At 39.5% G+C, this 144,179-nt stretch overlaps 3 long non-coding RNA genes and 3 other non-coding genes across 6 annotated transcripts; 4 read left to right on the plus strand and 2 right to left on the minus strand.

The window, feature by feature from the left end:
* Window positions 1-2,272: 2,272 nt before the first annotated feature.
* Window positions 2,273-24,401, minus strand: LOC129655364 (uncharacterized). The gene is made up of 3 exons (XR_008715931.1): window positions 24,178-24,401; window positions 11,225-11,319; window positions 2,273-2,390 (listed from the first exon to the last, which is right to left on the minus strand). It is a non-coding gene; the product is annotated as an uncharacterized LOC129655364 (long non-coding RNA).
* Window positions 19,291-80,057, plus strand: LOC129655363 (uncharacterized). The gene is made up of 3 exons (XR_008715929.1): window positions 19,291-19,882; window positions 19,978-20,040; window positions 78,279-80,057. It is a non-coding gene; the product is annotated as an uncharacterized LOC129655363 (long non-coding RNA).
* LOC129655362 (uncharacterized) lies at window positions 33,547-65,547 on the plus strand. The gene is made up of 3 exons (XR_008715928.1): window positions 33,547-33,680; window positions 47,261-47,444; window positions 64,318-65,547. It is a non-coding gene; the product is annotated as an uncharacterized LOC129655362 (long non-coding RNA).
* On the plus strand, window positions 65,646-65,717 carry TRNAW-CCA (transfer RNA tryptophan (anticodon CCA)). Its single transcript has one exon. It is a non-coding gene; the product is annotated as a tRNA-Trp (tRNA).
* Window positions 78,501-78,572, minus strand: TRNAF-AAA (transfer RNA phenylalanine (anticodon AAA)). The gene has a single exon. It is a non-coding gene; the product is annotated as a tRNA-Phe (tRNA).
* A 35,108-nt stretch (window positions 80,058-115,165) lies between the features above and the next one.
* On the plus strand, window positions 115,166-115,238 carry TRNAY-AUA (transfer RNA tyrosine (anticodon AUA)). Its single transcript has one exon. It is a non-coding gene; the product is annotated as a tRNA-Tyr (tRNA).
* Window positions 115,239-144,179: the final 28,941 nt, after the last annotated feature.

Genomic DNA, 144,179 nt, shown 5'->3' on the forward strand with positions numbered 1-144,179 from the left:
TACATGTTTCAATGCCATTCTCCCAAATCATCCCACCCTCTCCCTCTCCCACAGAGTCCAAAAGACTATTCTATACATCAGTGTCTCTTTTGCTGTCTCATATACGGGGTTATTGTTACCATCCTTCTAAATTCCATATATATGTGTTAGTATACTGTATTGGTGTTTTTCTTTCTGTAGTTCCCTGTGCTACACAGTATAATTTTATTATCTATTTTATACATAGTAGTTCATGTATGCTAATCCCAATCAATCTCCTAATTTATCTCTCCCCAACCCTCTTTCTCTTTGGTTACCATACATTTTTTTTCTGTATCTGTGAGCCTGTTTCTGTTTTTGTAAATAAGTTTATCTGTATATTTTAGATTTCACATATAAGTGTATCATGTTGTATTTGTTTTTCTCTCTCTGACTTGTTTCACTTAGTATGACAATCTCTCAGTCCATCTATGTTGCTGCAGATGGCATTATTTCATTCCTTTTATTACTGAGTAGTATTCCATTATATATATGCACCACATCTTGCTTATCTATTCAATTGTACGTGGACATTTAGGTTGCTTCCATGTCTTGACTACTGCATATAATGCTTCTGTGAATATTGGGGTGCACGAATCTTTTTGAATTAGAGTTTTCTCTGGATATATGCCCTGGTGTGGGATTGTTGGGTCATATGGCAAGTCTATTTTTATTTTTTTAACTAAAAAAACTATTTTCCTTCATACTGTTTTCCATAGTGGCTATACCAATTTACATTTCCACCAAAATGTAGAATGGTTCCTTTCTCTCCACATCCTATCCAGCATTTGTTATTTGTAGACTTTTTAATGATGGCCATTCTGACCCATGTGAGGAGATACCTCATTGTAGTTTTGATTTGCATTTCTCTAACAATTAGTGATTTTAAGCATCTTTTCATGTGCCTATTGGCCATCTGTATATCTTCTTTTGGAGAAATGTTTATTTAGTTCTTCTGCCCGTTTTTTGATTGGGTTCCTTGTTTTTTGTTATTGAGTTGTATGAGCTGTTTGTATATTTTGGTAGGGTATCTTCTAATCCCTGCTAGTTTTCAGGGATTAGGGAGATGAAAACATAGTGAGGAGATCTTGAATTTGAGAAAATAAAACAGGCAGAGGAAATACTTAGAATGATCACAATCCACTAGTAGTGCCAGGTATATCAGAACAGACCTGTGGTTGGCCTTTGGCTGTGGCTATTTCCCAGCCCAATTTTTCACCCAGGCTCTCATGGGAGTCTGTGAACCCTGTTTTATCTGTTTATCATCTAATCTATCATCATCTATCTAATTTGTTTGTTTAGGAGAACAAGAGTAATTATCTTTTGAAAGCACCCATAAATTCTGGTTAGAACACTATGTGCTTTAACCTTTTAAAATGTAGTAAATTTATAAATTAATGAGAACATACACTCCATGGACTTGTCAAATCAAATGAATGTTTATATGCTGTAAAAGATTAAAACGTAGTTTTTTATGCTGTAAAAGAAAAAAACAATTGAATTTGTAAATCTAGTGCTGGCAAATGATGATTTTGAGTAAGATATGAAGAACTGATTATAAATAAGGTTTTAGGAACAAATGTTATTTCGAAAGCAGATGTCATTTACCACTCCTTTCCCTAGTGAGTACAATTACTTGGTTTCCAGTGGAGCTTCTGCTTCCCAAGTGAAAAGTGAAATTTAAGACATTTTAAAGAGTTTAGCTGTTTATTTTATTTATTTACCTCTTGGTTGTCTTTCCTAATCATGGAGAAACCTCTTTCTGATTAATGAACAATTTCTGGCTCTGTTTCAGTATCTGGCTGCAGTACATTTGCTATTTGATATCTGAGAGATGTACAACATGTTCACAGTGAATTCTCCAACTGAAAACAGTAGAGTTCAAATAAAGTCAATTAATTCACAGAGTGAATGGATTGAAGCCCAGAATCGTGTGTCTTGTGGAGGCCTTTTTAATTCACTTGCCAAAAGATATCTGTTTATAAATGCAGAAACGTAACTCTTTGGTACTATGGCAGTTACAACCTGATCTGATTCCCCCCTCCCCCACCCTGCATATGTGGTGGATGATCTCAGACAATTAAGTTTTATTTCATCTACATTTCAAACATTTGTTGCATCCTCTCTCTCCCAATAATTCAGTCATGTCTTCTGCTTTAAGATATAGATCTTTGCCTCATTTTCTGTCAGTCTCTTCCACACTTCCAGTTTCCACTTTTCTTCCCTTTCTGTTTTCTTCCTTTCCCCCTACATTTTCTTCCAGTTCTCCTACTCTCCATGGTTTCCTTCTCTATCTTACCTGCTTCTTCTTTCTGAGACAGGCTGGGACCTGGGACCCTTTGCTGCAGCACTGTCGCCTGGACAAACATCTCCTTGAGCAACAAAATACAAAGAAACTATAATGAACTATAAATAACTATGTGCACGTGCAGTTGGGGTAAATTATGGACAAGATACAAAAAGACCAGTAACCCAACTGTCACTTTTAAAGAGCCAGGAGCAAAAGAAGGGTGTTGGGAGCAAAAGCAGGGTACAGCACATGCCCCCCTGCACACACAACCACCAAACAGGTGGGTAAACCACCAAAGCCACCCCTCTGGCCAACTCCTGGATCCACCCCTACACTCATCCCATGTGGAACCAGCTTGCCTAGCCTGAGGAGCGAGAAAGCTAGCAGGGAAAACTGTTACTTGTTTTCACTCCCTCCTACTATAGCAGGAGACCAAATAAAGCCTTGCATTAATTTCTTGTTTGGCCTCATCAATATCTATTGATTAAGGAGACCAAGAGCCCTGGCAGGTAAGGTTTCTTTTCCTCTTTTTCTCCCTTCCTTCTTCGAGCCCCCTCAGCCCGGGTCCCTGAGATGGCTTCTCTGCAGGCTCGTGAACACAGTCTCTCCCAGCAATTAGGAGCCTCATTCTCCTCTTACTTCTGATTCCATTATTCTCTCACACAGTGTGTCTGGGGACTGGCTGTCAACATGGAAGCTCTCGCTCTCGCCTGACTTGCCTATAGATCTTGACCCTGTACATTTAGTTGCTTTGTTGCTACTTATTTTACACTGGATTTCTCTTTTTTGCTCTAGTTCTATGCTGTATGCATGCTCTGGCTTAACTCAGCTTGGCTAGTGATCAAACATCTCTTTTTAGGTCTCATGTTTTAAATTGGATGCAGTCCCTGATACAAAAAAATAACGAGTAGTATCATATTCTGAAAGGTCTGGTAACCAGGATTCTGAATAAGACTTTACTTTGACTTCAAGGATAACAACCTAACTGGGGATTCCCATAGCTGGGTCCTTCCCATGATATTGCATGAGATTGGATCCCATCTTATATATCAGGTCTAGCCCCCTCCTGGCCTTGTTACATCCCGTCAGACACTCTATACTGAACTGTGGGATACTCTACCTAGAAACTACTGAACAAGATGTTTCTGTTCATTCCTGCATTAACAAAACCCTATTTCCCTCCTTTAACAAATTATGTTGTCCATATTCCTCCCACCGTGTTTTTATCTTGAATGTTGTGTGCTTCTTCTTCCTTCAGCAGGGGGATTAGAATTTTCCAGAGAATAATTGACCCTCCTTTCTTGAAATACGATTTTCTTTTGGTGCTTTGACCAAACTTTATTTTTTTCCAACCTCATTACTCTTTTCTTTTTAGTATTGCTTACACACACCTTTGACTGTGTGGATCACAAACTGTGGAAAATTCTTGAAGAGATGGGAATACCAAACCACCTGACCTGCCTCCTGAGAAATCTGTATGCAGGTCAGGAAGCAACAGTTAGAACTGGACATGTAACAACAGACTGGTTCCAAATAGGAAAAGGAGTACGTCAAGGCTGTATATTGTCACCCTGCTTATTTAACTTATATGCAGAGTACATCATGAGAAACGCTGGACTGGATGAAGCACAAGCTGGAATCAAGATTGCCAGGAGAAATATCAATAACCTCAGATATGCAGATGACACCACCCTTATGGCAGAAAGCAAAGAAGAAATAAAAAGCCTCTTGATGAAAGTGAAAGAGGAGAGTGAAAAGTTGTCTTAAAACTCAACATTCAGAAAACTAAGATCATGACATCCAATCCCATTACTTCATGGGAAATAGATGGGGAAACAGTGGAAATAGTGACAGACTTTATTTTTGGGGCTCCAAAATCACTGCAGATGGTGACTGCAGCCATGAAATTAAAAGACACTTGCTCCTTGGAAGGCAAGTTATGACCAACCTAGACAGCATTTTAAAAAGCAGAGACATTACTTTGCCAACAAAGTTCCATCTAGTCAAGGCTATGGTTTTTCCAGTGGTCATGTATGGATGTGAAAGTTGGACTATAAAGAAAGCTGAGCACCGAAGAATTGGTGCTTTTGAACTGTGGTGCTGGAGAAGACTCTTGGGAGTCCCTTGGACTGCGAGGAGATCCAACCAGTCTATCCTAAAGGAAAACAGTGCTGAATATTCATTGGAAGGACTGATGCCGAAGTTGAAACTCCAATACTTTGGCTACCTGATGTGAAGAACTGACTCATTTGGAAAGACCCTGATGATGGGAAATATTGAAGGCAGGAGGAGAAGGGGCCAACAGAGGATGAGATGGTTGGATTGCATCACCGACTCAATTGACATGAGTTTGAGTAAACTCCGGAAGAAGTTGGTGATGGACAGGGAGGCCTGGCGTGTTGCAGTCCATGGGGTTGTAAAGAGTTGGACATGACTGAGCAACTGAACTGAACTGACACACATCTCATCCTTACTGGAACTGGTAAACCTATTGATCTCTGTGAGAACTTGGAGCCCTATTCTCACTTACACTCTTTCTTGTACTGATCTCATCCCATCTTAATGGTAATTTTGCCTAGTGATTTTCTCAGAACATCTGGCTTTGTTCATTCTATATGCCTAATGTTAATGGATATGTGTTCCTAAATTAGTAAAAGTCGTATCTTTTTCAAGTGTGGTTGAGAGCTTTCAATGATATAGTGTTTTCAAATTTTTCATGTAAAAATAAAACACTAAATAATAATGGCAAACATTTATTAGGAAAAACAGATATTTCAGGAACACCTGTAAACATTTTATGTGCCTCCTTTAGTTGAATCATTACAGTTTCCAATAAGCAGAAATTGCTATTTTCTCCATTTTATAGATGAGGTAACTGATGCTAAAGAGAATGTATTAGTCTCAGTACTGATATGTCTGATTTAAACAAAAGGAATTTAGTAAAATAATGGATGGGATGATTGAAAAGCCAGGTTCAGAAGATACTCCCAACAACGCAACCTAAAATCAACTCTATAAAACCAGTTCATGAAGGAAAATATTGCTGCTACTGGCATAGAGCTAGTAATCAGAGGACACTAGAGACCAATGTTAGACCTGGAGTGTTATTTTTCAACGGTAACCTTTAAAGGTGAAGCTTCTCTATGACTCTGAATCTTTGGGTTATGAGCTTCTAATTCAAAGCCCGTGGAGAATGCTGCTGATATGCCAATTCAAATGCTCAAATATTGTCTGCTGAGGAGACTAAAGAAGCAAGCACCCAACTTCTTTAGCTTCTATGCTGAGAATTAGGCTATGCTCTAAGCAATACTTGTAAGGTAGAAAAGATCCCAAATATGTGAAAGGAGTTAAGATAATAAGTATTTAAAAAGAATGGCAAAAGTCCATTACAAGAATTTGCCCAAACTCACAATGCTGAGGTGTTGAAGGAGGGTTTGCTAAGATCCAGGAATGAACTATGCTACTATGCTGCCTCCCAGGCTAGAAATGGGAGCTAGTGAAAAAAACTGTTTAAGCAAAGCATAGAATTCTAAAATACAAGTATTGGGGGACTTCCCTGGTGGTCCAATGGTTGAGAATCTACCTGCCAGGTCAGGGGACATGAATTCTACCCCTGGTTGGGGAACTAAGATCCCACATACTGTGGGGCAACTAAGCCAATTCACCACAACTACTGAGCCTGGGCTCTAGAGCCCCTGTTCCACAAGAGAAGCCACAGCCAGCGTACCACGATGAGTAGCCCCTGTTCACCGCAACTGAGAAAGCTCGTGGCAGCAACAAAGACCCAGCACAGTCAAATAATAAAATAAAATACAAGTGATGGAAGGCTCCTGAGAGGTGACCTAGACTAGAATTCCTTGTAGACTCCCCTCTTTACCCGCTTCAGACACATTGTCTTCATTAACCCAAATTTAGCTAATTCTGTTCCTATAGAGTGGTATTGTGCTATCTGACTGTCACCCTTGCTTCCTAATCTTGGTATTTGGGTTTCTGGTTTGACATCTCTCTCCTAGATTTCTGAGTTTTGGTTCATGCTGCCTTTGGCTCCTTTTGCTGTTTCCTGATGATAGGCTTCTTTTTTCTAAGTAAATGTGTTTTGTAAATAAACATAGAGTGAACTCCTCTTATATCTCAGGATCTTTCATGTATATTATCTCACTTCTCCTTAATCCTTGTGACATATTTGTAAGGAAAGCACAATTATTGCCTTGTTGCAGATAAAGACACTGAGGTTTAAAGAAATTAATTCATCCAAATTGCCACATCCTAAAAATGAAAGATTTGGGGTTTAAACCTGGCATGGTCGGACATCTGAGGGTGTCACTAGTCCAACATGTTATCTCACTGTGTCTCCTAGTTACTCTATTTCTCTGAACACTATTTACAGATTCGGGAGTTACTTCATGCTCAGAGGGCTCCTCTCAACTCCATTTCCTTTGACAATTATCTGACATATTGCTTTTTTTAACCTTTTGTGTTCTTACACATTCTTATATCTGAATGATATAAGAATATAACATCTCATTTTTTATTTTCCTTTTGGATAGCAACTGAGGAAATGGTATTTCTCCAGAAGCTGATTTTGAAATAGAAATGCTAAATTCCAGGTGTATTAATAAAAGTTGGAATTCACCCACTTTTGTATCATTATTAATTAGTAAGTTAATTAGAAAAATGTATGTGAAACAACTAGCATATTACAAACATAGAGATTTCATGTTGTTTCACTCTAGGTACTTTTTAGTATCCATTCTTTTTTTTTTTTTTCGTATTTTTTAAATTTAGATATAATTGCTATATAATATTTTATTATTCTCAGGTGTAACATAATGATTTAACATTTGTATATATTGTGAAATGGTCACCACACTAAGTCTATTATCCATCTCTACACATAGTTTAAGTATTTTTCTTGTCATGAAAAATTTTAAGATTTGCTCTCTTAGCAACTTTCAAAAATATAGTATTTCTAACTACATCCTTATACATTGAATCTCCAAGACTAATTTTTACAACTGGAAGCTGGAAGCTTGTAATTTTGGACTACCTTCACTCATTTTATTCATCCTTCAACCTCAATCTCTGGTAATCACCAATCTATTCTCTCTATGAATTCTTTTATTTTTATTTTTTTTTAATTTTTAGATTCCATTATGAGGTCATATGGTGTTTATCTTTCTCTGGTTTATTTCACTTAGCATAATGCCTTCAAGGACCATTCATGTCATTGCAAATGGCGAGAGTTTCTTCTTTTATATGGCTGAATTATATATATATATATATCTCATATTTTCTTTATTGATTCATTCATCAATGGATATTTAAGTTGCTTGCATGTGTTGGCTACTGTGAATAATGCTGTAGTGAATGTGGGAGTGTAAACATCTTTTTAACCCACTCCAGCCTGGAGAGTCCTGTGGACAGAGGAGCCTGGTGGGCTGCTGTCTATGGGGTCACACAGAGTCAGACATGCCTGAAGTGACTTAGCAGCAGCTGCAAACATCTTTTGAGTCATTGTTTTTGTTTCCTTTGGATAAGTACCTAGAAGAGAAGTTGCTGGATCATATAGTGGCCCTATTTTTAATTTTTGAGGAATGTTCATAGTATTTTCCATAGTGGCTACATCAGTTTACATTTCTACTAATAGTACACAAGGGTTCCTTTTTCTCCATATCCTCACAAACTCTTGTAATTTCCTATCTTTTTGATAATAGCCATTCTAATATCTTTTTGATAATAGGTGTGAGGTCATATCTTACTGTAGTTTTGATTTGCATCTCCCTAATTATTAGTGATTTTGAGCATCTGTTAATCTTCTTTGGAAAAAATTTTAATCTCCTTGATTTTGTTATCTCCACTTTATATAATAAAAAGCCTGAAGTTCAGAGAAATGATGTGTTTGCCTAAGGTCACACAGCTAGAAAGTAATATGTTTGTATTTTATCAGAAAGATTTTTGGTAGTATACTGATTAAAATCCAAAGGGTGGAGAAACAAGAATATGTGCTGGGTTCAATATTAGTGAGAAGTCCATACCCCAAAACACAATACTTATCTAAATGTGAGGTTTAGAAGAAAAGGGTCTTTAGAAGACCCACATCCTAAACCATTAGACTTAAAAGCAGTGAGTAGCAAGTAATGTGCAAGAGATATACCCTCTCTGAGGTGCAGTGTGAAGAGAAAATCAAATTTGAGGGTGGAGCAAACACTGAAAAATAATCTCTCTGGCAGACCAATCCCCATTGTCAACCAAACAGGATAATCAAAAGGAAACAATACAATTATATAAAGTTTAAAAATAAAATAAAATTTAATAATAAATAAATAAATAAAAGTGTAAGTTTGAGAAAAGCATAATTTGCCATTATAAAAAAAAAAAAAGAATTCACCTTGGCATGTCATATTCAAATTTTTAAAACAAAGAAAAATGAGAAAATCATGCAGTTATCCAGAGAAAAACAGTCACATTCAATATGGAATAAAAAAATAAGAATTATAGCAGACTTCAGAAACCATGCACACTGGAAGATAATGGTGTGACATCTTTAAGTGCTGAGAGAAAACCCAAAGAATACTTCTACTACCAGTCACGAGAATAGGTTTACTTTTCCACTGAAAATGATTGGAGAACTGGACAATATACATAAAATAATTTTTCACACATTGAACAACAAACACTGCAGAACAGTAACCTCTTAGAAAAGGGAAAAAAATGTGAGTTCTGTAACGTCCTGATGGCTTTATCTGGAGGAACTTCCTGGGCTGCATGTGGGGAGGCGGATTCTACACAAAACATAACATTCTCACTGAGTTCAAGATACAGGGCTAAGAGTTTGGAAAGATAGAAGTATGAAATGAAAGAGCAGATTAGAAAACCGAGAACAAAATTCCAATGGGCTTGAAATATCCAAATATAACTGTAAAGAGGAAAAGTGTTTTAAAAATGAACAAATATAGACTCTACTTCTTCCCAAGATGGAGTAACAGAAACTAGATTTACTCTCCCATCTGAAACAACCAAGAAACAAACACCACCTCTCCCTGCAAAAAAGAAAAAAAAAAAAAAAAACTCAATGAATTTTAAGAAAGATGTGGAAAAATTAAGTTGGACCTATAATCTTCCCATCTTGCTGCCTTGAGGGGTTTTTCAGGCCATGAAACAGGGGACAGGCCATGAAACAGGAGACAGGAATCAAGGACTCCTTGAGTTGGGGAGATAGGGCTGACAGTCTGAGGATACCATGACAGATTTTCAGGTCAAACTACTGGGGAGGAGACAGCTGTACAGAGAGAGAACTCCAGAGATCTGTAGAAGATTCTCCTCGAGTCTTCAACAGAGAAATCAGTTCATACTTGTAGGAACAGCATCTGAGGATGTTGAAAGAACCACCTGAAAGTATAAAGAGACGAGTGCCCATGCAGGACTGGGGATAGTGCCTGTTTCTACCAGTCAGTCAGGAAAGCCTCATGAATCACAGGAATCTGGGTAGAGCACCCAAAGAACTAGCCTCAGTAGTGGAGAATAAATAGCTTCATACTAGGCAATGCTCTGATCCTCCCTAGTAAATCTTAAAAGCATGATCTGAAGGGATCAAACTGTGTCCCAATAACTGCATCGAAGAAGAAAACTCACAATTTTGTGGGAATACAAAAAAGTATCCAGCACAAAATAAGATAAATTCAATATCTGGCATTACATTTAAAAAATAGCAGGCATATAACAAAGGAGAAAAGTGGACTCATAATGAGGCAAAGAAGATCAATCAATTGATACTGATCCAGAACTAACAAAGAAGCAGAATTAGCAGACATCATGTTGGTGATGGATAGGGAAGCCTGGATTGCTGCAGTCCATGGGGTCACAAAGAGTTGGACATGACTGAGTGACTGAACTGAACTGAGCTGATGTTAAAACCATTATAACATATTCTATATGTTCAAAAAAATTAAGTATAGACATGGACGATATATAGAGGCCCAAATCAAAGTTCTAGAGATAAAAATCACAATGTCCAAGGTAAAAAACACATTTAATGGGGTTATTGGTAGATTAGATACTACACAAGAAAAGATCAGTGAACTTGACACAAGAGGGTTCAGGATGGGGAACACATGTATACCTGTGGTGGATTCATTTTGATATTTGGCAAAACTAATACAATTATGTAAAGTTTAAAAATAAAATAAAATTTTAAAAAATTAGAAAAAAAAAAAGAAATAGAAGCTAACAAAAATGAAACACAGGAAGAATTTTTTTTAAAAAAAGTGAAGGGAACATCAAAAAACTGAGTCAACATCAAGTAGCCAAATATAGATAAAATGAATATCAAGGGTTCCTTGAAGCACAGAAGAGAGGAGAAATTGAAAATACTTGAAGAAATAATCACTGAAACTGCTCCAGTTTGATAAATGTTATAAACTCACAAAATCAGGAAGATTTATGAACCTCAAATGCAAAAAGAAAATGAAAAAAAAAATCACACCAAGGAATATCTAATTATGTTGTTCAATACCAGTTATATAAAGAAAAATTTTAAAGCAACCAAATTAAAAAAAAAGAGAGAAACAGATTTTAAAATGACAGCATATTTCTCATCAGAAATCCAATGAGAAGACAATGGAACACAATCTTAAAGTTTTGAAAGATACCAATTCTACTAAAAATGACCTAGCAATGTCACTCAATATCAACCAAAATATAAGCAGGTTTTTAAAAAAACTAGCAGTTGGTAATAGAAATCTACCATTTATATGAATATGTAAAGGGGTCTAAGCTAGCCAAAACAATTTTGAAAATGAACAAAATTGGAGTACTTACACTTCTAATGTCAAAGCTTGCTATAAAGCTATTGTAATCTAGACAGTGTGGTATTGGTTGGTATAAGGAAGACAGAATAGTATCCAGAAATAGACCTACCTTAATTTGTCAATTAATTTTTGACAAATATCCTAAAGCAATCCGCTGGGGAAATGGTGGTCATTTTTGCAGATTGTGTTGGAGGAACTAGAAATCTAGATAGAAAAAAATTTGGTTTTTAACTCATACTTTACCCAAAAATTGGACAGAGAAGCCTTGCAGGCTATTGTCCATAGTGTTGCAAAGAGTCAGACATGACTGAAGTGACTTGACACACATCAGATCAGATCAGATCACTCGCTCAGTCATGTCCGACTCTTTGCAACCCCATGAATTGCAGCATGCCAGGCCTCCCTGTCCATCACCAACTCCCGGAGTTCACTAAGACTCTCGTCCATCAAGCCGGTGATGCCATCCAGCCATCTCATCCTCTGTCGTCCCCTTCTCCTCCTGCCCCCAATCCCTCCCAGCATCAGAGTCTTTTCCAATGAGTCAACTCTTCGCATGAGGTGGCCAAAGTACTGGAGTTTCAGCTTTAGCATCATTCCTTCCAAATAAATCCCAGGGCTGATCTCCTTCAGAATGGACTGGTTGGATCTCCTTGCAGTCCAAGGCACTCTCAAGAGTCTTCTCCAACACCACACTTCAAAAGCATCAATTCTTCAGCGCTCAGCCTTCTTCACAGTCCAACTCTCACATCCATACATGACCACAGGAAAAACCATAGCCTTGACTAGACGGACCTTTGTTGGCAAAGGAATGTCTCTGCTTTTGAATATGGTATCTAGGTTGGTCATAACTTTCCTTCCAAGGAGTAAGCGTCTTTTCATTTCATGGCTGCAGTCACCATCTGTAGTGATTTTGGAGCCCCAGAAAATAAAGTCTGACACTGTTTCCACTGTTTCCCCATCTATTTCCCATGAAGTGATGGGACTGGATGCCATGATCTTCGTTTTCTGAATGTTGAGCTTTAAGCCAACTTTTTCACTCTCCACTTTCACTTTCATCAAGAGGCTTTTGAGTTCCTCTTCACTTTCTGCCATAAGGGTGGTGTCATCTGCATATCTGAGGTTATTGATATTTCTCCCGGAAATCTTGATTCCAGCTTGTGTTTCTTTCAGTCCAGCATTTCTCATGATGTACTCTGCATATAAGTTAAATAAACAGGGTGACAATATACAGCCTTGACGAACATGGACATACACAAAAATTAACTCAAAGACCTAAATGTAATAGCTAGCACTTTAAGAAGTAAAAGTAGAGAAAATTTTTGCAAATTCAAGGTAGGAAAAGATTTCTTAACTAATACCTCCCACATTTAAAACAGTAAGAGAAAAAAAAGGATAAGTGAGGTTTAATCAGAATTAAAAATCACTGCTCTTTGAAGAAAATGTTAAGAAAATGAAAAAGCAAGTCACAAATTGGGAAAAAAGATATATATATATATATATATGTTAAAAGACTTGGCATGCAGTATATATAATAAACTACAGCTTAATAACAGGAAGACAATCCAACTAAACATGGGGAAAAGATTTAAACATATACTTCATCATTTTGTCAAGGAAGATGTATTAATTGCTAATAAGCATATGAAAAGATTCTTTTTTTGTTTTTTTTTTAAATTAAATTTATTTATTTTAATTAGAAGTTGATTACTTTACAATATTGTATTTGTTTTGCCATACATCAACATGAATCTGCCACGGGTGTACATGTGTTCCCAATCCTGAACCCCTCTCCTACCTCCCTCCCCATACCATCCCTCTGGGTCATCCCAGTGCACCAGCCCCAAGCTTCATCATTAGTCATCAGGAAAATGCAATTTAAAATCAAAATAAGATACCACTACCCCACTCCAGTACTCTTGCCTGGAGGGTCCCACGGACAGGGGAGCCTGGTGGGCTGTGGTCCCTGGGGTTGCTGGGGGTCGGACATGACTGAGCGACTTTGCTTTCACTTTTCACTTTCATGCATTGGAGAAGGAAATGGCAACCCACTCCATTCTTGCCTGGAGAATCCTGGAGTCGGATTCTTGCCTGGAGTCGGACACAACTGAAGTGAATTAGCAGCAGCAGCAGCATGCTTCTATTAGAATGGCTAAAATGAAAAAGACTGTAAGATCCAATGTTGGTAAGGATTCAGAACAATTGAATATCTGATAGGTTGCTGGAGAGAAGTATAATATTACAACTATTTTGGAAAACAGTTTGGTAATTTCTTAGAAAATGCTACATGCACTAACCATACATACCCAGTATGTCCACTCCTAGTTATTTACCCCAAAGAAATGAAAAATGAAAGCACATGTGCCCAGAAAGCTGTTTAAGGGGATGTTTATAGCAGCTGTATTGGTAATCAGGCTGGAAACAACCTAAATGCCCATCAGCAGGGGATTAGATAAACAATTTCATTATAAATACACACAAGGAACATTACTCAGCAATGAAAAAGATTGATATACTTTTTAATGCATGACAGATGAATTTCAAAAACATTCTGAGTGAAGGAAGCTAGACACAAAAGAGTATATACTGTATAATTTCATTTATATAGAATTTAGAAAATTCAAATTAATCTATAATAGCAGAAAGCAGATCAGAAGTTGCCAAGGACAAAGGATTGGTAAGATTAGCATAAAAAAGCATTAGGCAGTTTTTTTGAGGGATGCAAATATTCTATTTCTTCATTATTACCAAGTCTCTCTGGATGTACACATTTGTCAAACTCACATTTGTCAAAACTCATTAAACTGTACACTTTTAAGTGGACGCCTGCACACAGGGTTTTCCAGGTGGCGCTAGTGGTAAAGAGCCTGCCTGCCAATGTAAGGGACTTCAGAGACTGGGTTTGATTTCTGGGTTGGAAAGATCACCTGGAGGAGGAAACGGCAACCCACTCTAGTATTCTTGCCTGGAGAATCCCATGGACAGAGGAGCCTGGCAGGCTATGGTTGATAGGATCTCAAAGAGTCGGACATGCGTAAAGTGACTTAGCATGTGCTATAATCAATTAAAACATAGTCAAGGAAGAGATATTTAAAGGGAATGCAGAACAGAATGTATCTGAGTGAATCATATAGAAGAAATTGCTATATTTGAGTTTAAAAGAGGTAATACCTGTGCAATACAAAACATTTGGATTTGTTTTACAGCTTAGTAAAAAATTAAAACATATATCATTTGTTATCTATAACAATAAATATATTCAGAACTAAGTTAAACACTTGATAATGTAAACGCCCAAACAATCAATCCCAGTTTTGCAATCTATATGAAAATCTGCCCCATATTTTCGATGATCTTGAATGACTGGATAGGTTCATGATGTTCAGTGAAATATTTTGGGGACAGTAGGAAAAAACTGTGGTCTACCTAATATTAAATAATATTGCATAGGTGAAAATGCATGGTTTTCTGCAGAAGTCATGCATGCATTTGCAGTCTCTCAGTTGTGTCTGACTCTTTGTGACCCTATAGACTATAGCCCACCAGGCTCCTCTGTCCATGAAATTTTCCAGGCAAGAAATACTGAAGTGAGTTGCTGTTTCCTTTTCCAGGAGATCTTCCTGACCCTGAGTCTCTTGCCTCTCCTGCATTTACAGGCTGATTCTCTACCACTAAGTCAAAGTGATACCTATTGTTAATAAAGAAAATGATGAATCTTGTATAAGGTGAATGGAAGATGAGAGAGTTGTGTAGGCATCATTGTAACGTCACTGATGGGAGATATCAAACATTGGAACTAGAATAGTGGTGGTGAGATTGAAATGACCCAGATACATTCTGAACATACTATTAATATCAAATCTTCTAGAATAAAGCTTTTTGTTGTTGGCTATTACACCACAGAAGAGCCTTTTATATGTCAGCCAAGAAGCTACATTTCTAGCTTCACTTTTCTTCAAGACTCTCTAATTCTGTACAGGCCACCAAACCAGGGATAAGGAATTGCCTTGGTAGAGAAAGACTTGAAATTACTTTGACTTTCAGACTGAGCACAGAAGCCTTGCTCAAACATCAAAGTTCAGCTTAGTAAAGATGAAGAGTCATTTGTAGGACATTAATCAGGGCACGGTGAGTATTTGGTTAGTTGCTGGGGTACAAGAGTTTGTCTGACCTCAAGGTACTCAGGTACAAGTGGCTATGGCCCCTGTCACACTGGGCTAAGCTTAGGGGCTGCAGGAGTACAACTGAAGCTTCCTAACTTCTACTGGTAGAAAAAATAAAGACTTTCCAGAAATTGTGCCTGAATGCTGAGCTGAGTGCTCCAGTGAAGAAAATGGAAAGGGTACCTCATGGAAGGCATCCTGTAGGCAGGGATTAGTCAGTCCCTGGAAGACATCCACAGAAACAATTGTCTGACAGTATCATTCTTGCAGCCTCTGTACGTCCCAATTTGAATTCATAAGAACACTGATGTTTTGAGAGGTACTCATAGGTGTTATATTTTCAAAAGAAAACAAAGAGAACAATACCCAAAGGTAATGAACAAATTTTTAAAAGTATATTTGTTATTATAGGCTTTCTCAGGCATTTGATTTACTACTGTGAATTACTATTATTCAGGACAGATGTAAACACAGCATATAGCATTTTCTAGACTTGTCTGACCACAGAACACTATTTTTTGGTGGAACCCCTATAAATGTCTCAAATCTGTGTTCTGGGAACGATTTAGGAAATATTATTGTATGCTACACGTTACTTAACTTTTCTTTTGGCATCTGTCAAGGACATTGAAAAGACATGTTCATGTTCAACTTCTCCTGGTTCTCATTCAAGTTCTTTCTCAAATGACCAAAATCTTATGCTGAATTAGTTTCAGGTTTCTGATAGCAGAAAACCTATCATTTTCCCCACAATGCTTCAGTAAACACACGGCAGCCTGGATTTGATCAGTCTGTCTAGTGCCACAGTCTCCCCAGGGCCAGGATGCAGCCTCGGGCATTCCAAGAGGACCTCAGGCCGAGAAAGAGTTCAGTCTCTTCTTGGCTCAGCCAGCTTCTTCACCTTAACATCTCAGAGCGCACACATGAAGCTTATACCTCCTAGATCCCAGCATAGAGTTTTTGGAAAAATTTTGGGCGCCTACCATGTAGGACCCTGACATTTGTCCTCTTGCAGCTACAAATCTTGCTTGAGAAGCCGAGCAAACCCGTAGACACACATTAGCCTCCACTTGTTACTGGGTGACTTGTCTCTGAGGTTATGAGCTACTTACTTTCCATGAGAAACAGATTATTAGCCACCTTAGCAGATGAAGACATTAAAGCTTAGAGAGATTTGATGATTTGTCCCAGGACTTAGAATGGCAAAACCTGCCCCCAGACCTGGAGGTAGGTAACCCCCAAGCCTGCAGCCTTAGATCCTCACCCTCTATGGTCACTCGATGCCAAATGCACATGTTAGCTGGCTTTCAAGTCCTGGTTTTGAGAGAAGTCTCTTGCTTCTCCTTGTTTGAATGCTTCAGAAGGTAGTTCAGAATGTCTCTTTCCTTTTTTCTTTTCCTTTTAAAACAGAACACATTCCAAGATATTCCCTTGAGGATACCTCACATAATGGCCAGTCCAAATTCTAAATGAAGAAACCTTTTGAGATTTGGTGATTATTTTCAGCACAACATTAAGATATACCCTCTAAACTCTGTGTGTGAGATGGAAGTCTCCAAGCACGCATTCTGAACATCGATGAAGCATTCCCCTGAGAACACTACTATTCCCTTACAATCCCTATGCACCGCTTCTCAGATATTCTAAACTTTAACTCAAATAATTACCTTGTTGGATGGCTATTAGCATTACACACTTGATAAAAACCATGTCTGCCCAGCACTTTTGCAGGCTGTCATAACTTAGTTTATTATTATTTCAGATAATAATAACCTCTGATGGTATGAATGAATACATTCTTTATGTGCTTCTAGGTCAGAAACTTCTGCTGTTAATAAGATCCCTCTGAGTATTTCACATCTAATTTTGATCCCCATGCCATATTTTTACACACACACAAAGCATGTAGTTTTAATTTGATCATGACGGTTACTGTTTGAATAGATTTTTTTTAGACTTTGAGCATTCTGGTTATTTAAATGGACTCAGACAGTATAAACCAGACTCCCAGTGGCTTCTGGCAACCACCTGCTCAGTTCTCTACTGAGCCTTAATTAAGTCAGCTCCAACACAACAGTTCTTTAGAATTACACGCAAGGTCATAGGCTTTCAATAAAGAATATTTCAACATGAGACCAGAATACCTATGTATATAACCTACCCTTGAATAAATTTTCTCCCCATTATGCTTTTCTGGAACCCTGTTATCTTTTCATAGATCTTGGTCTTTTGCAATCATCTAGGTTTCTATTGGTTGAGTGACTGCTTTGTATCAGCTATCTTTTATTTATTTTATTTTTATATCTACAAAGGAAATAACATCAACTCCAGATAAGGAAACTGTGGTTAGGACAATGGTGACTTACTTGTTTGCTGCTATTAAATGATATAACTAAGGTTTAAATTGGCATTCATCATTTACACAGAATGAAGATTCACTCTTAACCTAAATTGAGCATTTACCATATTTCTAATCACAGTTACATTGGTTTGAATCACATTAAATTGCTGATCTTTTACCTACAAAATAGCAATATCATGTGATTTAAAGTCAGACTTGATCCTAACAATATCTTTACAAAGCAACTATTGTTAACGTTATTTTGCAAAAGAGGAAATTGAAGCTTAGCTAGGTTATATAATATGCACAGGGTTAAACAGTCAATAACTGGTGTGCCTTTTCCTTTCTCACCTAGGCATTTCTTCTCTGTGAACTGGTGACTATGACGAAGTAACGTGACACTTTTATTGTCCCCAGTGGTGGCAATTCTGAGTTTGTTACTTCACTGACTTCATTCAATATATTGAGCACATGCTGTTTATGTGAATCACATATATTCAACTTTTGAAGAAACAGTGAAGTGGGAAATTAAGCTAGGCAGTCCAGATTTGGGTTTAAAAAAAAAAACAAAACCAAAGCAATCTGAATTAGATTTAGTTCAGTGCCTATTAGGTGGACCTGGAAGACCATTCCAAAAAAATTCAGATATGGGTTATTATTGGAAGGGTGTGTAGCCTTTCAGAGTTTTTACTTTGGAAGTAACTACACCATTTGGGTATTGTAACTACACCCTGTGGATACTGTAGGTTTGTTAAATAGTCACTTTTATTGTTCTTTATTCATGGAATGCCCTGTCCTTTATCACAAGATTTTTGAAGTCTTAGCTCAATAGCCCCATTCTCCATAAGAGTCTTCCAATTTTCCCAGCTGCAAATGATCTGTGCCTAATTTTGCTTCTCATTGCATTTTGTCCTCACTTTTCATGTTACCAGTCAGCGGTTCCCAACCTTTTTGGTACCAGGGGACGGATTACATGAAAGATTATTTTTCTACAGACCAGGGAGTTGGAGGGGATGGTTTCAGGATGATTCATACGAATTACATTTTTTGTGCACTTTAATTCTAATCTAATGCAGCCAGTGATCTGATAGGAGGTACCAGTCCGCAGCCTGGAGGTTGTGGCCCCTGTTACCAGTCACCTTTTCCTCCGATGTTTATTTGATTATCTATCTATTCACTCTTCCATCTATCATTTACTATATGTCTATAAAGCTTTAGTCACTGTAATGCCTTAGGATACAGGGACAAAAAGATCCTCCTCAAAGACCTGGAAAAGAGGCAGATAAGTGAACAGAATATTTCAATACAAATATAGTTCTCTTATTTTTATTCCAGCTCAACACATGTGAAAAATGCATTCCTATCGGTTAAGAGTTACTCATGATGGCTATGGTTCTGGTGGATGGTGTGGAGTGGTGGGAAGGAGAAGGAACAAAAAAGAGAAGAGCTATCCTCTCTTCCCCCCCCTCCCCTTCCCCCCTCCGCCCAGGATGGAGATAGGGAACACATGATATATGTCTCCCTAGCTCAATCTCCTCAGCTGGGCACCAGTGTGTGAGGTTAGCACAGGTGTTCCTGCTACAGAGAGGAGGTATGTTTATCCTGCATTTGGAGCATCCTCATGGAGGGTGAGTTTTTTGAAGGGAAAACTTCTGGGAGCTGAAGTTTGGACCAAATTATGAAGATGAGTTAACTACATGACTAAAGGAGGAGAGTCAAGTCAGATAGAAGGGATAGTTAATGCCTGAAAAAGCCTGAAGATAAAATACAGAATGCTGTGTGTGTGTGTTTGAGGAGGTGGGAGGGGAGATCTGATATAGCTATATGAGAGGGAATGGTGGGCAAGAATTGAGTGGTCAAGAGCAAGTAGTATTCAGATAACAGGGTTTTGAAAAGGTCACACTTCATGGCTTGGAGAATGAGGAATGTGTATATATTTTACATGCATCGTTAGACTGTGATCTACCTGATAGCAGACCTTTATGTTGTCCATATCCTGGTATGCCGGACCTCTAGAACATCATTCCAGATATTTTAAAATTAACTTTAACTACATTGTAGCTCCATCTTCGATCTCACCTCTGGTCTTTCATTCTGGGTTGGCCAACTTGCAAGACAGTGAATTTCAGGAGAATATTGTTAGTTTTGGGTGGACACTGGGAGACAGAGGCACTGAGGTGTAAGTGAGAGAGTCTGCCTGGAAGAAATAAAGAAGGCATAAATCCATTATCACAATGACTCCAATACAGCATTCCTTCTCTGAATGGTATTTGTTCCTGTTTACTTTCTTCCTTGTGGCATCGAGCTGGGCTGCATTTGCCATTGAGGCATAATTACTATTTTATTATTATTTTTTCACAGATAAGTGGAGCATTTGAGCACAGCTGAATTGCTGGGAGCCTCAGTGGAAGAAATCTATTAGTGGTATGGCTTGAAACAATACACAAAAGGCCCCTGCGTGTGGTCTGCCCTCCACGCTTTCAACTTCCTTGTGTAGAACAATAAATCTCCAAGTCAGCTAGAATGCAGAGACTCCCATCCAACCAGAGGGGAGCCACATTTTATCTTTTATTCATTGGCAGGAACATTAGCTGTAGGAGGTATTCAAATCACACTTTTATTTAAACAAACACAGCTGGATCGCAGCCTCTTAATATAGCAATTCTCTAATGAAAAATAACAACATAGTATTTATCTCTTTTCTTTTGTGTGACTCTCAATTTGCTAAAATTAGGCAGACTTCAATCCCATACAAAATTGGCATGTTTTCATGACCAGAGCTCATCGCAACTAACTGCAAAATTATAATGGGGATGTAATTATAGGAGGGCATGTGAAATACACATCCTTTTGCTGCTGTAAGCTATATGGGGTTATACAATTATGTTGTAATAACATCATTTATCTTAAAGGAGTCAGACAGCTGACTTCATTTATTTAACTTGAGCACTCCAATTATGTGCTGTGTCAGTTTAACATAAATGTCTTGCCTAAAGAACATGGTGTAATAATAATCATAATAGCAATAATAATAATAATAATAGCACACGTTTGTATAGGGCTCTATGGAACACAAAGCATATTTTATCACTGTGATCTTGCTGAGGCCTCATCACTGCTCCATAAGGCAGGAATCTAGGACTGTGATTCATTTGCCCCATTTTTCTGGTGAGAAAACTGAGGCTTGGAGACATGAAGTGAGGTTGTCACAATTGAATGTAAGTGGTGAAATAAGAGTAAATTTCCTGATTTGACATTCAGGGATGGTTCTGCTGATGTACCCAAAGGTACCAGATTTTGGACAGTGTAACACATTTATTCTCATCTCTTAGGCTATTTTATCTCACAACCTTCATTTAAGGCCTATAGACCAGTGGTGGTGGGGATCACAGGTGTTAATTCTGTGATGATGGGAAAATTTAATTTTGCAAATCTAAATTCTTTGTTAGGAAAAAAAATGCATTATAATGCCTACTAAGCAGATAAGTAGAAGTTGTTGTAAAAATTAAGTATGATAATGCTTGTCAAGACTATGGGTAGGCTCAGAAAATGAGTTTGTTCTCTTTCTCTGTAAGATAAGATATTTTTTTTCATTTTATACATGATAAAATTGTCTGTTTTGCTTAATCTGCTCAAGTCACCAAGCTAGTGTTAGGGCAGTGACAGAAATCCACACCCTTCTCTTTCCTATCTCCTTGCCATTAGCTTCAGTCAAATTGTAATATCTTTAAATGCTCACCATTGTTTTTCAGCTCATTTTCAGTTCTTTACAAAATTCATTTCCTTAAATACCCACAGATGGAATAAAATCCTTGTCTTTTATTTGAACTAAAAGCTTTGGGCTCTTTGTCTGAGTGGAATTGACCACAGGTGGGGAGAGAGCAGGGTTTAGAGTCAGGAAGTTCCATTGAGCTTTTAGGCAGTGGTTGCCGCTGCTGCTAAGTTGCTTCAGTCATGTCTGACTCTGTGCGACCCCATAGACGGCAGCCCACCGGCTCCCCTGTCCCTGGGATTCTCCAGGCAAGAACACTGGAGTGGGTTGCCATTTCCTTCTCCAATGCATGAAAGTGAAAAGTGAAAGTGAAGTCACTCAGTCGTACCAGACTCTTAGTGACCCCATGGACTGCAGCCCACCAGGCTCCTCCATCCATGGGATTTTCCAGGCAAGAGTACTGGAGTGCGGTGCCATCGCCTTCTCCAGGCAGTGGTTACTAGCTGTGTGAATTTAGGCCAGTCTTGTGACTTCTCTCAGTTCAGGTCAAAGATAAATGCTATTTCAATTTGAACTTCCTGAGAATAAACCGAAGTACATGGTATTTCTAGGAGAGAAACACCTAGAAAGAAGAGCTTAAAATAAAAGACTTAGCTTACCTCATGGTGTGTGTGTTAGTCCCTCAGTCGTGTCCAGCTTTTTGCAACCCCATGGACTGCAGCACACCAGGCTTCTCTGTCATTCACCATCTCCCACAGCTTGCTCAAACTCATGTCCATTGAGTCGGTGATGCTATCCAACCATCTCATTCTCTGTTATTCTCTTCTCCTCCTGCCTTCTATATTTCCCAGCATCCGGGTCCTTGTCAATGAGTTGGCTCTTTGCATCAGGTGGCCAAAATATTGGAGCTTCAGCTTCACCATCAGTCCTTCCAATGAATATTCAGGGTTGATTTCCTTTAGGATGGACTAGATGGATATCCTTGCAGTCCAAGGGACTCTCAAGAGTCTTCTCCAACACCACAGTTCAAAAGCACCAATTCTTTGGCACTCAGCTTTCTTTATGGTCTAGTCCAACTCTCACTTCTGTGCATGACCACTGGGAAAACCACAGCTTTGACTATATGGACCTTTGTCAGCAAAGTAGTCTCTGCCTTTTAATATGCTGTCTAGGTTTGTCATAGCTTTTCTTCCAAGGAGCAAGCGTCTTTTAATTTCATGACTGCAGTCACCATCTGCAGTGATTGCTCTGAGAAAACCATTCCAGGTAGGCAGGAGGGGAAGTCAGGCTATATACAAGTTTGCAACACATGGAGCAGGCAGTCTGAATATTAAAGATCATGTAGCAAGTTAAGGAATTTGCCATTCTATTTATGGGAAAATACAAGCCTCTGGACTCACTGAATTCATTCCTTTTATACGCACTTCAGCTCTGGGGCCAATCCTCTTTCCTTGTCCACCTTGCTTCTCAGTTCCCCAGAGCTCCTCAGCAATCTCCTTGGGGAGTGGCAGCATCACTGTTTTGCAGTTTATGGAGCCCTCATTCACGGCCAGAAATCACCAAAGGCTGTGACATTTCTTGTTTATTAATATGGCAGGAGATATTTTCATTTCACATAGGCAATGTGAACACATTGGTCAAACAGTTGTCTCAGAGAACTCATAAGATGGTAAGTTACAGATCAGGAACAGATGACAAAATAGAAATTAAAAGATTTGTTGAAGAGTTATAAAATTTATACTTGATAGTGTGGGGGACTTAATTTTCAAGTTTCTTAAAATTGAATGAAGGTGGGAGAAGGTAGGTGGTTCTCTTTGGAGGCCTCAAATCTACAAAATGGAAAGTTTAATAAACTTCATCTTGATTCCTAGAGAAATGCTATAGATATGGTTTCTGTTTCTAAGTGAACTGGCAAGGATGGAGTTTCTTAGGAAAATTTTACCTACTAAAGGCATTTTAAGAGTCACACCTAGGATGAACCTAGAGTCTATTGTATGGAGTGAATAAAGTCAGAAAAAGGAGAACAAATATTATATATTAATGCATATATATATACATATATATATATATATGAAATGTAGAAAGATGGTATTGATGAACCTATTTGCAGGGCAGCAAGGCTTCCCTGGTAGCTTAGCTAGTAAAGAATCTGCCTGCAATGCAGGAGACCCTGGTTCTATTCTTGGGTCAGGAAGATCCGTTGGAGAAGGGATAGGCTATGCACTCCAGTATTCTTGGGCTTTCCTGGTGGCTCAGCTGGTAAAGAATCTGCCTGCAATGTGGGAGACCTGGGTTCGGTCCCTGGGTTGGGAAGATCCCCTGGAGAAGGGAACGGCTACCTACTCCAGTATTCTGGCCTGAAGAATTCCATGGACTGTATATACCATGGGGTTGCAAAGAGTTGGACATGACTGAGCAACTTTCACAATGGAGACCCAGACTTAGAGAACCCACTTGTGAATAAGTCTGGAAAAGAGAGAGTGGGATGAATTGAGAGAGTATCACAAAAACACATTCCGTACCATACATACAATAGCCAGTGGGAATGTGCTGTATGATTCAGGGAGCTCAATTCCAGTGCTCTGTGACAACCTGAAGCTGGGGGTGGGGTGGGGGTTGTGGGGGGGGGGGTTGGGATTAGAGGTGAGAGGGCGGTTCAAGAGGGAGGAGACATATGTACACCTATGGCTGATTCATGTTGATATATGGGAGAAACCAACACAAAATACAACACAATATTGTAAAGCAATTATTCTCCAATTAAAAGTAAATTTTAAAAACGATTCTCACCTAATTTAGACTCAGTCTAGCATGAGTGGATGAAGGCACAGAAACATTAAATGACTTACCCAGAAAGGAATAGAGCAAGATTTTATGTCTATGTCAATGGCTCTTTTTCTTCTTCATTCCTTCTTCTTCCCCTACCTATATCCATTCATACATTTAATTTGATAAAGGTTAAAAAAATGGTTCTATTCTTTCACTGCTTTCCAAGAGCTTGTGATATATTGGGGAGACTTCCAGGTGAGAAAGCCTTAGAGTGTGTGTGATTGCAGTAAGGCAGAGGCTGTGCCAGAGGTGAGTGGTAGGCCTAATGTTGTCTCAAAGGTGGGCTATCAATTCTGATTAAAGAATGGAGCTAGGGGTCTTCACAGATGAGGAGTCCCTTGAGGAGAATTTTATTTTCAGATGCTTTGAATTGCAAATGATAGAAAACCTATATAAATGATTTTATCTCAAAGGAGCTTTTAATAAAGATCTCATCACAATCAAGTATAGCAACATGATTATGTAAACTTTGATCCATTTATTTGAACATTAATAAGATGTCTCTGGAGAAGGCAATGGCACCCCACTCCAGTACTCTTGCCTGGAAAATCCCATGGACGGAGGAGTTTGGTGGGCTACAGTCCATGGGGTTGCTGGGAGTTGGACACGACCGAGCAACTTCACTTTCACTTTTCACTTTCATGCATTGGAGAAGGAAATGGCAACCTACTCCAGTGTTCTTTCCTGGAGAATCCCAGGGACAGAGGAGCCTGTTGGATGCCGTCTATGGGGTCGCACAGAGTCGGACACGACTGAAGCGACTTAGCAGCAGCAGCAGCAAGATGTCTCTTCCTTCTAATTTCTGCTTTGCTCTTGCTTCAGACTGGCTGTCTCTGTTTCTTGGTGTCTTTGACGGGGAGTAGTATCACTGACACTTCAAAATTTTACATCTTACATCTTCAGACACTGGAAAGAAGCTGCTTTAATGAACTGTCCACATTCCAAAGTTCTCTGTCCAGAATTTTAGAGAGGAATTCATTGGTGTACTTCTCAGCCAATTAGATGTATCTCTAAGATAGTTACTTAGAAATAGGCAACATCCACAGAAACTATATCAGAGGACTTGCAAGAGTCAGTTTCCAAAATAGGGGAAGTAGGATCAGATTCTATAGATGAATGGTTCTCAAAGTGTGGTTTAGGGGACACTGGGGTTTTGAGGCCATTTTAGAAGATCCATGAGGTTAAAACTACTTTCTTTGTAATCCTAAAATGCTTTGTACCTTTTTCCAACTATCTTGACATTTGCACTGATATTAAAAAAGCAGTATAATGTTACAAAAGCAGCAAAACTGCAAGCACCTCAGTATGAATCAAAGCACCAAAACTTTAAGGTGGTCATTGTATTCTTTACATTGTACTCACAGCTACAGAGGCCAGTTTAATTTAGAATGCCCTTGAATAAACAGTAAAACTATTGATTTCATTAAATATTAATCCTGTTTACATGCTTTTTAATATCGATGTACCAAATTAGTTCTGCCATAAAGTTATTTCCCTGCATACTGTGGTAAAACGTCTGCCTTGAGGAAAAGTAGTTGCACAGTTGTTTGAGTTGCAAGCTGAACTAGCTGCCTTTTTTCATGGAATGCACTTTTTACTCTGAAGAGTAACTTAGAGAAAAGTTATGACTGTTCAAACTGGTGCTTTTGGAAGACATATTCATGAACAAAGTAAGGCTGCTATTTCAAGGGAAACAACTACAGTACTTGTTACCAATGATGAAATTAGAGCTTTCAAATAAAAATCAGAATTTTAGAAAGCTTGTATCTACTATTGTGAACTTGATGGTTTATAATACTTAACTGTTTCTCTGATGGAATATGAGGGGAGAGTAACAAATATGACTTATTGATATTATAGAGTCAACATATCAACATTTGGAGGATCTACATGACTAAACTAATATTTTTAAAATGACTCATGCACTGATGCTACAAAAGTGAAGTTGCTCAGTCGTGTCTGACTCTTTGAGATCCCGTGGATTGTAGCCTACCAGGCTCCTCCATCCATGGGACTGTCCAGGCAAGACTACTGGAGTGGGTTGCCATTTCCTTCTCCAGGGGATCTTCCTGACCCAGTGGAATTGAACTCCAGTCTCCCGCACTGCAGGCAGATGCTTTACCCTCTGAGCCATCAAGGAAGCCCAATGCTACAAAGATGATTGATAAAAATCCATACAGGGTTGACCAATAGATTTCAGTGTAACAGAGTATAGAAAATTTATTTGTATGTTTTCAGATTCTACATTGCAGCTTAACTTTAAGATATCACTAATTAACTGTTCGCTTAGATTCGAAGAATAAAATCCATAAAATTATCCAAATTTTTACATACTTCAGTCAAAATAGTATATCAAAATAGATTGACTATAGATGTGAAAAATGTGAAAAAAAAAAGATGTGAAAAATCGTTTAAGCCAGAAAAGTCTTCTATTAAGCTAGACATTAGAGAAATTTTCAGAAATGTAAAATAATGCCACTCATCTTATTAATTTTTTGAAAATGTAGTTTTTTTTTCACAAACTATTTTATATATTGCTGCTGCTGCTGCTGCTAAGTTGTTTCAGTCATGTCCGACTCTGTGCAACCCCATAGACAGAAGCTCACAAGGCTCCCCTGTCCCTGGGATTCTCCAGGCAAGAACACTGGAGTGGGTTGCCATTTCCTTCTCCAATGCGTGAAAGTGAAAAGTGAAAGGGAAGTCACTCAGTCGTACCAGACTCTTAGTGACCCCATGGACTGCAGCCCACCAGGCTCCTCCATCCATGGGATTTTCCAGGCAAGAGTACTGGAGTGGGGTGCCATTGCCTTCTCCGATTTTATATATTAGCATATATTATTTGTAAATATGTTAATACATAGATATTTGAAATTGTTCTCATTTGAAATTTCTAAATGGTAAATGTTAATGTATACAACTGACACAAGCAAATGACTTTGTGGTCCTCAATAACATTTGATTAGACTGATTCTGAGATCAAAAGGTTTGATCATTACTGCCATATATATTCACTATAGTCTTTAAATATGGATCAGAGCAAGTAAGGTGGATGAGAGATGATAGCACATTCCAGTGGGATGACAAGAAGACATGAAGCATTGTGTGGCCTATTCAGGACCTTAAGAAGACATGCAGATGGAAATGGAGTATGTGGAACAGATTATGGAGAGAAAGTTTGAAGAAGGAAAGGACTCTGCCAGTCAGTCAGAAGACTCTAAACTTTTAAAGTAAGAGAATAATGTGATTTTATTTGGATTTAGACATGGCACTTTGTTGGCAGCATGGAAAGTGGGTGTGTGTTGTAATGTCTGCATTCCCCCCAAATCTATATGATATTATGGTAATGATATTAGAGGGTGGGGTCTTTGGGAGGTGGCTAGGTCATAAGGGTGGAACCCTCATGAATGAGATTATTGCCTGATCAAAGAGGGTCCAGAGAGATACTTTGTCTCCTCTACCATACAGAGACATAGTGAAAAGTTGCCATCTATGATCCAGGAAGTGGCCTTTATCAGACACTCGATCTGCTGGTAGCTTTTGGACTAACTCTTGCTTGGAAAATCCCGTGGACGGAGGAGCCTGGTAGGCTGCAGTCCATGGGGTTGAAAAGAGTCGTACACGACTGCGCGACTTCACTTCCACTTTTCACTTTCATGCATTGGAGAAGGAAATGGCAACCCACTCCAGTGTTCTTGCCTGGAGAATCCCAGGGACGGGGGAACCTTGTGGGCTGCCATCTATGGGGTCGTACAGAGTCGGACACGACTGAAGCGACTTAGCAGCAGCAGCAGCTTCTAGGACTGTGAAAAATAAATGTTTGCTGTTTATAAGTACCCAGTCTATGGGACTTTGTTACAGCAGCTGGAGTTAAGAGAGTAGGCAATGGTATAGGATATGGGGTTGGCAAATTAAGATAGGAAACAAATTAGAAAGTTGTGGTGATATTTCACTATATACAAGATGAGAAACTGAATTAAAGCAATGGTTCAGTTCAGTTCAGTTCAGTCACTCAGTCGTGTCCGACTCTTTGTGACCCCATGAATTGCAGCACTCCAGGCCTCCCTGTCCATCACCAACTCCCAGAGATCACTCAGATTCACGTCCATCGAGTCAGTGATGCCATCCAGCCATCTCATCCTCTGTCGTCCCCTTCTCCTCCTGCCCCCAATCCCTCCCAGCATCAGAGTCTTTTCCAATGAGTCAACTCTTCGCATGAGGTGGCCAAAGTACTGGAGTTTCAGCTTTAGCATCATTCCTTCCAAAGAAATCCCAGGGCTGATCTCCTTCAGAATGGACTTGTTGGATCTCCTTGCAGTCCAAGGGACTCTCAAGAGTCTTCTCCAACACCATAGGTCAAAAGCATCAATTCTTCGGCGCTCAGCCTTCTTCACAGTCCAACTCTCACATGCATTCATGACCACAGGAAAGACCATAGCCTTGACTAGACAGTCCTTTGTTGGCAAAGTAATGTCTCTGCTTTTGAATATGGTATCTAGGTTGGTCATAACTTTCCTTCCAAGGAGTAAGCGTCTTTTAATTTCATGGCTGCAGTCACCATCTGCAGTGATTTTGGAGCCCCAAAAAATAAAGTCTGACACTGTTTCCACTGTTTCCCCATCTATTTCCCATGAAGTGATGGGACCGGATGCCATGATCTTCGTTTTCTGAAGGTTGAGCTTCAAGCCAACATTTTCACTCTCCACTTTCACTTTCATCAAGAGGCTTTTGAGTTCCTCTTCACTTTCTGCCATAAGGGTGGTGTCATCTGCATATCTGAGGTTATTGTTATTTTCCCCGGCAATCTTGATTCCAGCTTGTGCTTCTTCCAGTCCAGCGTTTCTCATGATGTACTCTGCATATAAGTTAAATAAGCAGAGTGACAATATACAGCCTTGACTTACTCCTTTTCCTATTTGGAATCAGTCTGTTGTTACATGTCCAGTTCTAACTGTTGCTTCCTGACCTGCAACGGTAGTGGGAAGCAAAGGGTATGTTTTTAAGATTTTTAGAAAACAGTATTGAAAACAATGTCATCTTGAGGGAGGCTATTTGGAGTAGATTTCATAGCTGGGGCCCTGTAAGAGGTGGGAGTTAGGCTAGATAATATCCCTGGAATTCTTTAACATGATGGTTCCCTAGTCATTGCTTTTAAAGGACTTGTGTCCAAATCCAAGGTTCCCAAGGTTTATTTTTGCAAATTTGCATTATCAGTTAAGATTGGGTTCAGCTGTACATAATAGGAAATACCAAACAATAATGACTTAAGAGTGGAGTTTATCTCTCATGCAAAAGATATTCAGGGCCAGGTATTTTCTACATCATATGGCTTTCATTCTCAAGGTCACCTGATTGTCCAAAATAGCTGCTGGAGTAATAATCATATCTGCATTCCAGGCTGGCAGCAGGAGAAAGTAGTACAGGTAAAATGGACTCAGTTTCAGCTGAGTCAGCTTCCTTAAGCAACTTTCCTGCTTTCTACTCACTTTTCATTATCTAGATCTTTTCAACTTTACCGCACTCTGCTGCAAGAAGGCAATCTTATAGCTTGGTTCATTGCCATCTCAAATAATAAGATTATTTTACAGTGAAAAAAGGTAGAAATGTTTATCAGCTGACATCCAACAATCTCTGTCACAAAGGTTTGTGTTCCCACCTTCTTTTCCCAGAGATGCTGTTATCTAGAATTCTATATCTTTTCCTGTTACTATGAGATCTTCAGTGGAAGTGAAGGAAATCTACTTTTTATTTAGAGGTCTCTTATCTGGCTACCCCAGGTTTCCATAACACAATCTGAGAACTAAGAGTAGAATAATTCTACTGAGTCTATACTATACAGTAGACTGGACTGTAATATAGTTTGCACTATATTATCATCTTTTAACTGCTTGTCCTGTTTATTTGCATCTTTCAGTCCAATTCCTTCTACACACAGGCAAGATTAATTTTTTCTAAAGGATATTTCACATCATGCTATTTAATTTGTCAAGAATATTAATTTCTTGTAGCCTCCTGAAGATTTACAAATGCCTTCAAAGCCTTCAAAGCCCTCTTGTAGTTTTACCAAAAGCAACACTTCCAGGCATTCTTCCCATATATAAGCTTGAGCCTAATGGGATCTAACCTGCTTTAGGAAATCTAACTTGTGTGGTTTTGTTCAAGTTGCTTTACTTTTTAGAATTCTAGCTGTGTACCTATGTGGGCCAGTGAAATCTACAGAGGATACATAGTATTTCTTGAACTCCAGTCCCCTCTCAACAGCTTCTTTGATGAAACGTTATAAGACCTAACTCTGCTGCTAAGTCGCTTCAGTCGTGTCTGATTCTGTGCAACCCCACAGACGGCAGCCCACCAGGTTCCCCCATCCCTTGGATTCTCCAGGCAAGAACACTGGAGTGGGTTGCCATTTCCTTCTCCAATGCATGAAAATGAAAAGTGAAAGTGAAGTCGCTCAGTCGTGTCCGACTCTTAGCGACCCCATGGACTGCAGCCCACCAGGCTCCTCCGTCCATGGGATTCTCCAGGCAAGAGTACTGGAGCAGGGTGCCATTGCCTTCTCTGAACTCTGTAAATATTATATTCCACATTTTATGCTTTAAGAGCATGTTCCTTCAGTCCATGCCCAACCATCTGTAATAGTCTTAAGGAAGGAAAGGTTCTTAGAAGTGCAAGAGTCTGGGCATGTGCGTAAGAGTTACCTCTATGTCTCTTACACAGAATTCTATTGTATGTTACTAACCTGAGTCCTTTACTTAGTAAATGGACAGTTTCTGTTGTTGTTAATGTTAATTGTGTTGTTTTTCACTATTATTATTATTTTTCCTTTGACCTTATTCTTAACCACCCAAATGCTTTTCTAGCTTTGAAAGAAGTATTGTCTGCACACACCTTTCTCTTTTATTTGGCATATAGAATTAACCTTACAAACTAACCACCAAAATAAATAAAAGACCTTGGAGGAGTACCAAGTACCTCCTTAGTATCAATACAGACAACTTTGTGTTCACATTGGTAAACTGTTTCTCTCCTTTACTCTGTGGGCTTTTTTGAAAGATGTCAGGATACACAAGTCCTTTAAAACATGCCTTTCACAATTTCTTCCTATCTGCTGCCACTGGACTTGTTCTGTGAGAACACAGTGGACTAGAATGAGAATACCTGAGATCTCTTCTCCACTTTTACCCAAGTGTAGCATAAATTGTGCAGGTGGTTGATTAAGAGTCTTATTCAACTGTGTGTTATTCAATTTGTAGGACATTTACCCAGTGGTACATGGTCCCATTAAATGGTATATTTTGAATCTGAATTTCCTCATCAATATATGGAAAATGGCACTTCTAGAATAGTTTATTTTTTACCCTCGCATCAAGAAAGTTAGGACATTGACCATTAATTAGCACCATTTAAAAGATTCAGATGTATTAAATAATTTGCTTAATATTGTTTTCCAGTTGAAGGTAAATCAATATCCATTCTCAGATTCCATTCTGTCTCTCTTGGTTTCAGTTTAGTTCTCTGTGGAATAGATGTGTAGTAATTTTCCTGTATCACTAGTCAATTTGCAGCACTGAATGAAATGAAAGATGTGAAAAATTCTGGCATGTGGTAGGTTCTTACTAGGGATTGGTCTTGAGAAATGTAGCTCCATCCTTTATCATCCTAGACTTTCCAATCACTGTTGGCCAGTATTTAGTCAGTCTGGTTAGTTTCCTGGTGGAGAAACACAGACCTTCATCCCTGATGGGAAGGAGCCCTTAATTGCCTAACTCTTATTGGGTTGGGGTTGCTGCCATTGCCCATCAGCAATTATTACTTGCTGTAATATAAACTTACAGCAATTATTAAACGTATCTTTAGTGGATTTCTTCAGTTACACATACTGTTTTCCCTGCTGACCTTACCTTGTTGTAACATTATTTTTTCTTTCGCCTGTTAGTCCACTGGAAGGAAGTGCCTAAAGTAGCCAAGTTGCAGTCACAGGTTTTTCTGTTCAGTGGAATCCTCATTGACTTCCTTGGTGGATATGTTCCCTATTTCTAGGAACAAAGTTGTGAGGGCAAGAAGCACAATTCTGTTAGTGAACCACTGGAGTTAAGAGAGGCCACATCTACATCCAGTTCTTGATAGCTGACTCTTGAACTCTAACAGTTATAGACACAGTACGATAAACTGTGTTTTGATTCAGTGCATATTCCATATTCTGGAAGTTGGAAAACAAGACAAAGTGCTATATTACTCATTATCCATTACAAATGCCACAAATATGAACTTCAACTATCAGCACTTGGCTTTACTTGGTCTCATGAAACATTTCCCATCAGGCTATACAACGATCTGAGGCCTCAGAGCATTTCAGAAGAAATGAGAAGGAGTGAGACTATTTTCTTGGCTCATTCCAATTTCCTTTATCTCACTGGTTAAAGATAACCTTACTGGGAATTAACACATGCACACTTCTAGGCTGTATCAACCATTCACTTAATACACATTATTACTAGCAGAATAGTCTTATTAGTATTATTATATAATCATTATCATTAATCTATGTTGGGAGAGAGAGGGGTACATAAATGTACATATATGTCTATGTATCTATTATCGATCATCTATATATCATAGCAAATACAATGACAAATGTATTTAATGGGGATATTAGAACACTAAGCAGGAAGAATTAATCCTCTTGTGGGATTAGAGGAGTTAACTAGGAAAAGGAAGATGACTTGCCTGGAAAGTGAATTTCAGTCACAGAAATAGCATGAACAAAGACTGAGTCAAGATAGAGCATTAAATGTTCAGGAAAGCAGTTTAGCACTATTGAGACCTAAGTTTTATTGAAATTTAAATCAAGGTGGTCAAGTAGGGAAAACATTGTATACAGGGATGTATAATTCTCTTGAGAAAGACAAAATCATTTCAAATATTGGTAACTTGCTAAGTTGTTACCCTTTCTGTGCTTCAACTTTCTCATTTGCATAATAGGAATAATAACAGTACCTACCTAACAGATTTGTTGTTAGGCAGGTAGCAAGCATTCAGCAGGTGGCCTGCTGAATGTTAGTAGGTGGCCGTGAAACATTTTCAGGGACAGAATGACATGGGCAGATTTATGACATTAGTATAGAAAATAGATTGGAGGGACTTAGGGCCAAAAGCAGAGATATGAGTTATTTGCTGATAAGATATTATAATAATCTAAGGGGTAATGGTGGCCTAAACTAGGCTAGAGTTAGTGGAAATATAAAATATTTTAAAAGTATATGGTCAGGCTCTTCAAGATGGCTATTTTCTGTCTCTCTCTCTCTCTGTACTTTGGTTGCTTGATCAGGCCCTGCTTCACTCACATGACTATCCAATCCTCTTAATTACAGGACTTAATTAGTCTCTGGCAACTGGGAAGCCCACCTGATGTCAAATCCTCCTATAAATTGTAGGCTTAGTCTCCCCCAAGGAGCAAAGACTGCTGGCACGTCCTTCATGCTGTCTGCTGCACACAGTGGGGTGTTGCTCCAGGACTTTTATTCAAGTATGTAAGATCCCCCTGTCCCATAAACCACTGATGTCACTGCTGCTGTCTCCAGGCTCTTCAGTCTCAAGGCCAGGCAAACACAAGGCATTCAAGCCTGTGGGTTGCAGCCCAATAGAAGGCTAAGTGTACAGACGACTTAGTAGTAATTGGAAATGGTGGATAAATGGGAAGGCTGACTCAAAGGTCACATCCAAGATTTTGGTGTGGGTGACTCAGTAACTGTGATGAAAGCAAGTAAGATAGGAAATACAAAAGGAAAGAAGAGAGCTGAGAGTTTTACTGAGGATATTATCAATAGTGCTGAACTGGAAAGGGCAAAGAAAGAAGAGGACAGAATGCACTCATTGTATTGGTATTGTGATCCTAATGATAATACTTTTGGGGAAGTATTCATTATTATCTCTTTACAGAAATGAAAACTGAGGCTCAGATGTTGTGAGAATGTATCTCTTAAGGTCACACAGCTGTGTAGGTCCAGCATCCAATGTGGGGTATTCATTCTCTAAACACAACAACAGCTCTAAATCCTTAGTAGGTGGGACTGTGGGTAGTTTTCTTAATCTCATCATCACAGATTTAATGCCAGTAAAATAGAATGATAATAATCGTAGCTAATTTCACAGTATTATTGTATCAGATGAATTAAGACAAGTGCTTAGAACTGTCTTGTACATTCTGTATTTCATCAAGTATCAGAGATCAGCAATTGATAGACTCATCATTCCTTTATGTACCACAAAGAAAGAATTCTGACAATTAAACTATGATGCATCATCAATTGTAAATTACATTGCTATTTCAGAAATTTTGGAATATGAAAGAATGTGTTTTAGAATTTATGTAGTATGGTAATGAATACTCAAGAAGCATTATGTAGTACATCATTATAATTACAGTTATTATTTGTTATAGTTGTTATTTGTGAAAATCACCAGGAGATGATGAACCGAACAAAATCAGGGCAAGGTCAAAGATGACTTCCTTTTACTGATAATATGACATGGTTTATAAGATGACCCCTGATTCTCCTATTCTTCTTTCAGTCCTTATCAAATTCTGGGATAACTGGACCTAGACAAGGGGGTAGAAGACTGTGTATTCAGGGCTTCTTCTATGGTTGTGCAGATTGTGTACTGGACAACACAAGGAGAAGGTCATATGGTATATTGTATGAATCCAGCTCTCCAGAGTTGAGCATTCTATGTCCTGCTTGGATCTATGTTGTTGCCTGCATGAATCTTATAACCCAGCCTATCTCTGACTCTAACACTGCTGAGCAAGGGTCAGAGCCCAAAGCTTAGTTGGAGAAAAGGAAAGAGATGGGTTTCCAATCAGTCTTGAGATTAAAATTTTAAACTGTGCTCTCAGTTATGAAAAATAACTAGAAATAAATCTGCCCAAGGTATCTGTAAGGAAATCAGAAAGGGTGATCTGTCAAAATTGGGTTGAAAGTATTAATGACAAAAAAGCTAAAACATATTCATGTTTTTACCACACCATATTGAGAATCCTCAATAGTCTGGTTATGTAAAATTGAAAAGAAGTGGTGTTTTGACCCAGAGAAACATCTACTTTTCCTAAGGGAAACAGATAAGTGATAATGAGCTAAGTGCTATTGGAGAAGAAAGTTCTAGCAGATGCAAAGAGAAGGCAGGCGTTAGTCCTGCAGGAGCAGTAGAGAAAACTTCTTTCAAAAGTTTTAAACCAGCCTAAAATATATTAAGTGGACTCTAAAGCCATGTCTGATTTCCATGAACAGTAAAAGAATACACCTGTGGAAGAAAAGTCCTTAGGTAAAACCTGTGTGCTATGGACTGAATGCTTGTGTCTACTCCTCACCACCAAAGTCATACCTTGAAGCTCTATCCCTCAATGTGACTGAATTTGGAGATAGTGCCTGTGAGGTGATGATGAGCATTAAATGAGGTCATATGGGAGGGACCCACATTTGATAGGACCGGTGTCCTTATAATGGAGAAGGCAATGGCACCCCACTCCAGTACTCTTGCCTGGAAAATCCCATGGACGGAGGAGCCTGGTGGGCTGCAGTCCATGGGGTCACTAAGAGTCAGAAACGACTGAACGACTTCACTCTCACTTTTCACTTTCATGCATTGGAGAAGGAAATGGCAACCCACTCCAGTGTTCTTGCCTGGAGAATCCCAGGGACAAGGGAGCCTCATGGGCTGCCATCTAATGGGGTTGCACAGGGTTGGACATGACTGAAGCGACTTAGCGGCAGCAGCAGCATCCTTATAAGAAAGGGAAGAGACACTCCAGAGCTTTCTCTTTATCCGGCCTGTCCATGCTCAGAGAAAAGACCACGTGAGACCAAAGAGGTGATCTAAAAACCAGAAAGAGAATGTCCATCTGAAAGAAGCCCAGCAAGGAATTAATCTTGGACTTTCAGTCTCCTGAACTGTGAGAAAATACATTTTTGTTATTTAAGCCACCAATCTTTGGTATTTTTTTATGGAAACCAGAACAGAATAATACACCTTGCCTACTCTAATTCAACTAATTCTAGCTCTCAATTATAATTTTAATCCATAATTCTCCAATCACACAGACTAGTTTAGCTTTAGCTTTGTTTTTTTATCCATCAGATTTCATTAGATTCTTACCGCAGTCCAGTGAAAATAAGCTATTTCCCCTCTTTTACAATGTAAAGAGAATGTGGCACAAAGAGTTTCAGCTCATATAAGTTGCTCTAAGTGAGTTGCTATTGCTACTCAAATCCAAACACCATTTTAATGTCAGGGAAAGGGTCAGGAGCTTGGTAACCCTAGATCATGACAGCCACACCTCCTCTCTTTGGCTGTATGCTGTGGCAATTTACAGAAGAAAGACATAAGGATCTTTTATTAGAAGAGCAAAGCTTCTAGAGGTTTTGAAAAATTTTCAAGCCTTAATACTGTTAGATTGATTTTAGGAGGAGGACAGGTCATAGGGAGAAGCAGTTATCCCATGATTGCAAAGAATTAGCCTAGAACATATTTGATTTATCTTCTAACTAATCTTTCCAGGGATGTGTTTTCCAAGACATTATACTAAAACATCAATTAAGAGCCTTATCAGGCATGGTAATACCTCAGGTGCAGTTCACAAAGTGCGATTCTTAGAGTATGAAGGCAGCTTCAAAACCATCAAGCAATCACGCTCAGCCAGTGGTGGTACAGAAGCAAAAATAGCGCAATTGGCATTTGGAACTATTACCTGGAAACTCTTGTTTGGGTTGATTCAAGAGTCCAATTTCTACAGCAGAATTGAGAACTCCATTTGCAGAGTGCCCTCCCACCTGCCAGATTACTCATCATCTCCAATCTAACCCACAGTCCATCTTCCCAGCACTCCTGCGGAATCTCAGCAGGGTCCTTAAACATCCTATGAGGCCACAATTCTGGGGGAAAACTCTCCACTAATCCTCTCCTACTACATTTTTTTCTTGCCATTCTTCAAACTGTATTTAACATTAATTTGTCATCTGGATTGGTTATTGATCGCGCTAGAGCAGTTTGAGGAACTGGCTAAAAGACTTCACTCTTTAAAAAGTTTCCTTGCTTGAGTTTACAAAGAATGTTAGTGGGTTGGAACTGCCAGAGTGGAAGAATTTAAGGAAACAGTCTTGCCCAGGAATAGCCAGCCAAGCACTTCAGCATTTTCCTATTGAAAATGAACAGAGCTCCTTACAGTCACACAACTATATGCTATTACAAAATACCTTCTCATATAGGATCGTAGTTTTTCTCTTGTGTCTTTTTTCCTTCCCTTTTCAATTGCCTCCTCTTCTCTTCCTTCTCCCTCTTCCTCCCTGCTTTCTTTCTACCTTCCCTCTCTTCCTCTCCCCTATCTTCCCTTCTTCCTTTCTTTCCCTTCTCTTCCCAATCTTTTCTTCTGCAAATATTTAATGATTGCTGGACACTGTACATAAAATAATGTGAATTTAGAATCAAGTCTTAAAAAGCTAAATGTTTGTGGAACTGACAAGTAAAGAGGTGATTCTAATCTAAATTGATAAGGGCTATAGTTGGAAGTATGAAATGTTTCTTAGTCAAGAAGCCCCAAGTAAGCTGGGTGCCAGGGTGAGGGCAAAGTCAGGAAAGATTTTCTGCAAAAGGTGACCCCTGAACTACTTCTGAAAGAACAAATTCAATTTAGGTCAGTGACAAAGGGAAGGAATAATTTTCTAGGAAAAGGGACCAACAGTGCAAAGGACAACAGATTATGTTTGCTTTCGGCAAAATCCGAATAGGTATATCTGACATTTTTGAAGGTGAGAGAAGTGGCCAAGGCAGTCAAGTTGAAAGTCAGAGAATGAGAGGATGAGAATCTCTTCAGATAGGCAATGGTGAAATCATGAAAGCTTCTGTATGTGTGACATAAAGGAGCCTAGATTTAATCTTGAAGGGAATGGAGTATTCTAAGAAGGGAAGCGTGGCAGTCTGCTTAAATCCTAATCAGATTTTTAAGTCCCTTGTCTGCCTTCAAGGTTCAACCAATATGTTCACAGTGTTGTTGCATTCTTACACTTCACCTGACCTCTACGTTGCTGTTGCTCCACAGAAGTAGGAGAGGAGTTGCTGAGTCAGCGCTGCAGGGAGGTGTGTGGGAGGAACATGGATTATTCATGGCGGCCTGTGCAGTGTTCCAGGTGCAGCCACGATTACTGTGGACTGGGACCATTTGTAATGCAAAAGCATGGCAAGAAAATCCATTTTCTCATTTTCAGAGCTGATTTTATCTCCATGCTTCTGCCCATGTTACAAATTTAGGCTGATAAAGTGGAACAGGAGACAGAAGAACAAAATAGAATTTCTAACTACCGTTTGCCAAAGGATTTCTTAAATGTCAATTTATAAACTCATTTATTTGGGGGAAAAAAAAAACTGATTCAGGGAATATATCTTGAGGCCTTGTGGTACAAAGCAGGGTAGAATGAGTTTTGAAGTCAGACAAATCTGAATTTGAGTTATGTAAACTTGAGCAAGTCAGCTAGCTTCTCTGCACCACAATTTCCTTATCTGTGAAATGTGAGTAATGATGCAATGGAGGGTGGAATTATTGGTGGAATTATTGGCCTTAATTCTTCACTCCTTCCTGGATCCTTGACTTTTTTTACCTTGTGACTGCAGTCGCTCCTACTAGAGGAAAATCTAGTGGGATACATATTTTCTTGTCCTTTTATTTTCAGCTTATTTATATGACTTGCTTTGGGCAATGGGATATGGAGGAGGAACAGATACAGTATGATGAACTTAAAAGTAGCCCCATTGTTCTTTTACCTTCTTGCTTTTATGTTATTGCCAAAAAAAGAAATTTCCCTGGGATTTTGCAGCCTCCTCCGTCTGGGCTCCAATGAAGCATACTTACACTGAATCTGCAGCAAGGATTCAAGGTCAGCAGAACCTGTAGCTTGAATCGGATGTGCCCCATTAACTCATAGGCAGGTAACCAAGAGTGAATAATTTTCACTTCAAGTCATTGAGCTTTGTGGTGACTTGCTAGGTGGTAATAGCTAACTGATACAAACACTGTGGTAGGCTGCTTCTGAAATGGCTCCCATGATCCCTTCCTCATGTAGTCATTCTTTGTGGTCCTCTCTTTGTGTGTGGGCTGGATATATTGATCTAGTCACTTGCTTTAAGCTAGTAGAATATAGCAAAAGTTCTGGCGTGCCATCACTTCTGAAGTTATGTTGTACAAGATTATGACTTCTATTTTGCTGACACTTTCACTCTCTCTGCTTGCTCACTTTGAAAAAGAAAGTTGTCATATGGAAAAACCCACATAGACAGGAACTGAGACAGCCTCTGGCTAACAGCTGAGTGGAACTGGGGCTCCTAGTCAACAGCCTATGAGGATGTGAATCCTGCCAGTAAACATGTCATAAATTTGAAAGCAAATCTAATCCCAGTTGACCCTTCAGATGAGACTGAAGCCTAAATGGATACCTTGATTACAGTTTTGTGAGAGACCCTGAAAGAGAAGTTATAGCTGAGCTTCAGCCGTATTCATGATTCTGTGAGAAACTGTGAAGTCATAAATATCATTTTATGTCACTTACTTCTGGGGTAATTTGTTATACAATTGTTGGTAATGAATACACTTGCCTTGGGGTTTCCCAGGAAGAATAAATGAAATCACATATTTAGGCTGTCCTATGGACAGTGATGGGGCTTCCCTTGTGGCTCAGCTGGTAAAGAATCGGTCTGCAATGCAGGAGACCTGGGTTCGATCCCTGGGTTGGGAAGATCCCCTGGAGAAGGGAAAGGCTACCCACCCAGTATTCTGGCCTGAAGAATTCCACAGACTGTATATCCGTAGAGTTGCAAAGAGCTGGACACGATTGAGCGACTTTCACTTTCACTTCCATGCAGAGCAATGGCACCTAAAGATGTTCATGCTCTAATGATGGGAAACTTACATGGCAAAAGGGACTTTGCAGGTGTGATTAGTTTTACAGACCTTAAGATGAGAAGATTTTCCTGGGTTAGCCAGTTGTCCTGATCTAATCTCATGAGTCCTTAAAAGTAGAGAATATTTTCTAGCTGTGGTCAGAGAGAAACAGAGAGATGTAATAATGGAAAGAATGTCAGAGAGATGCAAAGTTAGAAGTATGAAACCCACTTTTGCTTATTTTGAAGACAGAGAAAGGCGGGGGGTTGGGGGGCATGAGCTAAGGAATACAGGTGGCCTCCAGAAGCTGAAAAATGCAAGGAAACGGTCTTCCCTAGAGTCTCCAGAACGAAATATAGTCATGTTGATATCTTGATTTTTTACCCCACTGAGGCCAGTGCTGGAGTCTGACCTATAGAACTGTAAGATAATGAATTTACACTACTTTCCGTACTAAGTTAGAATTCATAACAGCAGCAATAGCAAATGAATACATAGGATAACCTATTTGGGCTTAATGAATGAATTTTCTTCTCCATTTTGCTCTCTTTATTCACATTTAAAACAAGTGGATTCAGCTCTGTGTAAGAGAGCTCTGTATGTAAACGTCATAGCATTATTTAAGGATTGCTGGGAGATTATCTGTAAGCCCTTAGAACAATGCACATAGGAAGCAGTGAAATGTTAGCTATTATCATCATTATGATTGTTATGGTTGGTGTTATTGTTCAGTCTCTGGATTCAGTTCTCTGCCTCAGGAGGAAACACAGTGATCTCCATTCCATTGAGGAACTAGGATATAGGCAATGGTATTGGACATTAAAACTATTTTTTCTGGGAATCTCAATGCTTAAACTTAAAACTTTGCTGCAAAAAATTTAGAATCACTTGTTATAAACTTGTATTTTCCTGAAAAATAGTCACAGTGTAAACATTTCTTTTGTTGCTAAAAAGAAGTCTCAGGATGTGAGAACTGTCCTCAGTTATCTCACGGGCTGTCATAAGGAGGTAGAAGCAGATATTTTTTTTCTTTCTGTGTGATCTCATTTGGTGGAAAGGGCAATGGGTAGAAGGTTCAGGAAAGCAGAAGTACTGGTACTGCCTAGAACCCCAGACCCCCTAAAAAGAGGCTTATGAACTAGGAAATGAGCAAAAATTAGAATATGAAATGTTATCATAGATATGATGAAATGCATACTTTTAGTCCCCAGAAGACATTTATTCTACAATCTCTTTTCCTGAAATAAAGGTACAGACATAGTTTACACAAATCATTTTTACTGTAGCATTAGTTAAAGCAGCCAAAACAAAATAAAACAACAAAAAAGAAAAACCATTGCCCTTTGGCTATGAAGAAAGGTTGAGTCAATCAACACACATCCACTTACTGATTTACTCATTGCTGCTGTTCAGTCGCTAAGTCGGGTCTGCCTCTTTGTGACCCTGTGGACTGTAGCACATCAGACTCCTCGTCCATGGCTGTCTCCAGGCAAGAATGCTGGAGTGGTTGCCATTTCCTTCTTCAGGGGATCTTCCTAGACCAGGGATGGAACCCACATCTCCTGCATTGGTAGGTGGATACTTTACAATCGAGCCATTAGGGAAGCCCATTACACAGACATGATTCAATGTGAAGAGCTTAAATGACATGGAAAATGTGGTATAATTTTAAGGCAAATAATCAGCAGAAGGAACTGTATATTCAATTAGATAACTACCAAGTAAAACAAACCAAAGTATGCTCAAAGAGTAGAAAACTATAATGGAATATATATATCATTGATAACAGATGTTTCCCTTGAGGAGTGAAACTCTGATTAGTTCTCTTCTTTCACTTTTCAATTCCATTTTTTCAATATATTTTCATAATGTGCAAATAATATTTTTGGATTGAGAATATAATATACTTCATTTTAAAAATTAGATTAAAGGTGATTTCAGAAATTGTTTTTCCCTATACATTTTTATTGTCCCCAAGGGGCTCTGGAGACTCCTCTGTGTTCACATATATGCCCACTTGAAAAACTCTCTGTATAAATTATTCAAAATAATAAATGTATACATAAACCAATAAATAGAAATACCAAAAAGTTTCCATCTTTATCAAGTACTTACCAAGTATGAGTGATGAGAGTGTTAGTAATGAGATTTTCCTTCATTATTGAGCAGGAGAGATAGATGATCTATCATTTCCTGAATGTTTACTATATGCTGAACAATTTACATATGTTCTATTTATCCTCGAAATTGACATGCAGATTAAGTATTATATTCTCAATGCTAAGGTATATAAGTTAAAGTTTACCCAAGGTTGCCTAAATAGCCTACCCAGACAGGTATAAACCATGTCTATCTGTTTCCAATGCCTTTGTTCTTCTCACTATCCCAGACTATATAAAGACTGCATACTTAATGCATCATTTTCTCTACTCTGACCAAACCACTGCCTTTGTCTTGTTATGAAAGTGATTGAGCCTTCTCATTTCTCAGTTACGTTATATTCTTTTATGATTCCTTTGGCAGTTCTATGGTGGATTAGGCCCAAACTGAAGTTGAATACTCTATTCTTCAAGGTGTTGGGATTTCCATACTATTTTACTCTCCTGGCTGATTTTCTTCTAGACTCCATGTAAATATATGATTCATAAGTCAGATATTCTCTACCTTATTTTTAATTTTATTGCAGAAGAGTTTATGAAGCACTGCTTCCTCATAGTATAGTTTGCTAAGTGATCTTAGTAGATTGGTGCAGCTGACACAGCTGATCTTCTAGGTAACTGGCTCAAGGGCAGTCAAGGGCCTGGCATTATAAATCCATCCAATAGGTATTTTAATCACCAAATGAACCACTTGGAGCTAACTTCAGTGAACTTGAATATAGTACATAGAGAGAAATAGCAGTTAGTTATGAGGGGAGAAGCCATAATGCAGATAGGAGCTACTAGAAGTTTGAGGTGACAGAGACATGAATATGAAAGTGTGAGTAAACAAAAAGACTAGCCAGGAATGTGTCGGTAGCAGCAAGAGAAGAATGGGTGATTCACAGTAATGGCAGACATCAAAGAGGGACACTGGGCATTTACTTCCAGTGTCGCAGAGGCTGGTCACTGGAATGGCCTCCCAGTTCTCGAGCAATATTCTATCCACCTGGAGGATGGGATCTGCAGCAACTGAAAATTTTTCTCTGCATCTTCTTAAATAAATAAAAACTCGAAGCAAACCAAACTTATTAATGTGCATATATGTTTATTCCTAGTTATTTGAAGAAAACTAGCCATCAAGTTGCATCTGGCTGAAGGGTATAAGGTCTTTTACCCAGAGCCCATAAGACTGACCATTAAGGAATGGGTAAATGATAATGCATAGCCAGGAGAAGTCCCTTCAAAACCCCCAATCCTGGAATCCATCTTGCTCAGGGAAGAGAGGAAAGAAGAAGAAACACTAAGATTATTTCCTATTCTCAATTTTTTTCTAAACCTTGGACTTTCTTATTTTTTTTTCTTTTAACTAATACAGTGAACAGTTGATGTAGGTAATAGTGCAATACCTCAGATTATGGTCCTATCTATATTCCACACAGGCTTGGTGATATGGGATTCAAAAATTGAAAGCCATGCCCTATTTGTGTCCATATTCACTGTGTGATTTCTGGAAAATCACTAAACTCTCTGGACTTCAATTTCTTCATCCATTAAAATAAGAATAATAACAGTCTTTGCCTTCCTAATCTTAAGGACTGCTCTGCAAGTTAAAAAAAAAACACAATGAAATTGACAACTATAAAATAATTGAAAGAGCTAGTATTTTTGTCAATTCCATCAAAATGCTAATAAGTCATTTTCTGAATTTTAAGAGTTTTAGTAAAAATTACTTAAATATATAAACTTCACTGTTTAGCCGTGTGGATCATTTGCTAGCAGAGCTATGTCAATCTCCTTAATGTACTATTCACGAGCTAGAAGTAGTATCTTGAATAGGTTAGAAACTTCTGAAAACAGCTGTTGATGGTGTGCGGTTTGCTAATGATATAATCTGTCTTCCATCTCTCTTTAAGGGTTTAACAGAGAGAAAAGGGGCTCCAAGCCATTGCTGACAAATGTGCTTGTAACATCTCGACAGCCAACCCAAAGTAAAGGTCAGGAAAGGTGGTTGCCTCTTTTATTTTGATTATAAAAAGTCAAAGGCCTTTTTTTGAACAGACATCTAAGAACAAGAGTGATACACATATGCTCCTTACTTCTTCTCAAAGTCTTTGGTCACAGTGTTGGTTCATTTTAACCATCTACCCACCTCAAAGACCAGTGCTGCCATAAAGTTTTTCATGATTCCCCTTAAGTCTCTTTTACTTTTTAAATTTTTTAATGCTTTACCTGGTCTTCCTTTATGGCATTTAGCTCCTTTTGCATTGAATTTAGCATACTCTAAGCAATGGCACCCCACTCCAGTACTCTTGCCTGGAAAATCCCATGGATGGAGGAGCCTGGTAGGCTGTAGTCCATGGGGTCGCTAGGAGTCGGACACGACTGAGCGACTTCCCCTAAGCACATTTAATTTCTATCACTAGAATGGTATGTTACATGAGTGTAAGCCCTATTTCTGATTCATCTTTTTGTGCTCCAGAATGCAAAACTTCTACCTGACACATAAGTTTCTCATAAAATGATCAATGAATGGGTATAGACCCACAACAAGTAAGAAAATAGAACAAGCAGAATCTAACTTAATAGTCTGTTTTGAAAGTACTCTACAAGTCAGCTTCCTATAAACAATAAGTGGAAAGTAGATTTTTATATTGGTACTTTCTCTCTTGGGCTAAAAGAATTTCAACTTTTGCATCCATTTCTCTCATCCTTTTATTGTAATACCTCTTTATTCTTTTTGAATTCAATTTTCAACTTTCTTTGAAAGCCCTGGAAATGAGCTTAACTCTTTAGACATGATCTATTGGCCAAGTTATATGCAGAGTACATCATGAGACACGCTGGGCTGGAAGAAGCACAAGCTGGAATCAAGATTGCCAGGAGAAATATCAATAACTTCAGATATGCAGATGACACCACTCTTATGGCAGAAAGTGAAGAGGAACTCAAAAGCCTCTTGATGAAAGTGAAAGAGGAGGGTGAAAAAGTTGGCTTAAAGCTCAACATTCAGAAAACGAAGATCATGGCATCCAGTCCCATCACTTCATGGGAAATAGATGGGTAAACAGTGGAAACAGTGTCAGACTTTATTTTTTTGGGCTCTAAAATCACTGCAGATGGTGACTGCAGCCATGAAGTTAAAAGACGCTTACTCCTTGGAAGGAAAGTTATGACCAAACTAGATCGCATATTCAAAAGCAGAGACATTACTTTGCCAACAAAGGTCCGTCTAGTCAAGGCTATGGTTTTTCCTGTGGTCATGTATGGATGTGAGAGTTGGACTGTGAAGAAAGCTGAGTGCTGAAGAATTGATGCTTTTGACCTGTGGTGTTGGAGAAGACTCTTGAGAGTCCCTTGGACTGCAAGGAGATCCAACCAGTCCATTCTAAAGGAGATCAGTCCTGGGTGTTCTTTGGAAGAACTGATGTTGAAGCTGAAACGCCAATACTTTGGCCACCTCATGTGAAGAGTTAACTCATTGGAAAAGATTCTGACGCTGGGAGGAATTGGGGGCAGGAGAAGAAGGGGATGACAGAGGATGAGATGGCTGGATGGCATCACCGACTCAATGCAGATGAGTCTGAGTGAACTCTGGGAGTTGGTGATGGACAGGCAGGCCTGGCGTGCTGCATGGGGTCTCAAAGAGTCGGACACGACTGAGTGACTGAACTGAACTGATTGGCCAAGCGTTCTGTGGATAAAGCAGTGTGTATGAGCCTCCACATCATTTCCCCTTGCTTCTCCTCAGGTTGACCCTCTCATAACTTCAGTTCAGTTCAGTTGTCCATTCATGTCTGACTCTTTGTGACCGCTTGGGCTCCAGCACACCAGGATTCCCTGTCCATCACTGACTCCTAGAGCTTGCTCAAACTCATGTCCATCGAGTTGGTAATGCCATCCAACCACCTCATCCTCTGTTGTCCCCTTCTCCTCCTGCCCTCAATCTTTCCCAGCATCTGGATCTTTTCCAATGGGTCAATTCACATCAGGTGGCCAAAGTATCAGAGTTTCAGCTTCAGCATCAGGCCTTCCAATGAATATTCAGGACTGATTTCCTTTAGGATATACTGGTTGGATCTCCTTGCAGTCCAAAAGACTCAAGACTCTTCTCCAACACCACAGTTCAAAAGCATCAATTCTTCAGTACTCAGCTTTCTTTATGGTGCAACTCTCACATCCATACATGACTACTGGAAAAACCATACCTTTGACAAGATGGACCTTTGTTGGCAAAGTAATGTCTCTGCTTTTTAATATGCTGTCTAGGTTGGTCATAGTTTTTCTTCCAAGGAGCAAACATCTTTTAATTTCATGGCTGCAGTCAACATCTGCAGTGATTTTGGAGTCCCCCAAAATAAAGTCTCTCACTGTTTCCATTGTTTCCCCATCTGTTTGGCATGAAGTGATGGGACCAGATGCCATGATCTTAGTTTTTTGAATGTTGAGTTTTAAGCCAACTCTTTTACTTTCCTTAAGAGACACTCTAATTCTTCTTCACTTTCTGCCATAAAGATGGTGTCATCTGTGTATCTGAGGTTATTGATATTTCTCCTGGCATTCTTGATTCCAGTTTGTGCTTCATCCAGCATGGCATTTTGCATAATGTACTCTGCATATAAGTTAAATGAGCAGGGTGACAATATATAGCCTTGACATCTTTCCCAATTTGGAACCAGTCTGTTGTTCCATGTCTGTTTCTAACTGTTGCTTCTCTACCTGCATATAGATTTCTCACAAGGCAGATAAGGTGGTCTGGTATTCCTATCTCATTAAGAATTTTCCATAATTTGTTGTGATCCACACAGTCGAAGGCTTTGGTGTAGTCAATAAAGCAGAAGTAGATGTTTTCCTGGAACACTCTTGCTTTTTCAATGATCCAATAGATGTTGGATCCCATACCTTACTGGGCCCAAAGATCCTTCTACCAGTTGACTTGGTCTTGCTCTAATTCTCAATAATAAGCCAAACTAAAATAGTCTCAGCTTCGGTTAAAGAAACAGCCTCTTGTTTTATAGTCACTGATCCTTTATTTTGTTCCAGCTAATATATCAGTACTGGATATTCATTGGAAGGACTGATGCTGAAGCTGAGACTCCAATATTTTGGCCACCTGATGTGAAGAACTGACTCATTGGAAAAGACCCTGATGCTAGGAAAGATTGACGGCAGGAGAAGGGTACGATCGAGAATGAGATGGTTGCATGGCATCACCAACACAATGGACGTGAGTTTGAGTAAACTCTGGGAGTTGGCATTGGACAGGGAGGCCTGGCGTGCTGCAGTCCATGGGGTTGCAAAGAGTAGGAGATGACTGAGCAACTGAACTGAATATATCAAGTATTAGTAATATGAAAGCTGTCGTATATTGAATACTTTGTGTACTCAAGCACTTTGTATACTCTGTTTAATTCTAACCACAAACCTTGAAGTACATAATATTAGTGTTCCTATTTTGTAGAAGAAGGAACAGACTTAGATTAAAAGACTTTTTTGGCTTCTTGGTATAGTCCATGTGTATGTGGTGGCATAACCAGTCTTCAAATCTAGGCTTGTCTGTCTCCAAAAGACATGTTTTTAATCATCATTCTAGTTTATAGCAGATGGACAGTAGTCTTTGTATGTGGGGTAAGAAAATTGGATAGAGGTCATGCTTTCATGTCTGGCAGAACTGGATTGGGGTTTGAGTTTTTGGTTTCCTACCACTGCGATCCTGGACAACTAATTTAATCTCAAGGAATTGGTTTCCGTTCAAATGGGATAACTTAAAACCATTCCATTATGAGTAGGAAATGAGATGTTTTTAAAACTCTAGGTCTTTGCTTGGTGAAACTATTCTGCAAATAATTTATTTCTCTTCTTTCAATCTTTCCCTCTTACCCCTCTGTTTACTTGAAATGTGGTAACAGTAAATGCCTGTTTTTTAGTACACATAGGTGCACTCCCCTTCACACTTTAATTGATCCCCCTTCAGACGTAACAAATTACATGGTCATGCTCTGGATATTGGTAGCTTTCTCCTTACCTTCATTCTCTGCATCCAGTGAAATCTTTCCAGTTGCAAATGTGATTGCATCATTCCTTTGCTTAAAACTCCTTACTTCATTGCCCTAGAGATAAAATGCAGCACCTTCACCGTGGAGTATGAGGCCTTTGATGATCTGAGGCTGCTGCATCTGTATCCCCTTCTCATACTCACCCCAGACTTTCATTCTAAGTGCTGTTCATAGCAACTAACTGCAGTTTGTTGAAATATCTTTGCTCTTTATTGCTTCTATGTCTTTGCAAATGTCTTCCTGTGCCTGGAAAATTTTTCATCCCTGTCATTGTTTATCTATCGATAGGACCCTTTTCTAAGTATAGAGAAACTTCCACTTTGAGATCATTGTGGGACAGATAGTTTTACTGCATAGGGGATGAGATGTCATTGGTTCATTACAACCCCCTCTGTAGCTAAGACATATGCATATGATTTAGGCTCTGTCAAACATAATTTGGCTCAGGGACTTGTGACACAAGTAGGAAGGAACAGGCCTTGTCTCTAATTTTCTGACAGAGACAGCAACAGTAGAAGCTTCAAGGTGAGAGAGACTGAGTCCAAATACTCTCTACCTTAGTTATTAGTTATGTAGCCTTACTCTAGCAAAATAACTTCTTTACATCAGTTTCTTCATCTCTAAAATTGGCTAACAATAGTGCCTATTTCAAATAGTGCTTGCAAAGATTAAACATAACATTCAGTATGATCGAAACAATGCCCGGCTCATGGTACCTGCTCAAAATGTTACGTCTTATTACTATTGTTGTTGATAATAGTAATAATCATAGCAAGGAGATCAAACCAGTCAATCCTAAAGGTAATCAACCCTGACTATTCACTGGAAGGACTGATGCTGAAGGTCCAATATTCTGGCCACCTGATGTGAAGAGCTGATTCATTGGAAAAGACCCTGATGCTGGGAAAGATTAAAGGCATGAAGAAAAGAGGGAGACAGAGGATGAGATGGTTGTATGGCATTATCGACTCAATGGACATGAGTTTGAGCAAACTCCGGGAGACATTGAAGGACAGGGAAGCCTGGCGTGCTGCAGTCCATGGGATTTCAAAGAGTTGGACATGACTTAGCAACTGAACAACAACAACAAAACTGAAAGAAGAAGAGTAGAAGGAGCACGGGGAAGTGGCGGGGGAAGAAGAAGAGAAGCAATAATGGTAAACTACTTTCTGTAACATTAATTTTTATTTTTCATGCATCTAAAAATTGTGACCAATAACATTTCCCTCCAACTAGATTAACCTGGGCTTAGGGTTAACATCTAACTTAAGACTTTTTTTCCTCCCAGAAACTTTTCCTGAATCTACTGCTGCATTAGAGACTACTGCTCTGGACTCACATTTTGTTCTTATTAGGAGCAGAACACTTACCATACTTTATCTAAATGCCTGATCCTCGCCATTCTTCCCAACTAGACCTTGAACTTCTAGGCAGCCCTGGCCACTCCCTCAACCTTGTATCTCTAGGGTCTAGTGTAGGCAGTACCTTGACACCTTGTAGGTGTTCAGTAAACATTTGCTGGATGAATGAGAAAATCTCCTGCCACCCTCTGAGATCCTGCCATGGGAGAGTCAGCCAAGCAAGGGAATCACTGATTTCTATTCACATGCTCCAGCTCTTCCTCTGGGTTCTCTCCCTGTAACCCCATTTAAGATCATGCCAATCAACATTCATATCTATTCTGATGATCCTGAAATGTCCTTGACAATCAGTATATTTCATTGCTGAAGTGCTCCTGCCTCCCAGGTTTGGTTTAGGAGATGGAACTCTGCCCAGAGATTTGATCCCAATCAGTGCTATTGTGCTTCCCTTGAAGAGCTTCTTATTAAAGTCAGGAAGATGCAAAACAGTTCTCCAAATCTGGGAGCTGAATGTGTCATAAGAAGAAACTGGGTGATCCCCTTTGTTCATTTTGAGTCAGTGACCTGAGGTAGCACCATGCTATCTTCTTTTAACCAAATAGGATTATTTGGTTAATAGGATTTCTACTCAGATCTGGGCTGAACATCTTCTTGCCTTTGTGTATGCTGTTATCTCAGTTTTCTGAGCTTCCTCACTATTTAAGGTTTAAAGCCATTATGACCTAGCAGGTCATTCAAGGCTCCTCACAAACAGCCCCATCTACCTTTCCAATATTATTCCTACCACATCCTATTAGATCTGCTAGCCTCCAGTGATTAATCATTCATTCATTCCTTTTTATATCTTTAGCAATAACTTATAGATTATACAGCGGGCACAGTAATGACCATCATGGCATTGTAGTCTAATGGTAGAAATAGATATTTAACAAATAGTAATATATATACACATATATGTAAAATTATAATCAATCCCCTGAAGGCAAATTATAGTGGGGGCTAAGGATGGCAGGAGACTGTACAACAGGAGACTGTACCCCGGATCATGAGGGGTTCTTTGAAATTAAAATACCTTCAGAAAGCCCTTTAGCAGTTTATTGAATCCAGACATTGTTCTGTGTCATTTCTGTATCCTCAGGACTTAGCACCAGATCCAGGGTAGAGCATGCATGCAATAATCAAATATATGTGTGAATGAAAACATTGATATTGATAAAGGAAAAGTTAATCTGTAGACTGTCTCATAACTCAGAGGGGTCAATCTGGCAGGTGGAACCCCTGGTCATCCAGGAACATTGGCCGATTCAGGCAGAAGCAGCCAAGAGGTTGGCATGTGAGGTCCAAGGCCCACTGTGGATGGGGAGTCACAGTAAATCAGTTATTAAATTGGGAACTCAAAGGCCTCTACTCTCTGGGACAGAGAGCCAGAAATAGTCAGGCTCTCTAGAGACTCAATCACTATAAATGACCTGAAGTGAAGTTGTCACTGAGAGTGCCCCTAGCCACTGCCAGAGGCAGAACTAAATGCTCCTTGGAGCAGGAAACATCACCTAGATGCTGATTATTCCTATAATTAATTATTTTAACATAAACTATTCAGAACTCAGTAAAAGATAACCTGAGAGAATCTTTCTTGGATAAACTAAATTTTATCTCTCACTGTTTTGTCCATGGAGTTTCACTTTACATGAGGACTGTTAAAGGAATTTAAGGAGGAGACTGAAATTTTGGGTGCATTTTCTAGAGAGAAAACTCTGAAAGTGGGTTTATGAAACCCACTATATGAAAGCTATATGAAAGTGGGTTTAGTGTTCAGTTATTATTTATCTTAGCCCGCTTCCACTCAAACATTTGGCTAGATTAATCAACTTGCACAATTAAATGCTGTTCTTCCTCTTCCTGACTTAACAATATGTACATCCTGAAAGTTGAGAGTGAAGTTTTATTCAGTGGGAAATTTTAGGACTTCAAGCTTGGTAAGAAGCATATCAAGTAACCCTGCGAGAAATGCTGTGAAGAGATGAGGGTGGTAGGGGGGAGTCAGGTGATACAGAAGTTTTGCAACAAAGAGCAGGTAGTCTGAATGTCAAAAGATTATTGTTAATTAGAGGAAAACCAGATATCTCAAGTTACAAAATTTAGTGCTTTTCTATGTATCAGAAGATGTGAGAGTCTTGGCTCCCTGAAATCTTTCCTTCCATAGGCACCTCACCTATCTGGGGCCAGTATCCTGTGTCTTCATATCCTGAGTTTCCTCAGGGTTCACCATGGGGAGTGGCTGCAGTCTGACTGCTGCAAGTATTCTTTCTTGGCAAGTATTCTTTCCTGAGTTTCCTCATGGCTTACCACCTCGCCATTAGCAGTGGTTGCAATCACTGATGACTTGTGACATCCTTTGTTTACTGATGTGGCAGGAAATCTTCCATTTCTCACTGTCCATAGTAAAGAATTGTAATGGATTCTACAGCATACCTGTGGCTAGTAGGCAGTACTCTGATGCTCAATTGTACTTCTGCTCCAATCACTGACATATGCTTTTGCAGAGTCACTTGCGTTAGTTACCAAATTCCTTATACCATTGGAATTCTCACTGTGTGTGTGTGCTAAGTTGCTTCAGTCATGTTTGACTCTTTGTGATGCTATGGACTGTAGCCCACCAGGCTCCTTGTCCATGGGATTTTCCAGTCCATGGGATTTTCCAGGCAAGAATACTGTAATGGGTTGCCATGCTCTCCTCCGGGGGATCTTCCCAACCCAGGGATGGAACCCACATCTCTAAATGTCACCTGCATTGGCAGTGGGTTTTTACCACTAGGACCACCTGGGAAGCTCAGAGTTTTCACTATAGATATATAATTTGAGTAAATATTACTCAAGCTAACAAAATATTAGGGGCTTCCCTGTTGGATCAGTGGTAAAGAATCCACCTGTAATGCAGGAGACCCAGGTTTGATCCCTGGTCCATGAAGATCCCCTGGAGAAGGAAATGGTAACCTGCTCTAGTATTATTGCCTAGGAAATTCCTTGGACAGAGGAGTCTGTCAGGGTATAATCCTTGGGGTCACAAAAGAGTCAGACATGACTCAGCAACTAAGCAACAACAGCAATAAAATAATACTTAAAAAGAAGGATAGCTTTTGTTTCAATGAAAGTATGTTGAACGCTTTAGAAAAACTCAGTAAAGGCACATACTAAAGAATTAGCATCAAATAAGGTGTGAACAAGAAAAGTATAATGATTGTGGAAAAGTGCAACCTTTCAGAAGGATTCCATATTTAGAGTATTTTTTCTTATTTTAAAGACTTTAATAGAAGGCTGTCATAGAAATTGTGTCCTAGCTTCCATTGGAATTGTGATAAGGGAAAGATTGGCATGCCAAAAAGTATTTATTAAGTATGTGCATGCTAAGTTTCTTAGTTGTGTCCAGCTCTTTGCCATCCTATGGACTGTAGCCCACCAGGCTTCTCTGTCCATGGGATTCTCAGGCAAGAATACTGGAGTGAGTTGCCATGCCCTCCTCCAGGGGATCTTCCTGACCCAGCAATCAAACCCTTGTCTCCAGCATCTCCTGTTACTATTATTAATCAATAACATGGGGTCAAATAAAGTTATTTCCATATTATTAGTATGACATGTAAGATTACATCATAATATATTATTGTATTTATTACAGTAGCAATATGATATGATTTTTGTTGTTGTTCAGTTGTGATCAACTCTGCAACCCCATGAATGGCAGCATACCAGGCTTTCCTGTCATTCACTATCTCCCAGAGTTTGCTCAAAATCATGTCAATTTATGCTTAATATTATGTTACTATTTATATGTATTATTAAAGGATGCCATAACATTTTATTTTAATATTAATAACAATGGCAAAATAATGAGTTATATATTCAGTTTTTTTAGCTATTACATATAGCTAAGGAAACAGTCTGTATCCTTAATGACTAGCCCAAGGCTTTTAAAGAATAGGCACTCCAGACTACATAATGAATGAATAAATCAGTGTATAATCTTTCAGTTTCGTAATCATTTTTCTCAGGTATCACTCAAATTTGTCAACATTAGTTGAAAAATGTGAATCCCACAAATCAACACAATAATTGTTGGTGTGCTCTCACTAGCAATAGCCCCATTTTGTCACAGAACTGACTCTTATGGCATTTATCATCCAATAAACCTATGCATCTATTATTGGTTTTTATAACCTCTGTATACAACCACAAGCATTTATAGAATGCCTACTGTGTGTCAGGTGTTGGCCTAGTCACCTCTATGAATTATCACTTTATTATCATCTTTTCTTAAATTGCTTGAGTTATTCTGGATTCTTGAGTGTATCATTTAAAATAAGAGCTATTTATACTTGCTGTTTGTCACCTGCAAATTTGACAAGCATGTTGTCATGTAATTATTCAAGCCATTGAGGGAATATATTGAATAAATTTGAACCAAATAAAGAAGATAGTAAAAACCATTGAAATATTTCTTCTAGGTTGTCATTCCTAGGAAAATTCTCATTCTCATTCAGCAGGAGCTGAATATGGAACAAATCTGACAAGGTAGAATTTCAGATAACTGGTATGATTTAGGGATGATTTGGGTGACTTTTGTAATGTTTGAGGCTATACAATAAAATAAGCATGAAGTTTCTGTCCCAAAGGAGAAAAGGTCAATGCCTAAGGGACATCCAAAAGAAAAGTTCAGTTCAGTTCAGTTCAGTCGCTCAGTTGTGTCTGACTCTTTGTGACCCCATGAATCACAGCACGCCAGGCCTCCCTGTCCATCACCAACTCCCAGAGTTCACCCAGACTCACGTCCATCGAGTCAGTGATGCCATCCAGCCATCTCATCCTCTGTCATCCCCTTCTCCTCCTGCCCCCAAACCCTCCCAGCATCAGAGTCTTTTCCAATGAGTCAACTCTTCGCATGAGGTGGCCAGAGTACTGGAGTTTCAGCTTTAGCATCATTCCTTCCAAAGAAATCCCATGGGGAGAAGAAACCTAACTATGACTTCATAGTTAGGTTCATAGAGATAGAAGGTAAACTTTTAGGAGTTCCCGAGGGAATCATGTGACCTTGACAGATTTTTTAGATCATCCTGTACCATTGTGCCAACTACCCTTGCTGCTGCTGCTGCTGCTGCTAAGTTGCTTCAGTCGTGTCCGACTCTGTGTGACCCCAGAGATGGCAACCCATCAGGCTCCCCTGTCCCTGGGATTCTCCAGGCAAGAACACTGGAGTGGGTTGCCATTTCCTTCTCCAATGCATGAAAGTGAAAAATGAAAGTGAAGTCGCTCAGTCGTGTCTAACTCCTAGTGACCCCATGGACTGCAGCCTACCAGGCTCCTCTGTCCATGGGATTTTCCAGGCAAGAGTACTGGAGTGGGGTGCCATTGCCAACTACCCTTAATGGGAGTAAAACTGAATGGTGATGGGTTGACATCAATCTATCATCCCTCCTTTATTCTGGCAAAACTGGTTGGGTCCTTACTTTATCCCAGTTAGTGGAAAAGAGTGTGAATCACTTACAAGAGTAGGGTTCCTTGACCTCCAAACCAAGGAAGAGACAACCAGCCATTATATCAATACCTTTCTAGAACTGAAGATGAAGAAAGAGAATTGGCAATTCCTGGTCAAATGGTTAAAGGGCTTTTCTGATCCTCTCATCTGGCACCTGGTCCAGATTTCCCCTGTTCTCAGATTTTGATCCTTTTGCTTGTATTTCTTCAGTAGCAGAAGCTTCTCTGTCTTCGTAGGAGAATGCAGAGCTCTCATCGTCTTAAATCTAGGATATGGGGAAAAGATGAATGTGAGGAAGGTTCTAAACTGCATTAGTTCAACAAATATTTATTGATTGCTATGTTCCAAGTACACTTTTACATGTTTGAAGTATATCAATGAGAAAATGGATAAAGGACTTTGTCTTCATGGAGTTACTGTTCTAGCAGAGAGAAATAGGTAATAAACATTAAAACCAACCAACAAGTAAATTAGGTAAATTATGAGATCATAATTACAATGAAAAAAGGAAAATAGAAGTGTAAGAGATGAGAGTTTCATGGAGTGGGTAGACAGATTGTTGTATTAAGCAAACTGTTCAAGGCGAACCTCCAGAAGAAGGTGAAATTTGAGTAACTTTTTGACAGAAGTGAGGAATTGAATCACCTGGTTATTGGAGGTAAGAGAATTCCAGGCAGAAGGAATAGAATTCCAGGTAGGCTCTGAGCTGGGAGTGAGTCCAGCATCTTTGAGAAACAGCAAGGAGCAGGGTCACAAATGGGGGAGTAGTAAAGGACAGAGAATTAATGGAAAGCTAGGTAATAGTGGGTTTGGTAAGCATTGAGTGACTTTGGCTTTTACTCTGAGTGAAATTGAGAGCTATTGGCAGGTTTTGAATAATGTAATGAAATGATCTTTAAATTTTAAATGAATCACTGTGGCACTTTTCCTGAGAACATATTGTAGGGAAACAAGGTTAGATGTAGGAAGACCTATTAGGAAGTTGTTGCAAGAGTTCAGGGGAAAGTTTCAGTACTTTGGCCTGAAATAGTAGCAGCAACAAGAACCAATCAGATTCTAGATGTATTCTGAAAATAGATCCAATAGAATTTCCTGGCAGACAGTATGCAAGGAATAAAGAGAGGAGTCAAGAATGATTCCAAGATTTTTAGCCTCAGCAACTGGAAGGAGCAAGTTGCTAGAAATTGAGATGGAAAAGACTGTGGATGGAGAGAGTTTCAGAGGGAAAACAGAGTTTAATTTTGGATTTAATCTCTACTAGACATGAAAATGGAGATGTCGAGTAAGAAGTTGGATATATGAATCTGGACTTCAGGAGAGAGGTTTGGGCTAGAGATAATAATTTGAGACGTCAAAATATAGATGGAATTTCAAACCAGGAAATTGGATGAGTTCTCTAGGGTAGTGAGTGTACATAAAGAAGAGAAGACAATGAAGGAGTTGCTTCTGGGATACCTCAATATTAAGACAAGGGGAAATGAGTGAAGGAGAGTGACAAAGAGTGGCCGGGGAGGTTGCTGTCCTGAAAACCAACAGGAGCTTGTAGTGCATAGGGAGTGTTGCTGAAACACCAATAAAGATGAAGATGGAGAATGGAAACTTTAATAATGTGGAGGTGATTGGTGATCTTGTTGAGCACATTGTCTATTACGCAGAGTTAGCTTTTCTGTTAAATCCTGCAGCAGTTTTCCCCTGGTAAGAGGGGCGACAGTGTAACCTGCTTTTGTCTCTTGTACTTTATTTCTGAGTGGGATTCCTGGAAGGACTTATAATTGGAGTGGAATCATTTGCCTTCTCCATTCTATGCTTCTGAAGCTACAGAACTGCCCAGTCCTCAAAGATATTATTTCTCTGATTCTTGACACTGGACTGCACTGAATGGACATACCACTCTTTGCATGTAGCCCTGATGCTGCTAGTTTCATTCTACGTTTTTCTATTTTCAAAGACTCTCCCCCCTCGTTGCTGTCTCTCTTCATTCCCAGGAAAACAAGGTCCACTGACCTAGTGGTTACGATAGCAAAGAGTTAACATCAATAATTATAATTGTTCTACCAACTATTATTCAGTATTACAGCTAATGCTAATGACCTCATCTTGTCCATAAGGATATCATGAGAGATTTTGTTATGTGCTACTAGACTTTGCTGCATTACAGATTTTTGTGACATTCTGTTACTTGTCAAAGATAATGTCGTATTAACTTTAAATGTCATATTAACTTTACGAGGTTTGTTTGGTAGACTCTTTCCCAAGTGAATCCATGATGACTCCATGTGATCACTTTGCTTTTCTCACATGCTAACAAGAAATCTGTTTATGACCAGTTATCTTGCCAGGGATAAAGTCATACATAAACATCTTAATTTCCTGGGATGCGCTTATTTATCATCTTTGGAAATGATACCAGGTTTGCCCTATCTTTGAGGTTCTGGCATATATCCAGATATCTGTAATTTTCTCATGCAAGTATGAATTTGAAAACACTTTCTCCACAGCTTTTCATTAACACTTTATGGAATTCAGAGTTGGCACTGATGACATTTTGAGAAAAAAAAAAGAACTTTTCTATTAAGAAAGAAGGTTACATTTACCAATTAATTTATAAAATAGAGATCAGTTTATAAATTTGGTTTAGTATTTCCATTCTACCCCATTAAAGTTTTAATTTTCTTATGCAAATCACATAGGAAGCCACATGATTTCTAGTTGTGGTCTAGCTATAAAAAGACACAGCAATGTCTTTTCTATTGGTTGTGTGATTTAGTGGAGAGATGGTAGCTTTGGATCAAAAATCTGAAGTTTAATCTTGGTTACTACAAATTTAATTCTGCTACTACAAATTTTGTAACTTTGAAGGTCATAATGATGCTTTCTTGTAAATTTCTTTTTATCGTCTGCTACATAGAGTAGTTTATATATCCTTTATAGTGTCTGATAACACTAAAGATAATTCAGGATTTATATTTAGTATTTTTTCCCAGCCAATCAAAGAGTTTTACCTAAGCCTCCAGAAAGGAAGGTAAAGTAGACTCTTAATGCCCCTTTTTAAATGCACACAAGGCATTTGTTGGCTGCTGCACACAGCACAGAAAAGCTCAACACTGTAGAGTCTAAAATCTGTGTGGACCTGGCCAAATCCAGAGAAAATGTCCTTGGAAATAGGTGCATTTAGTTAAGTGAATTATTTCCTGCTAACCAGATCCCATTTACTTAAACTGCTTTCTAGTCATTGTTGACTTAATTCTAGTAAGAAGAAATAAACACAAACCAATGAGAAACACTGGTCAATCCACTGTAATATTCTAAAAGGTTTGAGTGATATAGGTGAGCCATTGATGATGTAGACCAATGATTTTCATACTTTTCTCCATAAACTATTAGAGTTTCTTAAAAATGCCTTACAGACTATGTAAACAGTATGGAAGATGAACTGAATGGCATCTCTCCAAAATCTGTATGTTAAAGCTCTAACCTCCAGCGTGACTGTATTTGAGGATAGGGCCTTTGAGGAGGTTATTAAGGTTAAATATGGTCATATGGATGGGGTCCTAATTCACTAAGTGAGTGAAGTCGCTCAGTTGTGCCCGACTCTTTGCGACCCCGTGGATAGTAGCCTGCACCAAGCTCCTCCATTCATAGGATTTTCAAGGCAAGGGTACTGGAGTGGGTTGCCATTTCCTTCTCCAGGGAATCTTCCCAACCCAGGGATCGAACCCAGGTCTCTCACATTGTAGACAGACGTTTTACCATCTGAACCACCAGGGAAGTCCTAAGACTGGTGTCCTTATATGAAGAAGAGACATCAGGAAGGTATGTGCACAGAGGAAAGGTCATGAGAGGACACATTCAGAAAGTAACCACTGTCAAGGGAAGAAGAGAACTCTCGCCAGAAACCAACACTGTTGATGACTTGATCTTGGTTGTCCAGGCTCCAGAATTATCAGAAAATAAATGTCTGTTGTTTAACCCACCCAGTCTATGGTATTCTGTTATGGCAGCCCTAGTAGACTACTACAGAGGCCAAGAAAAAAGTCTGGTCCCTGCATCTTCATTTAAACTGGATATACTCTACTTCTGCTATTCATATATTAGAGTTTTATGTAAGATTTTTTCCTTTCTTTTGTTTTATAACACTACATGATTCTATTTTAATACACAACCAAAAAACAAAATACCATAGCAAATTGATGGCAATAAAATATATTTCATTTGTACTACATAACAATTGGTTAACATCCTTAGTTATAAATGAATTCTTAGAAATTAGTAAAAAGACATTGATATTCCACAGGAAATGCAAAACAGAAGAAAATGAAATAACACAAGTGACTAGTAAAGAGTAAGCATATATGAGGATGACTGAACTGAATAGTAACAGGAGAAAAGCAATTTCTTTGTGACATTACATTACCAAAGATTACAAATCTAAGATTTGTGTGATTTTAGGAAATAGAGCCACATAGACACTGGGGGATAAGATTGATGAGGTCCTGTCCATATAGTAGAGGGAAATCTAGTTTGGAAATCCTAGCAGCTCCAATTCAATGGAATTATTTAAATTATATATTAATTCATTCATGTATTGCAACAGATACATATCTTCTAGTCCCATATTGTGTCTAATTAGAAAGCTTCTCCCCTACTAATTCCATTAGTCTCCATCCTTTGCCTTCCAGACACACAACTGACCACGCATTGGAAGAGAAGTTATTTTGATGGCAGAGCGAATGTATCACTTGTCTGTGACTTCACCTCACACAGTGCTATGGACTGAATGTGTGTCTTACACCTCACCCAAATTCATCTGTTGAAATCCTGACACCCAATGTGATAGAGATGGGGTCTTTGGGAATTTGTTAGATTTAGATTAGGTCTTGAAGATGAAGTCCTCAGAATGAGGTTAGTGTCCTTAGAAGTAAAGATCAGGGAGCCAGTGCTGAAACACAGCAAGAAGACTAAAATTCAGGAACCAGATGACCTGACACATTGATCTTGGACTTCCACCTTCCAGAATGCTGAGACATAAATTTCTGTTGTTTAAGCCACAAAGTTTGTGGTATTTTATTATAGCAGCCAGAGCTAGCTGATGAAAGCTGTCTCTCTTGCCCCATTCTGTCAATAGCACACATATGGGCGTGTACTTAGTAGCATTAAATATGTAAGTATATTTGACACAAACCCACTCAGAAATGGTCCCCTTATCCTCCTAGACAATATATAACCCTATGGTAGAAATTCTCTAGTAACAGAAAGCACATTAGAGTGCAGGTTTTAAAAATACTTAAAGATTTCTATGAAGACTTTGCTTTTTATAACTATTCTGAATCATTTTTATCTCCATACAAATTTCTGTGAACTCTTAATTGCCTAGATTATTCTCTATTCAGAGATTTTACAAAGAGAATATTTACTTGATGTTGGCACACACAATAAATTAGAATTAACTAGCTGTTACTGGATATCATTCCTGCTCATTTCCCACTATTATTATAACAACTACTAATGCAGATTTCTGTTTATACATCTCAACTGATCTTTGCACAATCCTGTGGGACTGGTAATTCTGTTCTCACATTTCATATGAGGAAACTGGAGCATGAGGAGTTAAAAATAACTAAAATTGTAATGATAAGGGCATTTAAGTTTTGAATTACAGATTTTATTCCATATCATTTCCTGTACTTTTATATGCTTAACCTATATAAAAAATAAAAGCCAGAGAAATATATATTTGTAGGATGAATAGTCAGATATGAATCCGTATGGTCAGTTATAATCAGGTCCAGATGGTTAGTGCTCTGAGCTACTAGAGACCCCATTTGATGCCCCAGTTACCTACCATCATCACGATTAGCATGGGCATCAGCCGACACTTCATAAAGGAGACGGCATATTTTGGTGAAAAGAACATGGGCTTTGAAATCTGCCCTGGAATCAGGTTTCAGCTCTGCCATGTACTAGCTATGAGATGTGGAACAATGAAGAGTTAGCTCCTCTGAATCTTCGTCTGTGTGTGTGTAAATTGTGAATAAGAGTAATATCTGTCTTAGGAGTAAAGGAGATGGTGAGGAAGCAAACCATTGTCCTTGATGCAGTGCAGGCATGTTGTAGGCATGCAATAAGTATTAGCTGAATCTAATTCATATTTTATGCAATAACACAGATTACTGCAAAATTCAATCTCTCCTGTGGGATTTACAAGCTAATTGGTGAGACGCTGAAGAATGACAGCAAAAAGGTAGCAAAGATCGAGTCCTACGTGCATGAAACCATGGCAGATCAATAGAGGAGGAGATTCTCTTGAGGGCTAGGATAGTTAAACAACTAATTTCTTTTAGGATCAAGCTTCTGAAGAAAGACAAGCTCTTATTTAGACAGCCAGGGAGGAGGGGGCATGCATGTGGCATAAAGGGAGAAAGGACACGTAACAGACATGTGTATGGTTATATATGGGAAGAAGAGTTGATCATTGTGGGTGAGGCAAAGATATTGCAAGGTGGTTTGCACATTGTACTTTACTGTTTATAAAATTTTTTGCCTTACTTGAGCTCCTCCTCAGATCTAAGGGAGGAGAGAACAAATTCCATTATCTCCTTTTAAAGAATAGATCAAGATAAAGCAAACTCTGAGGGGCAAAGTGACTTGGTTAAGGTAACACCTCTACTCTATAACAGTGGGGACCTCAAATTCCAATCTTCACCTCCCAAAATTTGGGAAAGTGTCAGGGTGAGGGATAAGACTAAAGAAGTTTGAGAAAAATTTGTGACTTTGAATGACAACTTTAGGGATTTGGAATTTTTATTCTGCAAGCATAGAAAAACCACAAAAGCTTTTGACCAAAGTGCATGTACAAAGTAATATTTTTGAAAATCAGTCTGGCAACAGGACTTGGGATAGGTTTCTATTCTTCAGACAAGACAGTGTTCTTCTAGAATCTCTCTTCTAGGACCATCATCCAAATGAATTTTAGGCCAGTGAGGGCTTTATTCTTTATGTCATCTTGGACAGAGCCCTCTTAATCAGGGAAATGGAGCTGTTAGCACACTGGCAGTCTTTTCTATTCTGCATTTTAAATTAATTCAATTTATTTCTGGATAAAATATCTGTATAAATCAAGCTAGTTTGAAAAACTGACAGCCCCATGAAAAAAATGTTTGGGGAAAAAAGATCATATGCATGACTAAGCTATATATTAATTTAACCAAGTGTTCTGATTAAATCAGAAAGAGAATAAAAATGGCATAATGGGACCATCGTCACTCACCGAATTGGGGTCAGGATCCTCTCCCCACACAGCACTGTTGCAATGAAGCACTGGGTCTGGATGAAAGATGGAAGTTTCAGAGCAGGTCAGATCTGAGTTCAAATCTTGAATGTAAACTCCAAGCGGTCAGGCATGTTTTGCCCACCCTTATAGCCCTGGTACCTATGACAGTATCTGATTCAAAGTAGGTATCTTATAAATCTTTGCCAAAATCAAAATCAAAAGAATTCAGACCTACCACTTAGCCAACTGGAAAACACTAGATGAGTGCTTTCCACTTACTGCATCTCCATTTCTCATCTGTAAAAGAGAGATAAAAATATTTACTTTATAGATGTAGTATAAGGGTTAGTGGGAGAAGGCAATGGCACCCCACTCCAGTACTCTTGCCTGGAGAATCCCATGGATGGAGGAGCCTGGTAGGCTACAGTCCATGGGGTCGCTAAGAGTTGGACATGACTGAGTGACTTCACTTTCACTTTTCACTTTCATGCATTGGAGAAGGAAATGGTAACCCACTCCAGTATTCTTGCCTGGAGAATCCCAGGGACAGAGGAGTCTGTTGGGTGCCGTCTATGGGGTCACACAGAGTCAGACACGACTGACTCAACTTAGCAGCAGCATAAGGGTTAGTGATAAAGAAAGTAAGAAAGATATGGACATGTGAAATGGGATAGTGTAGATACCCATTCCTGAACCCAGATGGAAAGCTGGATTTCCCTTTCAGGTGCTTCCCAGCATGCTTTGCTAGGATGGAGCTTTGTCCTAAAGGGTCCTAACTGAGCCAGATGTTATTCAGGGTTACATCTTTCAGAGGGATTATCAGAGTAATTTTACTAGTGGATGCTCAATTGTTGAAATTAAATTTTCCAAGGTAGTAGAACTTTGAACTAAATTATTCCTACTTCGCAATTAGTTCATCTAGGAAGATGATGCTTGCCCACATAATGGGCATTTAAAAAATTTAAAGATGATGGATGCCCACATTTAAAAATTATTTGTGTTATTCTATGACTTCTCACACCAAGTGATGCTGGGTTTTTCTTCCTTGTCGTTTTAGCCCCTACAACAAAGTCTCTTCTAAAGTATTCCCATTTTGAATATGAGGAAATAGACTTGGGAGAAATTAAGTGATTAACTCACAGTCACACATTAAGTAAAGAGCAGAGCTGACATTTGATCCAGGACTTTTGGGTTAAAAGCCATTGAACTTTATGGAGGTCTTCCATATGTATTTGGTGATTGAATTAGTGGGCAAAGGCCAGTCACACTCAACTTTAACTTTCCTTCAGTCACAAAATGTTCTTAGCTCCCGCCACGAAGATATTAAAAACAAGAAGTCTGGCTTTGGTTCAGTTGCTAAAAGCATGTGTAGTCTGGAACTGTTAGGTTTTTGTTAGACTATTCATAAGTATATATCAGGCTTTCAAGAGCAAGGGCATCCTTTTGATTTATTATGTACTCTCCCTTCCACCAAAAGAAAGAGAAATGAAATAAAATATAGGAAAGGCCAAGGTAAAGAGGCTATGAATTTAATGGACATCAATGTGGTAGCAAACATTTATTGTGTACCAATTATGTAAGAGGCCTTCTGCTATGTGCTTTACATACATTATTTCACAATGGCCCTCTGAGAGCATATCGTTGTCCACATGTTGTAAAAGAAGACACTGCTCAAAACTCTCCACTGGCTTCCTATTTCACTAGGATAGTACCTAATGTTTGCACCATGGCTCACAGAGCCCTTCAGGACCAATCTGATTATCATAAATTGAGTGTAAGGAACAGTATCATGAAGGAGGTGAACACCTGGGATGTCTGCTCTACTGCAGATACAGGGATGCACTGAATTGCACAGGAATATTATGGTCTCTGTTCTTCTGTTCCAGGTGAGGAGACCTGCTTCAGTTCAAGCACCAGCCAGGAGACAGAGTGGGCCAGGTCAAACCTTCCCAGCTCCATGGTGACATCACACTCACAGAGAAAGTGGGATTGCGGAGCCACCAAAAGATGAAGGCCCTCCCCATGGAACAAATGCTAAGATACAATTACTGTTTGTGGCATACATGAAGACACAGACTTCCTTAAGGAGATTTTGATTAAAAACTAAAATAAATTATTTAGTTAAAATGGAGAGTGAACAGTTAAAGAGATAAAGGCTTGCCTATGGGACAAGAGACAGAGGTACGCCCTGGACTGTGACATGTTCACTTCCCTCTAGATGTCAGTTTCACCCTCCAGAGGATCCATCAATCTCTTTGAGAGATGATTCACTAATTCAGGAGTTGGTATTCCATGGGATGCTTGCTTTGAACTCAGTTTACTCTTACTTGCTTTGATGACCATGGAAAATGGATATGGAAAATGGAAGAGAATTGTCTCATACTGTTGGTGGAAGTTGTGCTTATCTAAGCCTCCTGGGTAATGAAGGTGGCAGGTCTTTGACCTGGGCTCTGCAAGACTATCTCTGCGACAACTAAGAACTGTGCCAGACAGTCATCAATTCTGGACATGGCCTTCCCACCAGCCCTCTATCACTATGCTTTACCCACCCCTGACAGGTAGAAAGCAAATTTGCATAACAAACTGTTTAAACATTCCATTGTGATCCACCTTCAAGGCACTCTTTGTCCTCGACAGCTCTAATGGTTAGTGACCCCTTTAAATTCAACATCGTTTGTCAAATCAAATTAGGCTTGTTACTAATTGTAAGGCAGTGACATTCATCTTTTTGATGCTTTCAAACCAGTCTGAGGTAAAGTTCTTGTATGGAATCAGGCTTGGTATGCTGAATGAGTCACTTCCTCAATGAGGCAATTGTCAGAAAAATAGGAGACTTAGCTTGAAGGTAAATATTGTTGGGTCACTTGAAATGTATGCAGATTTGACATTTCCCTTCTGATTAGCATGTCTACACATTAAAGTTTTTTGTATGTCACATCGGATAGTTCAGATGCCAGAGTAATGTCAGTGAGCACTTGATAGAAACTTAATTTTGTTCTTGATAATGAAAATGGGAGGATTAAGGAGGAAACGTAAGGTAGGAACCTCGTTAGGTGACACATGAAATGTATAGAAGGGTATTCAGAATAAAAAGAAAATGCTGGAGAGGAAAGTAATATTATCCACTGTGTGCCAGTAGATCTTTCTCTCTCTCTCTCTGTATATATATGGATGTATATGTGTGTGTGGCATATATATACACTAATATAGGGCTTCCCTGGTGGCTCAGGTGGTAAAGAATCTGCCTCCAATGCAGGAGACCCAGGTTCAATCCCTGGGTTGGGAAGATCCCTTGGAGGAGGGCATGGCAACTCACTCCAGAATTCTTGCCTGGAAAGTCCAATGGACAGAGGAGCCTGGCAGACTACAGTCCCTAGTGTTCTTGCCTGGAAAATTCCATGGGCAGAGGAGCCTGGCAGGCTACAGTCCATAGGGTCACAAAGAGTCAGACATGACTGAGCATATGAACATGCCCGTGTGTGTGTGTGTGTAAATATATATGTGCACTAATATATTTATACACACACACACACACACACACACACACACAATGAAGGCAAAAGTCGCTCAGCCGTGTCAAACTCTTTGCAGCCCCACAGACTATATAGTCCATGGAATTCTCCAGGCCAGAATACTGGAGTGGGTAGTCATTCCCTTTTCCAGAAAATCTTCCCAACCCAGGGATTGAACCCAGGTCTCCCGCATTGCAGGCAGATTCTTTACTAGCTGAGTCACAAAGGAAGCCCAAGAATACTGGAGTGGGTAGCTTATCCCTTCTCCAGAGGATTTTCCCAACCCAGGAATCGAACCAGGGTCTCCTGCATTGCAGGCGGATTCTTTACCAACTGAGCTATCAGGGACTTATTTATTTAAAGAGGATCATAATATTTAAAAGGATTAAATTAATTATACACACAATAATTTAATCCTTTTAAAGATTATGATCCCCTTTGAATAGATAAGAGACATGAAACACTTAGCCTAATGTCAAACAGTAAAATAGCAGAACTGGAATTTCAAACTTAAGCCTGTGTGATGCCAAAGTCCAAGATTCTCCTAACATAGCATTCTGTCTCCTTAAGATACAAAATGTTCAACCTTGCCCTGACAGGAAACCTTAATTGAAAGTGGTAAGCATACAGGGTTGTTGTTACTGTCTTTCTATATTCCATATATATGCATTAGTATACTGTATTGGTGTTTTTCTTTCTGGCTTACTTCACTCTGTATAATAGGCTCCAGTTTCGGGAGAATGATTTGGGAGAATGGCATTAAAACATGTATAATATCATATAAGAAACGAATCGCCCATCCAGGTTTGATGCAGGATACAGGAAGCTTGGGGCTTGTGCACTGGGATGGCCCAGAGGGATGCTATGCGGAGGGAGGTTGGAGGAGGGTTCAGGATGGGGAATACATGTACACCCGTGGCGGATGCATGTTGATGTATGGCAAAACCAATACAATATTGTAAAGTTAAAAAAAAAAAAAAAGAAAGTGGTAAGCAGCATCTAGGTATCCTGATTCTATCCTCAGTTTGCAAATATAAAATCAGAAGTTCAGAGGATTTCCTGGTTTAATTTTTACAGATAATGAATATACAGTCTCCACTTGAACACTTCCAGTGGCCAGGAGATTTTTCTTTCCCTATTCATCCATCCATGTCTATCTTGGTTCCCATACTGCTATGTTTATTCATAAACCAATATCTCTACCTATGACCTTATATGTATAAATGTACAATTGTATTCCACATCTAATTATGACTTGAGAATATTTGCTCTGCTAGAGACTGTAGTGCCTATCATTTATTTTATAATTTATTCATCACAATAAGCCAATAATTTATGCCCTATTTTTACCCCTAATTTACTGAAGAAGAATGTGAACTTATGAAACTAAATAACTTGTCCAAGTCACATAACTAAGAGTAATACATCAAAGTAGTGCAACAGCTCCCAGTTTCAACCTTTTCCTAACATGACAGCAATCCATAGCATGCAATATGCAAGGACAGCATGACCAGGAGAAGAAATGCAGCCATAATCTTCAATTTGAAGTTGGCTATGTAATCCTACTCTCTTATTTCCTGCTGCCAAAATTTTATAGAATATAGCACTGAAGAGCAATGCAAAGGTGGTTCAGATAAATCCCAGCTTTCACCGTCATCTGTGTACACACTGTACCACTGGAGACCTCTTTCATATCTCACACCATACATTAGATCAGCGGTTGTCAAACTATGGCCCACAGCCAAAACTTGTTCACTTTCTGATTTTTAAAGAAAGTTTTATTGGAACACATCTACAACCTTTAATTTACATATTGTGATGGCTGTTTCCTCACTACGAGGGCAGAGTTATAGTGTCTCCAGAGACTGTACAGTTCACAAAGCCTAAAATATTACTCTCTGACCCTTTTAAAGAAAGTCTGTCAGCTCCAACATTAGAACTTTTGCATAATTCCTTCATTTTACCTATATAGAATGTATACAGAGGGCATGATAGGCTATCATAGGGTGGCCACATGCACTACATGAGATATTGCAAAGTAACAGCCAAAATAATTTGGCAATTTTGAGTTGGAGAACTGAGACAAAGAAATGTTATCCAAACTGTATTTTAGTTCAAGCCATTCTACTGTTAACACAGCAATTCTGAAATGGCTTCTGTAATCCTCAGTGAAGCACCAGAGGATGTTAACTGTATTCATGTATCGTGATGCTGCCCTTAAAGCAGTAATTCTCAATCTTAGATTCACCTGAGGGGATTAACAAAAGACATACGCATAGTTGGTTGCACCACGGATAGAAATCCCAGACCTACCAAGTCAAAAATGCGTGGAACAGAAACAAGACATTTGTATTTTCAAAATGTTTTATCAAACAACTAGTATCTGATATCATTGCTGGGCAACAACTGCAAATAAATCTACTTCATCTTTCTGTGGGGCTTCCCAGGTGACTTAGTGGTAAAGCATCCTCCTGCCAATGCAGGAGCTGCCAGAGATGCCCGTTCAATCCCTGGGTAGGGAAGATCTCCTGGAGGAGGAAGTAGCAACCCATTCCAGTATTCTTGCCTGGGAAATCCCATCTACAAGGAGCGTGGTGAGCTACAGTCCATGGGGTCACAAAAAGTCAGACATGACTGAGAGACTGAGCATGCACACATCTTTCTGTAAGCACTTGAAGATAATTATAATTCCATGGCTTTGCATATCATCTATGTGTCAAATATTCTACCTTAACCTTTCTCTGAACTATAGTCACTTTTTTTTATCACTCTCTATTTGATATTTCTAGGTGATATCTCAAACTTCATCTGCCCCAATATGAAATGTTGATTTTTCCACTAAAGTCCTCTTCATCACAGTTAATGGCACCACCTATTCATTTGTTTAAGCCTAAATTCTGAAGGAGATCAGCCCTGGGATTTCTCTGGAAGGCATGATGCTAAAGCTGAAACTCCAGTACTTTGGCCACCTCATGCGAAGAGTTGACTCATTGGAAAAGACTCTGATGCTGGGAGGGATTGGGGGCAAGAGGAGAAGGGGACGACAGAGGATGAGATGGCTGGATGGCATCACTGACTCATTGGATGTGAGTCTGAGTGAACTCTGGGAGTTGGTGATGGATAGGGAGGCCTGGCGTGCTGCGATTCATGGGGTCACAAAGAGTCAGACACGACTGAGCTACTGAATTGAAAAGAACTGAAATTCTAAAATAGTTCCATGATTTTTTTCACCAATCTCTCATTGGTAAGTCCAAAATAAATCATTTTTCTTTTCAATTGGAATTTTTAACTCCTCTCGTTCATAATTTTTTTCTCTCCATGGCAATTATAGTGATATTTCTAAAATTATGTCAAGTTGCTTCCCTGCCTAACGCCCTCCAATGATGTTCTGCTACATCAAAAAAAAAAAAAAAAAAAGAAAAAACAATGCAAACTTCTTCCTGTGTCCTAAAAATTGTACATGTTCTGACTGTTGCCAGAATCCATCTTTATCACTTTTCTTCTCTGTTCTCATGAGTCTTCTTTCTTTTCCTTGAACACTAACCTCATTCATTTCTCAGTACTTTGTATTTGCTGTTTCTTGAGCTTCAACACTTTTTCATGTCTAGCTCCTTCTTATCATGTAAGATACAGCTCAGAGAAGCCATTCCTGACTACCTTATCTAAAGAAACCAAGTTAAAGCACAGGATCACTTTTATTGAATCATCTTATTCTATTTTTCACATAACTCATCTATGTGAAATTATCATATTTGCTGATTATCCATAATCCTGCCAAAGAATACAAAATCCTCAGGAATAAACCAAATGCCTAGAATGATGTGTAATACACAGTGGTTGTGTACTTATTAAAGTACTGTTTTTCTATTTAATTTTTTTTTCAAGCTAACTCCTCCTATTCTTTCAAATACTTAGTATACGATGGCAGCAGTGTGAGTCATTAACTATAATCTATTCCATGTTTACAAACAATCTCTTCTAGTTACCTTGCCCTATATTCGCTCTGAGCAGAAGCTGGTCTTCACCTTTCTTTGAAAGCGTCCTATGCATTTTTACAATATTTGTGTACATAGCAAGTATTGAATAAATGTTGATGAATGGACTATATAATGGGCTTTTGGCTCCATACATCAAGACTTTCTTGAAGGACAGATAATTACTTCTACTTTATATCTGACATTTTAATATAACTGGTTGTGGTCATTATCCTTTGGAATTGCATACTAGTCAATTCTTACAAAAAAAGAGGAAAATAAGGCACAATTACCTTGTGAGCAATCCACAATTGGATTTGCATTTAAAAATTGCTGAGTGAGCACTCCTGCCTGATGGCCAAATGAAATTAATCTTTTGTAACTCAAGGTCTTATCTATTTGGAGATGCAGGGGTAGGAGGGTTAAGGAAGACTGAAGGATTCCTGAATGGTAAAAGTCATCTCTCTCATTATTTATGTTTATGGGGTGCTTGCATTGATCTCCCACTGAACTACCCAAGGGGAATATAAAGGTGGTTAAGATACTGTCCCTATTCCTGAGAAGCTCTCCATCTCTAGGTTACATGGTCACATCCCTGTCCAGCCTGCACATGACTTCTTGGAAACATCCCACATCCCTGGTGATGGAAAGGGTCAGGTGTTCACATTGATAATAGCTTATTCCCTCTTCTGGGCACTGCTGTTGCTCTATGGGTAGATACTGTGAGTCAGTTTCATAAAAATTTGAATCAAAGGAACAAACTCTAAGGGAGTTGGCCTTTGAATTGTGTAAATGGTAGAATACAGATGTCCATGAATTCCTTTTGCTTTGGTCCTTGGGAGGGTCTCAATCCTGACCTGAGCCCTATTTATTCTTTTTTCTTTTTTATTTCAACGTGGCCTTAAGAGAATTTGAATAGGCTTCTGTTTCTTGCAGCGAAATTTCCATTAAAAAGTTATGTAGATAAGAACTATAAACCAAAATCTATACTTTAGCATGACTGGTGCAATAATAAAGTTTGGTCAGGTTACTATGTACAAAGAGGGGATGCCTTCAATTTGGCCTAAGAAGGTCAGAGAAATCTTACAGGAGATAACACCTAAACTGAATTATGCTGCTGCTGCTAAGTCGCTTCAGTCGTATCTGACTCTGTGCAACCCCATAGACGGCAGCCCACCAGGCTCCCCATCCCTGGGATTCTCCAGGCAAGAACACTGGAGTGGGTTGCCATTTCCTTCTCCAATGCACGAAAGTGAAAAGTGAAAGTGAAGTCACTCAGTCATGTCCGACTCCTAGCCACCCCATGGACTGCAGCCTACCAGGCCCCTCCATCCATGGGATTTTCCAGGCAAGAGTACTGGAGTGGGTTGCCATTGCCTTATGGAGAGTAATAATTAACTTGGAGAAAAACAGTAGAGGGAAAAAAGGGAGGTTTTTGTAGCGTGAAAAAATTCAGGGGTGTAAAACAGTAGGTATATTTTGGGAAATGCAAGTTTAATGTAATGAGCTCAAAATACAAGCTGATGAAGCATCAAGGAAGGTATCTGGAAAAGTAGGTAGGAGCAAGACCATGGAATGTCTTTGATAAGATTTGTTAGCTGAAAAATGGACAATGTGAAGAATTTTTATTTAAGTCTTACTCAGGGCAAAAGGAGGACTATGGCCTTGGAGACAGCATTTTAGATAGCTCTGGGAAATTCCTCCAAAGAGGTAGAAAGTGAAAGCATTAGTCCTCAATTGTGTCTGACTCTTTTGAGACCCCATTGATTGTAGCCTACCAGGCTTCTCTGCCCAGGGAATTCTCCAGGCAAGAATACGGGTGTGGGTAGCCATTCCCTTCTCCAGGGGATCTTCCTGATTCAGGGATTGAACCCAGGTCTCCTGTATTGCAAGTGGATTCTTTACTGTCTGAGCCACCAGGGAAACCCCCAAAGAGGTAGAGGGAAAGGTCAATACATATGATTATAGTGAAGGGGGATAGATACAGCCAAGCACACATTTTTGCAGAAAGTTACTGCTAGTCATGAGGAGCAGGAATCTTCATTAATGTTTTCAGTGATTTCCTAGATATGAGGAGATACAGGAATTTGGGCTCATAAAATCATCTTCTGAAAATATCTGACTGTCTGAAGGGCCTGTTCTGCCACTTTCCCCCAAAACAGAGTGCCTCATTCCTGATCTCCACCTTGAACTCCTTTCCAGGTATGTTGAAGGTCAGCAACTAGGATGGCTAATGACCTAATCCTTCTAATGGCAGGTGACATTTTTTAGTTAGCAGATGCTAAGTAGTTTAAGTTTTGCCTTGTAGGTTCATAATCTGCTGAATGACCAGGTTTGATCCTTTCTCTGGGGACATCATGAATAAATCCTCAGGGACCCTCTAATTATTCTACAGCTCCTTTTGCAGGGGCAGCCCCAGGAAAGCTTTTGAAAAGAAACACAGAGCATGTGGAAAGGAGCCAAGATTCAAAATCAGTAGTCCAGAGTTTGAGCCTCTGCTCAACTGTTTCCTATCTGAGCAATATGGAAAAAGGAATTTAATTCAATTGAAACTGTTTCCTTATCTAGATATAAAATGGAAGTTACAAAATATCTACCTCCCAGAGTTGTAGTTTAGATCCAATACATGTGTTCTTGAAGGTAAAATGTGTTAGTCCATCCGTTGTGTCTGACTCTTTGTGACCCCATACACTGTAGCTTGCCAGGCTCTTCTGTTCATGAAATTCTCCAGGCAAGAATACTGGAGTGGGTAGCCATTCCCTTCTCTGGGGGATTTTCCTAGCCCAGGGATCGAACCTGGGTCTCCTGCTTTTCAGGCAGATTTATTATGGTCTGAGCCACCCGGGAAGCCCACATGTGTTCTTGTTGTTGTTCAGTTGCTCAGCTGTGTCTGACTCATTGTAACCCCATGGACTGCAGCACACCACACTTCCCTGTCTTTCACCATCTCCCAGAAATTGCTCAGACTCATGTCCATTGAGTTGGTGATGTCATCCCACCATCTCATCCTTTGTCATCCCCTTCCCCCTCTGCCTTCAATCTTTCCCAGCCTCAGGGTCTTTTCTAATGAGTTGGCTCTTTGCATCAGGTGGCCAAAGAATGAGTTTCAGCTTCAGCATCAGTCCTTCCAGTGAACACCCAAGACTGATCTCCTTTAGGATTGATCGGTTGGATCTCCTTGGAGTCCAAGGGACTCTCAAGAGTCTTCTCCAACACCACAGTTCAAAAGCATCTTCTTTGGTGCTCAGCTTTCTTTATGGTCCAACTATCACATCCATGCGTGACTGCTTTAAAAACCATAGCTTTGACTAGATGGACTTTTGTTGGCAAAATAATGTCTCTACTTTTTAATATGCTTTCTAGGTTTATCATATCTTTTCTTCCAAGGAGCAAGTGTCTTTTAATTTCATGGCTGCAGTTACCATCTACAGTGATTTTGGAGCCCAAGAAAATAAAGTCTGTCACTGTTTCCATTGTTTTCCCATCTATTTGCCATGAAGTGATGGGACCAGATGCCATGATCTTAGTGTTTTGAATGTTGTGTTTTAAGCAAGCTTTTTCACTCTTCTCTTTCACTTTCATCAAGAGGCTCTTTAGTTCTTCTTTGCTTTCTGCCATAAGGGTGGTGTCATCTGCATATCTGAGGTTATTGTTATTTCTCCCTGCAATCTTGATTCCAGCTTGTGCTTCATCCTACCCAGCATTTCGCATGATGTACTCTGGATATAAGTTAAATAAGCAGGGTGACAATATACAGCCTTGATGTACTTCTTTACCAATCTGGAACCAGTCTGTTGTTTCATATCTGGTTCTAACTTTTGCTTCTTGATATACATACAAGTTTTATAGGAGGCAGTCAAGGTGATCTGGTATTCCCATCTCTTGAAGAATTTTCCACAGTTTTTTGTGGAAAAAAAAACCAAAAACTGCCTCACAGTCAAAGGCTTCAGCATAGTCAATGAAACAGAAGTACATGTATTTCTGAAATTCTGTTGCTTTTTCAATGATCCAATGGATGTTGGGAATTTGATCTCTGGTTCCTCTGCATTTTCTAAATCGAGCTTGTACATCTGGAAGCTTGTACATCACATGTTCTTAATGCCCTGCTATAAGGTCATTTCTGACCTTACTCTTTCACAGGCAGCATCTCAATAAATTACAACCATATATTTAAGTAAATATTATTGTCTCATTTGAAATGGGGGCACTGAGGCTCAGGGAGGTAAAGGGTCGATTTAGTTTCACACAACCAGTCATAGAGGTGTTGATATCCAAAATCACATTTTAAGAGTGGAAACCTATGGGACCTTCTCAAGACAGACCCCTCCCCCATATCCTCTGCTTTAGCTTCTCTTCTAAGTACTTAGATAATAGCATCTGATGCACATTTCCTGAATTGTTTTACAGATGATAAACCCCCCTCAAATGGAAGAAATTAAGTACTTTTTAAAATTTAACTTTTATTTTATATTGGAGTGTAGCTGATTTACAATACTGTGTTAGTTTCAGGTATATAGCAAAATGATTCAGTTTTATATATGTATATCCATTTCTTTCAGATTCTTTCCCCATATAGGTTATATATTATGATTGCTGAATTTCATGGTGATTCTACTTTTATTTATTTATTCTTTTAACTTTCTATCTTGTATTGGGGTGCCTGGGGTTCCCAAGTGGCTCAGTCATAAAGAATCTGCCTGCCTATGCAGGATATGTCCTGAGATGCAGGTTCAATACCTGGGTCAGAAAGATCCCCTGGAGGAAATGGCAACCCACTCCACTCTTCTTGCCTGGATAATCCTATGGACAGAGCAACCTGACAGGGTACAATCTATGAGGCTGTAAAGTCAGACGCAACTAAGCAGCCGAGCATGCAAGGATATCTGATTAACAATGTTGTGATAATTTCAGGTGCACAGCAAAGTGATTCAGCCATATATAGACATGTATCAGTTCCCGCCCCCTACCCCCACCCCCGCCAAACTTCCCTCCCGTCCAGGCTGCCAGCCAACCTTGAGCAGAATTCCCTGTGCTCTACAGCAGGTCCTTGTTGGTTATCCATTTTAAATATAGCAGTGGGTGCATGTCAATCTCAAACTCGCTAACTATCTCCTCCTCCTCTTTCCCTACCCTGGCCTCATAACCATAAGTTCTCTGTCTGTGAGTCTGTTTCTGTTTTGTAAGCAAATTCATTTGTATCATGTCTTTTAAAATTCTGCATATAAGGGATATTATTAACATACGAATTTCTATTTCTCTGTCTGACTTACTATGCTAATCTCTAGGTCCATCCATGTTGCTGCAAATGGCATTATTCCATTCTTTTAAATGGCTGAGAAATATTCCATTGTATGTATATATTACATCTTCCTTCTCCATCTCCTTGTTGATTGACATTTAGGTTGCTTCCATGTCTTGGCTGTTGTAAATAGTGCTTCAATGAACATTGGGGGGCAAGTATCATTTCAGACCATGTTCTTCTTTGGATATATGCCCAGGAGTGGGATTCAGAACTTTCATTCATGTGGGAGAACCTCTGTGATGTCATCATTTTCCAGTTTGTGGGTCACCCACCTGGCAGGTATGGGGTTTGATTATATCATAAAAACACTCCTCCCAGCATCTCGTTGTGGTTTCTTTGTCTTTGAATGTAGAATATCTTTCTGGTAGGTTTCAATCTCTTTTGTCAATGGTTATTCAGCAGTTAGTTGTGATTTTGATGTCTTTGTGAAAGGAGGTGATCTCAAGTCCTACCCTATCATCTTGTCTCCTCACCTAACCCAGAAATTAATGATTTGATGACCATGAACATGTTGCCTACAGATCTCTGGTGCCCAAGGATTGATAATGTCAGCCCCTGTGACACCACTCTGTTACCTCACCATCAACCAACCAGAGAATTGTGCATTAATTGATTACATACTCTTGGATGCCACTCACTTACCTGACCTTTAAAAATGTTTTGCTGAAACCCATTGAGTAGCTCAGGCTTTTGAGTATTAGCTGTCATGGACTCCTTGTATGAGACCCCACAACAACTGCCACACTTTCCTTTACCACAACCTAGTGTTAGTAGATTGACTTCACTGTGAGCAGGTGAGGGGACCCAAACTTACTTTAGGAACAGTACATGTTGGACTTTAAATCCAGTCCTTTCCCTCCAAAACACTGAATCATAAAAATAACAATGTTTTAACAAAAAAATGTTTTGCACATAATAATCGTCACCACTTTCAGTGGGTAAAGTCAGTATTTGCTGAGCTCCCATCTCGTTTTTTGGGATAGATTCTGTCACTCAAGTGCTCTGAATCTCCTTGGGCTTTCTTCTCATTATATGCAAAATGGGCTTCCCATTTGCATGGCTTGCTGGTAAAGAATCCATCTGAAATACAGGAGACCAACTGCCATGCTGGAGACCCAAGTTCAATTCCTGGGTTGAGAAGATCCCCTGGAGAAGGAAATGGCAACCCACTCCAATATTCTTGCCTGGAAAATCTCATGCACAGAGGAGCCTGGTGGGCTACAGTGCATGGGGTCACAAGAGTTGTACATGACTTAGCAACTAAACCACCGACCACCATAGGCAAAATGCCTCCACATAATTTGGCCTTTCACCTAGGCTGCCCCCTAAGGCATCACCTGATTGCAAGGTCATCACTGACTGCCTGTCCAAATTGATTTTTTTTTTCTGATATTCTATTCCATTACAGTCTGGCTAGGAACCTAAAAATTCTTGTGATTCATTGATTTATTCCAAAGCATAGAAAACTTTTTTTTATTGTTCCTCCATTTCAACAGAGGTTCCTTGAAGACTTAGTTCCTTAATCCATTATGTTTTAAAACTGTTTTCAGGAACATTGATGCGAAGAGATGGTCCATTAAAAAAGAATTCATGAGAATCACTATATTGATTAACATCTTAGATGTCACCATATTTCTCATGCTCATGAGCTTTATTTTTTTAATGAGGAAATAATTGTCTTATTGATGTTAATGATATAATTAATGAGAAAGTAAATATTTTTTAAAAACTATCATAGCCGTGTAGCTCTATACAAATAGAAGTTATGATTCCGATGCAAATTAATTAATGTTAGGTACTATACAATGTTCTTGCCTGGAGAATCCCAGGGACGGGGGAGCCTGGTGGGCTGCCGTTTCTGGGGTCGCACAGAGTCAGACACGACTGAAGCGACTTGGCAGCAGCAGCACTATACAATGTTAGCAATCATTAATATTATTGCTATTAATAATATATCAAATAAAAAGCAAATATGAACTAAAGTAAGGAGAGACTTTATTCAAAAACAATATTTTAGTAAGGAAAGTGAGACTATTGCAATAGAGAGAATTCTTTGACTATAAGATCTGAAAGCATCTTAATCTGAAAAGGGATTTTCTTTTAGAGGGAGAGGTAAAAACCATTAAAATCAGCTGATTCTCAGAAAATTTTCAAGAAGAATTATTTCAAGTTCCATGCTCAGTAGTGGGGCAAAGTTTGGAGATCTGGGAGAAGTAGAAAACCCTGAGCAAAACTTGGTCAAGTCAAGTTTTGGGCTGTTGGCCAAACTGGTCAGCAGAAAAAGACAGTTCACAAATGAGACAAAGATGGGAATTTGGAAGTCTGGGTCTGGCCTTGTCATAGGCAAACAAGGTGTCGTACATGAGTCATATATAAGTCACATAGAGGATGGTGGTTCTTTGCAGAAAGCCATTTAGGGTGAAGAGAATTTCTTAATTATTGCTGTTTTCCAGGAGCACAAGGCTTAAATAAATTTCAACACTGCCAGACATCACCTTTATCATTGCTTTTCTTGCGTATAGTTAGTCATTTGAAATATATTATCTTTAGGCAAGTTGCCTAGTCTTTCAGACCTTCAGTTTTCTTATCAGTAAAATGGGAATAATTATAGTAACAACTAATTTGCTAGATTTCTATGAAGTTTACTGACAAGTGCCTAACACCTATAAATATTGTATAAATGTTGGTTTTGTTTGTTTGTTTCATTTTTGTTACTAGTGGTTCCATGGACTCTGCTTCCTTCTCTTTTTCTTTTCCTTTTCCCCCTCTGCCCCCTCCTCCTCTTCTCTTTTTCTTCTTCTGCTTTAATAAGGATAAATCTCACCTCATGCAGCAAAGAAGGGGAAGGGAGCAGGCATTTCTAGAATGAATTTTAGGTGCCTGATACAGGGCAAGTCGTTACTCACAATAAAATCCAAAGCTATCTCTTTAGTGTGTGTTCTCATATAAAGATCGAGGAAACTGAGGCTCAGTAAAGTTTGCCTAAGTTCATACAATTCACAGGTGATGGAAAGAGATAATACAGGTGTGAGGTATCTGACTTGACTCTTTCTCATCAGGTCTCATGGAACATGAAATGCTCATGCACGTGAAACAGCCCAATTTTAACCCAGGGATATGGAAAAGAGATGGAGAAAAAGACACCTCAGCTGTACGAAAATGAAAAGTGAAAATGAAGTTGCTCAGTTGTGTCCAACTCTTTGTGACCCTGTGGACTGCGTTCATGAGATTTTCCAGGCAAGAGTACTGGAATGGGTTGCCATTTCCTTCTCCAGGGGATCTTCCCTACCCAGGGATTGAACCTGGGTATCCCGCATTTTAGGCAGACGCTTTACCGTCTGAGCTACCAGGGAAGTCTCAGCTGCATAGGCATGTGAATAATTGCTTTTCTTTTGTGATGGAATCAATGATCTTTTTCTTCTGTATAATTGTCTTTGAAAAAGGCAGAGAAAAAGTTAAAGGGGGAGAGAGAGAGCTAGAGAGAAAAAGAGAGAGACAGAGAACCCCAACCCAACAAGCCCATATTGCACATTGGCTGCCAGCAATGTTTCTTTAAAAAATAAAATAAAAATGTTCAGTTGTAGATTTTTTCCCTTTTGGAGAGATGCAGGAATTGCAAAGAGAGTGCCAGACAGCACTAGCATATGCTTATTTTTCTAGCTCAATGTGGGCAGCCTTTCTTAAACATTTTGTATAAATATATTTATTCTCCCACTGAGACCTTGCCTGCCAGGTTCAGGAACAACTGAGTAAGCAGATGCGTTATAAATCGAGGAAAGAAAAGAAAGGATTGCCATGGAAATGCTGATGGCCCCTTTATTCTAGCTGAGTACATTGCCCTGGTATAATAAATTACCGGTTGATGCACTGATGATAAATCTATAGTGGTTTTCATATTCAAAGTAAAAGATATTTCACTCTGTCTTTGCTGGAGATGTAGTCAGAAGGCAAGGAAATGTTGACATCCGGTGGGCAGGATTGAAAAAAAACACACACACAGACCCTTTGGTGTACAACCCACATTTGCAAGCTGTCTGCGTTTCTTGTATTGGCCTCAGCTTTGACAAATGTAAAAAAGTCACTAATATTTTGACACTCTGCCTGCCCAAGTCTGATACCAGCTGGCTGTGAAGCCACATACTCATTGTTCTGCTGGATTTTAAAGACTGGGTCCCAGCCAAAGGACTGGACTGGATCCATTCATTCATTTTCAAGATTAAAGTTGCAGCTTAACTGTAATGACCATTTCTCAACTCAATCTGGAAACCTCTTCCAAACCCAACAGATGCCTGAGAGGCAAATGTGCATTTGGATTAGAAACGATTCTCTCAGATAAAGAAACAAACGGTGATCTTTGATTCTGGAAAGAATTCTTTGCTTTGAGAGCAATTAATACTCTGTCTATTGATTATGTCTTATTTTATAAAATGCTCATGCTTTTGGAACCTTAGTAAAAATCCTTATCTTACCATTTTAAATTAAATGAATATTGAAATTGCAGAGAAATTATGACCCCAATTATGAAAAAAATATGCCCAGAGAAACACTGGAAGAAAACACCCAAAATGTCAAAAACATTAACAGTGGCAAGGGGGGCATGTTTAAGGTTATGGTGAGTTTTTCCTTTTTCCTTTTATATGGTTTTCTTCTATAATAAGTTTTAAGTTTATAATTGGAGAAATAAACTATTCATTCTTTTGAAAACATACTGTTTCTTTTACTGTATTTTCAGCTCCAGTGACCATATTGTTCTAGAAATCATAAGCAACTATTGCTAAAGTGTGCTACAGCCATGGAAAATAAAACCACTCTATAATCTACAATAAAATATCTTTGCTTTCTACTTCTAAAAAAATGCTCCCCTGCTGTGAGTTCCTGCTGTCCCATTTTTCCAGTCACTTAATAATTGGAGACATTAACCCTGATCACTTGCAAATTTTCCATTTAAATTTATTTTCAGGTAAGCAGATGCTTGGGAAAACTGCCATCATAGGGCTGTAGGAGAAAGGGAGTTGTAACTTGATCCTGAAATCATTTGAGGGAATTATTTTCAGGCCACGATGAGACACCTATATACTTTAGTGTCAGAGTAATCTTTGAGAAATAATTTGTATTAACACTTTTTATATAAATCAATTTCTTGTGTCCTTCTATGGGCCAGATTCTGTATGAAGGACTTGTATGTGCTATTTCATGTCACCCTCAGACAACTTTATGAACTATATACCTTCATCATATACACTTCAGTTGAGGAAACTGATCTTATAAAGTTGAAAATTTTGAATCTATTGATATATCAGTTTGATATCAGGTCATCCATAGGGTTGCAAAGAGTCAGACACAACTGAGCGACTGAGCACCCAAGCATTGTTTACCCTTAAGTTATGGAATTTTATATCAGAAAGACTTTGCTTTTGGTCTCAGTGCCTTGACTTAGAAGCTGGGGACTCTAGTCAATCACTGTGCCTCTTTAAGGCCCAGTTTCTCTGTCAGTAAAATGGGGATAATAAAAAATTCGAAGACACAGGGCAACTGCAAAGATTAAAGCAATGTCATCAGCATCTATTGGAGAAAAGTGCTCTCATTCCAGCGCATCCCTTCCAAATAAAATCTGCTGAAAATGAACATAGAGATAGGCTTCTTTGGAAACGTTTCTTTATCCTGCCTGTTAAAATTTGACAGTATTTCTCCACAGCCTGTAGCCACATTCATCTCTTTGGCTCGTGCTGCACTGATTAAAAAGTGGATTGCCAGCAGTCATCTGTGATCGTGTACCATGGAAGGGCTGCTCTTCTCTTCCTCCACCCAATTGTCCCATGCACTATTCATGAGTTCTACAATATTCCAAACTTTAATTTCCACAGATTAATTCTCACTAATTATTCACCATATGAACCTTTGCAGGAGAATTCCAGTGAATGCTCTTCCATCCTGAGGCAGGGAAGGCAATGTCGAATCGTTTTCTGATTTCAAGTGGAAAACAAACTAATTATGTGGAAATATGATAATAGATTGCGCTGCGGGGACCAGTCCTCTGCAGGCTTCAAAATGTTTGCTTATGATCGGCCCTTCGTGTTATTTCTTCCAGGAGGATCTGCCCTTTCATAATGCATCAACATTATTGACTGGCCTGTGATTCCTTACTTGGAGTTAAGATAATTTGCATAATTGTATATTACTTACGTCTGGTGGAAACAAACAAGATGTTCGGGTGCTAATGATCAAGCAGGCAGCAGTGACTGCTGGGAAAAATAGCATGAGTCAAGCCCAAAAAACAACGAAGAGCAGCTTCTTTCTTTGGCATCTTTCACCAGCTTTTCTAGACCCAGCTTTCTATGCCACTTGGCCACAGGCATTGTTCTTTTCTGGCAGTCCAAACTTAGGAGGTTGCTGGGGTTAGTCATATGTACTCCAAATCCGTAAAATTATAAAACATCCTTAGGTTGTGAATTTTCATATGCATTTGTGTTTGTTCAGGTCATTTCTTCTACTTGAAATGTCTTCCTTTTTCTGTCTGGCAGCAAGTTTCTTGTCCTTCAAAATCCAGCTCAAACGCCTTTTCTACTCAGTGTGCATTGTTCTCTAAGCGAATAAATATCAGATGAACACAATAGGTATTACACAAATTAATTCTCATTTCTTTGCTTAACAGTTTTTGACTTTCTGGTTTTCTAGTTCTACTTTAGGCATTCAGGATAGAGTAACCAAATAAGAAAACAAATCATGCTCCTTTTCTTCAATTATTTAATGTTCTTCTTCTCTGTAGTAATTCATATTCCTATTTAGCAGTTATTTATTCTGCCTTGTCATGCACCTGATGAACACCATCATAGCTTACTTATATCTATAAACCCTTGACCAAGTACGTAGTAAGTGCTAAATAAATGTCCATTATACTTGAAGTTTCAGGAAAGTGGATCATGCAAACTGATGAATTACATCATAGATGCAAATGCTTGCCAGCTCCAGGTGATTTGTAGTGGCTGCATGAAGTGCTGAGAAAAGAATTTTGAGTCTGCTTATGCTTAGTGGAAAAGTTTTCTGTGATTGATTAGTCATGTCTGCAACAGGAGACCAGCAAACCATATATCATGTATTTGCATTCTCATAGTAGAGGTTTAACCTTGGGCATCTTCAAGACGATCAATGTAAGTATATACGTTTAGTGAGTGAAATTGATGAATATCAGGGTTAAATTGGTTATGATCCACCAAGGGGATTTCAGCATTGTGATTTTGAACATTAAACCCTTGAAACAAAACATTTTGATTTACTTTTTATGGAAATCAAGTGTGTGTGCTAAAGTTGCTTCAGTCATGTCTTACTCTGTGCAACCCTATGGACTATAGCCTGCCAGGCTCCTCTGTCCGTGGGATTCTCCAGGCAAGGATACTGGAGTGGGAGAAAAAAAAAAAGAATACTGGAGTTTGTTGTTATGCCCTCCTTCAGGGAATTTTCCTGACCTAGAGATCATACCCGTGTCTCTTAAGTCTCTGCATTGATAGGTGGGTTCTTTGCCACTAGCACCACCTGGGAAGCCCATAAAATCTGCCATTATTGGGCTAGGCACTTTCCATATACTATGTCATCTAATTTGTCACAGCAGCACTGTTTATTAGGTTATTAAAAAATATTTATTTATTTGGCTCCATCAGGTTTTAGTTGTGGTGTGTGGGCTCCAGAGTACACAGGTTCAGTAGTTACGGCATGTGGTCTCAGTTGCTCCATGGGATGTGGGATCTTAGTTCTCTGACCAGGGATCGAACTTGCATCCCCTGGATTGGAAAGTGGATTCCTAACCACTGGACCACCAGGGAAGTCCCTTATTAAGTCATTTAAATCCCAGATGGTGCAGTGATAAAGAATTCACCTGCCAATGCAGGAGATACAGGTTTGATCCCTGGGCTGGGAAGATCCCCTGGAAGGAGAAATGGCTACCTACTCCAGTATTATTGCCTGGAAAATTTTATGGACAGAGGAGCATGGTGGGCTATATAGTCCATGTTGGAAATAGTTGGACATAACTGAGTGACTAAGCAGCTTTATACAGTAATCCCATTTTATAGATTTAGAAACTGAAGCTCAGAAACTCAACCTGGATGAAAAGATTATGAATAGAAAATCTAAAATTCAAGTTCAGTTTGTTCTTATTCAAAAGTTCATGGTTTTTTTCATCATCCTCAATACAAATTGCCATTTAGTTCTAGTCTAAAGCATTTTGTTTTACTCTCCTGAGAAAGGAGCCACATTTACCTAGTGGGTAATGAGCCAACTATATATGAAGTGAAAGTCGCTCAGTTGTGTCCAACTCTTGGCAGCCCCATGGACTAATCTGCTAGGCTCCTCTGTCCATGTAATTCTCCAGGCCAGAATGCTGGAGTAGTTAGTTGTTCCCTTCTCCAGGGGATCTTCCCAATCCAGGGATCGAACCCAGGTCTCCTGCACTGCAGGTGGATTCTTTACCATCTGGGCCACTATATGTGAGAAATTCCAATGATTGTGATCTTTGTGGGTATTAGAGGAGCAGGGACCTCATGTAAGAGTGTGAGTGCAGACAGACTGAAGAATAGAAGTGGCTTAAATGGTTAAGAGGTTGAAAATGCTGAAAATGAAAGACAACTCCTTTTCTTGAGTGTCTTGCTTGCCAGGCATTGTGTTTCATGCTGAATGATTTTCTTGAACACTTTATGGTGAGCATTACTAGTGCCATTTCTAAAAATAAGGGAAAATAGGCTCAGAAAAATTGATTAACTATATTAATGACCAGAGAGATATTATTTATTTTACTCATCAAGTACTGTATCCGTAATTCAATATTGAGTTTTCTGTCTAGCACAAATCAGACTCTAAAGAAACAAATAAATACATAGAAATATATTTTTGTAATGATTAGTAAAAAAGTAAACCGGATTTTAAGTCTGAATCTGTTCACATCTAAAGCCTACACTATTTCTATTATGTCAAGCTGTCCTTGAGAAGTTTGAAATGTGCTTGTGACTTTGAAGCCAGTTCCATTTTTCAAGGATAACTTCTTACACAGTTGCCTCAGTGCAGCTGGTCCTTCGGAAAAAATGTTTATAAGAAGGCTTGGCAGGTTTCTTGGACATTAAATATCTCTTACAAAATAATATTTTGATGGATTACATGTAAATGAATCAGAAACATATGGCTTCCATTCCCTTTAGAGTGCACACACAGAATGATTTTATGTGTTTGGCAAAATGGATTTTCCTGAATGCCACCTTTATGTACCCCTTCTTTTCCATTCCCCAGTGCATTATGTACAAGAAGACTGAGAGATCTTCTATGAATCCCACAGAAACCTGGATCCTTCCATCTCTGCTTCTGACTCCACACTCATATGCAGGTCATTTTACCCTTATATTTCCTAGAGCAGTCATGGTGGTGGTGGGTTAGTTGATAAGTCATATCCAACTGTTGCTACTGTAAGGACTATAGCCCACCAGGCTCCTCTGTGAATGGAATTTCCCAGGCCAGAATACTGGAGAGGGTTACCATTTCCTTTTCCAGGGGATCTTCCTGACTCAGGGATCAAACCCACATCTCCTGCATTGCAGGTGGATTTTTTACTGACTGAGCCACAAAGGAAGTGGTAGCTGCTACTCAGTGAGACAAGCTAGTAGCTTGCTTAGGCCTTCCCTAGAAGATGAGACTACCATCACAATAGATACCTGTTTAGCTTCTTTGGAATGCTGAACACTCCACTCAGTCATTGCAAATAAAGAGACTTCCTCCTCATGTACAGTATTAAGTCATGTGAACTTTATATTATTAATGTGTACATATTTTGAGCTTTTGTGCCATGGGGCATTTCATCTGAAAATCTGGACTGTGCAGCATCAGATATTTATTTTGAATAGATTGAGGCTATTACATTGTCTATGGAGTATAAAATGCACCCATCATGACCTCATATCAAAGGTTGTAACCACAACATACACACTAGTGAAGCTGCAGACAGACTGATGACCAGCTGGACCACAAAGAAAGTGAGGAGGGCCCATTAGGCTTAGGAAGATGTTTTTATATCCATTCTCAAAAGCCAGTAAGTAAACTATAATGGTTGATATTAATATTTGCCTTCAGTTCAGTTCAGTTTAGTCACTCAGTCGTGTCCGACTCTTCTCGACCCCATGAATCGCAGCACACCAGGCATCCCTGTCCATCACCAACTCCCGGAGTTCACTCAGACTCACATCCATCGAGTTAGTGATGCCATCCAGCCATCTCATCCTCTGTTGTCCCCTTCTCCTCCTGCCCCCAATCCCTCCCAGCATCAGAGTCTTTTCCAATGAATCAACTCTTTGCATGAGGTGGCCAAAGTACTGGAGTTTCAGCTTTAGCATCATTCTCTCCAAAGAAATCCCAGGCCTGATCTTCAGAATGGACTGGTTGCCTCTCCTTGCAGTCCAAGGGACTCTCAAGAGTCTTCTCCAACACCACAGTTCAAAAGCATCAATTCTTCGGTGCTCAGCCTTCTTCACAGTCCAGCTCTCACATCCATACATGACCACAGGAAAAACCATAGCCTCCACTAAAAGGACCTTTGTTGACAAAGTAATGTCTCTGCTTTTGAATGAGCTATCTAGGTTGGTCATAACTTTCCTTCCAAGGAGTAAGTGTCTTTTAATTTCATGGCTGCAGTCACCATCTGCAATGATTTTGGAGCCCCAGAAAATAAAGTCTGACACTGTTTCCACTGTTTCCCCATCTATTTCCCATGAAGTGATGGGACCGGATGCCATGATCTTCATTTTCTGAATGTTGAGCTCTAAGCCAACTTTTTCACTCTCCACTTTCACTTTCATCAAGAGGCTTTTGAGTTCCTCTTCACTTTCTGCCATAAGGGTGGTGTCATCTGCATATCTGAGGTTATTGATATTTCTCCCAGCAATCTTGATTCCAGCTTGTGTTTCTTCCAGTCCAGTGTTTCTCATGCTGTACTCTGCATATAAGTTAAATAAGCAGGGTGATAATATACAGCCTTGACGTACTCCTTTTCCTATTTGGAACCAGTCTGTTGTTCCATGTCCAGTTCTAACTACTGCTTCCTGATTTGCATATAGGTTTCTCAAGAGGCAGGTCAGGTGGTCTGGTATTCCCATCTCTTTCAGAATTTTTCACATTCTATTGTGATCCACACAGTCAAAGGCTTTGGCATAGTCAATAAAGAAGAAATAGATGTTTTTTTCTGAAACTCTCTTGCTTTTTCCATGATCCAGTGGATGTTGGCAATTTGATCTCTGGTTCCTCTGTCTTTTCTAAAACCAGCTTGAACATCAGGAAGTTCACGGTTCACGTATTGCTGAAGCCTGGCTTGGAGAATTTTGAGCATTACTTTACTAGCATGTGAGATGAGTGCAATTGTGCGATAGTTTGAGCATTCTTTGGCATTGCCTTTCTTTGGGATTGGAATGAAAACTGACATTTTCCAGTCCTGTGGCCACTGCTGAGTTTTCCAAATGTGCTGGCATATTGAGTGCAGCACTTTCACAGCATCATCTTTCAGGATTTGGAACAGCTCAACTGGAATTCCATCACCTCCACTAGCTTTGTTCATAGTGATGCTGGTGATACTAGTAGTGATTCTAGTGATGCTCATAGTGATGCTAGTCAAGTGATGCTACCCACTTGCCTTCACATTCCAGGATGTCTGGCTCTAGATGAGTGATCACACCACCGTGATTATCTGGGTCGTGAAGATCTTTTTTGTACAGTTCTTCTGTGTATTCTTGCCACCTCTTCTTAATATCTTCTGCTTCTGTTAGGTCCAGACCATTTCTGTCCTTTATCGAGCCCATCTTTGCATGAAATGTCCCCTTGTTATCTCTAATTTTCTTGAAGAGATCTCTAGTCTTTCCCATTCTGTTGTTTTCCTCTATTTCTTTGCATTGATCGCTGAGGAAGGCTTTCTTATCTCTTCTTGCTATTCTTTGGAACTCTGCATTCAGATGCTTATATTTTTCCTTTTCTCCTTTGCTTTTCACTTCTCTTCTTTTCACAGCTATTTGTAAGGCCTCCCCAGACAGCCATTTTGCTTTTTTGCATTTCTTTTCTGTAGGGATGATCTTGATCCCTGTCTCCTGTACAATGTCATGGACCTCATTCCATAGCTCATCAGGCACTCTTATCTATCAGATCTAGGCCTTTAAATCTATTTCTCACTTCCACTGTATAATCATAAGGGATTTGATTTAGGTCATACCTGAATGGTCTAGTGGTTTTCCCTACTTTCTTCAATTTCAGTCTGAATTTGGCAATAAGGAGTTCATGATCTGAGCCACAGTCAGCTCCCAGTCTTGTTTTTGCTGACTTTATAGAGCTTCTTCATCTTTGGCTGCAAAGAATATAATCAATCTGATTTTGGTGTTGACCATCTGGTGATGTCCATGTGTAGAGTCTTATCTTGTGTTGTTGGAAGAGGGTGTTTGCTATGACCAGTGCATTTTCTTGGCAAAACTCTATTAGTCTTTGCCCTGCTTCATTCTGTATTCCAAGGCCAAATTTGCCTGTTACTCCAGGTGTTTCTTGACTTCCTACTTTTGCATTCCAGTCCCCTATAATGAAAAGGACATCTTTTTTGGGTGTTAGTTCTGAAAGGTCTTGTAGGTCTTCATAGAACCATTCAGCTTCTTCAGCGTTACTGGTTGGGCATAGACTTGGATTACTGTGATATTGAATGGTTTGCCTTGGAAACAAACAGAACATTCTGTCATTTTTGAGATTGCATCCAAGTACTGCATTTCGGGCTCTTTTGTTGACCATGATGGCTACTCCATTTCTTCTGAGGGATTCCTGCCCGCAGTAGTAGATATAATGGTCATCTGAGTTAAATTCACACATTCCAGTCCATTTCAGGTCGCTGATTCCTAGAATCTCAACATTCACTCTTGCCATCTCTTGTTTGACCACTTCCAATTTGCCTTGATTCATGGACCTGACATCCCAGGTTCCTATGCAATATTGCTCTTTACAGCATCGGACCTTGCTTCTATCACCAGTCACATCCACAGCTGGGTATTTTTTTTGCCTTGGCTCCATCCCTTCATTCTTTCTAGAGTTATTTCTCCACTGATCTCTAGTAGCATATCGGGCCCCTACTGACCTGGGGAGTTCCTCTTTCAGTATCCTATCATTTTGCCTTTTCATACTGTCCATGGGGTTCTCAAGGCAAGAATACTGAAGTGGTTTGCCATTCCCTTCTCCAGTGGACCACAGTCTGTCAGATTTCTCCACCATGACTCGCCCATCTTGGGTTGCCCCACGGGCATGGCTTAGTTTCACTGAGTTAGACAAGGCTGTGGTCCTAGTGTGATTCGATTGACTAGTTTTCTGTGAGTATGGTTTCAGTGTGTCTGCCCTCTGATGCCCTCTTGCAACACCTACCATCTTACTTGGGTTTCTCTTACCTTGGGTGTGGGGTATCTCTTCACGGCTGCTCCAGCAAAGCGCAGCCGCGGCTCCTTACCCTGGACGAGGGGTATCTCCTCACCACCGCCCTTCCTGACCTTCAACATGGGATACCTCCTCTAGGCCCTCCTGCGCCCACGCATCCACTGCTCCTTGGTCTTCTCGGCCACTGCTCCTGGCCTTGGGTGTTGTGTTGGTCTTCCTGGCCGCAGCTCTTGGCCTCGGGCATAGGGTAGCTCCTCCAGGCCTCCACCCCTGACCTCGTTCGCGGGGTATCTCCTCTCGGCCGCCACCCCTGACCTTGGACTTGGGTAGCTCTTCTCAGCCGTTCCTGGGCCATCAGAGCCTGGCACTCTCGGCTGCTGCCCCTGACCTTGGACGTGGGGTAACTGATTAGTTGAAAAAGTGAGATATCTACAGTAGGTGATGTATTATAAAAGGGTTATTGTAACATTCTAAAGCTTATGAGTTGGGAAAAACAGGCCAGTGTAGAAAATACGATCCTAATAAATTGCAAAAGTGGTAACTTCAAAAGAAATTAAGGTGTACAGGTTTCACCAAAGTGTATAGATGTCACTAACTCACATGCCTCGGGGACAAAGGTCATTGAGTGAACACAGGAAGGAGTCAGTCAGCTTTGTTGGAGGCTGTGAGAAGCAGGATTGAGCACAATCCCCCCCTGTAGAATATTCAGATGCATAATTTTTAAAGCCCTACTTGCAGTAGCTATATCTTTGAATCATAGAAATAGATATATCCCTACCTGATTTTTAACCTCTCTGACCAGTCACTTCTGGGAAAATCTATTTCTCTTACATGTGCAAGCGCTCCTTCTCCTTATCACTCTCATTTACTTCCTCCTACCTATCTTGATCTACAAATAGGATGACTGGATCAGCAGGCCAGAGTTTGCTTGCAGAAACTTTTACTCTTGAGAAAATTTGCCAATAGTGAATTTCTGCCAGATTCACTTTCTACCCCTTCCCTTATCCTTATCTTTCTCTTCTCTCATGCAATTTCTGTACTCAGGAAAGGAATCTGATTCTATTTAAAGTGAAAAAGGGAGTTTAGGTTGAAAGCAAGATAGTACCAGAGTTGTTTTCAGATTGCATGGACAAGGTTAGATTATCACAGAGAGCAAGATGAAAGGTCAATAATAACAGGTGGAGAAAAGAGGAGGATAACATTGAATGAAGTAAATTTAATATAAAGGATGTAATTTTAACAGTTTGTTTAGGTAGTTTTCAATTTACTATAGCCCCGCATCAGGTCAATTGGCCCATATTCTCTGTAGCATTCATCTGGAAAAGTGCCACATCCTCTCTCATAGATTGTCTCAATAAGAAGTATTAATAGTATGTTGTAATGGCTGGGATCATTGGCTTTAGAGTCAGACATATGTGTTTGAATCCTGGATCCTCAAATTTTCCTAAGATCACATAGCTTGTTACATCAGAATGTGTTCAGTTCAGTTCAGGTTTGTTCAGTCACTCAGTCGTGTCCGACTCTTTGCGACCCCATGAAATGCAGCACGCTAGACCTCCCTGTCCATCATGGAGAAGGCAATGGCAACCTACTCCAGTACTCTTGCCTGGAAAATCCCATGGACGGAGGAGCCTGGTAGCCTGCAGTCCATGTAGTTGCGAAGAGTCGGACACAACTGAGCGACTTCACTTTCACATTTCAGTTTCATGCATTGAAGAAGGAAACGGGAACCCACTCCAGTGTTCTTGCCTGGAGAATCCCAAGGACAGGGGAGCCTGGTGGGCTGCCGTCTATGGGGTCATGCAGAGTCAGACACGACTGAAGTGACAGCAGCAGCAGCAGGCCTCCCTGTCCATCACGAACTCCCAGAGTTCACTCAAACTCACGTCCATCGAATCAGTGATGCCATCAAGCTATCTCATCCTCTGTCTTCTCCTCCTGCCCCCAATCCCTCCCAGCATCAAAGTCTTTTCCAATGAGTCAACTCTTCACATGAGGTGGCCAAAGTACTGGAGTTTCAGCTTTAGCATCATTCCTTCCAAAGAACACCCAGGACTGATGTTCTTTAGAATGGACTGGTTGGATCTTCTTGCAGTCTAAGGGACTCTCAAGAGTCTTCTCCAACACCAAGTTCAAAAGCATCAATTCTTCGGCACTCAGCTTTCTTCACAGTCCAACTCTCACATCCATACATGACCACTGGAAAAACCATAGCCTTGACTAGACGGACCTTTGTTGGCAAAGTTATGTCTCTGCTTTTGACTATGCTATCTAGGTTGGTCATAACTTTCCTTCCAAGGAGTAAGTGTCTTTTAATTTCATGGCTGCAGTCACCATCTGCAGTGATTTTGGAGCCCCCCAAAATGAAGTCTGACACTGTTTCCACTGTTTCCCCATCTATTTCCCATGAAATGATGGGACCAGATGCCATGATCTTAGTTTTCTGAATGTTGAGCTTCAAGTCAACTTTTTCACTCTCCTCTTTCACTTTCATCAAGAGGCTTTTTAGTTCCTCTTCACTTTCTGCCATAAGGGTGGTGTCATCTGCATATCTGAGGTTATTGATATTTCTCCCAAATGTTCCTTTGGTATCTCTTATTTTCTTGAAGAGATCCCTAGTCTTTCCCATTCCGTTGTTTTCCTCTATTTCTTTGCATTGATTGCTGAAGAAGGCTTTCTTATCTCTTCTTGCTATTCTTTGGAACTCTGCATTCAGATGCTTATATAGTTCCTTTTCTCCTTTGCTTTTCACTTCTCTTCTTTTCACAGCTATTTGTAAGGCCTCCCCAGACAGCCATTTTGCTTTTTTGCATTTCTTTTCCATGGGGATGGTCTTGATCCCTGTCTCCTGTACAATGTCACAAACCTCAGTCCCTAGTTCATCAGGCACTCTATCTATCAGATCTAGGCCCTTAAATCTATTTCTCACTTCCACTGTATAATCATAAGGGATTTGATTTAGGTCATACCTGAATGGTCTAGTGGTTTTCCCTACTTTCTTCAATTTCAGTCTGAATTTGGTAATAAGGAGTTCATGATCTGAGCCACAGTCAGCTCCTGGTCTTGTTTTGGTTGACTGTATAGAGCTTCTCCATCTTTGGCTGCAAAGAATATAATCAATCTGATTTTGGTGTTGACCATCTGGTGATGTCCATGTGTAGAGTCTTATCTTGTGCTGTTGGAAGAAGGTGTTTGCTATGACGAGTGCCATTTTCTTGGCAAAACTCTATTAGTCTTTGCCGTGCTTCATTCCGTATTCCAAGGCCAAATTTGCCTGTTACTCCAGGTGTTTCTTGACTTCCTACTTTTGCATTCCAGTCCCCTATAATGAAAAGGACATCTTTTTTGGGTGTTAGTTCTAAAAGGTCTTGTAGGTCTTCATAGAACCGTTCAACTTCAGCTTCTTCAGCGTTACTGGTTGGGGCATAGACTTGGATTACTGTGATATTGAATGGTTTGCCTTGGAAACAAACAGAACATTCTGTCATTTTTGAGATTGCATCCAAGTACTGCATTTCGGGCTCTTTTGTTGACCATGATGGCTACTCCATTTCTTCTTAGGGATTCCTGCCCACAGTAGTAGATATAATGGTCATCTGAGTTAAATTCACACATTCCAGTCCATTTCAGGTCGCTGATTCCTAGAATCTCAACATTCACTCTTGCCATCTCTTGTTTGACCACTTCCAATTTGCCTTGATTCATGGACCTGACATCCCAGGTTCCTATGCAATATTGCTCTTTACAGCATCGGACCTTGCTTCTATCACCAGTCACATCCACAGCTGGGTATTCTTTTTGCCTTGGCTCCATCCCTTCTTTCTTTCTAGAGTTATTTCTCCACTGATCTCTAGTAGCATATTGGGCCCCTACTGACCTGGGGAGTTCCTCTTTCAGTATCCTATCATTTTGCTTTTTCATATTATTCATGGGGTTTTCAAGACAAGAATACTGAAGTGGTTTTCCATTCCCTTCTCCAGTGGACCACATTCTGTCAGACCTCTCCACCACGACCTGCCCGTCTTGGGTTGCCCCACGGGCATGGCTTTGTTTCATTATTAGTCTTTTATAATTTTCTGTGTATAGTTCTTTTGTCTCCTTAGGTAACTTTATTCCTAGATATGTAATTCTTTTTGTTGCAATGGTGAATGGGATTGATTCCTTAATTGCTCTTTCTGATTTTTCATGGTTAGTATATAGACATGCAAGTGATTTCTGTGTATTGATTTTGCATCATGCAACTTTGCTAAATTTACTGATTAGCTTTAGTAATTTTCTGATTCTATGTTTAGGATTTTCTATGTACAGTATCATGTCATCTGCAAACAGTGAGAGCTTCACTTCTTTTCTGATCTGGATTCATTTTATTTCTTTTTCTTCTCTGATTGCTGTAGCTAGGACTTCCAAAGCTGTGCTGAATAATAGTGGTAAAAGTGGACAACATTGTCTCATTCCTGATCTTAGGGGAAATGCTTTCAGAAATTCACTGTTGAGAATAATGTTTGCTGTAGGCTTATCATATATGGCCTTTACTATGTTGAGGTAGTTTCCTTCTATGCCCATTTTTTGAAGAGTTTTAATCATAAATGGGTGCTGAATTTTGTCAAAGGCTTTTACTGCATCTATTGAGATGATCATATGATTTTTAACTTTCAATTTGTTAATATGGTGTATTATGTGATTGATTTGCATATATTGAAGAATCCTTGCATTCCAGGAATAAATCCAACATGATCATGGTGTATGAGCTTTTTGATGTGTTGCTGAATTCTTTTTGCTAAAATTTTATTGAGGATTTTTGCATCTATGTTTATCAGTGTTATTGGCCTGTAGTTTTCTTTATTTGTGTTGTCTTTGTCTGGTTTTGATATCAGGGTGATGGTGGCCTCGTGGAATGTGTTTGGAAGTGTTTCTTACCCTGCAATTTTTTTGAAAGAGTTTTAGGATAGGCATTAACTCTTCTTTACATGTTTGATAGAATTCTCCTGTGAAGCTATCTGGTCCTGGGTTTTTGTTTTTTGGGAGAATTTTGATCACAGCTTCAATTTCAGTGCTTGTAATTGGGTTGTTCATAATTTCTGTTTCTTCTTGTTTCAGTCTTGGAAGATGGAACTTTTCTAAGAATCTGTCCATTTCTTCCAGATTATTTATTTTATTGCCATATAGTTGTTCATAATAGTCTCCTATAATCCTTTGTATTTCTGCATTGTCTGTTGTAACCTCTCCTTTTTCATCTCTAATTTTGTTGATTTGATTCTTCTCTCTATTTTCTTGATGAGTCTGGCTAAGTGTCAATTTTGCTTATCTTCCCAAAGAACCAGCTTTTAGTTTTATTAATCTTTACTATTATTTCTTTCATTTCTTTTTCATTTATTTCTGCTCAGATCTTTATGATTTCTTTCCTTCTACTAATCTTGGGGTTTTTTTCTTCTTCTTTTTCCAGATGCTTTAGGTGTAAAGTTAGGTTGTCTATTCAATGTTTTTCTTGTTTCTTGAGGTAGGGTTGTGTTGCTATAAACTTCCCTCTTAGAGCTGCTTTTGGTGCCTCCCATAGGTTTTGATTTGTTGTGTTTTCATTGTCATTTATTTCTAGAAATTTTTTGATTTCCCTTTAGATTTCTTCAGTAACCTGTTGTTTATTTAGAATCGTGTTGTTTAACCTCCATGTGTTTGTGTTTCTTACATTTTTTTCTCGTAATTGATATCTAGTCTCATAGCGTTGTGGTTGGAGAAGATGCTTGATACAATTTCAGTTTTCTTAAATTTGCTGAGGTTTGATTTGTGACCCAAGATGTGGTCTATCCTGGAGAATGTTCCATGTGCACTTGAGAAGAAGGTATATTCTTCTGCATTTGGATGGAATGTCTTGAAGATATTAATGAGATCCATCTCATCTAATATATCATTTAATACTTGTGTTTCCTTATTAATTTTCTGTTTTGTTGATCTGTCCATTGGTGTGAGTTAGGTGTTAAATTCTCCTATTATTATTGTGTTACTGTCAATTTCTCTTTTTATGTCTGTTAGTGTTTGTCTTATGTATTGAGGTGCTCTTATGTTGGGTGCATAGATATTTATAATTGTTATGTCTTCCTCTTGGATTGATCCCTTGATCATTATGTAGTGTTCTTCCTTATCTCTTGTAATCTTCTTTATTTTAAGGTCTATTTCATCTGATATGAGGATTGCTACTCCAGCTTTCTTTTGCTTCCCATTTGCATGGAATATATCTTTCCATCCTCTCACTTTCAGCCTACATGTGCCTTTAGGTATGAAGTGGGTTTCTTGTGATAGCATATATATGGTATATGTTATTGTATCCATTCAGCCAGTCTGTGTCTTTTGGTTGGAGCATTTAATCCATGTACATTTAAAATAATTATTGATATATATGTTCCTATTGCCATTTTCTTAATTGTTTGGGATTGATTTTGTATATCTTTTTTCTTCTCTTGTATTTCTTGACTATGTAAGTCCCTTTAACATTTGTTGTAAAGCTGGTTTGGTGATACTGAATTCTCTTAACTTTTGCTTGTCTGAAAAGCTTTTTATTTCTCCATCATTTTTGAATGAGACCCTTGCCAGGTACAATAATCTTGGTTGTAGATTTTTCCCTTTCAGTACTTTAAATATATCCTGCCATTCCCTTCTGGCCTGCGGAGTTTCTGCTGAAAGATCAGCTGTTAAGTGTATGGGGTTTTCCTTGTATGTTACTTGTTGCTTCTTCCTTGCTGCTTTTCATACTCTTTCTTTGTGTTTAATCATTCTTAGTTTGTTTAATATGTGTCTTGGTGTGTTTCTCCTTGGGTTTATCCTATCTGGGACTCTTTGTGCCTCTTGGATTTGATTGACTATTTCCTCTTTCTTTTTGTGGAAATTTTTAACTATAATCGCTTCAAAAATTTTCTCATACCCTTATTTTCTCTTCTTCTTCTGGGACCCCTATAATTCAAATGTTGCTGTGTTTATTATTGTCCCAGAGGCCTCTGAAACCATCCTCCATTCTTTTCATTCTTTTGACTTTATTCTGCTCTTCAGAAGTTATTTCCACCATTTTATCTTCCAGCTCACTGGTTCATTCTTCTGCTTCAGATATTCTGCTATTGATTCCTTCTAGAGTATTTTTAATTTCAGTAATTGTGTTGTTTATCTCTGTATGTTTATTCTTTAATTCTTCTAGATCTTTGTTAATTGATTCTTGCATTTTCTCCATTTTGTTATCAAGGTTTTTGATCATCTTTACTGTCATCATTCTGAATTCTTTTTCAGGTAGTTTGCCATTTCCTTCTTTATTTGGACTTCTGTGTTTCTAGTTTGTTCCTTTATTTGAGTAGTATTTCTCTGCCTTTTCATTATTATTTTTTTTAACTTATTGTGTTTGACATCTCCTTTTTCCAGATTTCAAGGTTGAATTCTTTCTTCCTTTTGGTTTCTGCCCTCCTAAGGTTGGCCCAGTGGTTCTTGTAAGCTTCATATAGGGTGAGATTTGTGCTGAGTTTTTGTTTGTTTGTTTGTTATTCCTCTGATAGGCAAGGCTGAGTGAGGTGGTAATCCTCTATGCTGATGATTTGGCTTGTAGTTTTATTTGTTGTTTACATGAGGCATCCTGCACAGGGTGCTACTGGTGATTGGGTGATGCTGGGTCTTGTATTCAAGTGGTGTCCTTTTTGTGAGTTCTCACTTTATTTGATACTCCTTAGGGTTAGTTATCTGGTAGTCTAGGGTCTTGGAGTCAGTGCTCCCACTCCAAAGGCTCAAGGCTTGATCCCTGGTCAGGAACGAGGATTCCACAAGTAGTTTGTTATGGCATTAAGTGAGAGTAAAAAAAATATCCAAAAATGATAAACCAAAGTTGAACCCCAGACAAATCACAGTTACAAAATCAGGCAAATAATAATTAAAATAATGGAACATACACACCCGTGAGCAAAGTCAACACAGTCCAACAAAAATAAAGTACAGTAGATTGACCTGGTGAGCAAAGGAATTCAAAAATTGTATTTACCAGTTAAGAACAAAACTAAGTAAAGCACATCTTGAAAACTAAAACAAGGTGCCAAGTGGGGAATAAAGCAATGAAAACAAAACTAACAAATATGTTGAGAGGAAAGGAAAGAAAGAAAAAAAATAGGTATGCAAAGTTAAATAGAGGTAGATAAAGAAGATTTATATACATTAAAGATTAACTACAAGGGGATAAGAACAGTAGGAAAAACAAACAAAGGAATAAATGTAGAAAAAAAAATAATAGGTTTAAAAATTTTTAAAAAAGAGAGAGAGAAAAAGGAAAACTCCACAGAACTACAAAAGCTCAATGTAGAGGCAGAGGTTTATAATACAATAAAAAAAGTGACTGAGAAAAAAAAAAAAAGCTCAAAAGCTTAATTAGATTTCATAATGCCATAAAATCGACAACTACAACAGAACAGGGAAAAAAGGAAAAAGAAAAAAAATCCAAGAGAGTGATGTAAGCCAGAAAGAAAAACACCAATACAGTATACTAACGCATATATATGGAATTTAGAAAGATGGTAACAATAACCTTGTATACGAGACAGCAAAAGAGACACTGATGTATAGAACAGTCTTTTGGACTCTGTGGGAGAGGGAGAGGGTGGGATGATTTGGGAGAATGGCATTGAAATATGTATAATATCATATATGAAATGAGTCACCAGTCCAGGTTTGATGCAGGATAATGGATGCTTGGGGCTGGTGCACTGGGACGACCCAGAGGGATGGTATGGGGATGGAGGAGGGAGGAGGGTTCAGGATGGGGAACACATGTATACCTGTGGCAGATTCATTTCGATATATGGCAAAAGCAATACAATATTGTAAAGTTAAAAAATAAAATAAAATTAAAAAAAAAAGAATCTACAGAACAAGTTAAAACATAAAAATAATAAATGTTTTTCTTGAGTCACTGCTGTCAGAGTCCTTTCCCTTGCTGGGAGTCACAGTCCACCTCACCTCCCTAGGATGCCCTCCAATACTGTGCTGATTTCTGGACCTGCTGTGGGGGCAGCTCAGATTTGAATCTGGTCCTACTCCTGTGTGTTCTTGCCTCCAATATCCATAGCTATCAGAACTAGTGAGTTTTCTTTTGTGGGAGCTCTCAATGATCTTTTATATATTCCATAGACAGAGTCTGCCTAGTTGATTGTGTGGATTTAATCTGCAGCTGGTGGGTAGGTTTTGGGTCTTCTTCCTTAGCCACACTGCACCTGGGTTTCTTTTTTATTTTTTTGCACCTGGGTTTCAATTGTGGTTTTATTTCCACCTCTGCATGTGGGTCGTCCACTGGGGTTTGCTCCTGAGGCCACCCTGGAGGGCTTGGGTTTGCCCCTGTGAGCCGCCAGGTGTGGAGGTGGTGTAGCTGCTTGGGTTGCAGGGGTTCTGGCAGCACCAGGTACTCAGGGGAGTCCTAGGGCAGCAGGAAATACAGTGCTCTAGAAGGGTATGGCAACCAGTATTGGCCAATATGCCCCAGTATTCTTACCTGGAGAACCCCCCTCCCTGACAGAGAAGCTTGGCAGGCTTCTGTCTACAGGGTTTCAAAGAGTCAGACACTACCAAAGTGACCCTGTGTGCGTAGATGCAAGACTTTTTTTGCCTGTGGTAGTTCTGCCCCAGTGAGAGTTGAGCGTGAAGGTGGCACAGCTGCTTGGCTTGCAGAGACTCTGATGGCACCAAGTGTGCAGGGACATGGACTGTCTCTGCTGCAGGAGTTATAGCCCTATCAGAGACTTTTTTCAAGCCTCTTGTAGCTGGTGATTAGAAAGCCTCTTTGGCCAGTCATTCTCTGTAGCTCCGCCCGTTCAGGCACTTAGAGGGCTCCCTTCCCAGGGGTCCTTCTCTGTTGTTCGGAAAGTCAGGCACATAGAGGGGTCCCCCTGGCTGGGATCCTACTCTGTAGACTGGCACATCAAGCACTTAAAGGGGCACCCTGGGCAGGGGTTCCTACTCTGTAGTTCAGTGTGTCAGGCAGGCGTTTGATGGGCCAGCCTCTCTATTGTTCAGCTGCTGATGCTGGCATGTGGGGAGAGTGAGGCTATGGCGATGGCTCCACCCACTAGACATGACTCAGCAGTATCGCCTTGCTTCCGTGGCTGCCAGGCTTCCCCCACAGGCATTTCCCACCACAATATCCTCCTTCACATCCCCTCGATCTGTCTCTCCGCAGTCAACAGCAGCCCTCGGCCTGGGATTACTCCACAATCCCTCAACTCCAGCTCCCAGTCACTGCACCTTCCAGGGGACCTGTGTTACTGTCTAGGGCATGTATGGCTGTGGCAAGGACTTTCTGATTCTCATTCCATTTAGGCAGCCACAGATCAGCTGTTTTACTCTCAGCCTTAAATGTTTCTCCTCTGACTTAGATAATTTCCCCGATGTGGGGATTGGACCCCTGCTTCAGTTCCCCCACCTGAGGAGGCAGGTCCAGTCCTACTAACACTCCCATTTTCCCCTCTATTTCCTTCATCCTACCGAGGTTTGCGTGCTTCTATATATTCTTTTCCACTGGTCAGGTACCCCTGTCCACTCTCAGCTGATGTTCTGCATGCACTTCTGTGTCTGAAGGTGTATTCCTGATGTATCCGTGGAGAGAGATGTACTCCATGTCCATCTACTCCTCCACCATCTTGTTCTCCTAAAACAGTTTCAACTACTTATTATGTTTAACATGTATGTAGAATTAGGGTGTATAACAATGGTAACACAAAATAGTGCACCATCATGGTTTACTCATATTATTTACTATCTCCGAAACTTGATTTAAAAACTGCTAGTGTCATGGGGGTTTTATGAAGGTTATATGTGACAAATGTGTATGAAAGAGCTTAGCAAAGCACTTCACAGGTAACTGGGACTCAATATGTGTAAGTTCATTCATTATACTATAGGTCTAGTTTTATATTTACCAATTGTTAGATGATTTTTACAAGTAATTTCATTTTTAAACAAGTGAATATTTAGTGTATATTAGTTATACACTGGATATTTTATTAAATGTTTCACTGTTCACAAACACTTTGTTAAATAAACAATATTATCATAAAAAAAAACAAGCAAAAAAAAGGAAAATAAAAGCAAATTGAATTTAAGGCAGGAGGTATGCCCCACTCCCAGGGTAAAATTGACATTCATCCCCTGTGTACTGATACTCCAAGGCTAGAATAGCAGGACAATAGAGAGAAAAGTAGGACTCTCCCTGGTGGCTCAGACAGTAACGAATCTGTCTACAATACAGGAGGCCCAGGTTGGATCCCTGGGTTGGGAAGATCATCTGGAGAAGGGAATGGCAATCTACTCCAATATTCTTGCCTGGAAAATTCCATGGACAGAGGAATCTGATGGGTTGTAGTCCATGGACTCTCAAAGAGTTGGACGTGACTGAGCAACTAACACATACAAACAGAGAAGGTAGGGCTCTGCTCAGATAGAATATAAGAGACCACATATTTCTCATGCTCTAGATCAGGAGACCTCCTTGCCAACATGCAGAAGGTTCCTTGAAGGTCAAAGGGGAGTGATGTCAACTGATGCTCATTACCTGTAGGTCCCTCCAGTGGAATCCATCTTGGCTAAGTGTTGGATGTGCACACATGGGAGGATTCTGAGATATACCAAAAAATGTCTCTGAACCAGGCAAACCAAATGATTGGCTAAAGGAAACCCAGAAGAAATTCCCCATATAAGTAATAAACTGCTATGAGGGTATGAGTCAATGACTCACTCTGTGTCCGCCTGTCTTTCTATACACATGTATTGTACTTTTTTCTTCCTAAGAAATACTTGTTTACTACTTTCCTTCTTTGTGAGAATTCTTTTTATGAAAAGCCAAAGGGCAAGGGTCTTGTCACTGGCCACTGGTCTAGTGGCTAGGATTTGATGCTCTCACTATTTCTACCTTACTCAGTCTCTGGCCAGGAACTGAAGACCTGCTTCAAGTCACTGCAGGCCAAGGCCACCCAAGATCAAGTTCAAGTGCTCTAAATTTCTTGAATTGCCTAAGTGGTGAAGGTACTAATTTATAAAAGAATTATAACTGAGGATATATGTTGTGATCTGTAAAATAACTATAAAGAAAAAAAAGTTTAAATGCATGCTTAACACACTGATAGAAGGAAAATGATATAATAAAAGGGTACATCATAAATCCTAAGAAGACAGTATAAAGAGAAAAAGACAAAAAACACAAAGGATAAAGAGAAAGCAAGTTGGAGGATAGTAGATTTTAATCCAGATATATCAGTAAGCACATTATCACATTAAATGTAATCAACATAAATAATCCAATAAAAAGTGAAAATATATCAAGCTGGGTATTCAACTACAGGCTATTTATAAAAGATACATCTTAAATATAAGAACTTGGAAAATCTTGAGTAAAAAGTATGGAAGACAATGTACCAAGTAAATATTTATCATAAGAATGCTAGTATAGCTGTACATATCAGGCAAAGTAGGTTGCCAGATAATGAGTATTGATAAACAGTTTTTTTTGTAACTATGCAGCCATGAAATTAAAAGCTGCTTGCTCCTTGGAAGAAAAGCTGTGACAAACCTAAGCAGCATATTAAAAAGCAAAGACATCACTTTGGTTACAAAGGTCCATCTAGTCAAAGCTATGGTTTTTGTTTTACTAGTAGTCATGTATGGATGTGAGAGTTGGACCATAAAGAAAGCTGAGCACTGAACAATTGATGCTTTTGAACTGTGGTGTTGGAGAAGACTCTTGAGAGTCCCTTGGACTGCAAGGAGATCAAATCAGATAATCCTAAAGGAAATCAGTCCTGAATATTCATTGGAAAGACTGATGCTGAAGCTGAAACTCCAATACTTTGGCCACCTGATGGGAAGAACTGATTCACTGGAAAAGAGCCTGATGCTGGGAAAGATAGAAGGCAGGACAACAGAGGACGAGATGATTGGATGCCATCACCGACTTGATGGACATGAGTTTGAGCAAGCTCCAGGAGTTGGTAATGGACAGAGAAGCCTGGTGTGCTGCAGTCCATGGGGTCACAAAGAATCAGGACATAACTGAGCCACTGAATTGAACCGATGCTAAAAATATTGTAATACATCAATAGTGTATTGGTTGGTAAAATCACCAATAAGATGTCACAGTTCTAATTTTGTGTATATCTAATAACATAACTTAAAAAGCATGCAACAGAAACTAACAGAAATAAAAGGAGAAACAGTCTGATCCATAATTATGTTATGGATAACATATGAGTCCATGCTCATACTGCTTATCACGTGACAGAAGAACAAATCAAGAGATATGTTGTTGAGGCAAGGAATAGCGACTTTATTCAGAAAGCAGTGAATCGAGGTAGTCTGCTGCTGCTGCTAAGTCGCTTCAGTCATGTCCGACTCTGTGCAACCCCATGGACTGCAGCCCACTAGGCTTCTCCGTCCATGGGATTCTCCAGGCAAGAACACTGGAGTGGGCTGCCACTTCCTTCTCCAATGCATGAAAGTGGAAAGTGAAAGTGAAGTCACTCAGTTGTGTCCGACTCTTAACGACCCCATGGACTGCAGCCCACCAGGCTTCTCCGTCCATGGGATTCTCCAGGCAAGAACACTGGAGTGGGCTGCCACTTCCTTCTCCAATGCATGAAATTGGAAAGTGAAAGTGAAGTCACTCAGTTGTGTCCGACTCTTAGCGACCCCGTGGACTGCAGCCCACAAGGCTCCTCCATCCATGGGATTCTCCAAGCAACAGTACTGGAGTTGGGTGCCATTGCCTTCTCCAAAGGTAGTCTACTAGTGTCTCAAAGTATCATCTTGCCTGGTTTGGATGCTGGTTTTTTTTTTGTTTGTTTTTTTTTTTGTTTTTTTTTTTGTTTTTTTTTAACACAAAGGGGAGATAAGGAGGAAAAGTAGTGAAAAGGCAACAAGATTTTACGAGTATTTTCTCCTTCTGGCCAGACTCCAGAGAGAATGTATTAATTTTTCCTGTCCTGCAGCCATTCACATGTGGGTCTGGTCAGGATATTTTCTGTGAGTTAATGAAAGGTATTTTAGCTTATCAGGGTTCCCAAGATAGGCCATTATGTAGAGTTTAAGCTATAGGCAACATTACTTTAGTGATTAACTTGTAGCAAAAGCAGTAGATTACAAAGGTTAAAGTACAAGAAACAGATGAAATATGGAGTCAGATTTGTTTTTACCATTATAAATACAGTGGAATATTTTAAAATAAACACTTCTTATAAATAGAAATCTTCCCTTATAGCTCATTCAATAAAGAATGTGCCTGCAATGCAGGAGACCCAGGTTCGATCCCTGGGTTGGAAAGATCCCCTTGGGGAGGTCATGGCAATCCACTCCAGTATTTTTGCCTGGAGAATCCCATGGACAGAGGAGCCTGGAAGGCTACAGTCCATGGGGTTGCAAGAGTCAGACACGACTGAGCAACTAAACCACCACCACCATAAATAATAGAAGAAGCAAATAAAAATCAGCAGGTGTATATGGTAAATAAACAATACAGTAATGAATATTACCTAAATGACTTGAACAATACATTGGGTGGAGTCCATGCCTTCAGCAAGAAACATTCCCAGTGGTTGCAGCCCAGAAGCCCTTCCCAGTTGATCAGCCAATGTTGGCAAGAGAAGTTTACTTGGTAGTTGTATGTTTTCTCCCTTGTGGGAGGCTGATGGTAACACTGCTATACCTGTGTGAGGAATGAAGGAACATTCCCTTAAGCCTTTATGGCAGTTTGGAGATGAATACAAACAATCTCTGTGAAATCACATAATGGTAACAACTAATAGAAAATATTAATGGTAAGCTTCATGTTTCAGTTGAAACGACAGTGTTAACTAAAGGGTGTATGATGTCAAGAGCATGGACTTGGTGCCCAGACACACTTGGTTCAAGTTCCAAAACTATCACAGACCAACTGGTATACAAAATCAACTATTTAACCTTTCTGAGACTTTGTTTCTTCATCATGAAACAGAGACAATAATAGCTATACTGATTACCTGTAGATGGACAGGCTGATCAGAAAAGACTGAGCTCTAGAATGTGCTAGACCAGACTAATAAAGATACTTGATGAGAGCAAAGACAAACCTGGTACTTTTGCAGATTTTAAAGATCTGATGCCCTGAGATCAGCAATCTGATAGATTCAGTCAGTGCATTGCAGATGTGGCAAAAGCAGAAGACTTGAATATATTTGCATAGTTATTGTCAACTAAAAAAAGATGCACAAGGTGAGCGTTGTGAGTTAAGTATTATTGAGGGCCAAATGAAGACTGTAGCATGGGAGGTAGCATCTCAGCTCTGAGAAACTGTTCAAAAGTGGTCACAGGGGAAGGTCAATATACATGATTTTGGTGAAGGAGAAGTTCAATGCAATCAAGCAATCAAGCCCTTATTTTACAAAAGGTTTTCTGCTGGCCTTGAGTTGATGTCATCATGAAGGGATTTAGTGTTTTCCTAGATATGAAGAGTTGCAAGGACTGGGATCATGAAATTAATTTCTGAAAGTATCTAACTATATAAAGACCTGTTCCACCAGTTTCCCTGGAGTATACCCTGAACTCCCTTCAGGGCATGTTGAAGGTCAACAGCTGCAGTAACAGAGGGTTCAGTCTTAGTAGAAAGTGAAGTCGCTCAGTCGTGTCCGATGTGTCTGACTCTTTGCAACCCTGTGGACTGTAGCCTACCACACATCTCCGTCCATGGGATTCTCCAGGCAAGAATACTGGAGTGGGTTACCATTTCCTTCTCCAGGGGATCTTCCCTACCCAGGGATCGAACCCAGGTCTCCCACATTGGAGGCAGACACTTTAACCTCTGAGCCACCAGGGAAGACTTTGTAGAGGCAGATGGCAAATGCCTTTGGCAAACACCAGTTTGTAGTGAAGGACTGGGAAGCCTGGCATGCTGCAACCTTTGGGGTCACAAAGAGTCAGACACGACTTAGCAACTGAACAGCAACAACAATTGTAGTTGACATTACTTAATATTTTCCACAACATGAAAAGAAATGAAGAGAAAAATTCTGGACCAGATTCTAAAATCCTTATCAAAGATGAGTTCTCTGTAAGTCAGCAGATGATGATAAGGTGAGGTTTGAATGTTATGAAAGTGTTAATCACTTAGTTGTGTCTTACTCTGTGAAACCCTATAGACTGAAGCCTGCCAGGTTCCTCTGTCCATAGGAGTCTCCAGGCAAGAATAGTGGAGTGAGTTGCTATGCTTTTCTCAGGCATCTTCCAACCCAGGAATCGAACCCAGGTCTCCTAAATTCCAGGAAAATTCTTTACCATTTGAGCCACGGGATTAATATGGATGTTGAAATTTGAAAAATGTACAATGTGAAAGTTGCGAGTTAAGTTTTATTTGGGCCAAAACGAGATCTGCAGCCCAGGAGACAGCATTTCAGATAGTTCTGAGAAACTGCTCTGAGTATTTGAGGGGGATTTATGATATACAGGAGTTTTGCAACAAAGGACAGGTAGTTGGAATATCAAGTTAAGCCTCTGCCTTGCAATGCAGGGGATGCAGTTTCAATCCCTGGTAAGGGAGCTAGATCCCACACGCTGGGCAGCAAAAAACAAAAAACAAAAAAAAAACTATTAATTAAAGAAAACCATATATCCCTATAATGGAATTTAGTACTTTTCTATGTATGGCATGACAGTTGTCAGGGCTCACTGAAATCATTCCTTTGGAATGCATCTCACCTATCTGGAGCCAGTATCCTATGTTTCCTCAGGGCTTACCACAGGGACTGGCCCCAGGGAGTGGCTGCAGTCTGATGGTGACTTGATGGCAGGCATTCTTTTTCTTCCTGAGTTATCTCAGGGCTCATGTTGGAAGGCTGAAATTGCTGTAATCACTGCAGATGGTGACTGCAGCCATGAAATTAAAAGATGCTTACTCCTTGGAAGGAAAGTTATGACCAACCTAGATAGCATATTCAAAAGCAGAGACATCACTTTGCCAACAAAGGTCTGTCTAGTCAAGGCTATGGTTTTCCCAGTGGTCATGTATGGATGTGAGAATTGGACTGTGAAGAAGGCTGAGTGCCAAAGAATTGATGCTTTTGAACTGTGGTGTTGGAGAAGACTCTTGAGAGTCCCTTGGACTGTAAGGAGATCCAACCAGTCCATTCTGAAGGAGATCAGCCCTGGGATTTCTTTGGAAGGAATGATGCTAAAGCTGAAACTCCAGTACTTTGGCCACCTCATGCGAAGAGTTGACTCATTGGAAAAGACTCTGATGTTGGGAGGGATTGGGGGCAGGAGGAGAAGGGGACGACAGAGGATGAGATGGCTGGATGGCATCACTGACTTGATGGACGTGAGTCTGAGTGAACTCCGGGAGTTGGTGATGAACAGGGAGGCCTGGCGTGATGAGATTCATGGGGTCTCAAAGAGTCAGACATGACTGAGCGACTGATCTGAACTAAACGGGTGACATCCTTGTTTACTGGTATGTCAGGAAATATTCCATTTCTCATGGACATTAAGTTTTCTTTATAGGCAGAGATCTCTCATAGCTTTCTGCATTTACACATACTAGTCACTCTGTTGAGAATTCTTTATCCTTCTCTAGTTGATTAACTCCTACTGTTCTTCAAACATATCTAGACCCATTGCTACCAGGTGAGTAGTGGTGCTGTTGCCAGGAAAAGCCAATTCTGATTCCACTTTGGAACTATTTCTTTGACTTGCTTTTTGCTGCTTTTGTTATTATAATCATACATAATTTCCTGCCTCAGAGAATCCTGCCCCTCTGCTTGACTATTAAACCAAAATGCCTTTGTTCAGAACCCTGTCTGCCTACAGATGACAGGAAGGAAGAAATTAACACATCCCTTATCTGAGGTTTGCCATTCTAGGAGATATTTGCAAGATTAATGGCCTTTTTATTTTGTTTTATCACTTCCCCTCATCTCTGATCTTTAAAAGAACCTGGCATCAGGACCCCAGTAAGATGGTTATTTTGAGACTTCAGTCTGCCATCTCCTAGGTCAGCTGGCTCTCCAAAGAAAATCATATTATTTGATCTGGGCAAGGCAGCACTGAGCAGTGGTGTGAAGTGAAATCTTAATTCCCTTCTCAGGAATTGAACCTGGATAACCTGGATGAGAACCAGGAATCCTAGCCACCAGACTAATAAGGCCTAGAGGCTAGAAGCTATTTTTTCCCTGGATATTTGCCCCTAGTGAAAAATGTATTTATCATAGGGGAAGAAACTGTAAATGTAGGTACAAAGTTTATTATTAGAGATTTATCACAACAAATGGGAAAGCATACAGAGAAATCATTTGTTTAGTTAAGATAGAAGCAAGGCAGAGATGCGCACCCAGAGAGAAAGGGTATGGGTATCTCCCTAGTGAGGAGGAGGAGCTCACTAAAGAGACAGTTAAATCATTTACATAGGTCAGTTCTTCTGGGTCTTTGTCTTCCTTCAGGTCAATTATCTGGTTCCTTTTTCCACACCTGACCTACCCTGGGATCCCTGGGTGTGCAAACATCCCTCAGCCAAAATGGACCTTCAAGTGAAGGCTTCTGGGAAGAGCAAGACTCATTATGGCCTGGCATTATCCCCTGATTTTGACGCACAAGGAACCTTTTTGCACATCTGTAGTGTCTTCCTTGTCTCAAAAAGGGGGGGAGCAGAGATCCCCAAAATACTCAGAGAGGATTTTGCCCCACTTTGTCCTTGCTGTGATTATTACTTGACTATGGTAGCACTAGTGGTAAAAGATCTGCTGGCCAGTGCAGGAGATGTAAGAGACACGGGTTCAATCCCTGGGTCAGGAAGATCCCCTGGAGGCGGAAATGGCCTCCCACTCCAGTATTCTCGCCTGGAAAATCCCATGGCCAGAGGAGCCTAGCGGCCTTCAGTCCATGGAGTTACAGAGTCAGACATGACTGAAGCGACTTAGCAGCATACACGCACATTGCCATAACCCTTACCTTGTGTTTACAAGAAACATAGACTGGTAATTTACCCTGTTTTGATTACTTCCATTTTGGAGGGCAAACAGGAGGCTCACTGTAAATTATTCCACTGAAGCCCACCTATCTCTTGTCTCAGGAAATGCTAACAGCTTTAAGTATCCAACCTGAAACCCACTTCTTCATGTCCCATGAAATGTAAACAGGAGGTCAGCTGTAAATGTCTTCCTGGAGCCCATCTATCTTCTACATCAGCCTCAAAACCTTGGCTCTGTTTCATTGGCTTGTCCAGTAGCGTGAGCTTGAACTTGGTAGCTGTACTATATGTACTAAAGCATATTACATATGGTTTCCTGGGTGTGCTAGCTAGGACTCTTGGTTGCAAGTAATAGAAATCCAAGCCAAACTTTCTTAAACAAAACAGCTTCTAATGGCTTGTGATACAAAGATGTTTGTTGTCATGGACCTGACTCTCAGGGTCTCTGCCTTTCGTCTCATGCTGCTGCTGCTGCTGCTGCTAAGTCGTTTCCGTCGTGTCCGACTCTGTGCGACCCCATAGACGGCAGCCCACCAGGCTCCCCCGTCCGTGGGATTCTCCAGGCAAGAACACTGGAGTGGGTTGCCATTTCCTTCTCCAGTGCATGAAAGTGAAAAGTGAAAGGGAAGTTGCTCAGTCGTGTCTGACTCCTACGAGGCTCCTCCGTCCATGGGATTTTCCAGGCAAGAGTACTGGAGTGGGTGCCATTGCCAGCCCTGCCAAAAAGCTCCAGGTTGTAAAGCACTGCCACAACAACAACCCTGGAGAAAGGGCTCTCCCCCTCACCCATTCTAGCAGAAGTTCTAGGGCCAGTGTGGGCCATGTGTACATCACTCACTCAATCTTTATGGGATAGGGAAAGATAGGTAGTACTCTATGTGGGCAGACCTGGGTCCTGGATTAGCCCTGGATACCAGGGGTAACGTTATACTTCATGGTTATTTTGGGGCTATGTTTCCCCACTGTACTGACAGCTTCAAAAGGGTTCACTGCATCTAGAGAACTCACAGAACTGTGCAGAAGCAGCAGAAAGCCTTAGATTGGAGTTAGGCTGCCTTCCTTAGTCAGGAATCAGAATCTGTCAGTTACCAGCTCTGTCAACCTCAGCTAACCACTTATTCTGGGCCTGGTTCCTCATCTCTAAAAGAGGAATAATAATAGATAATAATAGTGCCTACCTCATAGGTGGTAGTGAGTACTAAATGGAATAATATATGCATAGTACTTGGGATAGTGCCTGGGACTTTTTTATTTCAAATATAGTCCATCAGGCTCCTTTTCCATGTCCATGGAATTCTCCAAGAATTCTCACAAGAATACTGGAGTGGGTAGCCATTCCCTTCTCCAGGGATCTTCTTGACCCAGGGAATGAACCCACGACTCCTACATCTCCTGCACTGGCAGTCAGGTTCTTTATCACTAGTGCCACCAGGGAAGCACCAATATATATATACTAATATACTATATAGCGTATACACACACACACACACACACACACACACACGATTGGCCAAAAAGTTCGTTCGGCTCATATGAATGAACTTTTTGGCCAACATGTACGTATGTATACATTTAATATTGTTAGCACACTATTCTTGGAATTTAGCTTAATTCCTGGCACATGGTACATGCTTTAATGCGTGGGTGCTAAGTTGCTTCAGTCATGGCCGATTCTTTGTGATCCTGTGGACCGTAGCCTGTCAGGCTCCTCTGTCCATGGGATTTTCCAGTCAAGAATATTAGAATGGGTTTCCATGTACTCCTCCAAGGGATCTTCCCAACCTGGGAATTGACCTGTGTCTCTTATGTCTCCTGCATTGGCAGGCAGATTCTTTACCACTAGGGCCACCTAGGAAGCCCAGTATATGTTTATATCCTTTTAATAAACATATACCATTTGCTCTTCCTAATAAGCCTATGAATTTAACATTGTGATCCCCATTTTATAGATGAATATAAGAGAGGCATAAAAAAGTTAAGTGACTTGTTCAAGATTATATGGCTACTCATTTAAACCAGGATTGATCGTAGGACTGTCAGACTATAGAATCTGGGCTCATAAACACCTTATTAATCAGCTTTAAGGAGTGAGCTTCACTGATCTCTTCTGGAAGAATTTCCTTCATGTCGGCATCTGCCACAGAGAGAGAGATTCCCTCCTCTGAGTTTCCTCTCTTTGCCTGTCTGTGTACATAAGGGCAGGGTCTGTCTGTGTACCTAAAGGCAGGGTCTGTGTCTTGTTCATCTGAATCTTTAGTTTCTACCACATTGTTAATTAATTAAGTGTTACTTAAATGAATGTTGAACGCTGATATGGAAGAATTCTGGGAGTTTGAAAAAGTATCTAAACTCTCCTCTTTTCTAAGGAAGAGAATGTGTGGGAGATGTTTGCTTTTGGGAGAACAGTGAAGGAGGTAGCATCTCACACACATTTGCTCACAGCAGAGGTGGTGCATGCTGTGCATTTGGCAAAGGGATCAGTTGATCTTAGACCTTAGAGATTCCAATACCACATTCTTCACTTTATAAAAAAGGATGCTGAAGCTCAGAGGATGGAAAGGACTTGGCTCCAGTCACACGGGTCTAGGGAAAGCCAAAGAGAGAACCCAATCTTCTGAGCCCCCATTACAGATTCTTTCTATTATCTCATGTGATAAACAGTTTGGGGAACTAGAACAGCCCAGGGGAAATAAGAAAAGAGCCACTAGCTACTAGCCATATGGAAAGGGTTCAAAAATGAAAATACAATAAACGTTTAGCAAATTAAGAAAAATGCATTAACTACAGTAGGAAAAGAGACAGGGAAAATTTTATTAACTTAATATATTATGAGGCTGAGGCCAACCTGGTGCTGGGTCTGGCTTTGGAGTAGGAAAGAAATTCTCAGTTGCTTTTGAGTAGAATAGATTACTTTGCTATTCTGAAATGAGTACAGGCAGATAACAAATCATTGTGAACTGCCCCAAAATACCATAGATCCCAAGACTCCCTTTACACTTTCCCTTGGAGAAGAGGCTAGACGCTCTCTAAGTGCAGACCCACACTGGCCCTGCCTGGTGCCATGAAAAGAACACAGGTGCTGGGTCTCGCTTGACTTTCCCATTCTTTAGGCCCATGGCACTGGGCAACCTACTTACTTATTCTCTCTAAGCCTGAGTTTCCTCACTTATAAATAGCAACTGTTAATTTTTAAGTAAGAGGCTGATAAGGCTTAAAAGAGATAGACTATGTAAAATTCCTGGGACAGAGTAGTCATTCAGCAAATGGCAATTATGGTTATTACTTCAAAGACGATGGTGCCCATACACAGATGGTGAACCCATTTAGTATAGAAGTAAACCAGCAAATGAGACAAAGTAAAATTGGCATCATTCAAAATTTTCTATAGTTCCTTTTCTTTTTCTACTTTAGGTTCTATTTTGTAGGAGGAGGAGGAAGCAGAATCGTGTTATGGTGATCCTATTTAGGAAAATTATTTTCTGTGTCTGATACATGGAGGGGTCTCTGGAGGTTGGAGTGAGATTAAGAGTTTGCCGAGGAAATTGATATCTTTTTTGATAAGCTAAAAAATGAAGTGTTAATTAGTCTATGCGAATTTATTTCCCATTTGATTTTTTAAAAAGATGAACGTGGCATGTTAGAAGCAGTGAGTACACTTAAAGTTAAAAATGAGGAGTAAAGAAAGAACATGAATAGCAGAAGCAGAATAAAAAAAGTACAGAATTCCAGGCCACTTTGTTCATGGCGAAATAATCAAATATATTTCATTAGCCTCTGAAGGTACACTAGAATAGTTGATATTCATACAGCTTTTCTTAAATCATCAATGAAAACATCTACCTGGCTACATACTGAAAGGACAAGAGATACACATTTCATGAAAAAGTGATGCAAGAGAGAACGAGTTCCACATCTGTGAGAGGTAACCTGGTCCACTCCTAGGTGTTGGGACACGGAGACCTGAGCTTCCACTTTCATAGGTGCTGTAACTTCTTAGAAATCACAATCTTCTCCTACTACTCACTGAATTTTGTTACTCCCAGATTCATGTGTTGAAGCCCTAACCCCTAAATGTGACTGCATTTGGAGACAGGCCTTTAAGGAAGGTGATGAAGGTTAATGAGATTATAAGTGTGGACCCCTAATTGGATAGGATTGGTGTCTATAAAAACGGAGGAGATTCCAGAGACCCCTCTCTTTCTCTCTATAATGCACAGAGGAAAGGCCACCGCAGGGCATAGTGAGAGGCAGTCTGCAATCCAAGAAGACTTCTCCCCAGAAACCAACACTGCTGGCACCTTGATCTTGGACTTCCAGTATCCAGATCTGTGGGAAATGCATTTCTGTTGTCTACGCCACCCAGTCTGTGGTATTTTGTTATGACAGACCAAGCAGATTAATACAAGTCCGTTAGTGAATATTAGCAAACAATACACGTTATAATTATTGTATTTTATTACTATTAATACTAACAGCCAATTCTTCCCACCAGTGTGCTGTCTGTGGATTGAAAAAGAATGCCTCTAAGGTACAAAACTTTCTTTGCTTTACATTCTGACTCAAGAGGAAGTTTGTGCAAACACACAGTGGGATTCGGAGAATTCAACAGCTCTAAATGAAGTGCTCCCTTGAGGGATGGAAGCAGCAAAGAGATTAGAATAAAACGAAATGCCTTCCACCCAGGGAGGGTTTTTTGCCTTTGTTAAATGTGTTTACTCCAGCTGCCCTCTTCTGTATATTTTTACCTTCACTTTGGAAGTCTTTTAAAATGAAACAACAATTTTCCTCCAACATGGATAAAAATGAGTCTAGGGTAGAATATTATTCCCTCACTGGAAGAGTAAATTATTTTTCCTTCCACATATTATTAGATTAAGTCTAATATGTCCCTGCCAGTAAGATGCCCCTGCTCATCTTTTGGGTGCACTTAAATGTCACCTCTTCCATGAAGTCTCCTCTGACCCCATTTCTCTCAAATTAGAACTAATGATCCTTCCTCCCTCTATGTCTGCCACATGTCACAGTCTGACCTGGGACAGCCACTTCTTGCTAGATTATGCGATCTTCAAAGTCAAGGGCAGATCTTCAAAGCCAAGGGTAGTTATCTTTAATTCTGAACTCCTCCCTCCTCCCACAGCAAATGGAGAGGGGCCATGGTCCATACTTAGAAGAACTTCAATATTTAAGTTTAAAGAAGTCACACCTAATCCTATCAAAATACACAAAAACTCACAAAGAGACTGAATATTTCCATTTGAAATTCTTATCTTTGGACCTAATCAGAGTTTACCATATGACTAAGGAACAGTCAGGGGGTTCCCTGGTGGCTCAGTCATAAGGAATCCACCTGCCAATGCAGGAGACGTATGTTTGATCCCTGAATTGGGAAGATCCCCTGGAGAAAGAAATCCCAGGGACAGAGGGGCCTGGCAGGTTGCAGTCCATGGGATCACAAAAGAGTTGGACATGACTGAGTGACTAAACAACAAGGAACATTAAGAATGAAGTATTTAAAAATCAGAAGCTGGCACCTTATTCTGGTCACTCTCATCATGAACATTTAAACCCTGATGGACAACCCCCACCCCAAACCCATCTCTAGCAGCCATTTAAACCAGGTGATGGGGAGTCGATGTGCCCGTGACAATCACTTCCAGTTCTTTGACTTGGCCCCTCCCTCCTAGCACCACGCAGATTACACTGGCATAGGATCCACCTTTCCTCCCTATCCCTGCCTCTTGAGCACAATGACTGACTTGGCTTTCCCTGGTTTTGATTAATAGCACTAATGTTTCCTGGGCTTCCCACGTAGCTCAGTGGTAATTTATCTGCTTGCCGACACAGGAGACCTGCGTTCAATCCTTGGGTTGGGAAGATCCCCTGGAGGAGGAAATGGCAACCCATTCTAGTACTCTTGCCTGAAAAATTCCATGGACAGAGGAGCCTGGTGGGCGAGCTTCAATCCATGGGGTCGCAAACAGTCGGGCAGGACTGAGCATGCACACACATTACTTCAGCCTTTCAGGGATTTAGACCTCAGCACTGTGCCTTGCATGCCAGAAAAGTGGTTTCAAAGTATCATTCCTGGGCCAGCAGCAACAGCATCACCTTGGTCATATGTTAGAAATACAAATTTTACAGCCCTACCCTAGAAATGCTGATTCAGAAACTCTGGGGATGGGGAGGTCATGTCCAGCAATCTGAGTTTCAACAACCTTCCAGGTGATTTTTACAATGCTGATATTTGAAAAGACCCACTAGAGAAAGTTCATCTAATTTCTTTAAGTCCTCATCTCTTAAATCTTGAGGTATGAATTTCGTTCTGCAAGGTGATCTTTGTGACTTATTAAGCCCTGAAGTCCACTAAGTGCACATGGACGGTTCTGAATAAACAGTGGCAGCTGAACCTAGTAGTCCCGTGTTAGAGCCTAGACTCCAAGTAACCGCAGCTTTACTTCACAGGGCCTTCTATCCACATGGGCTTTCCTGCACCTGTTTCACAAGATAGCGACACTCCTCCCCGTACAGCAGCAAACTCTCCATCACCTGGCGCATATGCTGCTCCGAGTCTCATCACACCTTGGTGAAGAAACACACGAGCCCATATGTCAACCGAGGTGTTTATATTCTTATACACAGAAAGGGGAAATATGTTTCACAATGCGTGTTTGCATACTTTGGAGCAGATTTTTTAAGAAAGAAAGAAAGGCAGGGAGAAATAGAAACTTTGGCTGAAGCTAGTTGAAGATTTGTTCCTTTGTTTTTACCACCCAGCCTTTAAAAGAGTCTCCGTGCTTGCTGGGAAGAGTCTGTGCTGAGGTGTGGGTCCCTGGATGACCCAACAAGGGTGGAGTGTGCTGGTTGAGACAATCAGGGGAAGAGTCAATGGGTTAGAGGTTAAGAACTCTCAGAATCCAGGCAGGGAAAGCAAAACTAAGAGATACAAACCCCACAAGCTAAAGGTCAGGAGATGGGAGCTGGAAGGATATAGGAGATATGTCATCAAGAATTTTGGAATTTGCTGGAGCATGCTTTACTTGATTTTTATGTAGACAATGGAGATGGATTGGTGTCAGGAACAATGAAGAAATGTTCATTTAGTGAACTAATTGTGATGCAATAATGTAATCAAAACAGTGATAGTAGTGATATTATGTGATATAATAAACTGATGTGATTTTTATTTCTTTTTTATTTTTAATTGAAGCACAATTGCTTTACATGTTGTGTTGGTTTCTGCTGTATAATAACTTGAATCGGCTGTAAATATACATATATCCCCTCCCTCTTGAGCCTCTCTCCTACCCCTCCCCCTTCCTTTTCTTGTGTGCATATATTTAATCTTGTGACATTTTCCCATCCATGCTCAGAAAATAAGAAGTAAATATTGCTGCATAAGTGGGCTGTGACTGGAAAAAAACAATAATGATAATAATAAAATTATTATTTTTATTTAAAAAAAACCAGCTTAGGTGTAACAGACAGAAGTTTGAGAGAAGATGAGGCCAGGAAGAATTCACCCCAACCCCCCTCCCATAAGAGACTTCCCTGGTGGCTCAGGTGGTAAAGCGTCTGCCTATAATGCAGGAGACCCGGGTTCGATCCCTGGGTCAGGAAGATCCCCTGGAGAAGGAAATGACAACCCACTCCAGTATTCTTGCCTGGAAAATCCCATGGACATAGTCCACAGGGTCTCAAAGAGTTGGACATGACTGAGAGACTTCACTTTGCTTTGCTTTTTCTCCTACCATATCCTCTGCATCTTAAGTTGCTTCAGTCATATCTGATGCTTTGTGACTTTATGGACTGTAGCTAACCAGCCTCCATGGTCTGTCCAGACTTCCCTGATGGCTTAGATGGTAAAGAATCTGCCTGCAATGTGGGAGACCAAGGTTCAATCCCTGGGTCAGGAAGATCCCCTGGAGAAGGGAATGGCAACCCACTCCAGTATTCTTGCCTGGGAAACCTCATGAACACAGGAACCTGGTGGGCTGCAGTCCATGGGGCCGCAAAGAGTCAGACACCACTGATCGAGTAACACTTACTTACTTACTTACTCCTCTGTCCAAGGGATTCTCCAGGCAAGGATACTGGAGTGGGTTGCCCTGTCCTCCTCCAAGGGATATTCCTGACCCAGGGATTCAACCAGAATCTCTTACATCTCCTGCATTGGCAGGCATGTTCTTTACCTTTAGTGCACCTGGGAAGCATCATATCCTAGACCCCAGGAAACAAATTCCCTAGACACATACAATTCTCCAACTATGGAAGAGAAAGCAGTTGAAGGGTGTAGAATACAAAAGTTAGTCACCATAGAAGGCTCCCTGCTCTCCTCAAGCTATGATTAGGAACAGAAACCCTAGAATTCTCAGGCAAACATAGATAGCTAAAAGTGGAAGATGCGCATGCTCATCTCCTGCCCGTAATTCTGAGAGGAGATTCACAAATGGCCCCCTCAGATCTAAATCATAGGAACCCTATGGTATAGAATTATGCCAAGTTTGGTGCTAGATTATCTAAATAATTTTTAGAAAATAAAATATTTTTAGAAAATAAATGTATTTTCTAAAAACAATGTTGTATTAGAATTTATTAAAGAGAAAAAAATGACATTTAAATAGTACCTTCAAGATGGAACAGCAAGTACTTGTGTGAAGTGGCAAACAAATTCAGCCAAGTAGCAGACAGAGAAAATGGTGTTTGGCAAACGCCTTATATGAATGTGGATAAAATATTCAATCTTTCTTCATCGAGAGAAGTATGGACATTTACTTCTGCTATCTGATAGGGTCCTGGAGAGGACTAGCAAAATAGGGTATTTAGGTTTCATGTTGCATGGGTGCTCCGAGATTCTTGGATCTGTGGTTTGATGTAATTTTTTTTCTGTGAAATTTTTGGCCTTTATTTTTTCAAATATTCTTTCTGCATCATTATCTCTTTCTTTTCATTCTGAGACTCCAATTACACATATGCTGGACTGTTTGATATTGTCACAGTTTTTGAATGCTCTGTTCTGTTTTTCTGCTTGTTTGTGTGCATTTTATTTGCTGGGTTTTCACTTTTTTCTCTTTGTGTCTTAATTTGAGTAATTTCTAATTCAAATTCATGGATTCTTTCCTTGGCTGTGTCAAATTTGGTGATGAGTCTGACAAGGGAACTCTTCATCTCCAGTGCAATCCTTGTTATTTCTTCTATTGCCATTTGACTCAGGATTTCCATCTGTTTGCTGAAATTTCCTGCTAATGTTCATATTTTTCACTGAATTCTTTATGTATTACCATAGTTAAAATCCAACACTTCAGTCCTTTCTGATTTTGATACTGTGAAATGTTTCTTTTTCTCTTGACAACGTGTTGTTTTCTCTGTGTGTTTATAATTTTTTATTGAATACCAGTCATCTCATGCAGAGTAAGAGAAACTTGAGTAAATGTTTACTTACTCAAAAAAATGGGCACACATCTTGTTAGGACAATAATTTTGGGGTTGAAAAAATCCAGTTTGTTGTTAAGTGGGGCTTGGGTTTTGTTGTTGCTATCATTGCCCTTAAGCTATCATTGGAGAAGGCAATGGCACCCCACTCCAGTACTTTTGCCTAGAAAATCCCACGGATGGAGGAGTCTGGTAGGCTGCAGTCCCTGGGGTCGCTAGAGTTGGACACGACTGAGCGACTTCACTTCCACTTTTCACTTTCATGCCTTGGAGAAGGAAATGGCAACCCACTCCAGTGTTCTTGCCTGGAGAATCCCAGGGACGGGGAAGCCTGGTGGGCTGCCGTCTGTGGGGTCACACAGAGTCGGACATGACTGAAGCAACTTGGCGGCAGCAGCAGCAGCAAGCTATCATAAGCTTTCCTTTAAAAATGCCTCATGCTTAGGGTGGGAATTGTGGTGCTGGAGGGTTTTTCTCAATGTACATACTTGATCCTTATTGCTCATTTTCCTTGTGACACATGCTACATAGTGGGGATCTTTATTCATGCCCTTTCACCTTCCCCAGTGGTATACATTCGTTGCTTGCTATTTGGTGTGTATAAAACTGGTGGAGAAAGGGCAAAGGGGTTTCTGGTCTAGCCCGTAGATGCTTTGTGCCTGGGCCTCCCTTTCCTTTCTGCATGTGCCAGAAAGGGACTGCTCCTCAGTCTAGGTAATAGCATAAACCACATAAAGTGGATCAGAGCCAGGGTTGACCCATGATGAACAGGTAATGTGAGTGAGGAATACAGCTTTGTCACTGCAAGCCAATAAGACTTCAGGGCATTCTATTACTAAGTAATAATTTAGACTGAGATGACTAATGTAACTCTAGAACACTATATTTTTCCATTTAGATGATTATAAATATTTGTAGCTAATCACAGACTTTAAAAAAATGTTTGTTTATTTTTGGCTGTGCTGGGTCTTCATTGCTGTATTGGGCTTTCTCTAGTTGCTGTGAGTAGGGTCTACTCCCTAGTTGTGGTGCCCTGGCTTGTCACCGTGGTGGCTTCTCTTGTTGTGGAGCACAGGCTCTAGATGCCTGGGCTTCAGGAGTTACAGCATGTGGTCTCAGTAGTTGTGACTCATGGGCTTAGTTGCTTCTTGGCACATGAAATCTTCCCAGACCAGGGGTCAAACCCGTGTCCCCTGCATTGGCAGACAGCTTCTCATCCATTGTACCACCAGGGAAGTCCCAATCAAAGACTTATAAAGTTCATGGACATAGTATATTTGGTTACCCAAATATTCTGATTACTAGAAAAACTGACCTCTTTAGAGTCTCTGTTTAAATAGTATATAGACAGAAAGTGGAGTAGGAGCATTGAAGTGGGACTAAATTTTAAGTTAAAATATTTGTTTGATTTTTTAACTTCATTTCTTCTGTTTATAAAACAAGGGAGTTGAGCTAAAATCTGCTTCAAAGTTTGCAAACTTTGGACTAAATTTAGTAATTTAAACCTGTGGGACGTGGAATACTGAATGGATTTGTAAGTGTTTTTCATGTGCAAATAATCCTTGACCTTATTTGTAAATGACAAACTAATGTCTTTTCTATAATGTTATGATTTGAATTGCTTTCCCCCTCAAGAGGCCTGTTGAAGTTTTAAGCCCTAGTACCTCAGAATGTGGTCTTGGTTGGAAATAGGGCCTTTACAGAAAGAATCTAGTTAAAATGAGACTGGGCTCTAATCCGCTATGACTGCCGTCCTTACAAAAAGGGAATATTTGGACACAGATACAATCACAGAGGGAAGATGATCTAAAGACACACAGGGAGAAGAGAGACATGTGACTGGAGTGATGCATCTTCAAGCCAGGTTACTGCCAAGAATCCCAGATTCTGCTTGGTTTCTCCTTCTTGCATTTATAGTAAAATGCAAGGGGAGAGAGAAAAATTGAAGAAGGAATTCTGTTTTAAGACTGCAGCATAGAAGTTCCAACAGAATTCCTAGCTGGTTGTTCCACTCTCTGGATTTCAAACTCATGGCATCAACTCTTAGCTGAATTCCCAGCCTGCTGATACACATAAGTGTGTGACTCCTATCGCTTCTCGATCTTTTGGCTAAGATCAAGTGTCCTATGTGACTCCTTTCAGATCTATGTAAATGATATAGTAATTAATATAAACAAATTCATGTTAGAATGTTATAGTTGCTTTTTGTCCCAATGCAAGCACTGAACTCCATGGTCATGGGCTCTCTCCTGTATTCCTTTCATTGTGAAGTGGGTCTGTGCTCAGATGATATGTGGTCCCCACACTTGAAATGGTATTCCATGCTTGAGAATCAGACTTTCCATAAGTCCCTGAATCGCAGTGCTGGTTAGTAAAGAAAGTCAATCCATAGAATTGACGTCTATCTCTGTGAGGATAGGTGCTGGTTCATCTAGGATGCAAGAAGCCTAATTCAGTCAGTTTGCTATGACGTGGTTGCTTGGGTGTGACATTCAGAGCCAACAGAATCTAGATCAGCGTTGGTAAAGGGGCTTCATGCTGTTTGGCTTACACGGGGCCTCTATTTCTGCCTCTGCGGCTACTCCATTCGTGCGTCCATCATGCCAGTTCTTGGATGGCTGATTAAAAAGACTGGATTATGTCAACTCACTGCCTGTCTACTTTGTTTTCAATGCCTCTTCCATGGTGGTTGTTTCTGGTTTGCATCACTAGATGATACAAAACTTTTTATACCATGTGTGGTCTTTCATGTATGTCCATTCACATGCCTCTATCCCAGACCTCCCTAACTCTAATTTTTGAGGCCTTTCCATTAAGGTTCCTATAATCTGGTCAGGTGGTTAATCATTGCCCAGAGAGCTGTATATAATCTCACTTAGGACCACCTTTTTTCCCCACAAAGTATCCATGAATAGGTTTACTATTTATAGCTCAGAGTGAAGATTTTCCCTTTCTGCTATCTTTCAAGTTCATCCCTGAATTTGGCTGAAATGCAACTGCACATTTCCCCCAGCAGACCCCTTGTTCATCAAGTTCCATTTTGGCGTCTGATTCTCAGTGAACCTAAACTGAAACAATATGGTACCAAGAGTGGCTTGAGAAGATAGAGGTTTGGGGATTGGCTCACTTGGTGACGAGCTGGCAAGGAGGAAGAATTCTTGACTGGAATGTGGAGGACAGATAGTTCTGGTTACACAGTTGTGCCATGATTTCACTAGTGTGGACCTGGAAAGACACCCTAGTGGAAAAGAACACCTGGGTCACAGTGGGTCTGGCATCTGGTGTTTAAATACTGTCACCTAGAGTGATAGGGAGTCCATCATGCCCATGGTTATGAAGGAGCCCAGTTCTGAGACCACTCTCCTAGTGTCAGCGCTGGCCTGCAGAGGGCGCCACCACTGCACTTCTTACTGATGCTTATGCCCCTCGTGCTAGCGCCTTCTTTATGCCTTGAAGAATGGCAACAGGTCCAAGCTGTAATGCAAGAGATCCTGCAGCTTGAGCAGATTCAATGAAGTTGTAATTGTCAGTGGTAGGAAAGAATGTAGTATAGAGTTTATGGTAAACCCTGTTGGAAAATTCACAGCACAGCCCCCAGATTTTGGAGCAAGGCCATGCCATCTGCAATAGAAAATTATATGCCTTTTGAGAAAGTCCCTTGTGTCTAACTGGGTTCTAGTAGAAACAGAAGTCTTGCTCACGGGGGAGCAAAAGAACATACACCTGGCACTACCCATTATGGACTGAATTATGTAAGAACCATCAATTTTAAGTCAGGTGGTGTCAGGGATAATCCACTGTAAGGTGAAAATGGTACATTCAGGATTGATCTTAATTGTGCAAATGATAAAGGGAAGGGAATAAAAGTAGATAGAACGAGCCTTTGGACCACTATGCAAATAGATATCTGAAAGCTACGAGATGAGAAGGGGAAGGAAGGAGGATAAATAGGAAGAGCCTCAAACTATAGAGCAATTCTGAGAAAATGTTGCCCAGGCTGATGGGAACTCTAAGCAATGCTTGCTAGAGGCGTCTCATGTCAAGTGAGAATGACCAGGCTCTAGTATCCCCACTGTGCTTGGTCTTTGGTTGGGATAAGCCCAGCAAAAGTCTTCCCTCAGTGTGAACACTGTGCTGGATCTAAGGGGGGTTGGCTGCAGGCTGCAGTTAATCATGTTTCTTGCTGCTGCTACTGCTGCTAAGTCGCTTCAGTCATGTCCGACTCTGTGCGACCCCATAGACGGCAGCCCACCAGGCTCCGCCGTCCCCGGGATTCTCCAGGCAAGAACACTGGAGTGGGTTGCCATTTCCTTCTCCAATGCATGAAAGTGAAGTCGCTCAGTCGTGTCCGACTCCTAGCGACCCCATGGACTGCAGCCTACCAGGCTCCTCCGTCCATGGGATTTTCCAGGCAAGAGTACTGGAGTGGGGTGCCATTGCCTTCTCCAATCATGTTTCTTAGAGAAAGTTATTTTGAATGGAGATTTAAGTGGTGTTCCTCTATTGCTATCATATCTACTAAACTGTAGAACTTGATTTCCTCTTTCTCTAAGTTTTAGTGCTCCCTCCTTCTGCAGAGTCTGAACATATGCTATTCCCTTTGCTTGGGAAACTCTTCACCTCCCCATCACTCAAATGACTTCAGAATAGAGGTCAAATATCACTTCTCCATGGAGGCTTTCTTTGTACCTTCAGATAAATTGGATTCCTTATGACATAATTTCATACCTTGCTTTACATTTTATCCATGGTATTTATCAACATTTGTAATTACATTCACAAAATGATTTTTTAAATGTCCTTACTAGGCTGTAAGCTCTGTAAAGGCATAGACTTTTCTATTCTGTATCCCTAATGCCTATCATGGGGCCTGACATATAGAATGCTTTCAAGATGTGTTGAATGAGTAAATTAATGACTCAGTTGTCATCATTAATTTCAACCAATCTTTTTTTTAATAACAAATTCTGAGAGCCTTAGGTTCATAAATCTGGATATAAATTACCATCTTTCTATGTATAGATGGAAGTACAGAACATTTCAATAAATTGCTGCCAGGAAGTTATAATTTGTGAAATATAAAAAAAAAATGGCTCTTTTTCTTGAACATGAAGTTTAACAATGAGAAATATATTTATTTTCAGAAAATTTTGCATATTTGGCTTCCTAGTTTTCAAGACTTTATAAATGCATATTTAATTTAAAAATTCTAATAGTAAAAACAATGTGATCCATTATAATTTAGTCACTCCTTATTATGTGTCATATACTATTCTGTTTCCTGTATATATTGTTTCACTAAATATTCTCAACATTATATATTAAGTATTATTATAAGTATCCTCATTTTGCAGGTGAAGAAATTAGCATTTAGTGAAGTCACATATTTGCTTAAGATGTCAGCCATGGCATGTTGTGGATCAAGGTTTAGATATATCACAGCAGTCTGACTCCAATGACTATGACTTTATTCACAATCCTATAACTGCTGAAAATTTTAATTTCTTAATCAAAAATTGAATTTTTCACTTTTATCTGGGGGGGGGATATTATCTAAAGAATAGGAACATTTAACTCTAACCTAATTTGATCCTTCATTCTAATCATGTTTGAGTCTCAGATTCTCCTGAGCAGGTCAAAATCTCCCTTATCAGTACTAGACAGTCCCTCCTCCAGCCTCTTACCCATTTCTCCACCTGGATATCTTTCTTATTTACTCCTCAATCATAGTATGTCCAAGGCCAGACAGTGTTTGAATTCCATATCACTCTATTTCCTTGGTTCTCTTTTTCAGTGATGTTGGTTCTATAGTGGTGAACATAGATGCCTTTATTGATTCACCTTTTTGATGAATGCTATTACCATATTCCCAGGCATCCAGGTTTGAAATCTCAAAAAACTACTCATTCCTTTCCCAAACAGTTCTTAATATGAGCTTCTAGAGGGTGGAAATATTGTTCAATGATCTCTCTCAGTGTATCCTATAAAGCATCTTGCATGGAATAAGTGCTGAAGAAGTAAAGGTAGAATATCTTCTTCCTGGCCCCAGGCATCCACTGGAGATAAAACAGGGTTAAATGCAACATAGTTCTCCAGTGAGGATTGTTAACTGCAGAGCATTTTACTTGGGTCAATGGATGTGTCAGTCAATTATTTGAAAAAAAAATGTTATTAAAAAATGTTTGTATCTGGATATATATTGCCATGTTTTTAGGAAAGGGCACATGCTTCGAGTTAAAGAATCACTCCTCCTTGGAATTTTGCAATGTGGAGACTGTTATCTTTGAGAGCAATTTCAGTGAATAATAGAAGAAAAATAAGATTTCAGACTGTTAAATGAGTGGGAACTGAGAAAATGGGAACAGAGAGAAGTAGCCTCAAAAGATAAGGAAAAAATTAAGGTGGATATAAATCAAATGAATGTTATGTTTCAGGAAGAGAGAGAATGGAATTGGAGGGGGACTATACGAGCTATATTCATTGGACATTTACTATATTCTGATCACTGAATCATGTACCTTACATAAATCAGGTATTAGATTTTGATCAACTCAGATCTTGAAAATGATGAAATTGGGTGAGAGGACTAAGGAAACAAATGGAACAGAGGAATTGGCCTTGTGTAGCATGAGGGATTCCTCATTCTCTGAGATTTGAAAGAGAGAAGAAAATAGAGGTTATGAATGAAGATGAGGGGAAACAGAGGCTAAGTTGAATCATATGCATAATCTCAATTTTCATTATGAAATATCAGACCTTGAACATTAGTGAATGATAAATTTGAATGTCAAAAATTATCAATAACCTCAGATAGGCAGATGACACCACGATTATGGCAGAAAGTGAAGAAGAACTAAAGAGCCTCTTGATGAAAGTGAAAGAGGAGAGTGAAAAAGTTGGCTTAAAGCTCAACATTCAAAAAATGAGGATCATAGCATCTGATCCCATCACTTCATGGCAAATAGATAGGGAAACAATGGAAACAGTGAGAGACTATTTTCTTGGGCTCCAAAATCACTGCAGATGGTGACTGCAGCCATGAAATTAAAAGACACTTGCTCCTTGGAAGAAAAGCTCTGACCAACCTAGACAGCATATTAAGAAGCAGAGACATTCCTTTGCTGACAAAGGTCCATCTAGTCAAAGCTATGGTCTTTCCAGTAGTCATGTATGGATGTGAGAGTTGAACTATAAAGAAAGTTGAGTGCTGAAGAATTGATGCTTTTGAACTGTGGTGTTGGAGAAGACTCTTGAGAGTCCCTAGGACTGCAAGGAGATCAAATCAGTCAATCCTAAAGGAAATAAGTCTTGAATATTCATTGGAAGAACTGATGCTGAAGTTGAAACTCCAATCATTTGGCCACCTGATACGAAGAACTGACTCATTGGAAAAGGTCCTGATGCTGGGAAAGATTGAAGGCAGGAGGAGAAGGGGCAAACAGAGGATGAAATGGTTGGATGGCATTACCGACTTGATGGACATGAGTTTGAGTAAGCTCTGGGAGTTGTTGATGGACAGGGAAGCCTGGCGTGCTGCAGTCAGTCCATGGGGTTGCAAAGAGTCAGACATGACTGAGCAACTGAACTGAACTGAAATTTGAATGTGGGACTTGAGGAAATTGGGAAGATTTTGAGAACTACTGAGGCGCTTTTGTTCTTTAATTAGTAAGTAAGTAAGTGTTAGTGGCTCAGTCATGTCTGATTCTTTGCGACCCCATGGACTGTAGCCCACCAGGCTCCTCTGTCCATGAGATTTTCCAGACAAGGATACTGGAGTGGGCTGCCATTTTCTTCTCCAGGGGATCTTCCAAACCCAGGGATAGAACCCAGGTCTCCTGCACTGCAGGCAGATTCTTTACTGACTGATCTACAAGGGAAGCCCATTCTTTAATTAATAAATAACTGTTAAACACTGATCATGTAGGTACTGAGATTACATGGTCCTTGTTTTCTAGGAAGTTGTCACATTTAATACTTATAAATTTCTGGAGGATATGCAGCATGTTATACTCATTTACATATTTCCCCAAAATGCATATCTTAATACTTTGAGCACAGTAAGTAAACATTAAGGTTTTAGGTCAACTGAATTAAAACAAACAAACAAACAAAAGTTTATTTTAAACAAAGCCCGAGGCTCTTGGGCCATGGATTGACTTGGTTGGAGTTCTTTACAACCAAACAATAGAGATCTGCCAGTTGAGAATATAGCTTGCAATGTTTAGTAACTGAGAATACATTTGGAATGGATTTTCTCAACCTCAGCACTATTCACATTTGGATAACTCTTTGGGGAGCTGCATTGTACACTGTGGGAAGTTTAATGGTATTTCTAAATTCTCCTGTCTTCTGGTAGCATCCCCCAAATCCCACCTAGTCCTGATAAAAATATCTCCAGACATTGTCAATGTCTTTTAGGAGGCACAATAACTCCAGATTGAGAACCCCTGATTTAGAGTTTCAATGACTAATTTATATAAAAATAATTCTATATTCAGTTCAGTTCAGTCGCTCAGTTGTGTCCAACACTTTGCAACCCCATGGACTACAGCATGCATCAATTCTTCAGTGCTCAGCTTTCTTTATTGTCCAACTCTCACATCCATACATGACTACTGGAAAAATCATAGCCTTGACTAGACTGACCTTTGTTGGCAAATAATGTCTCTTCTTTTTAATATGCTGTCTAGGTTGGTCATAACTTTCCTTCCAAGGAGTAAGCGTGTTTTAATTTCATGGTTGCAGTTACCATCTGCAGTGATTTTGGAGCTCCGCAAAATAAAGTCAGCCACTGTTTCCACTGTTTCCCCATCTATTTGCCATGAAGTGATGGGACTGGATGCCATGATCTTAGTTTTCTGAATGTTGAGTTTTAAACCAACTTTTTCACTCTCCTCTTTCACTTTCATTAAGAGGCTCTTTAGTTTTTCTTCACTTTCTGCCATAAGATGATGCTTGTTCTCTCCAATTAGCAGCTCTAAATGGGAGGTTGCCCATGTTTCTTTGATCTTTCCCTTCCTTTGTTTAGCATTAGAGAGAGTGGGTTGTCCTTACCACTGGTACTTTCTAGTGATTGGACCTATGTTCATAGCATACACAGTGAATTGGGTCAAATAATGTTGGATTTGGAACCAAAGGTCTAAGGTTTAAAACCAAATTAATTATATAACTTTGGTATCACTTATTTTGTTCTTCCATTGTTATAGAGTTATTCTGATGATGATATATGAAGGATAGAACTTTGTAAACTATGACACGCTGCGAAAAGGTGGGAATTAAAACTTCTCCCCCTGGTGCTTATATTAAAGATGATGGATCAGGGACACTATTTAAAAAGAAGATTAAAATATTTGACATTTTTTAATGTGTTGGGGATTACAGAAAGTGAGAAATGTTGCTGAATTTTCTAGGGTTAATGAATGTGATAGTGAGGGAGTGATGGTGTGATATACTGAAGTAAGGATCATTGAAAAGGAGATTAAAAAAAATTGAGATGTAATTCATATAACATAAAATTCACCCTCTTAAACTGTACAAATCCGTGGTTTTTACTATATTCACAGTTGTGCAACTATCATTTTAAAACATTTCCATCACCCCAAGGATGCCTCATACCCCATTAGAAACCATTTCCCATCCCCTTCAACCCTACTCCCTGGCAAAATATTTCTGCCTTTATGGATTTGAATATTTTGCAAATTTCATATAAATTATATCATGCAAACTGTGTCTGGCTTCTTTTGCTTATTATAATGTTTTAAAAGTTCCTCTGTTTTGTACCATGTATCAGAACTTCATTCATTTTTAAGCTTAATAATATTCTATTGTACAGATAAACCACATTTTGTTTACCATCAGTTGGTGGTTACTAAGATTGTTTCTGCTTTTTGGCTATCCTGAATAATCCTCCTATGAACGTTTGTGTACAAATTTTTGTGCACACAGTTGTTTTCATTGTTTCACGTTACTACCTAGGAGTTTAACTGCAAGATCATATGGCATCTCTATTTTCAAAATTTTAGGAACAAACTATTTTCCATGGTGGCATGAAAGAGATAATTGAAGAAAAAATTTGAGAGTTAACTTGGTTTTGTGCATGTTGAATTTGAAGTGTTTGCAAGACCTACAGAAGGCTATTTTGGGGAGACTGACAATTATATGTGTCTTAGACTTAGTAGAAAAGTATGAATTAGAGATGCAGATTTTGTAGAACTAAGATAGGAGAAAGCAAGAGCTCATCCAGGGAAAGTATTTTGAGAGAAAATAGCAGGGAAATAAAGACATGGGCATAAGGAAGAACTACATCTCTAAGGCCAATTTAGGTAAGTATGAGCAGATTGTATGAGGGATGACAGGAAAAGGGGAGATGAATTAGGACTTGTCAGGTAATTGCTCAGGATTTTCTTTGGGTAGTGAGAAGATCTGCACATGGGGAACAATTTCACTGGCAGAGATGGGTATACAGAAAGCAGAGAATGGCATCCTGATATAAGATCTTAAATATTGAGGGATAAGGAGGAGTCTACTAAGCAGAGGAGTGTGGGAAAGACTTTCCAAGCATAAGAAACAGTGTGTGTACAGGCACAATAGTTCAAAGTATCTGATGAGTTCAAGATAATTAAACAACATTCATTTGGTGGTTATTTTATGTGGGCACTGTACTAAGTGCTTAAGTGCTTCATCAGATGAACACATTTACACCTTTTGACAGCTTTCAATCTAGAGATGAGGAAGTAGACTCAGTGGTATTATATAATGAGCCAGGGCTACATAGCTGTAAAATGGTAGGGCCCCGCTATGAACTGGTAATTTGATTCCAGAGCTATACTCTTACATGGTACAGTAACTCATCTACCTTCTTTTAGGTACCAGGTATTAAGCTACCAGTATTCCTCATCAATGTTTCACTCCTGGTAGCTGATTGTCTTCACATGGTGCTGTGACGGTTCTTTGGTATGCTCTTCATCCTTCTTCATTCTAGAACAGGGATCCTGAAATGTCAGATTCATTTGGGAAGTACCCCTTAAGTGATTGTGCTCCACTCAGTCTGGTTGGATAGTATCACCAACTCAAAGGACAAAGGACTTGAGTTTGAGCAAACTCCAGGAGATAGTGAAGGACAGGGAAGCTTGGCGTGCTGCAGTCCATGGGGTTGCAAATAGTCAGACATGACCTAAGGACTGAGCAACAACAACAGTCTGGCTACTATAATAGATCTGTCATAAGTTAATCATTACTGACAATTCTCAGATACTCAAATTGAAAGATAGTCCTTCCTAACTTTCCAAGTTTAGTTGCTGAAATAGTAGAAAATATTAAAGATTGGTTATTCTGGCTATACTGGACCTTATACTGGACCTAAAGTATGTGTGTGTGTTTCTTTCATGCTTATTGAGCATCATTCATATACTAGGTGCTTTCACTGAAATTACTTATTTTCTTTTCAAAATATCTTTATGATATGTGACAGGCTATTCCATTTTGACATAAGAAAAAATTTAAAATCAGAAAACTTAAATAACTTGATCCAGTTCATGGGACTGGTAAAGACAAAAAATTAAGCCCATAGATTCAAAATTCAAGTCCAGAGCCCTTTCCAGTATCCCAGACAATCTATCCTAGGGAAATGTTTGATAAAAAGATTAATCCATTACTAGCTTTCCATTAGTATATTCTTCATTTTCACGATGTGCAAAGACTTGTCTAAGGCTACCTATGAGAAAGTTTCAAGCTACTCACTGGTTACACTTCATACTGGGACTTATGTGTTTGGGAAGAAATTTTAAGTTTGAATTCTTCCTTCTCTAATATGCAAATGTGCCATCATGTGGTCTGAGACTACATCTGTTGAAGGATCATGGACCTTCCTGGCAGAGGAAAATAAACCCCAACAGTTGGAGTTGCAAGCCATCTGTCTTTAGCTATTTCACATTTTATCAAAAATCATCAGCATACTTAGAAAACAGCAGTGACCAACTGATATTACTAAAATTTAAAGTATGATTAGATGGAATCCCCAAACTGTTTATTCAGAGAGAAGATATGTATCTTTTGATATTTTGGAAGAACACGAAGAATTATGGAAGATAATCATATTGCAAAGCTATTACAGAATATTTGACAGTTTGCTGGAAGAAAATAGGTTTATATACAAATATTTTATAGGTACAGAGTCTTAATTTCTTACACTAGAAATGTAATTTAATTAAAGACCATTTCTCTGAATTCCTTTGTCTTATAGGCGAGAAAAATGTAACCAAGAGAGTCTAAATTGCTTGTCTGAGATAATAAAGCATTGAAAGAAAGAAAAGTGAAAATGAAATGGCTCAGTCGTGTCTGACTCTTTGCGACCCCGTGGACTGTAGCCCACCAGGCTCCTCCGTCCATTGGATTCTCCAGGCAAGAATATTGGAGTGGGTTGCCATTTCTTTATCTTATGATGTGAAAAGAGAGAGTCATATAATTATTATTATTATTACTAATACAAATAGCTCCAATTTATTTCATATGATTTTAAGGACTTTACATATATTAACTTAGCACACCAAATCAAGGTGGTAAATATTATCATTGCCATTTTACAGAGGAAGACTAAGGGCTATGATAATTAAGCAATTTGCAACATGGACTGTATACAGATGTGTAGAATGCTATAAATAAATAAGCAAATAAATAAATGATGAAGAAGTAAAAGCTCTTCCTTGGATTAGAGGGCCATCTCATAAATGCGGAAGGAACAATGAAATCAGAAAAATCATCATTTAGCAAGCATATTATTCATTGATGAAGGTACATGATAGTGCAAGTGGGTGAAACAGTAGAGATTAAGATATTTACCTAGACCACAAAGTTTTGTTTAGTAAGATACTTATGATTACAGATGACAAAATAACAATATTTTTACAGTGAAGAAACCTAGCGCATACCAACTAAGCCAGTGATCGAGGTTAATATGTATATGAATAGGATGAAAAATATCCTGTTCCTCCTGACCTTATGCACTGAGAATGACACAGCATCATGTCTGGGGTATTCCTGTCAAAAATGCATAACTGGAAACATGTATCATCATGTGAAAACTCAAAAATGAGGGGCATTCTAAATTATATCTAACTTGTTTTTTTCAAAAATGTCAGTGTTGTGAAAGACAAAAACAGAACAAAGTATGTGGCCCAGGATTTTCTTTTGATAGAAAGAACAATTTAGGAATAAGTGGAAAAATGCGAATGCCATCTGAAAGTTAGATAATAGATTTAGATCAGTGTTGATTTCCTGATTTTTTATTTATACTATGGTTATGTAACAGAATGTCTTTGTAGAAAATACACACTGAATTATGAATGGTCATTATGTTTGTAACTTACTTTCAAATTGTTCAGAAAAAGTGTGTGAATGCGTGTGTATGAGTGATAAAACAAGTGTGAAACATGTTAACGTCCAAAGACTCTGGGAGAAGGCCCTAGGGAATTCTTTGTCCTCTTCCTTGTACCATTTGTGTTATGTATTATTGGCACTATTTAAGGAAACTTAATATATTTTCCTAAAATCTAAAATCACATCCATACCAGTGATGATAACAGTTTACATTCCCACCAACAGTGTAGAAGGGCTCCATATTCTCCATACCCTCTCCAGCATTAATTGCTTGTAGATTGTTTTTTTGTAGATTTTTTTTATGATGGCCATTCTGACCATTGTGAGATGATACTACATTGTAGTTTTAATTTTTTTATTGTTCAGTTTCTCAGTCATGTATGACTCTTTGCAACCGCATGGACTGCAGCATTCCAGGCTTCCCTGTTCTTCACCATCTCCCAGAGTTTGCTCAGTCTCATGTCCATTGAGTCAATGATGCCATACAATCACCTCATCCTCTGTGGCCCCCTTCTCCTCCTGCCCTCAATTTTTTCCCAGCATCAGGGTCTTTTCCAAGGAGTCAGCTCTTCACATCAGGTGGCATTTCTCTAATAATTAGTGATAGCATCTTTCATGGTTAAACATCTGTATGTCTTCTTTGGAGAAATGTGTATTTAGATTGTAAAAAAATAAAATCATGTCAGAAAGAAGTTAGGAGAAAAAGAAATTTGCAACACATCACGGCCTTAGGTCTGGGACATTAAGCCCTACCTGCCAGAGTTCAAAGTCTCTCCCGCCTCAAGCATCAGAGGGTGTGTTAAGCACTTATGGATGCTGTGTATTGTCTCATCTTGACAGAGGGGCTCTTACCTCACCCATGAATCCTCTAAATTTTACTGTGAGGCAAAGAGTTCTACTTACCTAGATTTATCTCTCTCCTATAATTTCACTAACAATGACCCTTTATCAGACAGTGCATTTCAGATGTGAAATCGGAACCTATTAATTGCCCCGTGTCAATCTCACTTTCCTCACCTGAAAGAAGGTATGATAACATCTATATCAAGAACTGTTGTGAGGGTTAAATGTAATCATGATAATATACTTATGTTTTGAAAACACATGATAGTCTTTTATAACTATTTTAGTTGTGCTTTCATTTTACCTTGGGTGTCTACCATGATAAGTAGAAGATCTAGGGAATAGATTGGGTGATGACCAAACTTTTCCAAAGGTTAAATTATACCAAACTGTCTTCTCTAGTTTCCTGGTTCTGCAAGGAGAGTGTTATGTACTCTGTGGCAAACGTTGCAGGAGAGATATGAGATTGTGGAGAAGGTGATGGCACCCCACTCCACTGGAAAATCCCATGGACAGAGGAGCCTGGTGGGCTGCAGTCCATGGGGTCGCTAAGAGTCAGACACGACTGAGCGACTTCACTTTCACTCTTCACTTTCATGCATTGGAGAAGGAAATGGCAAGCCACTCCAGTGTCCTTGCCTGGAGAATCCCAGGGACGGGGGAACCTGGTGGGCTGCCGTCTATGGGGTCGCACAGAGTCAGACATGACTGAAGCAACTTAGCAGCAGCAGCAGCATGAGATTGAGTTCACTTAGAGCAAAGGAACTACATGGAATCAGAGGGTGCGTCTTTTCTAAAAGCTCTTTATGCTTATATTGCATGTTTACAGGATGTAAGAAGAGATCAAGAATCTGTTCTCCGATAGTATTTTTGAGTCAAGAGATGTCAAGTATAACTTAAATGGCAACAGGCTTATCATTGAAAAAGGAACATTGTGTTTGGAATTTGAGACTGTCAAAAACAATTATAAAATACATGTTCCACAGTGAAATAAAATGAAAAATGAAGAGTATATCGGGGAACATCCTTAAAGGTCATGTATACCAGCCTCCTGGAGAAGGAAATGGCAACCCACTCCAGTATTTCTGCTTGGAAAATCCCAAGGGGAGAGGAGCCTGTGGGCTATAGTCCTTGGGGTCACAAAGAACTGGACACAGCTAAGCACATGGCTCACACAAACAAACTTACATGCTTTACACTTGAGAAAGGCAGATGCAGAGAGGGGAAATAACATGCTATGGCTGCAGAGTTATTTAGTGAATAATAGGATGAGATTTGTTCTCTTGACATTTAGACATATTAAAAAGGAGAGACATTACTTTACCAACAAAGGTCCGTCTAGTCAAAGCTATGGTTTTTCCAGTAGTCATTTACAGATGTGAGAGTTGGACTATAAAGAAAGCTGAACACTGAAGAATTGATGCTTTTGAACTGTGGTGTTGGAGAAGACTCTTGAGAATCCCTTGGACTGCAAGGAGATCCAACCAGTCCATCCTGAAAGAAATCAGTCCTGAATATTCATTGGAAGGACTGATGCTGAAGCTGAAACTCTAATACTTTGACCACCTGATGTGAAGAACTTACTCATTTGTAAAGACCCTGATGCTGGGAAAGATTGAAGGCGGGAGGAGAAGGGGACGACAGAGGATGAGAAGGTTGGATAGCATCACCGACTCAATGGACATGAGTTTGAGAAAACTCCAGGAGCTGGTGATGGACATGGAGGGCTGGTGTGCTGCAGTCCTTGGGGTCACAAAGAGTCGGACAGGACTGAGTGACTGAACTGACTGAACTAATTGATTGACTGACATTTAAACAATGGAATCACAGAAAGGTGGTTTTGTGTTCCTTTATGTCTTGGTGAGTTTTTCTAAACTGCTGAAAGTGACTGGAGGAATTTCTATTTTTTGTATCTCTAGTATGGTGGACTAGACATACAGAGTAAACCCCCACTTAAAAATTTAAAAAACCTAGTAAATAAAATGTAAAAGAAAACTTGAATGCACCATTGAAGTAGCAAGAAAATAAGAATTCCTCAGGGGTAAAAAGAAGTTAGAGCTGGAATCCAGGATATTAAGCTAGTAAGGTTTTAAGACAAAAATACAAGGAAATTACACAAGATGCTGTGTTATTCATTAATGCTGATCTTTGAATTTTTCTAAGTCTCTGACTTCTTGGTACATTGTAAGATCATACTTTCTGGACCGCCATGTAAACAATTCTGCAGAGTGACTTGTGAGGAGAAATGACATGTGTCTCTTCCGGGCTGAGCATTTAATTCTCAATGAGACCCTCCAACCCCTCTTTCTTTTTTTCCAGGATGATTGGCAATATTCTAAATACTGTCTTTTTTGTCTATCTAGGTTTTGGAGTAAAACTGATGAGTAACAGATGGAGTCAACTCTTATAGAACATATGGTGGAAGTGAAAAAAAACACAAATCAAAACCATAAAGCCTTGTTTCGAAAGCATGAGGATTTCACTTTGTTTCTGCAGCATATTCTAGCCTATCCTAATACAGAGATAATAGAGTTAATAATATCAGTGGCAATAAAAATAATACTAGCAAACATTAAGGCGGCTGTTAACACGTGCCAGGCACTTTCTAGGTGCTTTGTGCTGTGCTGTGCTCAGGTGCTCCATCATGTCCGACTCTTTGCGACCCCGTGGACTGTAGCCCACCAGTGCTTTACCTCTGCCAGTTAATCTTCTCAATAACTATATGAAGTAGATATTATTATTATTCTCACTTTATTTATAAGGAAAGTGAGACCATAAAGTTTAAATAATTTGCGCGAAGTCACAAAGTAAATGATGAAATTGATACTTCTTACAGTAAAAAGGAAAATTATCCCTATTAAGAAAGTCTAGTGCGCAATGGCACATACAGATACTGATACATATGTTGTTGTTCAGCCACTAAGTCGTGTCTGACTCTTTGTGACCCCATGGACTGTAGCATGCCAGGCTCCTCTGTCCTCCACTATCTCCCAGAGTTTGCTCAGATTCATGTCTACTGAGTCAGTGATGCCATTCAACTATCTCATTCTCTGCATCCCCCTTCCCTTTTTTCTGTCAATCTTTCCCAGCATCAGGGTCTTTTCCAATGAATTGGCTCTTCGCATCAGGTGGCCAAAGTACTGGAGCTTCAGCTTCAGCATCAGTTCTCTCAAGGAACATTAAGGGTTGATTACCTTTAGGGTTGACTGGTTAGATCTCCTTGCTGTCCAAGTGACTCTCAAGGGTCTTCAGCACTACAGTTCAAAAGCATCAATTCTTCAGTAATCAAACTTCTTTATGGTCACATTCTCACATCTGTACATGACTACTGGAAAAACCATAGTTTTGACTATATGGACCTTTGTTGGCAAAGTGATGTCTCTGCTTTTTAATATGATGTTTAGGTTTGTCGTAGCTTTCCTTCTGAGGAATAAGCCTCCATATGAGGATATATCTAAATAAAGAATGATTAAATAAAGGTACAAAATAAATATTGGGAGGTTATAAAAAACAAAATGGAACTAAAATATCAGACAAAGAATAGAAAACTGGATGTTTGCCAATGTTTAAAAATAGGACAAATATATAAATATTTTTAAACTTTGTAATATATCCAGTAAAACATTTCTAGAGTAACCACTATGAAGTTAGCTACAAAGTATATACTTTCCAAATTTGAGAATGTTAAAAAATAAGAATAAAGTCTCAATGTAAAGCGAGACAAAAATGGGGAAAAATGGAAAAAAGTAGAAAAATAAATAAAAATTAGGTGGTAGAAATCAGAATCTTATTAGTGATTGTGGTTTTATTTAAGGGGACTTAGCACACCATTTAAAATACAAAAATTTTAATGTCTACTATTCTTGATATCAAAATTAAAGGTAGTAGAAGAAAAAAGAATTACATATTATTTCTACTTATATGTTAAAGCCCTAACAAATTATCAGCAAAAATAAATCAGCAATCTGAAAATACATAACACATCATGGACAGTTAAATTTTTTCAGACTGTTAGGTTTAATATAAAACAAATTTTTTTGTTTTATATTAAAGTTATTATATTTATATAGTTAAATATAGATAAATTTATATAGATAAAGTTATTATGTTAGCATATGATTCAAAGGGAAACATGGATGTTCTTTTCAATGGATATCAAAGAAGCATTCACTAAATTTCAGTATTCACGAGTGACAAAAACTAGGATCAAAAAGAACATTTAATAGAGAAATATTGAAATATATATAAAACAAAAATGCTTATCATAACTACTTCCTCTTCATGATTTCCTGAAAGTCCAGGACAAGAGAAAGACATAAATGCATAAACACAGAAAAGGAAAACACCATTTTGCCATCATTATTCATACATCCACTCCTGCACTTCAACAGGGAATATTGCAATGGGAATTTCTCCAAACAAGAACACTGGAGTGGGTAGCCATTCTCTTCTCCAGGGAATTTCTGTGACCCAGGGATTGAACCTGGGTCTCCTGCATTTCAGGCATATTCTTTACCATCTAAGCCACCAGGGAAGCCCCAGTCAGAAATAATATAATCTTAGAGAATTCCATTACATTTCTGTGCATTACCAATAAGAGTCATAAAATTTAATATTAAGATGATATCATTAAAAATCATTTATTTATTTATGACTGTTTAGTTCTGTGTACAGGCCTTCTCCAGTTGCTGCGAGTAGGGGTTACTCTCTAGTTACAACATGCAGGCTTCTCATTGTGGTGGTTTCTCTTTGCAGAGCATGGGCTCTAGGCAAGTGGGCTCTAGGCACATGGGCTTCGTTGTTCTGCAGCATGTGGGATCTTCCTCAAGCAGGGATGGAACCTGTGTCCTCTGCATTGCAGGCAGATTCTTTACCACTGAGCTACCAGGGAAGCCCTAAAATGATATTGTTTATAATAACAAAAAAATATTTACTTTCTATACACACACCCATATATATAGATAGATAAGATGAAATCTAAGATTTTCAAGATTTAGAGAAAAAATTATAAAACAATTTAAAAGCATTCAAGAAGATCTAAACTAAAGGGAAGATATACCATGTTTATGTATTTTAAAATCTCAAAAGTTTAAAACTGTCAAGTTTACTCAAATTTATCTACTCCTGTGAAACTTTTACCAAGGCTTTTGCACAACTTGAAAAATTGATTCTAAAATTCTAAATTGATTATAAGTTTTTATAAAGGAGGAAAAGCTAAGAAAAGCCTATCCATACCTGAGGAGGGAGAAAAACAGAAAGTAAGAGACCTATTAGGTATCAAAATTCTTACATCAAGTGCTAATAATTAAAAGTGTAGTTTTCATCTTTTTGTTGTTCAGTTGCTAAGTGGTGTCTGATTCTGTGACCCCATGGATGGCAGCATGCCAGGATCCTCTGTCCTCCACTATCTCCTGGAGTTTCCTCAAACTCATGTCCACTGAGTCGGTGATGCTATCTAACCATCTCATCTGCTGATGCCCCCTTCTCCTCCAGCCCTCAATATTTCCCAGCATCAGGGTCTTTGCTGATGAGTTGGCACTTCATATCAGGTGGCCCAAGTATTGGAGCTTCAGCATCAGTCCTTTCAATGAATATTCGGGGTTGATAACCTCTAAGATTGACTGGTTTAATCTCCCTGCAGTCCAGGGGACTCTCAAGTCTTCTCCAATACCATAGTTTGAAAATTTTTGTTTGAAAACAGGCAAATAAATAATGAAATTTGAAAATAAATTACATAACTTAACTCACAAACATAAAAACTTGATATATAACAAAATGTGCAGTGCAAATCATTGTGTAAAGAAGAGATTACTTAAGTAGTGATACTGTATGAAACAGCATCTATATTAGAAAAAATTAAATTGGATTTGTATCTTTCTATATGCAAAAATCAATCCCAGTTAGATTAAATACTTAAACTTGAAGAAGTACTATCAAATTTTAGAAGGTAATATAAAAGAATATCTATGTGACCTTGGGGCAACGGATGCTTTTAAAAACAAGATGCAAAAACACTGTCATAAAAACAAAATTATATAAAATTTATAAAACCATTTAACCATTTTGTAAATATACTATTTATATTTGCTAAAAAAGGAATATTTTCATCTGCTGCTGCTGCTAAGTCGCTTCAGTCATGTCTGACTCTGTGCAACCCCAGAGATGGCAGCCCACCAGGCTCCCCCGTCCCTGGGATTCTCCAGGCAAGAACATTGGAGTGGGTTGCCATTTCCTTCTCCAATGCATGAAAGTGAAAAGCGAAAGTGAAGTCGCTCAGTCGTGTCCGACTCCTAGTGACCCCATGGACTGCAGCCTACCAGGCTCCTCCGTCCATGGGATTTTCCAGCAACAGTACTGGAGTGGGTTGCCATTGCCTTCTCCAAAAATTTTAATCAGTTAATGTCAAATTTTGATAAATAAAATGTCTCATACCATAGGTATTTACACTATATAAACTATTTGGAAATCAATTTAGAATTTAGAATCCTCTCCTAAAATCAGACTTTACAAAGAAGCAATTCATCTCCTTTACAGAAATTCTTACACATGTGCATGAAGAGTCAAGTCCAAACACATTCATTAGTACGTAATGGCCAAGAGAGGAAAAAACAAAATAAATAAAACAAAGCAACCACAACAAAAACCACCAAAGGAGAAACAGCTCCATTGACAGGAGGTGGATAAATAAATTATAGTTTACCAGTGCAATGAGTTAATACACAGCAGTAAAAAATTGAATCAACAAGAGGTACGTACATATTGAATGGCAAAACTCACATAATATGATTTAATTTACACAAAATACTAACAACACACTGTTTAAGAGTATATAAATAATTTGTAAAAACTATCAAGGAAGGAACAGGGATATCATACAATTCAGGATAATGATCTTCATTAGGGAATAGTGTAGAGAATGAGATCAGAGAGAAGTATAGGAATTATCAAGTCATTGTGTAATTGTGTACCACATTGTGGTAATGTGTGTGTGTTTTAAGTTAGATGATGGTTATGTGAATGTTTATTTTTTAACTTATACTTTTGTTATAAATATTCAAATTGGAGCAGTTGTGTTGAAATTTACCTGAATCTTCTGTTTGTGTTTCTTTTTACCAAAAACCTGAGCAAGGTTTTGCCATGTTAAAAAGTCATGCTAATAAGTATTTCTCATTTAGTATTTATTCAGGATATCAGATGAATGATGATCTGCTTTAGATTCAGCAAATTTATCTTTTAGTCAAAGTTATCCATCTTTGGTATCTTAAAAAGAATAAATTTCCTTTCCCAGAGAATTGAAAGTGATTTGCTATAACCACATTGGAAATGGCATCTGAAATTGTTGGGGCCTCCAGCATGGCCTATTTGGTGGAATTTCTCCTCATTCTCATTGGCTCATCCTCACTCAACTCTGAATCACATCAGCTCTTATGCTAGCAGCACCATCACCAACCCTGTCCTTTACCATAGTCAACGGTGAGTCATTGATTGCAAGACCCCCAGATGAATAGATTTGCAACCAGATGATATGAGTTTGTGGCTTTGCCTTTCCATTTACTACCTAGTGACTTGATCAAAATTTACACAAGGTGGAGTGGAATAGTGACAAGATGTAAAGTCAGAGATCAACAAGAGAAGAGAACCTAATACACATTTATTAGACTCTTATACTGGGCACTGTGGTAGACAGAATAATGACTCCCCAGAGAGGTCCATGTGTTGATCCATGAAGCCTGGGAAGAGTTATCTTACATAGCAAAGGGACTTTGCAAATGTGACTAATGATCTTGAGATGGGAAGAGTATCATGTATTATCAGGTGGGTCTATTGTAATCACAAGCGTCCTTATAAGAGGGAGGTAGGTGTTAGTGTTAGGGGGGAAAGTGTGATGGTGGAGGGAGAAGTCAGAGTGAGGCCATTGTTGAAAGGTCTCCTTGAGCCAAGAAATGAACAGCCTTTAGAAGATGGTGAAAGTAAGAGGTGGAGTTCCTCCTAGAGCCACCAGAAGGAATGCCGCCCTCTCGACTCCTTCGTTTTAGCCAAATTAGAGTTATTATTGAACTTCTAATCTCCAGCTCAGTAAGGTAACAAATTAGTGTTGTTTTGACTTGATGGACATGAGTCTGAGTGAATTCCGGGAGTTGGTGAGGGACAGGGAGGCCTGGCATGATGCGATTCACGGGGTCGCAAAGAGTCAGACACGACTGAGAGACTGAACTGAACTGAACTGAAGCCACTGTTTGTGATAATGTGTTGTAATAAATAGGAAACACCACCTCTAATGGTCTCTGAAAAACCCTGTAGTCTTCATCATTTGCCCAACTATTGCTGCTCAGTTCAGTTCAGTCGCTCAGTCGTGTCCAACTCTTTGCGACCCCATGAATCACAGCACGCCAGGCCACCCTGTCCATCACCAACTTCCAGAGTTCACTCAAACTCATGTCCATTGAGTTGGTGATGCCATCCAGCCATCTCATCCTCTGTTGTCCCCTTCTCCTCCTGCCCCCAATCCTTCCCATCATGAGAGTCCTTTCCAATGAGTCAACCCTTTGCATCAGGTAGCCAAAGTATTGGAGTTTCAGCTTCAGCATCAGTCCTTCCAGTAAACACTCAGGACTGAACTCCTGTACTATGGACTGGTTGGATCTCCTTGCAGTCCAAGGGACTCTCAAGAGTCTTCTCCAATACCACAGTTCAAAAGCATCAATTCTTCGATGCTCAGCTTTCTTCACAGTCCAACTCTCACATCCATACATGACCAGAGGAAAAACCATAGCCTTGACTAGATGGACCTTTGTTGGCAAAGTAATATCTCTGCTTTTGAATATGCTATCTAGGTTGGTCATAACTTCCCTTCCAAGGAGTAAGCATCTTTTAATTTCATGGCTGCAGTCATCATCTGCAGTGATTTTGGAGCCAGAAAAATAAAGTCTGACACTGTTTCCACTGTTTCCCCATCTATTTCCCATGAAGTGATGGGACCAGATACCATGATCTTCGTTTTCTGAATGTTGAGCTTTAAGCCAACTTTTTCACTCTCCTCTTTCACTTGCATCAAGAGGCTTTTTAGTTCCTCTTCACTTTCTGCCATAAGGGTGGTGTCATCTGCATATCTGAGGTTATTGATATTTCTCCCAGCAATCTTGATCCCAGCTTGTGCTTCCTCCAGCCCAGCGTTTCTTATGATGTACTCTGTATAGAAGTTAAATAAGCAGGGTGACAGTATACAGCCTTGACGTACTCCTTTTCCTATTTGGAACCAGTCTGTTGTTCCATGTTCAGTTCTAACGCTTGCTTCCTGACCTGCATACAGATTTCTCAAGAGGCAGGTCAGGTGGTCTGGTATTCCCATTTCTTTCAGAATTTTCCACAGTTTATTGTGATCCACACAGTCAAAGGCTTTGGCATAGTCAATAAAGCAGAAATAGATGCTTTTCTGGAACTCTCTTGCTTTTTCCATGATCCAGCAGATGTTGTCAATTTGATCTCTGGTTCCTCTGCCTTTTCTAAAACCAGCTTGAACATCAGGAAGTTCACTGTTCACATATTGCTGAAGCCTGGCTTGGAGAATTTTGAGCATTACTTTACTAGCATGTGAGATGAGTGCAATTGTGCGGTAGTTTGAGCATTCTTTGGCATTGCCTTTCTTTGGGATTGGAATGAAAACTGACATTTTCCAGTCCTGTGGCCACTGCTGAGTTTTCCAAATTTGCTGGCATATTGAGTGCAGCACTTTCACAGCATCGTCTTTCAGGATTTCAAATAGCTCAACTGGAATTCCATCACCTCCACTAGCTTTGTTTGTAGTGCTGCTTTCTAAGGCCCACTTGACTTCACATTCCAGGATGTCTGGCTCTAGGTGAGTGATCACACCATCGTGATTATCTTGGTCATGAAGCTCTTTTTTGAACAGTTCCTTTGTGTATTCTTGCCACCTCTTCTTAATATCTTCTGCTTCTGTTACATCCATACCATTTCTGTCCTTAATCGAGCCCATCTTTGCATGAAATGTTCCCTTGGTATCACTAATTTTCCTGAAGAGATCTCTAGTTTTTCCCGTTCTATTGTTTTCCTCTATTTCTTTGCATTGATGGCTGAGGAAGGCTTTCTTATCTCTCCTTGCTATTCTTTGGAACTCTGCATTCAGATGCTTATATCCTTCCTTTTCTCCTTTACTTTTCGCTTCTCTTCTTTTCACAGCTATTTGTAAGGCCTCCTCAGACAGCCATTTTGCTTTTTTGCATTTCTTTTCCATGGGGATGGTCTTGATCCCTGTCTCCTGTACAATGTCATGAACCTCCATCCATAGTTCATCAGGCACTCTGTCTATCAGATCTAGTCCCTTAAATCTATTTCTCACTTCCACTGTATAATCATAAGGGATTTGATTTAAGTCATACCTGAATGGTCTAGTGGTTTTCCCCATTTTATTTAATTTAACTATTGCTGTAGTGACCAGTAATGACTAGTTTTGAGGAGCTGTAACCAGATAGGCTTCACCCCTCATATATCTTACTGAAGGTGTCTCTGATGCCTCTGGGAACTCCCTGAGAAACATATACAACCTGGAAATGAGTGAGCTAGAGTTGCTCTCGCCTGTGGTGGAAGAGGAAGGTTGCTGATGAGTAAACACTTTCCTCTTTTTCCTTTTGGTAGTAAGTGATATTAAAGAAAATAACAAAAGGTAACCTCTTAAAAAATGGGAGTAATATGTAAAATATTTGTAAAAAAATAAGATGGAGTCTCATATAAAGCATAGTAACTTAAACCATACAAAAATGAGAAGAGAGAGAGTGTCTCTGCATTTAATTTTTGATACTGTAATTGGACACATTATTTTTTTCAAACGGAGAAACGCATTTTACTCAAATGTTAAGAAATATCCAGTGTTGTTAGTTGCTAAGTAGTGTATGACTCTTTGCCACCTCACAGTTTGCAGTGCACCAAGCTTCCTTCCCTGTCCTTCACTAGCTTGTGGAGTTTGTGCAAACTCATGTCCATTGAGTCGGTGATGCCATCTAACCATTAAGCATAATAGTTTCAATAAATGTGTTTAGATTAAAAAAAAAGTTCTAAGATTCATTTCATAAGACTCCAGGGAAAGAAGGTTAGGCACCAGTCATCTGCACTAGTGACCAACTCGATGATATTCTTGTACTGGTTTTCCCTTCTTCCCTGTACTCCTCCCTGAACACTTACCCATGCTCTAGTAGATCAATTCCAGAATAAACCATATGCATGCCTCAGATTTTGGTCCCAGGGGTCCCAGATGAAGACAGAGCTATACACTATGTGGATTGCTCTGCCTGCATTTTCTCATTTAATTAAAATTATCCATCCAGTACAATATATACTCCTATCCCCATGGTTTTATTAATTCAGATTAATAATTCACAGAAGGCCATTCAATTAAAATAACAATGGATAGAACTTGGATTCATCTGATAGCAAAACCTGCAAGTTTTCTGATCTATTACTCAACTCCTCAAATGCTATTGGGAGAGATTAAATGAGATCATAAGCACAAGAATCTTGATGTAGTTAGTTCTCAAAAAAGGGCTTCAATCTGCAGAATTCATTTCCTGTCTTCAGGAAAGAAAAATATTCCACACCCCGTTTCACCCTCAAAGAAACATGGAAAAATTCAGCTGACACTCCAAATGTTAAGTTTTACGCTGCTTAGACTATTTAGTTCCTACAAAAAAGAAACTTTGAAGAATTTATATCAGTCAAAAATACTGTAGGGGGAGAATAGAAATCAGTCCATCACATTATGCCCCAAACGCAGAAGAGCAGCCAAATCTGATTGCCCTACACATTTAAGTGCAGTGAAATTCTGGGAATTGGGATCATCTGTCACTTCAGACTTGTCATATTCTGCTGAAATAAAACATATAGTCTAATTTGCAAAGTTCTTTTGTGGAAAGAGTCTTAAAAATGTATGTAACCTCTGTCCCAGTAATTCCATTAGGAATTTATCCAATCTGAAATCTAAAATGTGGAAAAAGATCTACATGTTGGATACTTATGGCTGCATTCTTTAAAACTATGAAAATTGGAAGCAACCAAAGTCTGCAAAACAGACTGATGGTTAAGCAGTATACTACATCCATGCTATGAGATGTAGTAATTCAATATTCAAAGTATATTTACATGGGAAATTATTCATGGTATAGTATTTGGATAAACAGGGAATGAATTATATTGTGTTTTTAAAATGACTATCTGCATATTTTTATAAGCCTGAAGGATAAGACAGTAAAAATTTAATCATTTTTCTTGAATTGTTGGGGCTATGGGTAATCTTAATTTTCTTAAAACTTTTTGGTCTTCTCTCTTTTTATAAAGACCTCTAATTTGTAACAACAAAACCCCCAAGTTGTTAAAAGTATTGTTCTCTTTTATGAAGAACAAAATTATAATTCAGCAACATTTCTTCAAGAACCCTAAAAAAAATGTTATTAAACTGTTTGATACAGATAGTCTACTTATTTTAAAGAGAATGGAAGGGAAGAGAGGTAATATAATCAGATCTTTGTTGTTTAGTTACTAAGTTGTGCTGACTCTTTTGCAAGCCAATGAACCATAGCCTGTCAATCTCCTCTGTCCATGGGATTTCCTAGGCAAGAATATCAGAGTGGGTTGCCATTTCCTTCTCCAGTGGATTTTCCCCAACCAGGAACTGAACCCACATCTCCCACATTGGTAGGCAGATTCTTTACCACTTAGCCACCAGGGAAGCCCCATAAATCATGTCTAGTGCTGGGCATAATCAAGAAGATATAGGGCATGTCCTTCATCAGTTTTTTTTTTCCTTTTATTTTTTGTTCTTGAATTCCTTGAACCCCCTCCACCTTGTGGCCACAGGAAAATTTCCATTAGGCAAGTCTAACCATTATATTTTCCTGAAAAAACT

Source organism: Bubalus kerabau, chromosome 6 (assembly GCF_029407905.1).
Source record: "Bubalus kerabau isolate K-KA32 ecotype Philippines breed swamp buffalo chromosome 6, PCC_UOA_SB_1v2, whole genome shotgun sequence".
In the NCBI taxonomy this organism is placed as follows: domain Eukaryota; kingdom Metazoa; phylum Chordata; class Mammalia; order Artiodactyla; family Bovidae; genus Bubalus; species Bubalus kerabau.